This window comes from Gopherus flavomarginatus, chromosome 6, assembly GCF_025201925.1.
Source record: "Gopherus flavomarginatus isolate rGopFla2 chromosome 6, rGopFla2.mat.asm, whole genome shotgun sequence".
NCBI classification, from domain to species: Eukaryota; Metazoa; Chordata; order Testudines; family Testudinidae; genus Gopherus; species Gopherus flavomarginatus.
Genome location: NC_066622.1, coordinates 123,020,956 through 123,165,134, shown reverse-complemented (window position 1 = coordinate 123,165,134; position 144,179 = coordinate 123,020,956). Strand labels below are relative to the sequence as shown.

The window sequence follows — 144,179 nt, the reverse complement described above, 5'->3', positions numbered from 1 at the left end:
TCCACAGCCTACCATTGCTATGGAGGATTCTTTTGAAACAAGAAAAACCCATTTGTTTCTCCTACCTTATTCACATCCATTATAACTCTCAACAATATGGGATCTTACTCTTACCTGGCTGCCTGAAGATTTGAATCATCTCATCTTGAGACTCGTGAAAGCAGTTATGACACCAGATGCAACCACTGCCAGGGCAGAGCAAGTGATGTTTACACCCCTACCCGTAGTAGAATCCAAGCATCATTCTCAGCTCATTGCAGGTGAAATTCACCCTTGGGCAGAGGGTCAGCACCAGGCCTATGAACCCCATTAGCCCACAAAAATAAAACAAGGAGAACTTAACTAGTGCATAGGCCATGTTCTGGCACTCTGCACAGGGGTCAATTTTTCCCCTAATGAGCTGGAATGATTCTTGCATGCTGCAGAGGACCCATGGGAGCGTAGGATTCCAGCTTTCTTCACTCATGTTTCTATATTTTAATTTCCTGCAAGTACCCTCTTAAAATAGGCATGTGTAGTAGAGCACTGCCAAACATCACTCTTAATATGTAGGAGGAAGATGTGCACGGCAGCCGTATCGTCACACACAATGACAGCTGGGAGTATGACAGACTCCTCTGAAGCACGGCACTGAGCAGGACAACCTGTTTATTCCCCTGACACTATAAAAGCACAATCAATTATGTAGTTATCCCTTTAGAATTATAGTATTTTGTCACTATCATGATTTACCAAGTCCAGGTCATTGTCCACAATTGGCACATTATTCTTGGAGCCAAACCGTTTCCACGTCAGCTTCCAAGTCACCCTATTAACCTGAAATCTGAACAACATAACAGCACCTGAGCCTGATAAAAGGCCATCAGAGCTCAGATATCGGCAACTGATACCTGATGGCCTTTTCTCAGGCCCAGGTGCTTGTCTTCAATTAGCAGCCCAGTTAGGCTCCTTCTCTTAAATTAGCTTGTCATGGGTGGCCTGGGTCCAGATTCCCCTTGCAGGGCCAGTGAGCCCATGACACTGCTCCATTCTTTTTTGATTGAATAGCTGATGTGAACCTTCCGCAAAGGGATGGGGTTGTAAATAGAGGACAAGTTAATGTTAGACAAGGTCAAAGGAGTGAATCAATAGTCAAAGAGACTGGAAAATAGTACAACAATTACAAGGTCATATTTCCATCAGCCTAATGATCATTTTTGAAGCCATTCCACTCATCTTGTTTGTAGAAGTTTTAATTTTGACTTCACAGTTCAGATGAGACATAAAACTGAAGCCCTACACAGCTGATCCCATGGCATTTTGGTGTCCTATCACCATTCCAGTTGGGGGTAATTAAGCAATGTCCACCCAAAATTCCCATTCTCATCCCAATGAAATGAGTTATTCCTCAGCAGTTCTCCTGCTGTGCCATGTAATTGGCTGGCTGTACTTTGTACTTGCATAGCATTTTTGACTTTATGATTTCAAACCACTTTACAAACTTGAATGAACTAAGCCCCGAAACATCACGCAGGTACCAGGTGGGGGGACACATTATTCCAATTTTGCAGACGTGTAAAGGCAGAGCTTTTCAGTAACTCATTGGCAGAGTCAGGAACAGAACCCAGCAGAGCTGACTCCCAGCCCTATAAATCAACCACACTACAGTGACTGAAAATCATTGTCTTTTACTTTCCAAAGGCAGCAAATGCAGACTGAACAAAGCATATGGGGCTAACGGTGCTACACTGATTTACACCAAGTGAGGATCTAATCCATGACCTCTCCTGCTTTGATCAGAGTTAAAATGAACAAGCATGCAGATATTGTGCTTGAATTAATTTGTATAAACATAGGGTAGTGGTATCTGTTTATAATATTCTTAGCATATTTTCAATACTGAATCTGTATTTATCCTTTTAACTTTAATTAACACTGGAGGCCTGAGGCTGAGTTATTAGCTAAGCAGAAAATTTTAGTGGATAATACCCAAGCTGAAGAGATTCAGAAACCTCATTTTAGAATTTTTTATTTGCAGAGGAGAAATACTACTTGATGGCTTGTACATTTGTTTCCTTCTCTGACATCTTCATAGATAGCGCTTCTGATATGCTGTCGGGCTGGCTGCGTGGAGAAACAGGATGACAACTATTATTTTCTGTGTGGTTTGGATGTGAACATTTTTCTTTGCACTGCTTAATCATTGCTTTTTGGACAAAATAGTCTTGAAAAAAAAATCTGTTTAAAGTCAAGTGTCTGAAAAACAGATGTCCAAAAAGAAAGGGCCAGTGAACTGAGCTCAGCAATAAATATAACTTTCATGAAGGCTTGAAAGAGGTCAATAAATTAAGATAACATGGCCCAAATTTTAAAACTAGGTGCCTATGAATTAAATAGCTAAATCTATAGGTAAAGGCTTTAAGAACTTGTCTGATTTTCAGAAGTACTCAATAGTAGCAAATTTCAGTGATTTCAGCTCTTCTGAAAATCAGGCCACTGATTTGGCTGCCTACAGGCACACAACTTTGCATGTTTTGGTCTATAAATAGGTCATATGCTAGAAACACCTACCATGATTAAGTCAGCCTCAAAAGTCCTGGGCCTATGATGTTAGGAAGAGCATTTTAGAGTCAGTCAAGCAGACAAGCAAGTAGCAGAAACAAGAGTAATTAGGCTGCCTGCCTTCTAGGCAGAAGGACCTTGAGCATCTGGCTGGTTAGCAGGTATTTAGCCACTCTAAGTGCATTGGTCTGCCTAGGGGAGGAGCTGTTTCCATTTGCTGGCTATGCACAGTGAAGGAGAGAGGTGTGATCTGGTGGGAGGGGAACAAACAAGTAGATTGGGGAGAGGTGGATGCGGGAGGAGAAGCAGAGCTGGACTGGACAAAGAGAGAGCTCTGTCAGATGAGAAGGTTGGAGCATATTCAGAGAGAACATGTGGAAGGAAAAGCACACAAAATGTTGGAGTTATAGGAGCTCATTAGATTGATCCGGCCATTCTGCTTAAAGGAATCTAATAAATATACCTAATAAAATATGCTTGTTAGCCTGAGGAACAGGGAACTGTAAAGGAGGTTTTAAATTATATTTAATAAACTAGTTGGGCAAGTCATTTCCTATATGTAAAAGTTACCTTGTTTCTCTAGGCATTGATCCAAAGCCCCCTGAAGACAATGGAAAGTCCTATTGGTTTTGAGTGAGGACGCTAAAAAGGTTTGGTAGAGAGGGAGGGAGGGAGAATGTGGATTTTTCACCTTTATTTAATAATGTTTCTGATCCCTGACATTTCAAAACATTTAAATGGAAATAAGCAACAGAAAATCTTCAGAGCAAGAGTCTCACATCTAACATTTTTCTCCTTTTGTTGGGCAAGGTTTTGTGTTGTTGTCAAGTGCTGATGTTGCTAATAATGCTTTAGTATTATTCTGATATAAAACATTGAAATTCAACAGATATTATTCACAGCATTAAATATGTAAGATATTACAAATGCTTCAAAAGTATGTTTTATGGCTGTAACCTAAATACTTGCGTCTGACGAAGAGGGTGTTCACCTACGAAAGCTTATGCTCCAATACTTCTGTTAGTCTATAAGGTGCCACAAGATTCTTTGTTGCTAAATACTTTGTCTTGTTCTTTCTCAGGAAGAAAACGACAATTTATCAATAGTTTCTTGGACAGACACTAAATTTTGCTCAGGGATGTCTTTGACCTTGTCTCTAAAACATCCTCCATGGTAATGTTGACTCAGGCTGCTAAAAAGTACTACAAAGTACTCCCAGCTTTATCACACAGACTGTAGAGACAATCAGGTTTTATAATTACCTCTAGTTTCTGTGTGATGGATCTGGGAGGTATAGGTAATATAGATGGGTGGTATAGTGGCCTAATTGAAGTGACAGATGGAGGGAAAGATGCTAAGAAATAAGTGTGTTAATTTAGTTCAAAGGAAATGCAAATATATTGTCTCAACCTGTTGACTGCTATCCATTTACATTATGTATATCCCTGTACTTAATTAATCCCAGATCAAAAATGTGTGTTAGCATGAAGATGAAAATTTACTTGATGTGTGAACTTCATGAAAACTAATGAAGGATTGTTGTATGTGGATACATTACTGGGATAAAGAGACAAAGAGTCGTGTGGCACCTTATAGACTAACAGACGTATTGGAGCACACGCTTTCATGGGTGAATTACTGGGATATATGTTATTGGCAAATGTAATTACAATTTACATTTGCCCATCAAATGCAATTGAAGTCTTGGAAATGTAAATGAAGAAGGTTGCTAACTTCAAAACATAGGTCACTGTGTTCAACAATGGAATTTCACAAACTCAGTTTGCATTTAATCAAAAAGGAAGAGCCTATGCTGTAATGAAAACACTTGCCAGATTGCTTTCCATGGAAAGCAGCTATAAGAATGGATTCAGGGATCAATCCTGTATCTGTGAGTTGTTTGGACACTTTCAAGAAGCATTCCAGATGTAAGACAGAGATCCCAAAAGTTATTTTAGGTAATCCTGAGAGATTTATGGAAAACTAGCAGGTTATTGGTTTCAGAGTTGCAGCTGTGTTAGTCTGTATCCGCAAAAAGAACAGGAGTAGTTGTGGCACCTTAGAGACTAACACATTTATTTGAACATAAGCTTTCGTGGGCTAAAACCCACTTCATCCGATGCAGTGGAAAACACAGTAGGAAGATAGATAGATATACAAAGAGAACATGAAACAATGGGTGTTACTATACACACTCTAACAAGAGCGATCAGTTAAGGTGAGCTATTACTAGCAGGAAAGAAAGAAAACTTTTTGTAGTGGTAATCCTGCTGATAATAGCTCACCTTAACTGATCACTCTCATTAGTGTGTGTATGGTACCACATTGTTTCATGTTCTATGTGTGTGTGTGTGTATATATATCTTCCTACTGTATTTTCCACTGCATGCATCCAATGAAGTGGGTTTTAGCCCACGAAAGCTTATGATCAAATAAATTTGTTAGTCTCTAAGGTGCCACAAGTACTCCTGTTCTTTTAGCAGATTATTATATCTCTGCTACCACTTTGGATTTACAAACTTGGATTCATCTGTTGATATATTTTACCTGCTTTAACCTCTCTAACTCTCATTTCTTTTTCTTACTAATAAACCTTACCTCATTTCTTTGTCTTAGCTAATAAATCTAATTTACTAGAGAAAGTGGCTGCCAGTGTTGTTTTTGGTCTAAGATCAACAGTATCCATTGACTGGGGTAAGTGACTGATCCTTTGGGATTGACAGTAACCTAATGTGAAGTGATTTTGGTTTTAATAACCTCTCATCAAAGTCCAGTTTGTCTGGGCAGCAAGATGCACTGGAAAGTCTAAGTGGACTGTTTGTAGCTCCTGGAGACTATAGTAATCCAGGAGCACACATTTGTTACTGTCTTGGTAAAATTTAATTATAGAATATCTCCAGTTTAGGGTGTCTGCCCTGTTTTCTGACAGCCTGACCCGAGAATGGCATTCTCAGTTGTGAGCTACTCTAGACTGCCTGACAATAGGCATAAGGCAAGAGACTGTGATTTATATATTTAAACAGAAGTGTTATACAGGCCTTGATTCTTTAACTGGCTCACACAGCCAGGAATAGACTAAAATTTTTTGACCCTCAGCCCTCCATCTTAAACACAAGACCATTTTCTTTCCCTACATTGCATAATGACTTACATATAATAGCACAAGACACGCAGAGGCCAGCAACAAATAATGTTAGCCTTCATATAGCAATGATCCTCTATTCTAATTATGCAAGTATAAAACATTTCATCTCTGAGGAAAACACTGTTCTTTTAATCTTTTGGTTTAGTCCTTTGACTCAATTCTGTAGCAAGTTCCAACAGTGTTCCAACAGTCACAGCTCTCATAGGTGGCTTCTTATGCACTTTGGGGGAAAAAGCTGATGGAAAACAATTAATGTTAAACAGTACTTACAGCTGCAGAGATTCCACTTTTAGAGAGGAGGTCTAGTGTTCCTCTTGGAACTTTTATACAGTCTGTATTTGTCTTGCCAAATGTTGGTGTGTTTGTTTGCTAAATGAATGTAACGTAACTGTGACTTCTGCTAGAGGGCAGTGTGTGTGTGTCTGAGGCAGGCTCAGCAAAGCATGGACCTTGCCTGATAATCTTCTGAGCAGCTCCTCAGCCTGATTCTGTTGCCCTACACCTTGTGTAGTCACGCACGCACACCCATACCAAGTGAGTGCCAAATGCATGTAAAATATTACCAGATCAGAATGGTAGTGTTTTACACTCATTTTGCACTGATGTCGATGATTACACTAAATGCAGAACAACAGAAAACCAGGCCCCTTCTATACATTGAGGTCCAGATTCTGATACCATTACACATACAGTACCGAAGTCCCACTAACTTCAGTGGGGCCACTCACTGAGTAAAGTACTACTCAGTATAAGTAAGGGTATGAGATTCTGACCCTAAATTAACTCATGACACAGGTTACTGCTACCACTATCTACAGATGTTAAAACTTTTGACAACCCTGCTCAATATCAGAATATGAATAAGTGTTAGCTGGGGAAAAGGTATAAAGTATTCTATACACTAAGTATTTTCACAGAATACATGAGTACATTGATATATGTCAGCGAGACTGGAAAATGCTCATATCATAGGAAAGACTCAGTTAAGCGTGGCTTGAGAAGGGGAAACAGGAGAAAAGTGACAAGAAAGAAAGGAAGCAAGATTAGAATTTTTTGATGGTCGTTTACATCATGTTCCACCAGGGACATTTTGGCACTGGCTAAGCAGCCAACATAATTGTAAACAACCAATGAAGAGAGCTGTGACGTTGCTCCAGTTTTTGGCAACCCGTGCTGTTTTTTGTGAGGTATTTTATGCCAAGTCCCAACAGAACTCATGGCACTTAAAGACAAGAATTTTCTACCAAGAAAAGAAATACACACACAGTTTTATATTTATGGTGTCTTGTACTTCCCTGGAGCCCCTACACTGCTTGAAGCTATCAATTATTCTTGTTAATCAAACTAATAATAGATAAACAGAAGCTCTGAAGAACTTTAAAGTCCAAGGAAAACAACTAGCAACAGCGATGAAAAATATCTCGATACATATTGTTCAAGTTCAACAGGCTTTCACAGCCAGACCCAATCATCTAAAAAGCTTTGGAGCATTTTATTTACCAATAAAAGGACAAATTCTGACTGTAGCTATCTCAGTGTAACCCCACTAAAGAGAGACATAACTGTGGACACACCTTCTCTGCAGAAGGGCCTGCACCAGTTAAACTCAGGCTTTGTCTACACTACCAAGTTTTGTCGCCCAAAACTTCCTTTTTACTACAAAACAGCAAGCGCGTTCACTCTACAATGAGACTTTTGTCACGAAAAATGCCCAGTTTTGGCAACAAAAAACTTCCACTCCTATGAGAGACTTCTGTCTTTTCCCCTCCCTTTATTGTCCAAAAAGATCCTGTGCAGATACTGCTGATTTTTTTGTCCACAGAACTGGCTTCTGCCAGTATCCCACAATGCCTGCCCTGATTGCTCTGCTCAGTGTTCTGATCTCTGCTGCCCTGCAGCCATGCGCCCTTCCCCTTTCAAAGTTCTGGGAAGTATCTGTGGGCTGGTCCAGACTAGGGGAGGAAAATCGATCTTAGATACGCAACTTCAGCTACGTGAATAACGTAGCTGAAGTCGAATATCTAAGATCGAATTACTCACCCGTCCAGACGGCGCAGGATCGATGTCCGCGGCTCTCCGTGTCGATTCCGGAACTCCGTTGGGGTTGATGGAGTTCCGGAATCGATATAAGCGCGCTCGGGGATCGATATATCGCGTCTAGATTAGACGCGATATATCGATCCCCGAGCAATCGATTTTAACCCGCCGATACGGCGGGGTAGTCTGGATGTGGGCTGTGTGCGCTCCATTTGGAGAACAACAAAGAGCAACTCACTGGAATGCTCCTGTTCTGCCTGGCACTGGGAACACAGCAGCAGGCAGACTGCTGCTGCAGGGGGAGGGGGACAGACTGCTGTGCTGCTTTGCCATTCCTCAGCATGGAGAGTTCACTCAGCTACTCATAATGCTGCTCTCGGCAGCTGAAGGGGCTGTGGGAGAACTCGTGCAGCACTGCACTGTGGGATACATACCCACGGTGTATTGCTCATCCTGTCGATGATGGTGTCCCCAATGTGGACATGATCTGTCGACAGAGGGAGCAAGTGTGAACACCCTTTGGCGATTTTGGTTGTGTCGACTTTTAGGTGTTGACATAAGTTTTGTCAACAGAACTTGGTAGTGTAGACAAACCCTCAGGCCTTTAATGTAGAAGAGGTGATGTGTGTGAGGCTCTTGGTAGAAAGGTATGTTAATCAGGCAAGTGTGTAAGGGTATACATTCCAGCCACCACATGCCACACAGCAAAAACACTAATCCAGGAACCTATCCTTGCAACAAAGCCTGATGCCAACTCTGTCCACATATCTATTCAAGTGACACCATCATAGGACCGAATCACATCAACCATATCATCAGGGGCTCGTTCACCTGCACATCTACCAAAGTGATATATGCCATCATGTGCCAGCAATGTCCCTCTGCCATGTACATTGGCCAAACCAGACAGTCTCTATGCAAAAGAATAAATGGACACAAATCTGACATCGGGAATCATAACATTCAAAAACCAGTAGGAGAACACTTCAACCTCTCTAGTCACTCAGTGACAGACTTAAAGGTGGCAATTCTGCAACAGAAAAGCTTCAAAGACAGACTCCAATGAAAAACTGCTGATCTTGAATTAATATGCAAACTAGATACCATTAAATTAGGCTTGAATAGAGACTGGGAATGGATGAGTCATTAGACAGATTGAATCTATTTCCCGATGTTAAGTATCCTCACACCTCTTGTCAACTGTCTGAAATGGGCCATCTTGATTATCACTTACAAAAGGTTTTTTCTCCTGCTGATTATAGCTCAATTAAATAGCCTCTTAGAGTTGATATGGCTACTTCCACCTTCTCATGTTCTGTATGTATACATATCTCTTTACTATATGTTCTATTCTATGCATCTGAAGAAGTGGGCTGTAGCCCACGAAAGCTAATGCTCATATAAATGTGTTAGTCTCTAAGGTGCCACAAGGACTCCTGTTCTTTATAGCGTAGGGAGAAGTGGTTACAGAGCTACTATTAAACCCTGGATGTTTCTGTGAAAGGGTGCAGAGGCCCTACTTGATTTCCAGCAATAATCAAGGCATGAATGCCCTACTCAACCCTTAGGCAGGTGTTAAAGAAAGAATAATGAAGCAGGGCTATGGCTCAAACAATTAGTTCTCACTTCAGAAAGGACTTTGTGTTTGCTGCTAGACAAGATGAGCTACTCATCAGCTTATTGTTTTGTATTGAAGTATTTTGTATTCCCTGGGTAACCCATTTAGGAAAAACAGATGACTTTCTGGTGTAAATTCTCTGTGAACTTTATTGCAGTAAGACTGAAGAAAAACCCAGCCCTATGCAATCAATTAAAGTAGACATCAAGCTGCAAAAATGTCAGCTGCTCTGGCCTTACTGTACCATATGAAACTACATTGTTGAATCTTTTTTCGTGAGATAAGTTATTTGCATCTTTTCCTGCCCAGTAATACATTCCATCATCCAGATAAAGGACCAATCCTGAAACCCTTTCACATATGCGTAGTCCCTCAAGTATTGCTGGCAGTATCTTACTCCTGCCAGTGGTCCTTTGTGTGTGTGCCAAGGATGCCAAACTTAGGGCCAGCTCCAGGGGTTTTGCCGCCCCAAGCAGCCAAAAAACCACAACAAAATGCCGCGATCGCGATCTGTGGCAATTCAGCGGGAGGTCCTTTGCTCCGAGCGGGAGTGAGGGACCCTCCACCGAATTGCCGCCGAATACCTGAAAGTGCCGCCCCGCTCCGGAGTGGCCGCCCCAAGCACCTGCTTGATAAGCTGGTGCCTGGAGCCAGCTCTGGCCAAACTAAGACCAATATTCATCATTAAACCAAGTAATCATTATGCCTATGAATACACTGGATAGCAGAGTTTGCAAGTGTCTGGTAATTTTAGACTGTGGTAAGAGAGCATGAAGCAGATCATACAGGGCCAAATCCTTCTCACTTATTCGTGTAAACTGACACATTGACTTAAGCTTAATATTATATATTTTCCTTTGAAATAATATTTGAATAACTGAATGCAACACATGGAAACCAATCCACACAATACTCCACAAATGCATATTACTTTTAAGGAATAAAATAGTTGGGCAAGTCATTTCCTATATGTAAAAGTGACCGTGTTTTTCTAGGCATTGATCCAAAGCTCCCTGAAGACAATGGAAACTCCCATTGGCTTTGAGTGGAGACATGAAAAAAGTTTGGTAGAGAGGGAGGGAGGAAAGAAGGAAAAATGTGGATTTTTCACCTTTATTTAATAATGTTTCTGATCCCTGATATTTCAAAACATTTAAATGGAAATAAGGAACAGATAAACTTCAGAGCAAGTGTCTCACATCTAGCACTTGTCTCCATTTGTTGAGCAAGGTTTTGTGTTGTTGTCAAGTGCTGATGTTGTTACTAATGCTTTAGTATTATTCTGATATAAAACATTGAAATTCAACAGATATTATTCACAAATTAAATATTTAAGATATTACAAATGCTTCAAAAGTATGTTTTATGGCTGTAACCTAAATACTTTGAATAACTTTGACAAGCAAGCAGAGGAAATTTGTTAATCAGGACAGCCTACAGTGTTACTTTTCTTCACAGGAGGTTCTTGTTTAAAGACAGACTTTGCAGAATGTCTATTTAATGCATATGTGACAAAGGGGGAATTTTCTGCAATACTTGTACAAATCCATGCCTCAGTTTCTCTCTGAACGTGTCATTGCTAACCAGTGGGTGCAAATGAGTTAACACTACTCCTGGAACAGCAGAGGAAGCAGGAGGTGTGTGTGTGTGTGTGTGTGTGTGTGTGTGTGTGTGTGTAACCTTGCTGTGGGAGGTGGGGAAGGTATAGGATCATTAAAGAACAGACTGAAACTGGCCAAAGTCAACAGAGGGTCCTGCAAGACACAAGGAAACTCCGAAGACTGAACTATCAACAGCTAAGAGCAGGAAACCTCAGCAGGCAGGATTCATGAGCTGCTGCAAAGCAGAGTTATCAGACGTCTGGAAGAAGGGGACTGTCAGTGTTCCCTCCCCACTCTGAACTCTGGGGTACAGATGTGAGGACTCGCATGAAAGACTCCCTAAGCTTATTTCTACCATCTTAGGTTAAAACTTTCTCTAATTCACAAATCCTTTTCTTATCTTTGGATGGTATTGCCACCGCCACCAAGTGATTTAGACAAAAATACAGGAAAAAGGGCCACTTGGAGTCCCTGTTTCCCCCATATATTCCCCCAAGCCCCTTCACCCCCTTTCCTGGGGCGACTTGAGAATAATATACTAAACAATTGGTTACAATGTGAGCACAGACCAAAACCCTTGGTGTTTAGGGCACTGACAATCAGGTTCTTAAAAGAATAATTTTATTTTAAAAAAAAGTAAAAGAATCACATCTGCAAAATCAGAATGGAAGGTAACTTTACAGGGTAAATAAAAAGATTTAAAACACAGAGGATTCCTCTCAGACTCTGCTTTCCAGTTACAAAACAGGAATGAAATTACCTCTTAGCATAGGGAAAATTCACAAGCTAAAACAAAAGATAATCTAATGCATTTCCTTGCCTTATTTACAAGTTTTGTAATCTTAGATGCTCATTTCAGGTATGTTTTCAGGAGATGTTTTTCCTTCCTGGTCCCTCTCTCCGTCCAGAGAGGAAACAAACAGAGAGAGCATAATTAAAACCTCTCCTACACCACCTCCCAGATTTGAAAAAATCTTCTTTCCCCATTGGTCCTTCTGGTCAGGTGCCAACTAGGTTAATTGAACTGATTAACTCCTTACAGATAAGGCAATTCAGTACCGCTGCCCTGTGTATATTTATGACAGGGGCTTTTTGGAAGAACTGAGGAGCCAGGACTGGAGGTGCGGGAAGAGAGTGAGTGCCAGAGATGGAGTCGATTACAGTTAGCTGATCCATCAGGGCACTGGTTTGATCAAGATGGACCAAGAGGCTTAACTCCTGCTTCTCTGGGCTCACCTAAAGACTCTCAGAGTGTGTGTGCCAGGTGACTAATAAACGGTTACCTTGTTTTGAAGAGACAGCTTGTATTGCTGTAAATACCCACAGAACATCCTGCCTTGAAGGGGCACAGTACAAGCTTCCTGCAGGAGTTTGGATTGGCTGGATTCGCTGCAGGGAGCCATGGAGAAAGACAGGGAATGCTGGTGCCCAGGTCAATTTGCACCCTAGGTCTCAGACCAAAGACAATGTTTGTAGCCAATCCTATCTCTGGATTTATTAATTAAGAAAAGAAATGAGTGATTACTAGGTTAAAGCTGGCATACACACAAATGAGTTACAGTCTATGGTTTCAAAAGATAATGGAGTTGTCATAATCTGTTAGCTCTGAATGTCTCTTAAGGCTAACCCAGCTTGACTCTATTTCTGTTTCATAGCTCCAGCCCTGTGAGACTCCAGCAAAATAGATGAAAAAGTTTGTTGTCAGCTATTTTTATTTCCTTCTCTCAGAATTCAAGCTGATGGGAGGAGCACTTTGACATACAGCCTCTTCTTGGGACCAAGTGGGTAATTAACAAAGTCTTTGTATTGTGATGTCCCACAGTGGCCCATTTAGTTTAGACAGGCCTTCTTGATGAGCAGGACATGATCCCTCCTCCTAGATTCACAGTTTCAGAGCAAATATTTTTTAAAGATACAAAGCAAAAACTGAAATATAGCACGTGATAAAGGTATTATAAGTGAGATTAATGCATGCAGCATCTTACAAACATTTCATAAAATCAAAACACTAAACACATTGGTATAAGTTCAATACTCCTCTTAACCATACTAACACACAGGTGAAATAGACTGGTTTCCAGCAATGAATTTGTTCGTGCTCGGCTGAGGCCTAAAGCTTTGGCAAGAGGTGGCACCTGGTCTGCCAGTGTCACAGATGGGCAATGAGATATATGGCATTTTACCTCTACAGTACATTACCAATATAAGCGTACCCTAAGTCAGTAGTTTGGTGACCAAAAATTACTTCCACCTTATGGTTGTCTGGTGTCTATGAAAACCTAGCTTGCATTCTCAGTTCAGAGGAGGTAAACAAAACTGCCATCACGTTCAGCACTAATACCCATTCAGGAAAAGCGAGGAAACCTTACACCTGTAAAGGTGCTGCCTGGAAAGACGGTAGAGTTACATTGGCCAGACAGTGGTGTGAAGAAGTTTGCTCTGATCTTTCTGTGCTCTACTTGATCTGCAGACAGAGGACTTGTTTCCCTGGCTGTCAAGCCAGAACATTTCATGAGGAAATAATATTGTTTCTTAGTTATCAGAAAACACAAGTAAAGATGTTCCTATGGTTTTTACACTGTCAGCATTTTATTTTAATGACATTATTCACCTTAGCTAGAGCTACACATCTATCCAAAAGCTGCTGCTAAATCAGTTCGAACCACTTCACATTAGTCAAAATATGAATTGAAAAATCAAAAACAAAGCTATCAGGTTATATTTCGAAAGAACGAATAACTATACCACAGCAATATTTGCATATTATTAGCCCACACACTTCCTCTCCGCCAACCACTGTCAATGAAGTGCAAAAATGCCCCGTTTTTGTGCTAACTAGAGCTGACAGGACCATGAAAACCCTGCCAAACTGTGAATCCAAGGAGAGCACAGTGAAAGTCAATAGAGAAATACCCAAGGAGGTGGGGGAGCCCCTGAACACTACAGATCAAAACGAGTTCTGTCCTTGAATGCATGTGTGGAGCACTGAATTACTTCCATCGGAGAGCTACTTGTGCATATTGCAGTAAATCAGTGAATTGTTTGTAACATTCATAGACGAGAGAAGCCATACAACAAAGATGAAGCTATTGACACAGGTATGTAGCACCTCATAACATATGTGGCAGATCTTAGTGCAAGTGATGGAAAAACATAGAAGTGGGAAAATACACAAAATCCTAGCTGAGAAAATAGGAAGCAGGACATAAGACAGTTCTGAACATTGGCCCTAGCCCAGGAAAGCACTGAAACATGTACTTAACTTTAAACAGTTGAATAGCCCTCTGGATGTCAATGAGCTTGATTAAAGACCTAAAAGTCGCAATATTACAACAAAAAAACAGACTCCAACGAGAGACTGCTGAATTGGAATTAATTTGCAAATTGGACACCATCAAACTAGGCTTGAATAAAGACTGGGAGTGGATGGGCCATTACACAACGTAAAACTATTTCCCCATGCTTATTTCCCTGGTCTCCGCCCCCCTCCCCCCCATACAGTTCCTTACATCTCTTTGTCAATTGCTGGAAATAGGCCATTTTCATTATCACTACAAACAGTTCTTTTTCTCTCCAGCTGATAATAGCTCTCCTTAACTGATCACTCTTCTTATAGTGTGTATGGTAACACCCATTGTTTCGTGTTCTCTGTGTATATATGTATCTTCCTACTGTATTTTCCACTACATGCATCCAATGAAGTGGGCTGTGGCCCACAAAAGCTTATGCTCAAATACATTTGTTAGTCTCTAAAGTGCCACAAGTACTCCTGTTCTTTGTAATGAGCAAAAAGTTAAGCATGGGCTTAAGTGCTTTGCTGGGTACTCAGTACTTTTCAGGACCAGATCCTTAACCAGGTCGTGAATGGTAATATTTAACAAGGAGATTTCCTCCTCTGACTTCCCTATCACATGTACCATAGAACAAATACCAAATAGATGCATATAATGCATTAATGGAGAGATACTATATTTGAGCTAGTTCAGTCTCTTCAGAGAAAAGGTGAAAAAAAACCAAACACTGCAGGCTTCCCAACCAACTAAGATGGGCAAATGCTTACATTTATTTCAATGAGGCACAATTGGTATGTCTACCCAATCAGAGGTGTGAGTGCAGCTTGGGTAGGCATACTGCCTTCCTTCCTCCGCCTCCCAACTAGCTTTAATTTAGCTAGCATGGCTAAAAATAGCAGTGAAATTGGGGCAGCGCAGGTTCAATGTAGGCTGTACATACCCACCCAGCACACTGGATATGTATTGCTAGCCCATGCTGGGATCCATGCTGCTATTGCTAGCCATGCTAACTAGATTATGCCTACCTGAGCTGCAATCACACCTTTGACTGCAGTATAGACTACCCCAGTATTACAGTAGGATCAGGTGTTTACTTGCACTAATTGTCTGACAAACAGAGGTTCTTTAAGATGTAATCAGCAGAATGGAGAATGGTTTTTGTCTGAGCTACAAATAGTACCTTTTTGGGTAGTCAGGCTACCCCATGTAGTCTAGCAGCCAACAGATTGGGGGTGAAGGGATGTTGAATAACACCTGGTCAGATGATTGGGAGTGGTGGCTTTGAATGACAGCCCAGGCACTAGCTCTTAGAAATGGATTTAAAAATGCTTTCAGCTGAAGTTAGAACCCAATAAGTTTAATGCTTGTCTCACATCTGTTTTGGAGCAGCGTAGCTCCATTAATTTTGGTAGAGTTAATCCTGTTTTACATCACCAGTGAAAGTGAGATAAGAGTCAGGTCCAGAATCACACAGCAATTGGGATGTTTGTGAGCCTCATAGAATTTAATATAAATTAAGACAATAGGGCTCTAAAGAAAAATAAAAAGATTCCACGGAAGTTATTCTAAAACCATATAAAATGGTGTGACACTGCATGGAATCTGGGGGACACTTCAGGACATTATGAATACCAATATTGTAAAATTGCAATGAGTTATGCCAGATATGCCATGTAAGATATCTGAAAAAATGTTATAATTTGCCAGATATGATAATCTCATTTATATATTTGTATCACGTTTGTATTTTGGGTTATAGATATGTATGTATGTCTGTGTTACAAAATCTATGCTATGCTTCTGGGTGACACCCCCCAGACAGTTTGGCATCAGCACTGCCTAGCCTGCTTGATGGCCCAGTAAAGGACCATCAGTTATACAAGTGACCCACTGAGAGAAGGCAAGGGAAACATCTTATGACTCAGCAAGGCATGCAGGGGCATGCCTAAGGACAAAAAGGTTTTCAAGCTGGGCAGCTTGAGTTTGAAACAAACTTCCTCCAAGCCACATGGCAAAAGACTATAAGAGACAGCTGCATCTTCTCCATTTTGCCTTCAGTCCTGCTTCTTATCTCTGGAGGAACTTTGCTACAAACTGAAGTTATGAAAAAAAGGACTGAATGACCCATCCAAGCTGTGGATGTGTTCCAGAGGGACTTTCAAGCCAGTAAACTCACTAGTACTGCTAGGAACCTGACGGACTTTGAAGTCTTTGTATGTATGTGACTGTTTTACCATTTAAAAGGTTAAAGTGTTCTCCTACCTGTCTGGTCATTCAATGACAGACCTGCGGGTGGCAATTTTGCAACAGAAAAGCTTCAAAAACAGACTCCAAGGAGAAACCGCTAAGCTGGAATTGATATGCAAAGTAGATACAATCAACTTAGGCTTGAATAGGGACTGGGAATGGCTGAGCCATTACAAACATTGGATATATCTCCCCTTGTAAGTATTCTCACATTTCTTATCAAACTGTCTGTACTGGGCTATCTTCATTATCACTTCAAAAGTTTTTGTTCCTCTTACTTAATTGGCCTCTCAGATTTGGTAAGACAACTCCCACCTTTTCATGTTCTCTGTATATGTATATATATCTCCTCAATATATGTTCCATTCTATGCATCCGAAGAAGTGGGCTATAGCCCACTAAAGCTTATGCTCAAATAAATTTGTTAGTCTCTAAGGTGCCATAAGTACTCCTGTTCTTCAAGTGGTAATGAAGCCATTTAACAGGCATTTGCCAACCTCCAGGTATATGTCAGTTTCTGAATTTACTGACAAAAACAGTTGTGCATTACTGTAATATTTACTCAGAACATGTTAGTCTGCAGGACCTTAGTTTAAAATTTGCTTTAAAAATATTTCATTAGTGTGTTGCTGAAGATGATAAAATCACATCTCTAAAAAATCCTTGAAGAAAGCCCTTAAAGGGATAACACTCCTTTCCTGCCAGATAGCTGGACAAATGAGTTTCCCTTTCTTTACTTCTGACTATTTGATGAACTAGTTTTAAGAGAACCTCTGGCAAAATCAGTACCTTAGTAAGATATAAAATCCTTTGTTATGCCTAAAATGTTTGGAAATATAGTTTTTAAAGTTTTAAAGTTGGTGAAAATTCATAAACATGTCTATTGTTATGGAGATCACACAAAGTACACCTATACCCCGATATAATGCAACCGATATAACACGAATTCGGCTATAATGTGGTAAAGCAGCGTTCCGGGGGGGCAGGGCTGCACACTCCAGCAGATCAAAGCAAGTTTGATATAATGCAGTTTCACCTATGACGCAGTAAGATTTTTTGGCTCCTGAGGACAGCGTTATATCAAGGTAGAGATGTAAATAGTGTCCCCTTTTTCTAAAAGCAATGAACATTGTTATGAACACAGGAAACCTCTGTGACTGATTAAATTATGTCTTTGTTTCAATGAGTTAAATATGTAGTAATCTAGAATGATTACTTTATGAAGGCTTAAGAGTACATTTAAAATATAAAATCAGCTTAGAAATACTGATTAAGAAAATATAAAACAGAGAAGAGCTGCATTATGTATTCCATAATATTTAATGTTGCATTCAGTAGGACAGTTGACTTGCCCTTACTACAAAGTTTCTGCAAATAAATCTCTGACAAACTTCAGGGTATATCAATAAACCTGTGACTGACATTTTTTATTCCCAAGTTCAGTGCTTTTAATTAGGTACCTTCTGTATGTCCAGTCTTCACCTTCTAGCATGCAGTGGAAAACATGCTCCATTTTCTTGAGAAAGAAATTGCAGAAGAGTAGTTTTTTCAAATGTCATTTGCTTCATTTGGGTTCAGGGATCTGGCTGGAAGGAGGTGATCAGAGAGGAGGGAGACAGTGGGTAGAGGACGGGGCCTGGGCAGAGTGGGTGCAGGGCCTGGAGCAAAGCAGGGTGGAGTATGGGTGGGGCCACAGGTAAGCTGTGGAGCTAACCTCCTTAAGCGACTGCTTCACCCACCACCCATGACAGCAGGTAAGAGTAGGTCGGCTCCTGCACATTTAGCGCGCGCTGCAGTGTCCTTAGGCAAGGGCCATATTTACAGAGCTGAATGTGCCGGTGCCGCGCATTCTGCGTGAGGAAGAGAGTATGGGGCTCACTGCGGGGAACTGTGACTCTCTGCCATGAGGTGGGCTGGACGGCTTATTATCTTTTGCTGCCTCATCCCTCCCCGACCCCAGGCTGTGAGCCTAGGCTGCTGTTGGGCATAGAGACATCAGTTTAATAATACTGCATAGGGACCCATAAATTCTAAGGATGGCCCTGATTGTCCTGCACAACTTTCTGCTGGGAGGAAGGGAGATGTCTCTCCACTCCCTCTAATCATGGCTCCACTGTCTATTTTAAGTTTCACAGTTCATCTCTCTGCTATTGATTGAGTGAAACAAGTACAAGTGAGAATGTTGCTAGCAGTACCCTTGTTGTACTGCATTGAAGCTGTATGCATCTTTCAGTCTGTCTCTTTCCATCCCTCCCCCATCTCAGCTGACTGCATCTATTTATTTGCTTGCCTTCTGTATTTTATTTCAGATCATTGTGTATTAATGAAGCAAAAATACAAGTAATAGCTCATTCATGATTTTTATGATAGCTGATTCACTTACTTCCTTCGTTCTGATTGAATTCAGATTTTGCTGTACTTTACCAGAATCTCCTGTCCTGCCTTCTATTTTTATTTAATTTTATCCTCATTGTGACGGGTTCAGTCCCAGAGACCCCCTTAGGACAGTCACCTAATGTGCTGAATCTACCTCTGAGCCCATTTTCTTTGCCATCTTGGGACTCCAGAACCCTGTCTTGTTGAGCCAGACACACTAGCCTGCTGTAACATAGACCCAGGATCGAACCACATCCCCAAAGCTGCAGACTTAACTGAAAACAGCTCAGCAAGTACTCCTGTCTCCAGCACCAGACACCCAGTTCCCAATGGAATTCAAACCCCAAATAAATCCATTTTACTCTGTATAAAACTTATACAGGGTAAACTCATAAATTGTCTGCCCTTTATAGCACTGATAGAGAGATATGCACAGATGTTTGCTCCCCCAGATATTAATCACTTACTCTGAGTTTAATAATAAACAAAAGTGATTTTATTAAGAATAAAAAGTAGGATTTAAGTGGTTTCAAGAAATAACAGACAGAACAAAGTTAAGTTACCAAGCAAAATAAAGCAAAACCACACATGTTTAAGCCTAATAGATTAAAAAACTCAATACAGGTAAATCTCACCCTCAGAGATGTTCCAATAAGCTTCTTTCACAGACTAGATTCCTTCCTACTCTGGGCCCAATCCTTTCCCCTGGAACAGTTCTTGTTCATTCCAGCTCAGGTGGTAACTAGGGGATTTCTCATGACTGGCAGCCCCTTTGTTCTGTTCCACCCTGTTTTATAGTTTTGGCCCAAGGCAGGAATCTTTTGTTTCTCTGGGTCCCACCCCTCCTTCTAAATGGAAAAGCACCAGGTTTAAGATGGATTCCAGTATCATGTGACATGTTCTCATGTCCTGTGAGACTTCATTACCCACTGGCAGGCACACAGGTATACACAGGAAGGCTTACAAGTAAACAGAGCCATTTACAACCAATAGTCCTAGTTAATGGGAGCCATCAAGATTTCAAGCCACCATCAATGGCCCACACCTTGCATAGTCACAATAGGACGCAGAATAAAACTTCATATTTCTAGCTTTAGATACAAGAGTGATACATACATACATACAAATAGGATAAACACACTCAGTATATTATAAGCTTTGTAATGATACCTTACAAGAGACCTTTTGCATAAAGCATATTCCAGTTACATTATATTCACACTCGTAAGCATATTTCCATAAACATATGGAGTGCAATGTCACACTCTTAATGAAATTCACCTTTGCAAAGCCACATCATGTAGAGACATTTTTCTCATTTTAAATCACAACCTGTTCCTTTGCATCATTCAATCAGCAAAAAAGTGTCAGAATGATTCCAGCAGCCACTGACCAGGGGAGAATTGCGCAAGTGGCAGTGCTAGTGTAATGCCAGAGGAGCTAGCTCCTGCACCAGCCCAGTATAAGGGCCCTGTCAAAAGAGGGATGGAAAGAGGCAGTATTAGGAAGGGGTGTGGTGAAGTGCCATTCTGCTAATCTTCCACTGTCATGATATTCTTATAAGGACAATACACATGTGGCATAAACTAGAGCAGTCCCTCGCTAATGGTGCTCTAACTAATGTTGTTGAGGCCAAGGGTAGCATAATGGTCCATAGTTTCAGGCTGTAACTTACTCCTTGACACTCACCTCTTACAGAATCAGGAAGCTGTAGTCAGCTCTTTGAAACACACTCCCGCCCGCCCACCGCTCCAAATGGAGCTTGGATGTAGTGAAGTTCCATAAGCCCCCTGCATAAACACCACTATGTATAATATTCAGGCACCAGAAATAAAATGTTCACTCTTCCAAACATTTTTCCTTTTTCAGCTGCAGTAGCACCATGCCCTGAGTCTCTCCTTGCTCAGCAACAAAAGAAAGACATGACCAAAAATAGGCTGAGGAGATACTTCCTGAATCCAGATAAAACAGGCTAGAGAGAAGGGGAGGGGGGGAGGAAAAACAGAAAGAAGAGGAGAAAAGAGAGGAAGTACCTGGCAAAAGGGAGTCAAGAAAATGGGAAACTAAGAAGAATGATAAATAAAATAAATATATGCTTTAGCCCAACAGTGAGCAATTGCAGCTTAGCTTCTATATAATAAACTGAACATATGGAATGAAATGCAAACATTTCAGCCCAAGTATCATATTCCTGCATATTTTCTAATGAGATACATATGGAAGGGAAAGCAGGTAAATTAGGAAAAAAGAGAAAAATAAAGGAGAGACATTAAAGAGAGGAAGAAGAACACTTCCTTTGACTGACATCCTCTCTCTTGTGCTCAGGGAGAGTTCTGGGATGTTGGTTTCTTCCAGAAATGTACAGAGTGACATCTTCTAAGATCATTACATTTCTGTTTGCTGTGGTGCAGGTTATAATACACAGTAGCCTGAGGTTTGGAGTAATCCCTGCTTTACTGCGCAGAAAAAAGCACAAGACTGAATGAGTTGGCTGACACTAGCTAGTACAGCTGAACTTGTAGCCTGGTAAATTGTTACAGTTGCCCCCCAAATGTGTGAATCACTGCTGTAGGAGTTACAGTCTGAACAGTAGCAATGGACATGGGTCTCACTGACGGAATAAACAAGATAAACATTCTCTGCTGACCTCCTCCTCACACCCTTATGCTAAACCAGTAATATTTATCTGTGGCCAAATGTATCCAGTAATGTAACCGTTTACTTATCTTGGGAGTGTGTGTTATAACAAATGATGTACTGTGGATGCTGAAATCACTATCCAAATTAACAAAGTAACCGAACTTGTCAAAAGCAGCACTAAATTTGTCTGGAAAGACCACCAATTTCATAACAGAGTATGTTTAAATAAATATATTAAGCTGTTGTATAAACTGCCTTGCTTGTGTCAAAACAGAAGGATTGATGCCTTATATGTTGCTTTACAAAGATTCTCAGCACTAATTAGTTCGTCCTCTGAATGTCTCCAGTTTTAAGATTTGTAACCAAAGCTTCAAGGTGCTGCTATTCTTATGGATTTTCAGTTGAGCGAGGTACATTCTTCAAATGCCTGTGAATAGCAATACTTCTTCCATATTATTCTATGTATTCTATGCCTAGTTATGGAAGCCCAAAATCTCTATTCAAAAGATATCTTGGAGTGTTTGCTTAATGATGCTAATATTACAGCTGAGACTTGGGAGATCCTGAGAGCTCATCAAAGAAGAGGAAACTGCAATTGGGAAGGGACTGGTTATCTTTGAGGAAATCATACTTTAGCCTCTCACGTGGAGAAAGCTTAATTATAAAACCAGTCAATCAACCTTCTCCATCACCAAGACAGCGCTTTCCACATTAATGACAAGCATTGATAATGATCAGTTCAATGTCTTCCACAAATATGTTTGTCTTCATTTGTTACAGTTGATAAAGAGTGAATGTAAATTGAATATATGCCTCTAGCTTCCTGGTCTCTGGAAACTGTGAAGAAAATGCTAATTATGTTTGATAGTCAGATTACTTGCCACTCTCAAATGAGCCAGGACCTAAGACAGCTACTGCTCCAGTTGCTTTCTGAAGAACATGAACAACATACTGTAACTGTGCCTAACATTACTTTTGTTCATAAAAATAGGTTACATTTTTATAGATTTTTTATAATACTCGTTGTATCCAAGAAGGACCAGTTTGGCACCTCTTTCCAGTGGCCCCTCCATCACTGCAGTAGCCTGTCCTCTTGTACTTCACAGCACTCCCTCTTTATGACTCAGCCCGCCAGTTAACTCACTATATAGTCTTGCCCTTCCAGCGTATCAAAGGCTTTCCAAACCAATTGTCTATACACTGTCCCAGACAGTCCTCTGAGTGAATTCCCAGTCTGTGCCACTTTCCTACTGGCTGGAAGGGGAACTCAGGCCCTCCTACTGCTCCTGATTCCAGCCTAAGGTCTTAGCTACACTTGCGAGTTACAGCGCAATAAAGCTCACTCCCTGTCCACACTGGCAAGGCACGTAGAGTGCTCTGACTCCACAGATACAGCGCTGCTGGTACTCCACCTCGGCGAGTGGAATAACATTTGCTGCGCCCCTGCTGGAATGCCGAGGTGCCAGTGTGAACAAGGTGCTGCGTTACTGCGCTGTGATCAGCCTCCAGAAACATCCCATAATCCCTTAAGTCAAGTGGCCACTCTTTTCATTGTTGTGAAATCGGTTGCAGGAATGCGGAAATGCCCTTTCAAAGCTCCCTTTCAGAGAAGCCAGTTGCTTATCAGCTCGGAGAAAAAGCAAACATTTACTGTTTGCTTTGAGTAAGTGAGAGAGAGGTGGGGGGAGGGGGCTCTGAACTTACAAGACAGCATGCTGACACACTCTCAGCACTCCAAAAACCCACTCACTCTCCCCTCACATACACACAACACACCCTCTGTCACACTCCACCCCACTCCCCCATTTGAAAAGCACATTGCAGTCACTTGCATGCTGGGATAGCTGCCCATAATGCACCGCTCCCAATGCGGCTGCAAGTGCTTTAAATGTGGCCATGCCAGGTTGCTTGAAGCTGTCAGTGTGAACAGACTGCAGCACTTTCCCTACTGTGCTCTGTGAAGGCAGGTTTAATTCACAGCGCTCTACATCTGCAAGTGTAGCCATGCCATAAGAACCCTATAATCAGCAGCCAAGGTCTATACATTCTCAACCCTCACTGCATTTTCCCTGGGCTTCTTCCTGCTCTACCTTCCACATGCTTTCTTCCCTGCATCTCCTCTGAGTAAATCTCTTCCATCAGGGACAGGATCTCAGGATTTTTGCTACCACCCTGGGTTTCCTCCTATCCAGCTCTCTGGCACAGATAGCAAATGCAGACTCTCTCCCTATAGCCCTTTACTGCTTTCAATTGCCTGGCGTCAAACAAGCCCAGTCTGGCTTTATCTTCAATTAGTGAATCTCAATCAAGCCTGACTCTTCTCCAGCTGCAGCCTATAAGGTTAATTGGCTACTTCTGAGTCACCTTATCCCTGTCATTGGTCAAGAGAGAGGTTTGAGTCAAAGACAACATCCAGGTTACAGGAAAAGGGTGATTATGTCCCATGATTCATAAAGGGGTAGGTCTTGGAGAGAAAGATTAAGAGCTCAGTTTTGGCCATATTGAACATAAACTGGCTATCCATGTGTCAATGTCAGAGAGAGAGGCTGAGATTTTAGTCTGTCTGGGAGGAGATAGATCTGGAATGGAGCGAGAGATCTGCAAGTCAACAGCATGAAGATTCTAGTTAACACAATGTAAATGAGATCATCCAGAGACAGGGTACAGAGGAGCCAAGGACAGAGGATTCTTTGCAAGAATCTATGAATAGTATATAAATGCTGACCCTCTTGTTTGTCTGCCTCTCTTCCTTGCTGGAGTGGTGAAAGTATGCATGACTTTTCTTAGCAGACTATTTATAAGGTATATCAATTTTTGGATCTAAACAAGTTATTTGCTGCAGCCCGCCAAGCTCCCCGCCCCACCGGAGTTATTTCCTGTGGCTGCCAAGCTTCCCTCACCCACTGCCCTCCCCACAGTGTGCCGCGTCCCCGCTCCTCTGCCTACCTCCAGGCACTTCCAACACCAAACATCTGTTTGGCGGCGCTTAGTGCTTCCCAGGATGGATGGGGGGAGGAACAGGGAGCCACGTGCTCAGGGGAAGAGGTGGAGAAAAGGCAGGGCAGGGGTGAGGATTTGGGGAAGGGGTTGGAATAGAGGCGGGAAGAGGCAGGGCCTCATGGAAGAGGTGGAGTGAGGGCAGGGCCAGGGGCAGAGTGAGAGGCTTTTGTATCTTTATATAAAAGGTGTCAGTGGCGCAGCCCTCGGGCCAATGTACTAGTCCTTATGGTGATTTGAGTTTGAGATCCCTGGTCTATCTGCTAGTTCCTCATCCTGCATTCCATCAGACACGAAGTACTCACATTCACTTTCAAGGCTCTTTATCGTATGGGCCCACCCAACCTATCAATTCTTATATGTATTGTGAGACTCTGCAAGGCTAGAACCTGGGACCATGGGGGTTCTGGGCGACTGACACCTCCACATTGTTGCTGGAGGCCTAGGCTGGACTTCCACGGGAGGACCCGCCAAGGCTGCGCTTGGCAGGAAGTACTGCCCAGCAGGACCTGAGTGTCAGTCCCTCACAGCCCACTGATTGGCCAGTACTAGTACGAGTACTTAAACCAGGAAGAAGTGAAGGCAAGTTGTCTCAGCAACAACACAGACTGCCTGCCTATCTCTGCTCCAGACCCTGCTTGCCATAAGGCCATACAAACTGCCATACTGGGTCAGACCAATAGTCCATCTAGCCCAGTATCCTGTCTTCTGACATTGGCCAATACCAGGTGCTTCAGACGGAATGAACAGAACAGCTAATCATCAAATGATCCATCCCCTATCCATCCACTCCCAACTTCTGGCAAACAGAGGCTAGGGACACTCAGAGCATGATATTGCAGCCCTGCCCCTCCTGACTAATAGCCATTGGTGGACTTATCCTCCAGGAATTATACACTAGATTCTGGCTTCTGACCTTGGTTTGTCCTTGGTTTCACCATCCGATTGCTGTCTGTAACCTGGTACCCAACCCTGATCACCTAGTCACCTGACCATGCCTCCTGATGCTTGATTCTTGGTCTGCCCTCTCAGACTCTGACCTTTTGGTACCTGACTCCCAATTTCTGCAGTACTTAGCACAACCGGCCTCATCTCTGATGGGATCTGTTATGGTTCAGAGTAAGCTGTATTTTTGAACCCTCACTCAGTGTCTCCATGGGCTCACTTTCCAAGTGACAGGCCTGTGCCTGTATTTCTCTGAGTGGAATCCTAGGAGTCCCTCCACTTTTACACTGATCTGCAGGCTACAGTACCTCCATTTACCAGCTGTATGACCTGACCAGGTGCAAGTGGCTTTGAACCCTGCTACTGACTTCTCTCTGGGAATTGTGACCAGTTTGAAAATACACTGACAGAATGTTTTGTTCAAAACAACGTATTTATGTACCCATAAGAATATCACAAGCAGAGAGAAAAGGGATTAAAGTAACAAAAGCCTAAACGCATGTTGTCACATTTGCCTCCTGGAAGGAGGTAGGTCTAACTTAGCCCCCCATTCTCTTAGGAACCAAGTTGCAGCCTGCTTTTTTGCAGACTCTCTGCCTCCTGTCTCTGCAGAGACACAGCATTTTAACCACTTGAAAGTTCTTTATGAGGCCTCAGGGTTTCAAGCTGGAATCTTTGTCATCCTCCCTGACCTCATCGGACCAGCCAGAGCCTGATTCCACATTAGTGGATGTGGACCTCAAAGGAATTATCAGGAATTATATGAACCATCAATTTTAGAAGTATACCAGAGGTAGAGTTCAGATCAGAAGCCAAGCTTCAGCAAAGCCTGGACATGGGATTTCATTTAATTGGTATAGGAAGCAGTGGTTTCAGTTCAGGGATTTGGGGTTCCATGTAACCTTTTAAATAGAAAATGAAAACTTTCAAGCCTATGACAGTTAGAGGCAGTTAGAGAATGCTGGGGTGAGAAGGTTCTGACAGCTGGAGTTTGACAGTTCCATCTGACACTTCTGAGTTCTGGTCTACACTAAAAAGTTAGGTTGACACAGCTACGTCACACAAAGGTATGAAAAATCTCGTTAAGCCGACCTAACTCCTAGTGCAGACAGTGCTAGGTTGACAGAAGAATTCTTCCCTCAACCTAGCTAGTGCCTCTTACAGGCCACGTCCAGACTAGAGTATTAAAATCGATTTTAGATACGCATCTTCAGCTACGTGAATAACGTAGCTGAAGTCGAATTTCTAAAATCGAGGTACTCACCCGTCCAGACGGCGCGGCATCGATGTCCGCGCTCTCCGTGTCGATTCCGGAACTCTGTTCGGGTTGATGGAGTTCCGGAATTGATGTAAGTGCGCTCGGGGATCGATACATCGCGTCCAGACTAGACGCGATATATCGATCCCCGAGCAATCGAATTTAACCCGCCGATGCCGCGGGTTAGTCTGGATGTGGGCACAGAGGTGGATTAGTTACACTGCTAGGAGAACCCTCTCATTGGTGTAAGCAGCATTTACACTGCAGCTGTGCCGCTGTAGCATTTCAGTGTACACAAGCCCTTAGGATCACATCCAGTCTGGGGTAGACACAGACAGCACCCCAAACGCATCAACTCAGCAACTGCCAGCTCTGTCTAATGTAAAGTATAAATGAAAACTGAGTTATGGTATCAACTGAAATAAAAGTTTCTTTGAAAATTTCCCTTAAACCATCCCTTGATATAATATTCCAACTAATGCCTGATCCGTCAAACTTTTTCTTCACATACTTTTGAGGAGGAAGGAGCGTGGGGAATGGTAAGAACATAGAACATAAGAACGGCCATATTCTATCAGACCAAAGGTCCATCTAGCCCAGTATTCTGTCCTCTGACAGTGGTCAATGCCAGATGCTTCAGAGGGAATGAACAGAACAGGTAATCATCAAGTGATCCATCCTGTCACCCCAGTGTCTAGCAATTTAAATTATATATTTAAATATAGTTTTGTTCTGAATACAGTTCCCATTCATTTAATTAGTGGTGACTGAGAATAACCAGTTGCAACCTTGAGGCATATGCTGACACCCCTGTGGGGCCTAGGACAAATTGAAAAAAAGAGAGAAAAAAAAAAGTCTGATCCAGCCTTTCACGGGAGCAGGACTGGGTCTGATGTCTGGTAGTGTGTGTCAGTGACAGAGCACTCAGATTCAGAGTGTGTCAGCTGAAAAAGCATTCAGTTCAATAATATTGTTGCACCTTTTCAGAGCTCTGGGGATGTTTCATTTAGGAGCAGAAACTGATGATGGAATATGTTATTTTCTTTAATGTGTTTTTTATTTTAAACAAGGAACAAAGAATCCTGCTTCTCCAAATGCAGGAGGAACCAAAGGCAAAAGGGGTAGTCTCTTAGCTTACAGGCAATGGTGAGCTGGAGCCAGTTCGCACCGGTTCGCAAGAACTAGTTGCTAAATTTAAAAGCCGGTGTAGAACTGGTTCCTAAAGGGGTGGGCCGGTGGGCAAACTCCAGTCTGTGGGCCACATCCAGCCCATGGGACCATCCCGTCTGGTCCACCTGAGCTCCCAGTTGGGGACGCTGAGGTTCCCCTGGCCCCTCCCCCACTTCCCCCCCTCGCAGAGCCATTGGAGCCCTGGGGGAAGCAGCGGGGCTCCTGTGGCTAATTAAAGGACTGCAGTGGCAGAGGCAGCTGGAGCCCCAGCCCTTTAAATAGCCCCTGGAGCCCCTCGCTACCCCAGAGCTCCGGGGGCTATTTAAAGGGCACGGGGCTCCCTGGTTTCTACCATCCCGTCCTTTAAATAGCCGCCAGAGCCCTGGGGAAGCAGCAGGGCTCCAGTGGCTATTTAAAGAACCGGGGCAGCAGAGGCAGCTGGAGCCCCCCGCTACCCCAGGGCTCTGGAGGCTATTTAAAAGGCCCAGGGCTCCCCTGATTCTACTGCCATGGCCCTTTAAATAGCCGCCGGAGCCCTGGAGTAGTGGTGGCGGGGCTCCAGTGGCTATTTAAAGGGCCGGGGCAGTAGAAGCAGTGGGAGCCCTGGACTTTTTAAATAGCCCCTAGAGTCCTGCTGCCGCTACCCCAGGGCTCCAGCAGCAGGGCTCTGGTGGCAATTTAAAGGGCCTGGGGCTCCAGCCCCTGCTGGGAGCCCCAGGCTCTTTAAATTGCCCCCTGGGGAAGCTGGGCCATCCCAGTATGGCGCACCGGTGCTTGCCAGTACACCGTACGGGGGCGTACCGGTTTACTTTCACCTCGAGGTAAGGGGGTGGGGCTGCAAGCTCCAGTGGCTGTGCGGCATCCTTACACAGCAGTATGGTAAGGGGGCCTGGCAGGGCTGGGAGGAGGGATTGGATAAGGTGAGGTAGGGAGCAGTTGGAGGGGGCAGAGGTTATGGGAGGGTGGTCAGGGACGGGGAATGGGGGGGTTGAGTAGATGTGGGAGTCCCAGGTGTCTGTCGGGGTGGTCAAGGGACAGGGAGTGGGGAGAGTTGGGTAAGGGGTGAGGTCTTGGGGAGCAGTTAGGGTGAGGGGTCTTGGGACGGGGTGGTCAGGGGACAAGGGGGGGTTGATAGGTTGCACGTTCTGAGTGGGGCAGTCAGGGGCAGGACGTGGGTTGGGGTTGGATGGGTGGGTGGCGGGGGGGGCGGGGAGACAGGCACGTGGGGCTTGTACTCACCATGCAGTTCCCTACTGGGTCTTCGGCAGCACTTCGGTGGTGGATCCTTCACTTGCTCCAGGTGAAGGACCTGCTGCTGAAACCCCAGAGCGAGTGAAGGCCCCCCTACCGCTGAGGACCCAGTAGGGAACCGGTTCTTAGGATTTTGGGAGCTAATCACTGCTTACAGGCCAGCCTTCTTTTCAGTCAGCATCTCTGACCTCTCTGTAGGTTTCTCTCAGGGTCACACTGTGCTTACAGGATTCTGCTTGGATTTCCTCAGGCTGTCTGTCTATCTATCTGTTCTGCTCACGTCCACAACCCCACCCACAGCAAAAACCCCACTGCTCACATAGTCCTGGGCAGTTCGCATTACACATTTGTCATAGGTGGGGCACTGTGATGAATTTATCCTTACAATTATGTTAATTGAAGGGTGCATACATACCCTTAAATTCTCAATTAGATTTTAACCCAACGCATCATAAGGTTTCACCCAGAACATAACACTCACCCCCTAAACTCCGTTTCACCCTTCATCCCAAATGGGGCCTAAAAAATGGTGGCACCCAACACCCCGTTCCTCACAGAAAAGAAATAATTTGACAAATCAAACAAATTAAAATTATACATGGCTAACTAGTTACATATATGCAGTGTCTGTCAAGATGTTTTTGCATCACTATCCCAAATAGATTTTTATTCCCACCCAAACCTCTGTGGAAGTTTTGCTCCCTAATAGACTTTCTATCAGTCACCAAGGAGGGGTCCCTTTCAATCTGCCCCTGAGAAATGCCTATTGTTTCTGTAGAATTTGCTGGCTGAGGCAGACTTTGCCCATTTGGGGAATGGGGAATTCAGCTCTGCAACAACTTTTGCAACCTCATCTTATACAACTATGTTCTTAGATTTGGGGGGAAACCATGCTGAAATCCCGTACCCTGGATACCTCCTTAGGTTTGTGGAACCATATCAGATCACCTGTTTTAAGAGTGTCCCTATGTGACATTACATTATACAGCTTTTTTCAATAATTTCTCTCAAGACAACCTAAACTTCTGCAGTAATAAGCCACCAATATGTAAAGTCCTTTGCGTTCTTGTGTCAGTACTAACCCCCACTCCATAAGCACTAGCATCTGTGGCCAATATGAAAGGGGTTTTGAAACACACACAAATATAGGAAAAGTCAGAAGTGCCTTTTTCAGGTCTGAGAATATTATGTCATACTTTGTCTCACTGCTGAAATGGTTTCCCTTTCTCATCCAATCTATAGTGTTTTTTACAAATCCACAAATAAGTCTTCTATAATAGGAACACAGCTCCTCAGGGGATGTCTAGGTAGTTGACCTTTTCTGTATAGCCTCAAGTTTCTTTTTGTCAGTTTTCCTGTGTGCCAGCATATGCCAGATATACTGGTTCATATTTTGCAACTGTGGTTTCTTTTAAATATTTGCTACCTGTCAGAAACATTGAGCAAATGAACAGGTATCAGTTCTTGTTTCAGATCCACAAAAACTTTAGCAGATAAAATCCCCTCCCCGCCCCTGATCCTAGGTCTGAAAAGAGTTTTGAACCTCTCCCCACCTTTCCCTTCCATAGCATATAGTTGTTACAATGGTTTCTGCCCCTGAAGGCAGAACTCATTTACTGCAAACTAATTGTCTACAAACCATTTGTCTCATGCAGGTCATATTTTTAATGGGAATGTCCAGAGACTGAATTTGTAAGACACCTTTCCTGGCATTAACTACACAGTTATTAGCCATAAGAAAATCCAGACCAATTATCAGTTCATCTCCTCTTGCAGCCACCCAGACTTTTTATGCAAATTCCAGGAAGTGCAGCCTTTAAACCTAATTTTTGGACAGGTGCTCTTGCCCCAGTCATTGTCTCCACTTGAAATGAGATACAGTAGGTGGTTCATTAGGGAACTCTGATTTCCTAGTTTTTTTTAGCCTGTATAGTTTAATAACTGTTATGTTCAAGCTAGTGTTAGTCACTGCTGAGCATTTTACCAAATTCTATTACACACTCAATAGCCAAACACCCATTAATCTTACTTAATTACCCATATCTACACCAATACTGTGGAGCTGCTCCTTGTACCTCCACCAAACTTTGCCCCCTCAGCTTAGTGTTCCCCCATTTCCTAAACTGGGAGAGGGCCTTTCACCAGACACATGTGACCTGTTGTCTTGGCCTGCACTAAGTTTATAGCAATCCTTTTTGTGCCAATTTTGTCACAGTACCAGCATTTAACTAAACTGTTTCCTTTAATTTCTGCATTATAGTATACTACCAAATATCCAAATAGCATGGGGGGACATTGATTTTAGTTGGATAATCAGGAGTTTCAATAATCGAGAGGGTAGCAGCCATTCATCAATGAGGTAGCCTCCCCTACAGACAGGGCTCATCTTCCTCCCAGTCCTGGCCAGGGGTCTCTGCCCCACTCACTTACTCCCATGACAGTGGGGCTGCAGAAGGCTCCCTATGCTGTCACAGGGCTGATCACACCCACTCCCTAGAGGCACAGATGCTGGCTTGGCAGGGCAGAGCAGAGGCTTGACTGAGTGTCTCTGCTCTGCCCCATCAGGACTGCAGCCCTCACCAGCATCTTGCCCCTGAATGGACTGGATGCCCCAGCTCTGCTGTCATAGCCTCACTCCCAAGTCGGGGTGGGGTGCAGGGGGTGTGCCCTCCCCTAATGCCAGGGGCTCATACTCCTCTTTGTAGTCCTGCCCAGGCATTTCTTCTTTATTATCTGAACCTTCGTGTTATCCAGATTCCTTTCTGGTTCCCCAGCATGAGATACCTGAGGGACAGGACAGGGATGTGGCTAATGCAGAGGTTTGGATAACAGGGTTTTGGACAAATCTGAATATCCTGTATTGTCAGCTTCCCTTGTTTTACAAACTTATCAGTTTGTATCAGTTTGTCTAATTGTTCAATAAAGGTCATGAATCAGATTAGAATCCCTCTTTCTCTTGTATATATTAGATCCAGAGCTGTAGTTACAAAACCCCTAGTGATCAGGCTCCATCCTTCCTATTCTGGTACACTGCTGCAAGGAAAGATTCAAGTTCTGTGACAGAATGCACACCCTCTCTGCATGTATATGGTCTCCTTCCACTGATCTTGAGCTGCAAGTTCAAATCCTGCTGAGCATGTACAGATTGGTTCATTTCCAACTTATCCTGGAAGGCCAGAGTGAATACAAGAGAATGGCCATAGTGGGTCAGGCCAATTGTCCATCTCCCAATGATCCACCTAGCAGTCAGAGACTTACCATCTTGGCTAACAGCCATTGATAGACCTTATCCTCAGTGAACTTATTTCATTCTTTTTTGCTTTTGGCATTCAAAAAATCCCTAGGCAATGAGTTCCACAGATTGAGTTTGTGTTTTGTGAAGTACTGCCTTTTGTTGTTTTAACCCTGATGTCTATTAATTTCATCAGGTGACCACTGGTTCTTGTGCTATTTCCCCCTTCACATAACACTTCCTTATTCACTTTCTCCACACCATTCATGATTTTGTGGATCTCTACCATAGCCACCCTTCATTGTCTCTTTGCCAAGCTGAACAAGTTCCAACCTTTTTACTCTCCCCTTACATGGAAGCTGTTCCATTCACCTAATCATTTTTTGTTGACCTTCTATGTACCTTTTCCAATTCTCATGTACCTTTTTTGAGATGGGGGAAATCAGTATTCAAAGTGGTGGCATACCATGGATTTATATAGTGACATTACGATTTTTCTGTCTTATTATCTCTCTCTTTCCTAATGGTTCCGAACATCCTGTTAGCTCTTTTCACTGCCGCTGCACATTGAACAGATGTTTTCAGAGTACTATCTAGAATGACTTAAACTTCTCTTTCTGGAGTGGTAACAGCTAATTAAGACCTCATCATTTTGAATGTATAATTGAGATTATGTTTTCCAGGGTGCATTACTTTGCACTTATCAACACAATTTCATCTGCCATAGTATTGTCCAATCACCCATTTTAGTGAAATCCCTTTATAACTCTTCACAGACTGCTTTAGGCTTAACTATCTTGAATAATTTTGTATGGTCTGCAAACTTTGTCACCTCACTGTTCACCCCTTTTTCTAGATCATTTATGAAGGTTGAGCAGGACTTGGAGGACCCTGCTATCCACCTCTCACCACTGTGAAAACTGACCATTATTTCCTACCCTTTGTTTCCTGTCTCTTAACAGTTACTGATCCATGAGAGGACCTTCTCTTTTATTCCATAACTCCTTACTTTGCTTATGAGCCTTTGGGGTAGGACCTTTTCAACGGCTTTCTGAAAGTCTGTGTATGCTATATCAACTGAATTACCCTTCTACTCGTGTTTGGCCCTCCTCAAGGAATTCTAACAGATTCTAACGAAAGCCATGTTGATTCTTCCCCCAACAAATCATGTTCATCTATGTGTCTGATAATTCTGATAGAAACTATAATAAAGAACAATTTGCCTAGTACTGAAGTCAGGCTTACCGGCTTGGTAAGTGCCAGGATCACTTCTGGAGGCTTTAAAAAAAACAACCCCCAACAACAGCGTTATGTTAGCTATCCTCCAGTCATCTGGAACAGAGGCTGATTTAAAGTGATAGGTTACATACCACAGTTAGTTGTTCTGCAATTTCATATCTGAGTTATTTCAGAGCTTATTACTGTTTAGTTTATCAATTTGTTCCAAAACCTCCTCTATCTACACCTCAACCTCAGACAGTTCCTCATATGTCACCTAAAAAGAATGGCTCAGGTGTGGGACTCTCCCTCACATTGTCTACAGTGAAGACCGACACAAAGAGTTGATTTATCTTCTTGGCAATGGTCTTGTCTTTGTGGAGTGCTCCTTTATCACCTCGATCGTCCAGTGGCCCCCTCTGATTGTTTGGCAGGCTTCCTGCTTCTGATGTGCTTACATTTTTTTGCTGTTAATTTTTGTCTCCTTTGCTAGGTGCTCTTCACATTCCTTTTTGGCCTGCCTAATTATGCTCTTACACTTGATTTGCTAGAGTTTATGTTCCTTTCTATTTTCCTCAGTAGGATTTGACTTCCAATTTTTAAAGAATTCCTTTTTGCCTCTACCAACCTCTTTTACTCTCTTTTGTGATGATGACTCATTTTTGCCCCCTTAGTATTTTTTTCATTTGGGTTATACTTTCAATTTGAACCTCTATTACAGTGTTTTTAAAAAGTTTCCATGCAGCTTGAAGGCATTTCTCTCTTGTGACAGTTCCTTTTAATTTCTGTTCAACTAGCTTAAGATTCCTCATTTTTGTGTAGTTCTCCCTTTTGATGTTAAATGCTACTGTGGTGTGCTTCTTTGGTATCCTCCCTCCCTTAGGATAATAAATTTAATGACATTATGGGAGCTATTACCAAGTATATTCACCTCTTGGACCAAATCCTATGCACCACTTAGTACTAAATCAAAAATTGCCTCTCCCTTTGTGGGTTCCAGGACTAGATGCTCCAAGAAGCAGTCATTAATGATGTCTAGAAATTTTATCTCTGCATCCCTTCCTGAAGTGTTTTATACCCAGTCAATATGAGAATGGATTATTATTACATTTTCTGCTTTTGTAGCCTCTCTAATCTCCCTGAGCATTTCACAATCACCATCACCATCCTGGTCAAGTGATTGGTAGTATATTCCTACTCCTGTATTCTTATTGTTCAAGCACAGACTGTCTAGTCGTAGAGATTGTATAGTACAGTTTACTTCATTCAAGATTTGACTCTATGCTTTCTTTTACATATAGTGTCACTGCCCCACCAGCACAACCTACTCAGTCATTGGTATATATTTTGTACCCTGGCACTACCGTGTCCCATTGATTATCATTGTTCCAACAAGTTTCTATGATGCCTAGTATATCAACAGCCTCATTTAATGCCAGGCACTCAAGTTCACCCATCTTGTATACAAACACTTATAAAATTTGTCAATATTTAAATTGTCTGCCTTCATGTGATGTACCTGAATGGGACTCTCTTTCATTTGACTGTTTCTCTTCAGCTCCTACCTGTGCTTTTAACCTCTCCTAGGATACAGAGAATTGCCATTAATAGAGCCTCCCCTAAAGGATTTCTCTGTCCAAACCACCTGCTTCCCCACAGCTTTTCCCTGCTCTTAGTTTAAAAACTCCTCTGTGAGCTTTTTAATTGTACATGCCAGCAATTGAGTTCTGTATTGGTTTAAGTGGAGCCCATTCTTCCTGTATAGGCTTCTCCTTTCCCCAAAGGTTCCCCAGTTCCTAATAAACCTAAAACCCTCCTCCCTACATCACCGTGTCATCCACTTATTGGGACCCTGCAGTTCTGCCTAACTGGTCCTGTGGGTGGAAATAGAAGCATTTTGGTGAATGCTACCATGGAGGTCCTGGACTTTAATCTTACTTAGTAGTCTAAATTAGGCCTCCAGGGCCTCTCTCTTACCTTTCCCCATGTCACTGGTACCTATATGTACTATAACCACGAAGTCCTCCCCAGCACAGCAATAAGTCTGTCTAGATGTCTCAGGAGATCTGCAACCTTCTCCCTCCTCCCCGCCTCCGAATAGATAATTCACCATGCAGTTCTTCCTGTCATCACAAATCCAACTACCTATCTCTCTAATAATTATATCCCCCATGACTATTACTTGTCCCTTCCTAATAAGTGCGGACCCTTCCCCCAGAGAGGTATTCTCAGAGTGAGAAGATACCACAACATCTGGAAGCAGGGTCCCAACTATGGGATCATTTCCCGTAGCTTCACTTTTGTTCTCCTTAGTAACACAGAGGCCGTCAGAATCAGGGTGTTACCATTCTACTGTGCCTGGAAAGTCTCATCTATGTATCTTGGTTCCCCTTAGCTGCTCCAGTTCAGCCATGCTGATCCAACAGCCTGTAACTGGTCTCAGAGAGTCATGAGCTGATTGCACCGAATGCACATATTCACCACTGCTCACAAGGCAGTGGTATCTGGGTATTTCAGGAACACAAGTCTCTATAGGTCCACTGCCAGTTCAGGTGAGGTTTCTTCTTTCCCTCTGCTTCTAGCTCTTAGCTGTACCCTGTCCAGTTCAGATTGATGGCTAGCTCCAAACCACATGTCAAAGGCTTGTATCAGGTCTGGATAACTTCAGTCTCTTTTCAGTCAGTAAAATCTGCAATACAATCACAGCTGGGCCACGCACATTAGCTTCTTGTTAACAGCCCTTTCTGTTTTTCTTCCCAGGCATTCAGTTGAGCTATAATGTTAAATTGATCCAAATAAGCCTCACAGGGAGATAGTGGGCTTTTGTATTATTTGAGCTGGAACAACCCAACCTCTTCTCTCTGTGGGTTACAAACAGAGTAGAAAACTGTTGTTAAGTTCCCAGTCTTACCCAAAACTGGCTGGTTCAATTCCTTTCTTACTCTGGGTGGTTCAATTCCTCATCCAGGTAGATGCTTTCCCCTGTAGTCTGTGACCTTTCCTTCTGGAGCTAAATTTTCAGCAATTTAAGTCCTTGCTGCAGCTCATCTCTGTTGGCAAGCTCCAAGCTGACTAAAGCTTGCTTAGTCTCTAGTCTTTCATGGAGGAACTTCTAGTTTCCAGCAATCAGATTGATGGCCACCTCATCAATTCATTTGACCATTCTAGCCTGGGAGTTTTGCAGTTGAGTTTCCCCAAGCTATTCAGACACTTTGTAGTTGCTGCTCTAATAGAGATTTGACCTCTCCGTGCAAGTCAATCCTTAGCTCTTTCTGGGAAGCCTCTAGATACTGCTTTAGTTCCTTTTGGGACACCTTCAGCTCCTGTTTTAAGTCATGTTTTAATTCCATTTAGTTTTAACTGCTGGCTATTTTTGATTTCTGCAAGGACTTCCATTACTTGTTCCTAAAAGGTATATGCAGTCACCACATAGTCCTAGAGCCCTAGGGTGATACTACAGGTGTGTCCCCACCTTAATTTCTTCAAGTAGAATAGCAATAGCTTCACTTTGACCATCCAGACCACAGAGACACCAACATATGTTAATAAAATACCATAAATTCTTTTAAAATTACACTTCAAGACAGGAATCATTGTAACAAACAATTCATCAGGACTCTGGACCAGGCCTCCCAAACTTACAGTCCACACCCAAGTCTCTGACTCAGAAGGTTCATCTGTTATTTGACAGAACAACTAGTTTACCCCACTGCAATCTACCTGCCTTCTCTTCTCCACTCTAGTTCCTGTTCCTATTTACCTGGTTCACCTCCAGGGCGAGATCAAGTTCTCCTTGATTATACTAGTCTGCAGGCTGTAGGCACCAGCCTGACCCTTAAAGGAGCAGTACCTTTTTTTTTTACCCATTACATTCTTTCACAGTTCCATCTTGGTTCAACAGGAATACCAGCTTACAGTCTCTCTCCTTGGACACTAGAGCCTACTTTCACACTAGTGTTATCCATTTTTGACCTCAGCAGCTAGTCAAAATTCCTGGTCTGGAAATGTTCCAATTGGGAGCAGAAACTGACAAACTTTTTTCTTTGATTTATTTCCCCCCCCCTTTTTTTAAATAAGAAACGTACAGAGTCCTGTTTCTCCAAATGCAGGAGGAATCAAAGGCAGAAGAAGTAGTTTCTTGGTTACTAGGCCCAAGCTTAAGGGTATGGAGCCGCTTCTGTATGAGAAGAGATTAATAAGACCGGGACTTTTCAGCTTGGAAAAGAAACGACTAAGGAGGGAAATGATAAAGGTCTATGAAATCATGAGTGGTGTGGAGAAAGTACATAAGGAAGTGTTATTTACTCCTTCTCATAACTAGGGGGAATCACCAAATGAAATTAACAGCAGCAGGTTTAAAACAAACAAAAGGAACTATTGACGATAACAGGGTTCAAAAAAGAACTAGATAAGTTCATGGAGAATAGATCTATCAATGGCTACTAGCCAGGATGAGCAGGGATGGTGTCCCTAGTCTCTATTTGCCAGAAGCTGGGAATGGGGGACAGGGGATGGATCACTTGACGATAACCTGTTTGTTCATTCCCTCTGGGGCATTGGCCACTGGTGGAAGACAGGATATTGGGCTACATGGACCTTTGGTCTGACCCAGTATGGCTGTTCTTACGCTTCTTTTCAGCCAGCCCCAACCCAGAACCTTTCTCCAGGTTTTTCTCAGAGTCACACTTTGCTTACAGGCTTCTGCTTGGATTTTTTTTCAGGCTGTTTCTCTCTCTCTGTCTCTGGTTCTCTGTTCTGCCTTCCATGCACTCTTTTTCTTTCTCTTACCCAAAAAATTACAATACACAGAGGAAAAACTAACAAGCAGAAACCTTCCACCCACACAGCTCAAAACTCCTGGGCAGGTTTACATAACCCTTTTGTCTTATACGGGGGGTTGTGATGAATTTCTCCTTACGGTTACGTTTGGGCTGGCTTGTGTCTCCCTGTTTCCACCTCTAGCTTGAGGTCTCTGGTTCTGTGTTTGGTGAGCGGCTGCTGTCCAGATGCGCTTTTCATCGCGCTCCCATCATCCGCCGCCGCTGGGTGATGCTTCCGCGCGGGGATGTTTAGCAGCCTCGGTTGCAGCGAGCCCCGTTTCGTGCTTACAGTCGTGCTGCTGCAGGTGTCCCTCAGCACCCAGCCTAGCAGGGGCTCGGAGCTGCTGCCCGCTGAGCTGCGGGAGGGAGGGTCATACTATGCTGCAGGGAAGGGGCCGGTGGTGGCTGCTGTGGCTGAGGAGGTGGCCCCACCAGCAGCCGGGCTCTTTGCCCCCACAGTTGAGGGGGCGCGACCCGACCGTGGCTGGCGGAAGGGTGCTGGCCACCCGTACTTGAGCGGCGATACAGGACTACGGGGACTTCCCCCGGCACTGGGGGAGACCGCGCGGCCCCTTTAAGAGGCCGGTGAGCGGCTGACGGGTTGGATCACGTGGCCCGCGGCTGGAGCCGGAACCCGGCTGGGCTGGGAAGCGTCAGACAGCTGCGAGGCTGTGGAGCGCGGACCAGTGAGGCAGGGGTTGCGCGCGCGCGCTCTTCCTCCCTCCCGCGCGCCGCCGGGCTGTGGAGCCCCAGCCCGCGATCCCCTGCCCGGGGCCGCGTTCCGTGCTGCGCTCCCGCCGCCGGGCTCCGGAGGATGGAGCTGTTCCAAGCCAAGGATCACTACATCCTGCAGCGCGGGGAGCGGGCGCTCTGGTGCAGCCGGAGGGACGGTACCCTGCAGCTGCGACCCGGTGAGTCAGGCGCGGCGCTCGGCGGCTTGGAGGGGAGAGTCTCCCGCACGCGGGGGCAGGCGGGCTGGGCGGGGAACAGGTGGGGTGCGCTCAACCGCCGGAGACCGGCGGGGACCGGGCGGTGGGAGGACATGGCCGACAGACCCGCTCCGGCGAGGGCGCGGGCCGGGGTGGGCAGGGTGAGGAATGAGAAGGGGGATGGCGGATCCGCAGGGGAGGGGAGGAGAAGGCTGGGTGGGGTGGCAAGCGGCGGGGTGTGTGACGGGAGGGATGCCGGACCTCCTGGCGGCGAGACGAGCGCGGGTGGCGGACCCGCAGGGGGTGATGAGTAGGGGGGCGGACCTGCTGGGGGGGGCAGCGTGGTGAGTGGGGCTAGTGATGAGGATGGTGGATCGAGCTGCTGAGGGAGAAGGGTGGTGAGTGGGGGAGGGGGTGACCTGGTGGAGGATGGTGGACCCGCTGAGGGGCGGGGGTGGAGTGTGGACCCACTTGGGGGGGCAGGCTGGAGAATGGAGGGATGATGGAGAGCAGGGGGGATGGTGGACACACTGATGGGGGTGGTGGTGAGGGGATGGTGGACCCACTGGGGAGGCAGGTAGGGTTGGGGAGAGTGACAGGAGGAAAGGCAGCCCTGTGTGGGGGAGCAGGTTGATGAGTGGGGGATGATGAGGATGGGAGGGGTAGGGTAGCGAGTGGGCTGATGGGGAGGTTGGCAGATGTGCTGCAGGGGCAGACGGGATGATGAATGGGGGTTATGGGGAGCTGCTTGAGGATGGCAGATCCACTTGGGCACATGCAGGGTGGTGGTGATGAGTACAAAGCGGGTAGCTGACCCGCTGGGGTAGGCTGGTGAGTGTGGAGGTGATGAGGAGGATAACAGACCCACTAAGGGCAGATAGGTGGGCTGGAGTGGGTGGAGAGGTGACAGAGGATGGCAGGAGACCCATTCAGGTAGACTGCTGCTACCCATTCAGGTAGTATTTTTGAGTGCTGGAGGGCTTACAGGGTGGGGATGAGAATCTTGAAAGTCTCGAGGCACTAATAAACACAGAAGTGGTGCTAGTCCGTTGGGGGCCCTAAGCAGGAATATCCTTCCCCCCACCCCCCAAACACATGATGAAAAGTGAATAGGGGATCCCGTTGACCTGTTCGAGGCCCTAAGAAATTGATTAGTCTGTTTACGCTTAGTAATGAAACATGAGTTTTCATTCCTCTTTCCTCTGCAGCCTGAAGCAATGGGGTTGTGATGGTTTGCTACCTCTGCTTAGCAAAATATAACCCCATATTTACAGTCACCGTTCCTCATTATGCTGCTGCAGCCAGCAGTCTGAATCCAAACACCATGAGGGGAGCTGGATATACAGCCCTGTTCCTGGGGGTCTGGGATATGTGTGGTTGTGGGTACAGGGCATACAGTCCTCTGCTGATTACCCAGTGAAGTGGGGGCTTTGTCATCTGGTCATTAGAAGGTGGGACTTATGCTGAAATGTCTGTGTGGTCATTGACAGTCTCTACAACCTATTTTTTATTCTTGTACTGATGAAGGATTGTACATCAAGGATATATCTCATTCCAGTGGTGAATTTCTTAATTCTTCCTGCTGCTGACAGGAATTGGCTTCAGTCAGGTTTTGCTGTTGATAAATTATTAGAGTAGCAGCTTCAACAATGGTTTTAGAGAACTAGTCAGTCACAAAATATAGAACACGACAGAACACTTGTCCCATTGTCTATAATCTAGTATAGACAGGGTAAAACATCATGCATCAGTTCAGACATATGATGGTGTTGAGGTGTCACTAATAGTCTAAATCAGTTTAAAAGCTGTCTTTGTTTTCCTGTGAATTTTCCCCCTGTAAAAATAAACTGAAAGTGTGACTGCCTGCTGTTAATAGATTGTGTTCTCTCTTTAAATTGTATGTGTGCCATTGAAATAGATTGGTGTATGATTCCTGTCCCTCTTGGACCATCATGAAAATAAGGAAGGCCATCTTGTGTGACTGAAACAGTGTGCAAAATAAGCAGTTCTTTGCTATTGATCTTAATACGGGCTGGTTATCTGGCACATTATCTGTTACATAGGGCAAACAATTCCCTCTCCCTTCTCCTGATTTTCTTTTTATGAGCAATTAGGCAGGTTTGTATTTTTGTGCATGTTGTTCTCATCAGACTCACTTCTGTGATGACTGAGTCTATTCTGAAGCAAGTACCAACTTTTTTGTGTCACTTAATCATATTCAAAGATACAGTCCGAAAAAGTAAAGAGACATAGGGTTATAAACAAGGATTCAGACTCAGATAGTGAGAAAAGAAAAATTAAAAAAAAATGCAACACCCCTTTCCCCCAGCAATAGGGTAGTCATTTTGGATATTACTAAATACAGTACTATTCTAAGAAGTAACCTTCTACTCTTGAGTAATAGACATAGGCTTAAAATTAAGGAAATATTTGGCCCCTAACTAGTTTGTAGTATGGTATAAATACTTTTGGGTACTTCAAAATAGCTGGGATATTCCACTGAAGAGTCTGGCAGCTGCACATAGACTTTAGCTACTTCTCAGTCTTACTACCTATACCTATCTAAAATGTGAGTCCAAGGAAAACTCAGGAAAAATGTTATAAGCATGTGTATAATCAAATCTGTTACCATCTCTTGAGTACCCTAGTCTGTAAAGATGTAAAAATGTCTAGAGTATTTCTAGCAACAAAATACATAATCTTAAATACTGTCAATCTTTATGTATCAAAATAATTATTCTCTCATATTCTCATTTAAATAAAATCCACCCCAAACAACTTTAATATTTGGCCAGGCTTATGTGTGTATGCATTAAAGCAGGAGTCGGCAACCTTTCAGAAGTGGCGTGCCGTGTCTTCATTTATTCACTCTGATTTAAGCATTTGTGTACCAATAATACATTTTAGCGTTTTTAGAAGATCTTACTATAAGTCAATAATATATAACTAAACTATTGTTGTGTGTAAAATAAATAAGCTTTTTAAAATGTTTAAGAAGCTTCATTTAAAATTTAAATTAAAATGCAGAGCCCCCCGGACTGGTGGCCAGGACCCGGGCAGTGTGAGTGCCACTGAAAATCAGCTTGTATGCTGCCTTTGTTACGCGTGCAATAGGTTGCCTACCCCTTCATTAAAGGGTGTCCCTCTTGCAATTTTAATTTACATACTTCAGCTCACTTGAGATGGGTTCTAATATTGTTCTAGCATCATTTATTTATGACAGGAGCTTTATTTATAGTTTAGGGTCTGACCACTTTAATTTACAAACCACACTATAACTAGCTTATAACTACCACTTATAAAATGTCTGTTGACAAAAGCTGGTCTACAGGATAGTTTATTAATTGAATAAATGTTCATAAATCTAATTTTTAATTGATATAGTTATAATTTTCTACAGATGGGTAGAAAGCTATTACTCTGCACGTGAGTAGTAAAATAACAAACTTGCACACACTAGTCTTTGAGACTGACATTCTTGGGGCCTAAAGGCTTTTAATCATCTGTATGCTGTCCGTTGCAGGGATTATTGTGGTCTTGTGGAACCCATTTACTTCAGGGAGGCCTTGTGAGGGTGCAACAGTCTGTTTGCACGCCGACAGTTGCAGGATTGGATTCTTACTGACTGAACATTTAAAGGAATGCTGTAAATCTGAACTCTACTCAGTTTAAAATAATGAATAAGTGAAAAGTAATTTGATGCTACATCTGCCCCTTTGCCTTCTTGCCAGTTTTTGTTGTGGTTACAGCTGCATTCCTTATTTTTAAATGTTTTTTTCTTTCCTGTCTCTTGCTGTGTAAAAGACCTTTGCAAACAAGAGAAAATGATAGTAGTGGAACTGATCATACACACAGTAGTTTGAAATGTGTGAAGTAAATCTGAAAAAAAGAAGTGTATTTCTGTAACTAGCTATTTCTTTTAGTAATAATACTTTTAAAAAAAGTCAGACAAGTTCAGTGTTTTTTTAAAAAGTTGATAGTGTTCTTTGTTCCGTGGCCATTATAATGGTCTGTATTCCCCAGTGACGTGAATGATCAGATTATATGTCAGTGTTTTATCAGTTAGTAAACGGTAGATCTATAATCTATGTGCATTGAAATGTTTCATAATTGTATAAGTAGTCAAAATGTTACAGGTAGAATATGTACTGCTCCTATTTTTTTTTTTTTTTTAGAGGCTTCAGTTTCATTCTGTTTAAACAATACATGCGTATGGTTTGTACTGAATCTCAGGTGGATGGTAAGCCATGCAAAATATTAATGTGTATGTATCTGAGGCCTTCCACTTGAAGAGCTCAAATTAATTTGCCAACACTACTGAATGTAAGCCGCTTGACATCCCTAGAGATAGGTAAGTATTCTCTCCGTTTTATGGATGAGGGAAATTGAGACAGTATCTCAGGTCAAAATCACGTAAGTCCTGTGGGAGGGCGGGCTTTTAGTAGAATTCTGCTCTCCAATACCTAGTTCCTTTACAAGTAAACAATGATTTCTCTGTTTCATATATACCTCTACCTTGATATAACGCTGTCTTCGGGAGCCAAAAAATCTTACCGCGTATAGGTGAAACTGTGTTATATCGAACTTGCTTTGATTCACCAGAGTGCGCAGCCCTTCCTCCCCTGCAGCACTGCTTTACTGCTTTATATCCAAATTTGTGTTTATATTGGTCACGTTATATCGAGGTATTTAAAGGAACACAGCCATATGTTAGAAACTCTTTACCTACCATTGTTGAAAGTTATACTTGGGATTACTGTAAGTGAAAGACTGGGTCCCAGGCATGGCCAGCTATATGTCTCTTTTACTCTGTGCATTTGACAGCCCTCTTGAGTATGTTAATTTTTTTTTTAACTGCATTCAGTTTCTGTTGTGTGTATGTTTTTGCACACAGCAACAGGGAGAGAAACACGAAAGCCTCAAAGCAGCAGACACACTCAGGTCAAGTGTAGTACTTAATATCAAAATGAATTGATTTTAAACGGTGAAGTATGTAACTTGGTATGTAGACTTGGTAAAGGAAATCTATTACAATTTTAAAAATTAAAATTGGCTCCTTTAAATTTTTTTTTTAAGGATGTCTAAAAATATATATCCATTAGCAGGAAACAAAATTTGTTACTGGTCCTGGACCAGTATATTTGTGGAGATGAGAGATGAAGCTTCAAAACAGCTGTACTATGTGTGAAAGTGTTCCTAAAACTGTCAGGGCATGAGGTATTAAGAGTAAATGTCTTTTTGATATTTCTTCAGGATTGAATATATAGCAAGTTTTGGACCAATAGAACATTTAAATTCCTGACTAATCTCTTAGATGGTGAAGAAAACAACTTAGCAGTATCCCAGTTGTTTGACTTCACAAGAAGGCTGACATTATGCCCTAATTTGAGGGATATCTGCTTGTGTTTACACAGGCTTTCTCTAATCATAGCTGTTTCCTTGTTTGTGGACTTAAAGTGTTATTGAATCTGTATATAGAATCTTTAGATTACTCTGGCACTATATGCTAGATTCTTAAATGTCCATGGTATGTCTGCAGCATGAAAATCTGATTGAGTGATCAAAACATACTTTGTTTTAATATGTTGTAAATATGTTTTGATTTGTTCTAGAATAAATTGTTAGCAGTTCTTGTTTACATCTTACCTAGGATTTCCCGGCATGTATCACCATACAGATTACAAATATGAATTTATTGACTCTTACTACAATGATATATCTTAGTAGAAACTGAGGAACTCCTTGGTACTAACTGATCAGTTAAAAACGTGAGATGACAACAGAATCTTAACCAGGTGGTGGTCTTCAAGGGGGGGAGAGAAGGCAATAAAAAGCTCTTTCAGCTAAGAGGAATTGTGTGACCAAAAATTTTGAAGGGCAAAACACACACGCCACCTGGAATCATAATGTTTTGGACTATGATCTCTCAAACTGAACAAGATTGATTGTATTTACTTCTTGGATCAGACACTTGTAAGGGGAGAAATGGGTGTCCAAAAAGGATTTTCGCTTTAGATGATATTTTTCCTGCTGTTAGTACTGAGCCAGTATTTTCAGGATAAATATAAAATGTCTTACATTTCACTCAGAAAACATTCAGTCTAACACAGCTTCTAACTGGCATCACCAAAGACCCCATGCCTTTTTTCAAGAGCAGAGGTGTTTTTAGCACTATCCTGTAATTGAATCTATAGGAGCAAATGCGAATTAACAAAAAAGGGCACTTTCCTAGGAAACAAACTACCGTATATACTCATTCATAAGCCAGATTTTTTTAGTAAAAAAGGGAGGCACTGGAGACGGGGGTCGGCTTATGAATGGGTATAGAGAGGGAGAGGTGGGACATAGCCCCTCCCCCCAATAGAGGGAGCAAGGAGAGGCAGCAGAGACAGAAGGGAAGAGGTGGGGCCAGAGTCTCTCCACTTCTGGCCACGCTTTTCTCTCCCCAGCCTCCAAAGCAGCTGCAGCTCCAGGGCTGGCAGGCTGCAGCCCTGCCGCCCGGCCCCACCCCTTAGAGCAGGCTGTGGCCGCTCTGCCCAGCCCGCTGGAGCACGCTGCGGCTGCGCCGTCCGGTCTGGCCCACCGGAGCAGCTCCATCCAGGTCAGAGACATCCTCCCCTGGCCCTCCTCAGATAAGGTGGGAAGGGATGGGATGGGGAGAGTGTGGGGGTCCCGGGCTAGGGGTGAGGTCATGTGGAGGATGGTCACAGGGGTTACTTCCCTGACTCCCAGCTTCTCCCCCCCACCCCCCCAAAATTTCCCCACCAGTTGCTGTCCTGGCCCATCAGGGTAAGCAGCTGGCGCGCCGGGACAGTTTTTGTTTACTTAGGTTTACCGCTGTGCCTATGGACACTTGAGGGAAACAAACCCATCTCAGATCACCAGCGGCTTATCCTGATGGCCTGGGAACCAAAGTTTGCTGACTCCTGAATTATAGGGTCGGCTTATGAACATGATATAAAAAAATGTTCTTTTTTTACTAATCCATCGGGGGGGATCGGGGGTCGGCTTATAAACTAACCGGCTTACGATCGAGTATATATTATAGTACTCGTGCTGCAGAAATACTCCTGTTTCTGTTGAGGAGATGGATGCATATTAGCAGTTGAAGTAATTCCCTGCAATGGAATATACCTTTTTATAACTCACTTTGGATTCAAGTGTTTATTGAATATCTACATGGAGAAGAGATTTTTGATAATAGCTCTTTAATCAAGCAGAAAAAGGCATAGTCAGATCAGATTAAATAAGGCACATTTTAACAGTGAGGGTAATTTAACAATTGGATCGGCTTAACTAAGGAAGTGGTGGACTTTCAGTTTCTTTAAGTGTCTATCTTTCTATAACAGGGCTAGCAACCTATGGAACGCGTGCCGAAGGAGGCATGCGAGCTGATTTTCAATGGCACTCACATTGCCTGGGTCCTGGCCATGGGTCTGGGGGGATCTGCATTTTAATTTAATTTTAAATGAAGCTTCTTAAACATTTTAAAAACCTTATTTAGTTTACATACAACAATAGTTTAGTTATATATTATAGACTTATAGAGAGAGATCTTCTAAAAACATTAAAATATATTACCGGCACATGAAACCTTAAATTAGAGTGAATAAATGAAAACTCGACACACTACTTCTGAAAGGTTGCCGACCCCTGTTCTATAAGATAGGCATAGCTCGAAGAAGATACGGGCTTGATCAAAAAATTATTGGATGAGGTTTTTTGGCCTGTGTTGTGTAAGAGATCATTGTAACGGTCTCTTTTCACTTAAAAAAAACAACAAAACTCTAAGTGGTGTCCATGGTTCCTGCCAGTAAAGGCTCTGATTCTGCAAAGACTTAAACACATGGTTAACTTTAGACACTGAACAGTCCCATTGAAGCAACTAGAACTACTTGCAATGAATAAAGCTAAATACGTGCTTAAGCCTTTGCAGTACTAAGGCCCAACTTTGTTATCCATTGGCACTGAATCCCAAAACTTAAGCAATTTCAGATAAAACCTGATGAAATAGTTTTGTTTAGAAGTGGCCTAATACATAGAGGAACTTTTACTTTTTATGAACAGTTAGATTTAATTTGCCGACATTTTTTGTTTTCTAAAAGTAGATATTCAGATAAATAAAAGCCAAGCAAACTACTTAAACATGTAGTATACAAAGGTAATATATACTTATGAATATGTAAAGGCCTACATTTGGAATATCCAAATAGGAACTAGTTTAACTTTAGGGGTTAGTGGTCTAGATATCACAAACCCCTTCATAATAAGAGCCACTCGTAAGCTACATAATATGGTCCAGTGAAAGCACAGCACAGAATGAAGTTCTGATTGTCAGATTAATATCGCTGTACTTGAAAAATCAACATGCTAGCAATGAATATGGAATTTTTTTTTTTATTGAGAGTGGACGTTGAAGTAATCAATTCTTGTAATTACAGCATAATTCTTAAAAATATTTCTAGACCTCATGATTTCTGAAATAATTTTCAAAAAATAACCTTATCCAGTATTTTTTTTCTAGTCTAGAGGCATCTTGAGTAAACTATTTCTCTTAGTAACTGCCTAGCACCAAAGGCAGGTAGAAAAGATGAGGTACTAAAGCAGGATCAAGGAACAACATCCTGGAACAAATCTCAGTAGCTTGGTTTGATTGGAGGGGTTGGCCAACCTGGGCTTCTCTTTCATGTGTTGCTCCTTGTTTGCTGGTGTCAGGTAACTTTTTTGTCTTGTTATACAGGTCTGTCGCATCTTAGGTGGAGGTTCCATTCCGTAGTTATCGTGTAAAGCGAAAACCGTGTATAGTCAAAACCCCAAGCCCTTTAAATCCTGCCTGCAGCTCTGGTGGTGGGACTGCGGGGGGGAGGGGGATGGCATTTAAAGGGCCGGTGGAGCCCTTTAAATGCACCCCCTGGTCCCGCCGCTGGAGCTGCGGGTGGGATCTAAAGGGCTCCCCCCCGCCGCCGGAGCTGCGGGTGGGATGTAAAGGGCTCCGCCAGGCTTCCCACCGCGGTGGGGAGCCCAGTGGAGCCCTTTAAATGCCCCCTGGTCCTGCCGCTGGAGCTGTGGGCAGGATTTAAAGGGCTCTGCCAGGCTTCCCGTTGCGGCGAGGAGCCCAATGGAGCCCTTTAAATGCTGCCCCAGCCCGGCTGCCAAAGCTGCAGGCGGGATTTAAAGGGCTCCACCAGGCTTCCCGCCGTGGTGGGGAGCCCGGAAGAGCCCTTTAAATCCTGCCCACAGCTTTGGCAGCCGGTCTGGGGCTGGCATTTAAAGGGCCCAAGGCTCCATGGTGGCTGGAGCCTTGGGCCCTTTAGTTTGCCCCAGGGGCTACCAGCCACCTCTGCAGCTGGGAGCCTCGTGGGTGATTTAAAGGCTCTGGGACTCCCAGCCACAGCTGGTTCCCCAGGACCTTTAAATCTTGAGGCCAAGCCTCTTCTACTTGAGGCCATGCCCCCTCCCGGACTCCAGGCCTTTCAGCATAAAGCTGAAATCGTGCATGTTAAATGTGCGTAAGTTAGGAGAGACCTGTAATTCTTCTGTACCCCCACCCCCTTTTGAGTGGCAAAGTGGGAATGGTATGACTATGTTGAATAGAGTAGAGAAAGTATGATGTTTTGATACTGAGTTTCAGAGTGGTAGCTGTGTTAGTCTTTATCAGCAAAAACAACCAGGAGTCCTTGTGGCACCTTAGAGACTAACAAATTTATTTGGGCATAAGCTTTTGTTGGCTAGAACCCACTTCATCAGGTGCATGGAGTGGAACATACATTAGCAGGTATAAATACACAGAACATGAGAAGATGGGAGTTGCCATATCAAGTGGGAGGTCAGTCTAATTCAATTACCAGTAGGATACCAAGTGAGGAAAAATCACTTTTGTAGTGGTAATGAGAGTGGCCCATTTCAAACAGTTGACAAGAAAGTGTGAGTAACAGTAGGGGGAAATTAGGTTTTGTAGTGACCCAACTACTCCCAGTCTTTATTCAGGCCTCATTTGATGGTGTCCAGTTTGCAAATTAATTCCAGTTCTGCAGTTTCATGTTAGAGTCTGTTTTTGAAGTGTTTTTTTTTTTTTTTTGGTTGAAGAATTGCGACTTTTAGGTCTGTTGTTGAGTGACCAGGGAGATTGAAGTGTTCTGCCACTGGTTTTTGAGTGTTATAATTCCTGATGTCAGATTTGTGTCCATTTATTCTTTTGCGTAGAGACTGTTCGGTTTGGCCAATGTACATGGCAGAGGGGCATTGCTGGTACATTATGGCATATATCACATTCGACCTAGCTACTTCCTCTCAGGGAGGTGGATTACCTATGTCAATGGGAGAACTCCCGTTGCTGTAGGGAGCGTTTACACTGAAGCACTACAGTATTTCAAATATAGACAAGCCCTGTAAATGGGGACCTACGTTCTAGGTTGTGAACATTTTCCCTCTTCAAGTGGATGAGGGGGAAACTGCATCTGTACCTCAGGAAATAAGCCTTAAGAGAAAATGAACACTAGCATTTCTGAGATTGATCTCATGCAGTCAGTTGTTACTATACAGGGATCTGAAAATATGGGTGGTATTGCTATAGGATTTTTTTCTCTTCCTTCCCTCTCCCCTCCCCCCACCCCCCTCAACATTGGGGTACAAAAGTGTGCTCACTTCCAGAGACCAGAGGTCCAGAACAAAGCATATGATGACATAAAATGGCACTAGGAAACCTAAGCTGGCTGGCTGGCTGGCTATCTATCTCTTTTGGGATTTGATTGAAAGAGAGCAAGTAATGCTGACTGCATTCATGTGGCTGATATAATTGAAGATTTGAAACAGTTGTCGAGCTCCACTGAAATTTTAACTGTGACTTGCTACTTCAGCTTATTAGAAACTAATGATGGATTTCTCCATTTGTCAGCATAAACATTTCACAACCGTGTATAGTACCTTTTTGCCTAAATTTGTATGGAAACTAAATAAACAATCTTTAGAAAAAGAGATGGAGTGAGAAACTTCAAAGTATGTGTCATAAACAGATAGTTAAGGGTTAATGTCTCTTTCACCTGTAAAGCGTTAACAAGCTCAGTGACCCTGGCTGACACCTGACCAGAGAACCAATCAGGAGACAAGATACTTTCAGATCTTGGTGGAGGGAAGCCTTTGTTTGTGTTTTTTGTTTGTGCTTTGTTTCTCTTGGGGCTAAGAGAGGCCAGACATGCATCCAGGTTCCTCCAATCTTTCTGAAACAGTCTTCCATGTTCAAAATAGTAAGTATTAGCTAGAGAAGGCGGATTAGGCATTTGTTTTTCTTTATTGCAAATGTGTATTTTGCTGGAAGGATTTTAACTCTGTTTGCTGTAACTTGTATGCTTAGGCTGGGAGGGGAAATCCCTCTGGTCTAGGTGAAGCTGAAAGACCCTGTAACGTTTTTCCATCTTGAGTTTACAGAGATAAGTTTTTTACTTTTTTTCTTTCTTTCTTAAAAAGAAAACTTTTAATTAACCTGATTGATTTTTTTTTTATTTTTGTGTAAGACCAGGGATTGGTGGGAGAGAGAAAGGAGGGGAAGGTTAATTTCTCTCTGTGTTAGGATCAGTGTCTGTCTCTCAGGGAGAGTCTGGGAGAGGGAGAGAAGGGGAGGGAAGGTGAATTTCCTCTCTGTTTTAAGATTCAAGGAGTTTGAATCACAGTGATCTCCCAGTGGAACCCAGGGAGGGGAGAATCTGGGAGGAAGAAAGGAGAGGGGAATGGTTTATTTCCCTTTGTTTTAAGACCCAGGGAGTTTGGGTCTTGAGTTCCCCAGGGAAGGTTTTGGGGGACAAGGAGTGTACCCAAACACTGTATTTTGGGTTGGTGGCAGCGTGGTAAGATCTAAGCTAGGAATTAAGCTTAGAAGGGAACAAGCAGGTCCGTACTTCTGGACGCTAAAGTTCAAAGTGGGAAAGGAGACCCTGACAGTATGAAACAAATTATTTCCTTGCTAATGATTAAGGAATGCTGCTTGTCTTAAATGAACTTTTAGGATAGCTTTATGAGCAAGGAATAATTCAGTAGGCCTTGGCAGATAGAAATGGGTCTAGTACATCAAAAGCTCTGAATCTTGTAATTTTAGACTCACGTCCTCATCCCTGTCATTCTGACTCACTTGCTGGTTACTGAGAGACTCTGGATGGAGCTACAGTCTTTCATTCATAAGAAGATATATGAATTTATTTATGCGTATATAAGTTCTCTTCCATTGACAAAAACACTCTAAAAAACAGGCTGCTTTCAGTCTTCGGAGACTATTTAGTTTTTTACTCTGCATTTTAAATCACTGTTTTTCTATACAAATGTCTTTCTTTGTCTCGGAAGCTTTTGTGCTGAGCAACTATTTCCACAAATCCTACTGACTGTTCATCCCTTCTTTCTCCTTTTCCCACCCTCCCCTATTCATCAGTCCTTCGTAACCTCCAGTCGTTTTCCTTTCTCATCCTATGCAATGAGGAGAAGACTGGAAGAGAAAAGTATTTCTGAAAACTTTCCAGACTCCCTGTTCACATCACCACCTGCAAGAATTTTTTGGGAAGTGCTGTATCTGTTGCATGTTGGAATAGATAGATGGTGAGACTTATGTTTGGATATTGTGCCAATATATACATTTTTTTTAAAAGTGACTTATTATCAAGATTCATTAGCATAGTTAGGATTACACTTGAAATTTGCAAGTGAATGGTTTCTTTGTCTTGCTAAAGAAATGGGGGCCATTTATGTACTTATGAGTGCATCAATTTTTAATGTATTTATAATGCTGTGAGATGGGGAAGTACTGTTACCCCTGTTTTACAGATGGGAACTGAGGCACAGAGAGACTGAGACTTACCCAAGATTACAACTAGAGGGTACAAAGAATGAAGAGATTCCCATTGGAATTGCTGGATTTGTTCCTGATTGGACAGTGCTAGACTAGAGAAGAGGTGCCCAAAGGTTGTGTCTTCATGTGTGTCATCTTTTAGGGAGCCCCTGTTTCTAGGGTTGCTAGTTCTTCAGGACAGTCCTGAAGTCTCCAAGAATTAAAGATTGTCATTTAGTGAAACCTCGAGAAATACATCCAACCAAAATTGGCAACCCTACCTGTTCTGCAGATGTTGGGAGGTATGTGTGAGACTCTGTTTAACCTCAAGTGTTTTGTATTATGCACACACACCCTCCTTTCTTGATCACTGTGGGTAACACCTATCATCTGTAGTTTGGGAGTCCTTTTCAATTCAGCCCTTTCTGTAGCCTCACATCCAGGCTGTATCTAGATCTTGCTGATTCTTTGAGCAGAACTGTCACACTTCAGGGCAATTGCACCTGCATTTCCCCTCTATGGACCAACAAAGGCACCCTGCTCCAGGCTCCTCAGCCATCACCTCTCTTGAGTGGAGAGCCTCGTTTCTCTCCCTCCTGATCAGGGTATTTCCAGACTGCACAATCCCTGACTATGCTGTGGTAGCCACAACAGAAGACAAACTGCCTAAGCAGGCCTGCTTTGCTTCTCTCTGCAGACAGTACACAGTGTAATGCCACAGTTAAGTTACCACACAGCTCTTTCTAACCAAGAACATTTATTCTTAAAGTACAAGCATTACAGAGAGAACACATTAAAAACCAAACCAAACTGAACATAGATGTGTGCTGTTAAGCTTACCAGAGGTCACCCCCTCATTCCAACAAGAGTTCTATTTGGAGATACTTCAAACCCCATTCAGGGTTTGTTTTTTTTCTGTGATCACAAGTTCATCACCTCTTCAGCTCAGAACAAGCACCCAAATCTTATGGGTCTTCAGTAGGTCAAAGACCTTCCAACCCCTCTTGGATCAGAGGTCCTCTCCAGTTGCTATATTGGTGATCATTTGGTCAGTTTAAACTCAGGCTATTTAGCCAAAAATCCTTTGTTTGTTTGTTGATCCCTGGAGAATCCAGTTTGAACCAGCATATTTGAATCTCTCTCTGTGTTGTGATAACTCTCTGGAGGTATTAAAGCATGAATTAGTTTGCCGAAACCCCTCCCCCTACTGTTCTTATTTCCTTCCAGGCTTTGTTCCCCCTCCTCCATGAAAACACATACTGTCCCTTAGTAGTACAATGAACTCCTGGAATACTTAAACTTAATTTAATATGATTTAACTTTAATTTAGTACAGTTGTCCAGGATATATGTGTCATAACTTCTTTAAGGTATGGCCTTTCCTATCATGCACACAGCTAAAACTTTTGTTGAGGATTTCCTCATCGTGTCTTGATTACCGCAACTCTTCTTCTTTGTCTTGACAAATACAGTCTTGCCCAACTAATATAATTCAAAATACTGCTGCAGGGATTGTTTTCCTAGCTCATTGCTTTGACCATGTCACTCATTTGCATTCCTCCACTGGATCCCCTTTCTCTGTCACATCAAATATAAGGTACTTGTCTTCACTTTCAAGGCCCTTCATGGCCTACTCCCACCCTACCTATCATCTCTTGTTGAAATCTTGATCGTAAATTTCCATCTCTTTCATTGACCCCTTGTGCCTCTTTCCAGCTTTCATTGGCCTCTTGTGAAATTTTCACAGGCACCTTCATGGTTTCTTCCATGCTGCCCTTCAGCCTGAGGAGGAGCTTAGGTGTTTAGTCCCAGGTGACAGGACTACCTGACCTACATCCCAGAACACCTCTCAGGAAGAAGAGAAATTAGTATCTTCCAAGTCTTAGGCCTGGTCTACACTACGCGTTTAAACTGATTTTAGCAGCGTTAAACCGATTTAACGCTGTACCCGTCCACACTACGAGGCCCTTTATATCGATATAAAGGGCTCTTTAAATCGGTTTCTGTACTCCTCCCTGACGAGAGGAGTAGCACTAAAATCGGTATTACCATATCGGATTAGGGTTAGTGTGGCCGCAAATCGACGGTATTGGCCTTCGGGCAGTATCCCAGAGTGCACCACTGTGACTGCTCTGGACAGCAATCTGAACTCGGATGCAAGTGGCCAGGTAAACAGGAAAAGCCCCACAAAATTTTGATTTTCATTTCCTGTTTGCCCAGCGTGGAGCTCTGATCAGCACGGGTGGCAATGCAGTCCCAAATCCAAAAAGAGCTCCAGCATGGACCATACAGGAGATACTGGATCTGATCGCTGTATGGGGAAACAAATCTGTTCTATCAGAGCTCCGTTACAGAAGACGAAATGCCAAAGCGTTTGAAAAAAAAATCTCCAGGCTACACAGTGCTGCGTGACAAGCATAACGGGAAGCCAGAGACTCAAATGGACGCTCGTGGAGGGAGGGAGGGGGTACTGAGGACTCCAGCTATCCCACAGTCCCCAGCAGTCTCCGAAAAGTATTTGCATTCTTGGCTGAGCTCCCAATGCCTGTAGGTTCAAACACATTGTCCGGTGTGGTTCAGGGAATAGCTCGTCAATTTACTCCTCTCCCCTCCATGTGAAAGAAAAGGGAAAGAAATCGTTTTTTGACTTTTTTTAATGTCACCCTATGTGTACTGAATGCTGCTGGTAGATGCGATGCTGCAGCAGTGAAGAGCAGTATCCGCTCCTCTCCCCTCCCTGGTGGCGGACAGTACAATATGTCTGATATCCGTCGTCACCATCAGCCCATGAGTGCTCCTGGCTTGCCTCAGGTGAGGTTGGCCAGGGGCGCCTGGGTAAAAATAAGAATGATTCCTGGTCATTCCCAGTAGATGGGACAGAACAGCTGGTAACCGTCCTCATCATAGCAACTGGGGGCTGAGCTTCAATCAGCCCCCTCCCTTTCTTGTGTAAAGAAAAGATTCTGTACTGCCTGGACTATCATAGCAACTGGAGGCTGCCTCCCCCTCATTTTATCTCACTAACAAGTCACTGTTTCTTATTCCTGCATTCTTTATAACTTCATGACACAAATGTGGGGGGGGGAGACACTGCCACGGTAGCCCAGGAAGGTTGGGAAGGAGGGAAGCAATGGATGGGGTTGTTGCAGGAGCAACCCCTGTGAATGGCATGTAGCTCATCATTTCTGCGGGATCTGACACGGAGCAGCTGGGCTCTCTGATACACCTGTTCTCTAGTACACTTGCCTCATATTCTAGGCAGGACTGACTCTATCATGACTCCCCGAGTCATTCCCATTTTTGTCTTTGCGCCCCCGGCCTATCTCAGGCAGGGGCACCCATGATAGCAGCAGACAGTACAGAAGGACACATAACCGTCATCTCATTGCCAATTTACAATGGCAGCAGATGGTACAGAACGACTGGTAACCGTCTCTGCTATCATGCAAAAGCAAATGAATGCTGCTGTGTAGCACTGGAGTATCGCCTTTGTCTGCGGCATCCAGTACACATACGGTGACTGTTTTTAAAAAAAAAAAAAAAAAAAAAAAAAAAAAAAAAGCTGAATGGGCTCCATGATTGCCATGCTATGGCGTTTGCCAGGACAATCCAGGGAAAAAGGACTCGAAATGATTATCTGTCGTTGCTTTCCCGGAGGAAGGAATAACTGACGACATTTACCCAGAACCACCCGCGACAATGATTTTTGCCCCATCAGCCACTGGGCCCTCAACCCAGAATTCTAAGGGGCGGGGGAGACTGCAGGAACTATGGGATAGCTATGGAATAGCTACCCACAGTGCAATGCTCCGGAAATCGACGCTAGCCTTGGACCATGGACGCACACCGCCGAATTAATGTGCTTAGTGTGGCCACGTGCACTCGACTTTATACAATCTGTTTTATAAAACCGGTTTATGTAAAATTGGAATAATCCTGTAGTGTAGACGTACCCTTATTGTTTCTTCCTAATGGCCCATCAAAGCTGGTAGCCTGTTGTCTAGTGGATGTCTCCCAAATACACACAGTTGTTGTTGTCATATAGTCAGTATTCCTAACTTTAGATACAAAAATGATACATGCATACAAATTGGATAATCACATTCAGTAAATTATAACTTTTCTAATGATACCTTACAAGACCCATCTTGCATAAAATATATCTTAGTTAGGCCATATTCGTTTCATGGAAGTGAAGTCTTGTAACCTTTCATCCTGAAAGGTGAAAGTTAGAAGTCTGAAAATAGAGGTTGGTAACAGACAGTTATGCAGACTTACCTTGTTGGCAGCAATGAATATCAGCAAAACCCCAGAGGATTCAGTTGTTAATACAGTGCCCCCCTTCACTCCTTCCTCCAGCTGAATCCTCTGTCCACTGCCGCATTACATCGGTACAACTGCATTGTGTCTGGTGAAGACACACTGTGCCAATGGGAGAGCACTTTATTGTTGGCATAAAATTGCTTACTTTCTCATTTTGTCTGTATGAAATTTTAGTTTGCACTAACTTTGTTAGTGCTTTTTATGTAGCCTATTGTAAAACTAGGCAAATATCTAGATGAGTTGCTATACCTCCTGGAAGACCTCGGAGTACCCCCAGGGGTACATGAACCCCTGGTTGAGAACCACTGGTGTAGACAAGCCTGCCAGCTTGTGAAGAGATGGAACATAATGTGGGATACTGAGTCAGTGGCATAATCCTACACTTTGGAATTGACTCTGACAATGGGAATCTTGGTACGTTTGAATGTGAAAATTAATATTCTACTAGCACTGCCTCTGTTAGAAAGTCTTGAAGCATGTCTCCCAGGAGCATAAAAATGCTAGTGCCAAATGGATTAAAACTGCATTAAAATTGTAGAGCTAATGATGTATGCCAAACTTCACTGCTATCACTTAGTATCTCATACCCTCTTCATCTCTGGGGTGAAAATATAATAGTCTCACTGTCTTTATAGTTCCTAGCGTACTTCTGATGCTATGTTTAGTGTTTTAATTCTTGCAGCATTGGACTTCTCTGCATTCACAGTATACTCTTCTAGAGTTTGACTTGGATATACAAAAAAGAATTTCCCAAATATGATGAAATTATTTCCTCAGAGCTAAGGAATAATATGCTGTACATGCTTGGTTCAAGGTGTGACGCTTACATGTTAATCATGAACTTGAGATGAATGACTCATGCTTTATGCAAGTTTAAAGGAGAAGCTGTCTTGCCACTGCATAGCAGGACAGTAGGGGAATTTTTAAACCAAGTTCACTTACTATACGTTTAAAGGCTATACTTGGTGACCAAGTTCCATGCACACTTTTGGTTCTGTTTAAAAAAAAAAAAAAAAAAGTCTGTGAATTACATCTCATATCAACTTTTTGAAAGGCAAAATATTTCTAGCTTTTTAACAACTTGTTTTTGATGCATTACAAAGATGCTGTTATGTATAAAACCTACATCTTCGCATGCAGAGTGCAACTTTCAAACTTGTGCTCAAAATATTTGAAATGTATTCTTCAAGAATTCTTTTACAGTGACACATTAGTTCTGTCTTCCCATCGTTTCCTTTTTTTTACTTCCCTTTCCTCAAAGGGACCATACCTATGTCTGAACTGCACTTTAGCTAGACCAGCTGGATAAGTTCTTCTTTTCCTGTATACATTTTCATCACTTTCCTCTTCCCCAGGAACACAGCACGTGCCAGACAGTGCTACCAGGAAATGTAAAAGGCTGAAAATGATAAAGATTTAATCATCTTCACCTTGCTGCTCCTATTATGTTACTGTGCAGACAGTATGCACAAGAACAGTGCTATAGATAGGATTATCCCTAGATAATTCCGACATATAGAGGGAGCTGGAAAATGCAGGATACTCAGGACTTTCTGCCAAATTCAGGCACCCAGACTGAAAAATAAAAATAAATGTACTTGAAACAAAAATTTGTTCATTGTTTAAAAAACTGCTCATTATCAGTGTGCAATCTGACATCTAATACAAATTAACGTGTATCAAGTACAGGAATGATTTTTGAATATTCATTTTTCACAAGCCTAGATTAATGAAAATAGCATACTGTATTAGTATATTTTGGCTATTGATTCCTGTAGTACCTGCTGTAATTAACGATTAAATTAAAAACTGGATGTGCTTCTGCTGGGTGGGTGAATGGGTGGGGGAGGGAACAAAATGAAAAGTCAGAGCTCTGTTAATTTGGAAGTTCACTACTGTCTAGGTTGTCTGGACTGCTGTTGTGGCGAGTGGGGAGAAACAAAAATTGGTTCCTTTTGAGAGATCCCCGAAGTCAGTGATCAGACGAAGAACTGACTACAGGTCTGTCTCATCTTACGCTGGGGTTACGTTCCACAGTCAGCATGTAAAGCGAAAATCATGTATCGTCAAAATTACATTGAGTGTAATGGCGGGCGGAATCGCCCACACTACAGAAACAGTATTTAAATTGTTATTTTTCTGTTTTTTTTTCTTGTTTTTGCTGACTGCGTAAAGCTGAAATCGCCCATGTTAAATGCGCCTAAGATGCGACAGACCTGTATAGTGGTCTCCTAACTGATCTTAACTGCTACTACAGAGGTCAGATAACTGTGTCTCCCAGGTCATCCAGGGCTGCTGAATGTGCAGTTGTGCTTAAAAGAGCAAATACGATGTTAGGATATAGAAGTAAAGGGATAGAGAATAATAATAAAGGTATAATGCTTGTTTAGACTTGGCAAGCCAATCAATTGACTGCCTATTTGACCTTGGTCAGATATTTTCAGATACTGCAGCAAGAGTGTCTGGTGCCTGATTTAGGCCACAGCCTACCTTTTTGGTTGCATCATGGTGTCATCTGTTAGCACTCCTACTTAAATGTTTTGATCACCCTCTTTTTACTATATGATATTGCCACCTATTGGGACAAAGGTGAACTAATTGAAAGTTGAGCATCTTGATTGGCTAGAATCTTCTGGAACAAACATTGTATGTATATCTTTATTTGTGTACCGGGCCATCAATGTATGTGACAGTTTACAAAGCATATTGATCAAGTTAAAAGACCTGATCTGTGCCCCAAAGAGTTTACAATCTAAACTGACTAGACAAACATACAGAAAGTAACTCAGGGAGTAGGGGTGGGGTAGGAAGGTTCAATCATTCTCCTTCATCAACACAAAGGGAAAAGATTCAAAGCCAATAAGCTGCTTCCAGAATTGGTCAGATGCTTACTTAGCATAAGTGGTATTATAAAAAATATTTTTTCTTATATAGTTGCTGTTTATTTTATGTTTAATTTCATTTGTATTTTGTAACAGTTCAGTCTTGAATAACATTCTCACTTTAATGCTAACCAAACAGTGCACAAAAAAAAGTTGGTAGCAATAATTTTTATTTTTAGATCTTTATTTCACTGTTTCACATTTTTCAGAGGGTATGGCTACACTTGAAACTTCAAAGCGCTGCCACGGCAGCGCTTTGAAGTGCGAGTGTGGTCGCAGAGCCAGCGCTGGGAGAGAGCTCTCCCAGTGCTGCACGTACTCCACATCCTCTACAGGTGTAGCTTGCAGCGCTGGGAGCCACGCTCCCAGCACTGCGGCACTGTTTACACTGAGGCTTTACAGCGCTGTATCTTGCAGCCCTCAGGGGGTGTTTATTTCACATTCCTGAGCGCGAAAGTTGCCTGAGTTAAAATAACTCAGTTAAGTAACTTTGTTTTTTGTAATCAGGTATAAGTGTCTATGTAAGGATAAGTTTGTGGGAGGCCATAAAGTCTTGCTATATTTTGCTACTGTTGTAATAAATTAATATTTTAAAATATTTCATAATATGACAGGTCAGTTGAACAATTATTTTTGGTCTGGTCAAATGCCAAACCCTATGTTTTCTTATATAATCACTTGCATCACATTGAAGCAATAAAGAAGCCACTACAGAGACTGAAATATCTGTTCCATGGGCTAGGTGAGGCCTGCAGTGGTCTGGAAGTGAACAGCTTTCTGCACCAAGCCTATATCTTCAGCTTCCTTCATTGTGGACTCAAACATCTAGTGTCCTAGATTGCGTATGGAAAATGCTGCTCTTAACTTTAAGAAAGATAACTATTACTTTATCCTGGGGGTCGGCAACCTCTGGTACACGGCTCGCCAGGGTAAGCACCCTGGCGTGCTGGGCCAGTTTGTTTATCTGCTGCGTCGGCAGGTTCGGCTGACCGTGGCTCCCACTGGCCACGGTTTGCCGTCCCAGGTCAGTGGGGGTGGCGGGAAGCCGCGGCCAGCGTCTCCCTCGCCTGCGCCGCTTCCTGCCATGTGCCAGAGGTTGCCGACCCCTGCTCTATCCTAAGGCTACTCTGGCTGCCCACTTTCATAGGATTTGGTTCAAAATGGTGTGTGAACTACCTCACACACACTGTTTTTCTGTAATTGCCTCTCTCTTCTTTCAAGGAGTGCATCCTTGAAATGAAGCCATTGGTATGTATCTGCACCTTTGGAAGCTTGTAACATTTAAAGGGGGCTGGCATACTTTCGTAAGATGAAGATAGGGAACTGTACAGACCTAAGGGTTATCTTTTGTGTTGGGATGGCTTGGTAAGATGTATGTATGAAGGGAGTGTGGCCAGATACTTCTCTGGCAGTGGTGTGTGCTCAGTAAGAGCTCTGGAAATTAAACTGGCATCATTAAAGAATTGTTGCTTAACTGGGCCTCCTGTGAATTTTCTACTGCTCAGACCTAGGACCTGCCACAAATGGTAATTATGATATACTCTCTGTAAGCTCAGTTTGAGTTGTGTTGTACCTTGCCAACTTGGAGGGAACCTTTATTGCCACAATAGATTGCATTCCTTTGTTTCACTGCAAGCTGCAAAGCTTCATTTCGTTACTGTGTACAAAGGATATAAGACTCCTGTAAGAAACTGTAACTGGTGTGGAAAAATGAACAGTGATGCATGATCAGGAAAAGGTTCATAATTGTTTCTGGAAAATTAGTTGTTTTGAGATTTGAATACGGGTTATAGTAACAAGGAAACTTAAAATCTTATTGATGGATTTAATATGTTCCTGCTGCTGCAAATTAAAGAAATTCCTTTTCACTCTCACCCATTATGAGTTTGTATGTAATAAGATTATCTTAAATATATGCTTTTCATCCAAAGGCTTCACATCTCAAATACTGAAGGAAAATTCCACAAGTAACCATCCTAGTTGGGTTATAAAAGACTTGCACTTCGTTAGTACTGTCACTTGCCTAAATACGGACTGTGAGGACGTGTACCTGCTTGTGTTCTGTGCTTCTATAGAGAGCTTGCTCAGTCACACCCAAGAAAATGGAAATGATTGTATTTCTATTTTACCATGTTAGTTGGCTTGTTTCTCTTCTCTCCCTGCTTACCTCGAAATTAAAACGGGCTGTAGTTAGCAATGAAATAAGCAGAAGTCAGTGTTCCTTCTCTAGGGGCTCTTGTCTGCGCTCCTTAGTCCAGAGAAACTTCCACTGACTTACCTGCTTTTGGAAATAGCTTTTTCTTAATCTGAACTATTTGCATTGTGTTAATAGTTTGCTAGGTACATTATAGAATGAAGAAAGGGCCCCACTGGAAATAGTTTTAGTCTAAATAGTGTACAGATGAGGGAAGATTGGAGGCAACAAAGAAGCGAACAAATAGTGGGGTTAAATATGCATATTACTTTCACAACTTCTTTTTTACACTAGTAGAGTTTCTGCAGTTGTGGCTTTCATTAGCTAACCCACCTCACTCAGGATGAGGAGGGGCAGCTAGGTTTGTAGTCTTTGGAGGAAATGCCTTTTTCAATAAAAAGTCAAGAAGGAGAAGGAAAAAGTGTAGCTAACCAGGTCAAGGATACTTTTAAAAATATCTCTAGGACATAAGAACACTTGGGTGATAACAGGCCCGTTTTAAGCTCAATGAAAAGTAATTTTTTTTAAACAAAATCTAGGACTAAAAATATTTGTCCCTTTAAAAATAATAATAATAATAATAAAAAAAACACATGATGGAAAGCTTTTAAAGCCAGTGTTTTGTCGGTAGTACCTGGAACCCAAGCATTGAATTATTGAATGACTACTGCAAAGTCAAATGAACTAGAGACAAGTGACTGTGGCTGACTGACCTACTTTTGTTACCAAGCTAAGAAATGCAAAACTAAATAGTATAAAGAATGGAAAGTGAAGTAAAAATAACTGGAAGGAATCCTAGTCTCTGCACTTATTATCACAACTTGAACATTTTTTATTTTAAACGTAAGCAATTTTTCTGTTGTAGTTTGATGCAAGTGACTGAAAAATACTACTCCTGCATGATGGGAATTTCAGGTATTCCTGTATTATTGTGGATACTTTAAAAAAAAATAAAAATAAAATGTCAGTTGTGCTTGTGAAGCATTCTCATTGTACATCTGCTTTAAAGTGGTCTTTAATTACATGATCACGTACTGTTTTTTTCTGGAACCCTAGTTTTGGGTTGGTGTATGTATTACTTTTCAAAGCTCTGATACTTTTGAGCTTGCCCTTTTAAAAAGTGATTCCTATTCTTATTACAGTACCCTCAAAATGTTTTCAACATTGGCACAATTTGAATTTGTATATACTCCATTTCCATCTTTTAAAAAAACCAAACTCTACTTTGGGCAGAGAGAGAGAGAGAGCTTGCAAATGAATCTTGTAGAAAGTAAAGAGCCCATGGAAGAGGTTAGTAGTTCACAACCTCAGTTGTATCTATTGCTGCTGATGATAAGTAAAGTGTTAGATTAGGTTTATAGCTAAAACAACTTTTAATGGTGTCCAGACTGAAGCAAGCAGGGGCAAAAGAGCAACATGTATATAGGTTACAAAACCTGCACTTAAGATCCAGTTTAAAAATGGCATATTACATTTGCTGCAGGCATTCATTTTATCCTTTCATAGGAAATAAAAAGGGCAATACGTCTAATTCATCCTGGTTCAGCTGTAGTTCTCAGTCATGCATAACATCTTTAAAGAAGGAGCTGAAATGGACTGAAACTGTGGGTTTTCAAGGGAAATAGCAGGTTCAAATGACCTTAATAGTGAATTAGATCTTGTTGTTTTATCTAAGCAAACTAACTTTTTGTGAAACAGCTTATTGATGAAATTTTTGGAAAAAAATTATCTACAGTAATTGCCATTTCTTTAATAACTGGAATGTTAATAGTAAATATGACATCAGCTGAGTTAAATTCTATTTCTCATTAGTATTTTCTATAAGTTATTGGTAATTTCTTCTTTACAGAGTTGTATTTTTATTATAGACTCCATAGAAATGTAGGACTGGCTTCAAGAAGTCCTAGTCCAGCCCAGTGTATTGTGGCAGGATTAAGTAAACTTGGACATATACCTATCAGAGATGGTCTAATCTGGCTTCAAAAATCTCCAGTGATGGGGATTTCAGTCTTCCTTGGAAGCCTTTTCAGAGCTTAACTATCCTAGTAGTTAAATCTTTTTCCCTTAATATCTAACCTAAATCTTCTTTGCTGCAGATTGAGTTTTTCTTCTTGTCTTATCTTCAGTGGACATGGAGAGCAATAGATCACAATCCTCTTTTATAACAGTCCTTAACATCTTTGAATACTCTTTTCTTGTCTCCCCCCTCCCCCTCAGGCATTTTCTCTGAAGACTAAATATGCCTAGTTTTTTAACTTTTCCTCATAGGTCAGGTTTCCTGAACCTTTTATCATTTTTTTTGTTCTCCTCTGGACTTTCTCCAGTTTATCCCCATGTTTCCTAAAGTTTGGACCCAGAACTGGACACAATACTCGAGCTCAGGCTTCGCCAGCACTAAATCGAGTGGGACAGTTACCTCCTGTGTCTGTCTTCGAGCAATCCTTTTAAAACACCCCAGAATTTTAACCTTTTTAGCTGCTGCATCAATTGATTCAATTTGTGACCCACTATAAACCTCCCTCCCCGATCCTTTTCAGTAGCACTACTGCCTAGCCAGTTATTGCTCAGTTTGTAGTTGTGAATTTGATTTTTTTTCCTTTCTAAGTGAAGTACTTTGCACTTGTCTTTATTGAATTTCATCTTGTTAAATTCTGACCATTTCTCCCATTTGTAAAGGGCATTTTGAATTCTGATCCTGTCCACCAAATGCTTGCAATCCCTCCCAACTTGCTGTTATCTGTAGATTTTATAAGCATACTCTCCTCTGTTATTCAAGTCATCAATGAAAATATTGAATAATACTGGACCCAGGACTGACCCCTGCAGATAACTCCTCTCAGTTTGACAGCAAACCATTGAAAACTACTCTTTGAGTATGATCCTTCAATCAGTTATAGTAATTTCATCTAGACCTCATTTTCCTAGTTTGCATATGAGACTGTCAAGTGGGACTGTGTCAAAAGCCTTATTCAAATAAGATATGTCACATCTACTGCTTTTCCCCCCATCCAGTAGGCCAGTGACTTAGTCAAAGACAGAAATTAGGTTGTTTTGGCATGATCTGTTCTTGACAAATCCATGGTGACTATTCCTTATGACCCTATTATCCTCTAGGTACTTAGAAATTCATTATTTAATAATGTGTTTCAGTATCTTTCCAGGTATTGAAGTTAGGTTGACTGGTCTACAATTCCCAGGTCCTTTTTGTTCACCTCTTTAAAGAGAAGTACTATGTTTGCCCTTTTCCAATCTTCTGGAACCTCACCAGTCCCTCACGAATTCTCAAAATTACTAAGAGTTTCGAGATGGCTTCAGCTAGTTCTTCTTTGAGTGATGGTCCCTGTTGCATTCCACTAAGGCTTATGCACCCCATGCGCCTGGAACGTTTCAAAGTAGTAATGTCCGTCAGTCTGCTCATGCACCCTTTCTCTGCCTCAGCGTTTCGCCCAAGGTGATAGAGTGGGGCAGACCAACCATATCTTCGGTTCCTTCTCACTGATGCATAGTCCAAGTCAGGGCTTTTGCTATCCTTTTGTCCTTGGTGACGCATTTTCTAAACTTTTCAGAAAAACTGTTTATTTTTGTGTATAGTCAGGATTCTTGCTGTTTTTGTAGTAGTTTTCTTGTTTTTAGAAGTTTTGCAGGTTTAAAGGCTGGGGACTCAGCTTCAGCAGTTTCCTGCCAGACAATCCGCAACCTTCTCTCCAGTACCCAAGTCTGGGTGCTTGATTATGTTGAAGAGGCCAGGATTCAAAGTCTGCGCTTCCTGCCATTGCTTGTTTTCCCTCAATGATGAGCAACAATGCTATCTGCACTCTTTTTGGGGGAAACCCACACAATGTCCAGATGAAGTATCTGCGTCACCTTCCCTGCTTGTAGACGGGAAGGAAGAGTCTTCCATCTTAAGAAGCACCTCACTGAGGTTGCCGTGGGGCCACAGTCGAATCCTGGCCAGGGAACTCTTTTTTCCCCCTCTTTCCTCTCCCCTCAACCGTCCAAGAATGTGCCTCCTACTGCAGAGCCTCAGTCCAGCTCCGCTATTACCAGTGCTATGGACCCTGCGCTGGGGCCTAGCCATGAGTCATGAAGCATGCACATAAGAATGGCAGTAAGTCGTCTTCCAGGTCCAAGAAAGACACTGAGTCATTCACGAGTTCCAGCCATGGAGCAATGCCATGTTCCAAGGTCCCTCCTGTATTGACTCTGCTGGCATTCTTTGAATTATCCAGCGAGACAGATTGCCTTACCAGCCCTTGGCTATACCATTGAGTTTTTGGAGCTACCTCCTGCATTGTATATTTTCTATGCTTGCTTGCTCTCACGCGCACACACACACACACACACACTCCGATATAGGCTGGCTTAATATCAAATGCAGTTTACCTATTTTACTTGGTTACCTAATATAATGGGAATAGCTAAAGCCAGGTTGGACCTGATTTTGAATTGTGGAATATTGCCTTGCTTAGCCTAGCCTGTCAGACTTTCAAATTCCTTGTGCAAATTATTACTTCACAACTACCTGATGAGTTTGGTTCACTGTTTGCAGTACAGTATACAGTTTGTTAAATTTATGGTATTGGAAAACAAAATCCGTTTGGCATTTTCAATGATAATTTAAAATTGAGGAAAACTGAGTGGGAAAAGAATTTAAGTATCAGTTTGACATTAAGTTGTCAGCTGCAAACGCCAAACTTAATGATTTGTAAACACTGTTTATTTTCTATTAAACTTTTTTTGCATCAGGATTTATTTTGTATCACTATTATAGTATGTTCTTTTAGTTTTTAAAGTATATTCTTCTATTTTGGGAGAAATCCACTCCTAGAGAGGAGGTTATTTAAAAGATATGGTAGAACTGATTGACATGTCTTTGTGGTTGCTGCTAAGGAAAGTATATGAGAATCTCTCAGTGAACCTACAAAAAGAACAGGGGTCCTTGTGGCATCTTAGAGGCTAACAAATTTATTTGAGCATAAGCTTTTGTGGGCTACAGCCCACTTCATCAGATGCATAGAATGGAACATATAGTAAGAATATATATACACATACAGAGAACATGAAAAGGTGGAAGTTACAATACCAACTCGAAGAGGCTAATTAATTAAGATGAGCTATTATCAGCAGGAGAAAAAAACTTCTGTAGTGATAATCAGAACGGCCCATTTCAGGCAGTTGACGAGAAGGTGTGAGGATACTTAACATGGGGAAATAGATTCAATTTATGTAATGACCCAGCCACTCCTAGTCTCTATTCAAGCCCAAGTTAATGGTATCTATTTTGCAAATTAATTCCAGTTCAGCAGTTTCTCATTGGAGTCTGTTTTTGAAGCTTTTCTGTTGCAAAATTGCCACCTTTAAGTCTGTTACTGAGTGACCAGAGAGGTTGAAGTGTTCTCCTTTTAGTTTTTGAATGTTATGATTCCTGACGTCAGATATGTGTCCACGCAAAAGAATAAATGGACACACATCTGACTGTTTTAACTGGGAACACAAAAGACCGGGTCGTCTTGATGATTAAACTATAGACCTCTGAAGTGAGGAGGAAACAATATTGGAATAAAAAACTTACTATAGAAAACAGAAATGCCAAACTTTATTTCCCCCAAGTGTTCTGGATGAATGATTCTCTTTTCAGTGTGTCATGTTCCTTGGATGATTTAGTACATATAGTATTGTTGTGATCTGTTGTTATTATCAGATACAGTTTGAAGCTGTAAGTGGAGACTTGAATAAAACATCTAACACACATTGCTTTGTTCTACCATAATGAGGATTTGTGGAGTTTTTCCTTATCTATAAAACCCTGGCAATAATTTCACTTCTATGAGGTAGAAATGGTTTGAAAGGATGTTTTCTAAACTTGAAGAAAGTGTTAGTAAGCATGCGTCTTGAGCATCTCACTCGAGGTACAAACTAACCTTCATACTTATTACTTTACTGTGCTGGCTTGTGACAATGACACCTTTTGGAAGGAGCTGGCTCTGCATCATTCTAGCGCTGATCATACAATTCAGAGTGATATGCCTACCCCCAAATGGTAATCTCATTATATTCTTTATGCACCATGTCCCTATTGGATGAATAGGATTTTATTTCATAGTCTGTATCAAAGCATAGCTTGGATGTGTGTTCCAAGGGAGAGTGATAATTTTTGCTATTACATGATTGAGACTAAAGAGCACCAGTAACTGCCATGGCATTCCCCTCTCTTGGACACTTGGATGAGGCTTGTTTCAAATGATAAATATGCTATAGTGAACAGACTAGTTTTTACACTAAGCTTGTCTCATTAACTTGAGATTTACTGGGAATCCATGAGCCTTGGATAGAAGTCACAAAACTGAGTTTCACTCAGAACAGTAATTACTAGTGCTGATTAAACTGTCAAGGGTTAGTAACTTATGTCTTATATGACAGGTTTCAAAGTAGCAGCCGTGTTAGTCTGTATCCGCAAAAAGAGCAAGAGTACTTGTGGCACCTTAGAGACTAACAAATTTATTTCAGCATGAGCTTTCGTGAGCTACAGCTCACTTCTTCAGATGCACCTAAGCTCATGCTGAAATAAATTTGTTAGTCTCTAAGGTGTCACAAGTACTCTTGTTCTTTTTGCGGATACAGACTAACACGGCAGCTACTCTGAAACCTGTCATTATGCAAGGCACTGCATTTAGCCGTTTGGAGTGGGTGCATCTGAAGAAGTGAGCTGTAGCTCACGAAAGCTCATGCTGAAATAAATTTGTTAGTCTTTAAGGTGCCACAAGTACTCTTGTTCTTTTTACGTCTTATAGAATACTTTCAAATTATGATGATGAAAATAACTCTTTACGCAGTGCATCAGAAATTCCTGAAAAGTAAAGTGTTTTGTTTTTAATGTCAGTGTCTATTGTTAACATTTCAGATTTTCTTATAAGCCTCAATTTTTCTTGCAGCCACCGATCTTCTTCTGGCCTGGAATCCTGTCTGTCTGGGTTTGGTGGAGGGAGTGATTGGGAAAGTTCAGCTTCATACAGGTATGATTTGTTTAAACATGTTTTATATTGTAATGTGATTGCATATTAAAGAAGCTTTGTGTAGTGTTCTGTGCACCAATCTGAAATGATCGATCCTCCGTATCACTGGTGGGTAGAAAAGAGGATCTGGACTATGCTGCTTTGTCCTCTGTTTCTGGTCTAGTTTCTCTCTGGGTGGGAAGAATAGTCCTGGTAGAGTTTTCTGTAAATTGTGTTGAAGGTGGCAAATTATAGTCCAAGAATTGGGGCTGTATGGAAACAGATTCTTGTCTAGGTTTCTAAGCTCACTGGCTGTTCTGTTGTCTGGCTTGCCATATTCAGAATATGTCAACTAGAGTTGCCATCAGAAAGCTAAAAATGGCTTTCAGACCTAGGTTTTTGGTGTAGCTGAGTTGACCTTGGCTACAATGTTTTCTTTTTTTTTTTTGTGGGACGGGAGTGGAGGGGGGAAGCATCGGATTGTAGTACCTCATCTGCAATCAGTTGGAGAAGTGCTTCTCCTAGAATGATTAATGTAATCACTTTATTCTGTCAAAAATGTGTGTAAGAGTTTGATCATAAAAATACACTGGTCCACTGGCACCTATGGTACTCTAGGCATATCTGATAAATGCTGTTCTACTGTGAGTGAAATGAATAGCATCAGAAAACTTTACGTAACAATTAGGAAATATATTAGATGAGGAAGCCGTTCAGATATCTTAAAATCTAAGCCATATGGAAGGTTTGTGTACACAAGCCCTGAGAAAGTTGTGGTAGTTAAGGCGTTACTGTTGGCTCACGAACGAGGCTGATGGAATGAAAATTAGGTGGGGGGAATGGGGAGGAATTCCCTTTTTCAGTATATTTTTTCCAAGTGAATTCCAAAACTCCTTTCTTCTCATGTTCCCCCTTCAAATGCTTGCTTTTGCAAGCCAATATGGGAGAATTTAGGCAAGCTGGCTCCCTCAGTGGAATGTCTCCCATGGACACAGACTGCCAGCTGTGTGGTATAGTAATACAAAATTCAGATCAGCATTAATTAGGTTCCCGATAATTTCTTTTTTCCTGCTAGCTTTGTAGTAGTAATCCTTGTCATCTAGTTGTCCATCAAAACTTTTTTCCAGTGAAGCAGTGTGTCATACCCCCTTGAAATATTATGAAATAGTAAAGTGGCTATGAATTATTTTAATTTATCTCCACTGATGACCAGTTGACACAAGACTTGCAAATTCCTTTCACAGTAGGATAGTTCTCATAACTGTTTTTTCTTAGCAAAGCAGCAAATAATGGATAATTGCAACTTCTGGTTAAAGTTCCTTATGTCATTTCCTCCTTTTGGTGGAAACACAGAACATGACTTTCTTACAAATACCTGAACCATGAATGGAAACTAGTACCTCACCAACTCCATGGTACTGTTTTACAGCTACAACTTGCAAATTCTTAACAGTCTGGACAATGTAATGCAGATTGTAAACTTAAAATGCAAAAACATCACAAGTGTGTGTTCTGACTGCACTCTATTCTCTGTTTAGGAGAGTCTCTGTGCTGATAGAGGCCTGGATAAAAGTGCATTGTTAAAACTAGGAAAGCTTGCATAACCTGTTTACATTATTTCCTGTTCTCAGTGCTATTTTTAAATTTTCATGAGTGCTTAACACAGCATTTAAAAGAGTGATTTTTTAGTAACATAGTCTATGTAGGTAAAGTTTTAAATAAGTTACAAGACACTAGGATAGATTAAATAGTAAAATGGATCAGACTCTTTCTGCCTGTCAAAATAAGAAATGGATACGCTGCAATATTAGAGATGCTGAAATAGAGCACTGCCAGTGCTGTTATAGGGCAAGAGCACAGGAAATGCTGTTACCTGCATTGTGATAATGGATGCACAGCTATGGAGAGTGGGTAAAGAAATCTCTAATGCCTACTTCAGATAAATATTCTTGACTTCTATTTTCCTTAAAAATTAACTAAATCAATTTTCCTTTAAACTCGGAAAAACATTTGAGGTAGAGATCAAAATAGTTATTGCCTATTTGTTTGAATTATTTTGGATTGATGTTTGGTCTATTAAGGCACAAAATGCCATCTTCATGCTATCATTTCAGGCTGGCTTATTTTTATTTGTGCTTAATGTTTGCATTTGTATGTATCCAAGGAAGTTAGATATATTATAAAATATTAGCTGACAATATGAGAGGGGGATGCCTTTGACAGTTTGAACCTTTTATACAACTCAAAGATCTTTGTCATGGAGTTTCTGGCCTCCCTTAAGGATCTTGCATTGTTGCTAAGCCTTAGCAAATGGTGCTCTCTCTGGAACAAGTAAACAGAGGCCAGAGAGGGGTTGAGTGTGCTGCCTCTGCTTCAAACGTATGTCCAAGGGTGGATTCTGAACAGCCCAGAATGGTGTAACAGCATGTTGCATTGTTGCTGGACAGCTGAAATCCTACTTTTAATTCCTTATTTATACAAAAAGGAAATGAGTTTGCGAGGTTCACCAATCATATGTATAAATTTTGAGGTGAGAATACACTTATCCCAAAGCACAATATTTGTGTTACGCTTTCTCCATCAAGAAGAACATATTTCTCGACAAAAAGAGCAATACGGATAACCAGATTTGGTATGTGACTAATAAACAAAGTTAGAAAAAGCACCAATCACTTCAAAAGAAAAATTTGGAAGTAGAATGGCAATAAGTGTAAGAGCTTTAATTTCCAACCTCTCCAAAAGTGACACAGAATATGGAGATGGAAGTTGTAACTAGCCTCTGACAAAGAAAGTGAAGGTAACGTTAAACAACATTGCTAAAAATGGGTTGAGAAGTTAGTGAGCCATGTTAAGAGGATTAGCCATTGCTTGAGAATTACTGCAATGATCAGTTCAAAGAATTCCTTAGCATGTTGTTAACACCGATGGTGGGTTTTAAATAAAACATTGCTTTTATTGTAAATTTGAAACAAAAGATTTGACTTGTACAAGCTTGTCTCTATCTTATACTAACTAACCTGTGGAATTCTATTCTTAGGCTCATGGATAATTAGCTTATGGCTTGATACCCATGTGTGGCTGAAATTTAAGTGTTACTTGCCATATAAGAGTTGAGTAGTGCTTTATAAAGGATTCAAAATGCCATAATTTTGATTGCAGTTTGGTAATTGTGCTGTTGGTGCTAGTGTGGGTATGCAAGTCAGTAACTGTAAATTTCTAGCCCCCATCACAAGTCAAAGCTGTAAATGATGGAACTGTGACAGAGATGCCTTCTTCTTTTGTTTTTTCAGTTGAGATGCTTCCAGTAAATTCTTTTATGATGAGAATAAATGTCCTTCTCAAAATCTGTCCTTTAGTACTTGCTGTAACTAATAGATATTTCAAACTCTATTTCATTATCTTTGGTTTAATATTTAACTAATTAGCAATGTTGTACATGTACTGTATATGATTATAAAAAGAGTTAGGAGAACTTCAATGTGACACCCAGCCTTCATTTCTAGGATTTGACATGCATTTAAAATAGCAGCATACACTTGTTTATTGTATTTAATAGTAACATCACTAATAGCTTAAACATCCCTAAGTAGTAGTAATTTTCCAGAAGGGATCCCTTTTAGTTTTGCAACCTTTTCATAGGCTGATTCTTATGCAGATTGAGCTAGTTGTGACCTTCTGGTGTTTGCTGTCTGTATAGACCAGCATAGAAACTATCAAGCCTTTCATTATACAAACATTTTGAAGCTGCAGGCCATTAAATGTGCCATAAACTCATTTTTGCTGCTACTTAAGGGGTTTTTGGTGAAATTGGTGAGGGGCAACATGTCATCAGAGTTCTCTCTCTAAACAAGCAGAATGGTGCTCTCACTCTCAGTTGCTCTGTTGAAGTGAGATCCCTGTAGGACTGATGTCTGGCTTTGTTGGATGCAATCTGTGTCCCCTAACCTTGTCAAACAAAGTGCTTTCTTTGCTGGTAACTTAAGTCAGAAGCCACAGAACCAGCATGAGAAATTTCTGAAGCAGTCTGTGATGGACCTTCCGTTCACAACATTCTTTTCTTTGTGCTCTGCCACAAACTACGAATAGGTATGAACAGTCTCCATCAGATATGCTCCTATTGGACTGGAGCAGAGATCTAGTATAAGATTTTCAATCAGTCATCTTCTGCTGGTGATCATTAAGCGAAGACTGTCTAAATCCAGAGTAATTTTGCCTCCTTATTTTGATTATAGGACATAACTACTTCTGACTTGACATGTTCTGCAAGAGTGCAGAGCATCTTGCTGCAGTCCAGGAAATGACAATAAAATAACGCTTCTAGAGCTGAAGATGCCTTTTCCCTATGGGCAGAAGATAACTATATGTCTGTGCACTCTGTCCTTTCATCCATTATGGGCTATTTATGATACATGAAGACGCTCACCCTTTCCATATTACTATGAAAGTATACCTTTCTGCAATCTCATTCCACCTTCCGGTTGACGACTGTAAAATCTGCAGCAATTTCACTATCGTGAGAGTCCTTAAAAGACAGAATAATCTGTCTCTAGTCAAAGAACCTGTTCCAGTGTAATGTTTTAACCTAGTGCTGAAAAGGTTAATGGATACTGTCATATCAGTACTGTCAGATAGTTAAGGGTTAATGTCTCTTTTTTACCTGTAAAGGGTAAACACCTGACCAGAGGACCAATAGAGGGACAAGATAGTTTCAAATCTTGGTGGAGGGAAGTCTTTTGTTTGTGCTCTTTGTGTTCGTTGACCAGATGTCCATCCAGGCTCTCCACATCTTTCTGAATCAGTCTCTCATGTTTCAAACTTGTAAGTAATTAGCCAGGCAAGGCATGTTAGTCTTATGTTTGTTTTCTCAACTTGTAAATGTTCCTTTTTGCTGGAAGGATTTTAACCTCTGTTTGCTGTAACTTTGAATCTAAGGCTGGAGGGGCCCCTCTGGTCTATAGGAATCTGATTACCCTGTAAAGCATTTTCCATCCTGATTTTACAGAGATAATTTTTACCTTTTTCTTTCTTTAATTAAAAGCTTTCTTTTTAAGAACCTGATTGATTTTTCCTTGTTTTAAGATCCAAGGGGATTGGATCTGGTCTCACCAGGGATTGGTGGGGGAAAGGAGGGGGGATGGTTAAATTCTCCTTGTTTTAAGATCCAAGGGGTTTGGATCTGTGTTCACCAGGGAATTGGTGAAGTCCCTCAAGGCAACCCAGGGAGGGGACGAAGTTTTGGGGGAACAGAGAGTGCCCCAGACACTGGAATTCTGGGTGGTGGCAGCATACCAGAGCTAAGCTAGTAATTAAAGTTAGAAGTGTCTATGCAGGTCCCCACATCTGTACCGTAAAGTTCAGAGTGGGGAAAGAAACCTTGACAGATACACCTTTTAATCCTTTGGAAGAGTGCTTTTTATTTCCTCAGGAACAAAGTTGTTATGTATCCTCCTCCAATTTTTTTCCCCTTTGAATGTCTGATTTCTACTCAAAGTAGGCTATTAATTTTTTGTCTTCTTTCCAAAACCTCATTCTTGTGATGGGGAAAGGAAGCTTCATACCCTGGACCTTGGGCTTTGAGCATGTGTTTGAGTAGAACTAAGGCATTTATAAACTAACCTAAGCTTTTTGTAAGTTTTGGCAATCAGTGTAAGCAAATTGGTCCTTCCATTGGAAGCCTGTCAGAATGGATTAGGGTAAACTACAGCTAGGATAATCTGGAAGTTTTCAGATGAAGACTGCATTGATGACCTGATATGTAAAATTTCCATCAGAGAAACCTGAGGGCTGCTACTTTTTCATGCCTTTTATGCAGCCCTACTCTGCGTATGGCATCTAAATCTGTTGTTGGGTTTGGGAGGGCAGTTCTGTAATCCTTGTTTAATTGGGACTGCTCAGTCCACTTCCCTGGAAGTTGTTGTACTAGCCAGAATCCACAAGTAGGAACATGCGGAATCCACTTCTGAGAGATTACTTATTAGTAAATGCTGTTGCTCAGCATGTTCACCTGCCTACCGTCTCCTCTTCCTAAGTGTTCTGATCTCTTAAAGGTGCTGGGGTTTAGTGGAAGGAACTAAGGCAGTTGGGAGGACATCGTGGCCTCTTATAACCTGTGCTCCAAAAGTGATGTGCTGTGTGGAGACATTTGTGCAGTCCCAATGGGGCTTGGTTTTCTAAACTGTTCCTGAAGATCAGTGGCATTGAGGAAGTGCACCTTGTAAGTGAATATGAAAATGTAATATTTCTGTGCTTTTATTGGTAAGTAACCTCTTCACACCTGAAGCAACCTGCCAGTAGAAGGTCGTCTTAAGAATGCTGCCATGGGGCATGCTCCATGTGCATGTGTCTAGGCTGGCAAAAGAGAAAAGTGATATGTTTACTTGACTTTTCCTTGTCCCATCAAATCCCCTCCCCACATTTCAGAGCAAATTAAAAAAAATGATTATAGGTGTGATATCATAGAAAAGGGATTCTGAATGTACATTTCAAAGTATAAATTTGAACCAATAGTGTCCCTTTGCTTCTTTTGTCCTTTTCTTTTCTTTATGCTTTACTTCTCTCTTGTGTAGATCTGTTTTCAGAAGGCTTCTATTTTAGTCTACAGTTCAGTATTTTAAAATGTTAAATGTGGAAAATGTTAACACTGTGTTCTAGTGGTTATAATATTCCAGCAATTCTTATCAGAATATCAGCACTTACAGTTTACCATGTTCATAAGTATTTTGTCCTTTCTTCTGCAACTGAAAAGCGGTATTTCCCAGTATCAGCAAAATTCTTCTGTGCTCTATTTCGCAAATATGCTAAAGAATCATTGGTCTGCTAAGATTTAGCTAGTCCCATGACAGGCTATTCGTGTGGCTTTTTCTTTCTGGTTTCCAAGTGAAGGGCAATTCCAATTTCTAATAAATATGTACAGCTATATCACCTAGTGGCACTAGCTCCATTGTATTAGGCCAGCGGTTCTCAACCTATTTAACATTACAATACTACCTGTATGGCCCTGAGAATGTCACATTGGCCAAAGCTCCGTGCTGATTGGGCTGCAAGTGGCCTGTGGATTGAGAACTACTGTATTATGCACCATACAAACAAGTATTGTGGATGCAGTCCTTTTCCCTTCTCTCAGCTGTAAAATAGTAAATTTTCAAAGTTAAGTTGCAGTTGACTGCAGGATAGATAGGTTAATGTGAAAATACGGGCATGGCTACACTTACAGATGTGCAGCGCTGGGAGTTACAGCTGTGGTCGTACAGCTGTGTAGGGCCAGCACTGCAGTGTGGCCACACTAACAGCTACCAGCGCTGCAGTGTGGCCACATTTGCAGCAGTTGCAGCGCTGTTGGGAGTGGTGCATTGTGGGCAGCTATCCCACAGAGCACCTCGTCCCATTTTGGTGCTGTGGGTTGTGGGAAGGGGACGGAAGGGTGCGGGTCTTTCCGCTTCCTGTTCCAACGCCCCGTGGTGCTTTGCTACACATTCCAAGCAATTTGGCGCCATTGTGAGTCTGCAGTGCGATTTCTGCTACAAATGGAGCCCAAGCTGCTGAGGACCTTGCTGATGAATGTTTCCAGCACATCACGTTTGGCAGTGGAGCTATTCCTTCTGCTCCAAAGTGACAGTGAGGAGTCAGACGATGATGATATTGATTCGCCTGACGCGCGAGACACTAAATTGCTTGTGTCAGTAGCGGACGTGCTCAGCACCGTGGAACGCCGCCTTTGGGCTCGGGAAACGAGCACTGAGTGGTGGGATCACATTGTCATGGAAGTCTGGGATGACGAGCAGTGGCTGCAGAACTTTCGGATGAGAAAAGCCACTTTCATGGGACTGTGTGCTGAGTTCGCCCCTACCCTGCGGCGCAGGGACACAAGATTGAGAGCTGCCTTGCCAGTGGAGAAGTGGGTGGCTATTGCAGTCTGGAAGCTGGCAACTCCAGACAGCTACCGATCGGTGGCGAACCAGTTGGGAGTGGGAAAGTCGACCGTTGGAATAGTGTTGATGCAAGTTTGCACGGCCATTAATCCCACGCTGCTAAGAAGAACCGTAACTCTGGGGAACGCGCAGGACATTGTGAATGGCTTTGCACAAATGGGTTTCCCTAACTGTGGAGGGGCAATAGATGGGACGCACATTCCTATTCTGGCACCACCCCACCTGGCATCCGAGTACATTAACCGCAAGGGGTATTTCTCTGTGGTTCTCCAAGCGCTTGTGGATCACCGTGGGCATTTCACCAACATTTACTCAGGATGGCCTGGAAAGGTGCATGATGCACGCATCTTTCGGAACAGTGCCCTGTTCAGGAAGCTGCTGGCTGGGACTTTTTTCCCAGACTGCAAGATCACTGTAGGGGACGTCGAAATGCCCATTGTGATCCTCGGAGACCCCGCTTACCCCTTAATGCCATGGCTCATGAAACCGTATACAGGGAAGCTTGACAGGAGCAAGGACCGGTTCAACTACAGGCTGAGCCGGTGCAGAATGACTGTGGAGTGTGCTTTTGGCCGTTTAAAAGGATGCTGGAGGTGTCTTTATGGGAAGCTAGATTTGGGGGAAAGCAGCATCTCCGCTGTTATATCCGCGTGCTGTACCCTCCATAATATTTGTGAAGGGAAGAGTGAAACATTCAGTGAGGAATGGACCTCCGAGGTTCGACGCCTGAAGGCTGAATTTGCACAGCCAGAGAGCAGGGCTACTAGAGAGGCCCAGCAAAGGGCTTCAAGGATTAGGGATGCCTTAAGGGAGCAATTTGAGGCTGAAAGCCAACAGTAATGTTTGGTGCCTTTGCAGTGCCAGTTTTCCCCTTGGAGTACTGTATTTCATTTATTTCATTTATTCCAAATACAGTACATAAAAGGTCAGGGGGGTAGGGTGGTGGACTGTACATTCAGAGGTTTGAATATGTCCTGCTTGGATTGCTGTTCAATGCCTGCTGCACTTCAGGATTAATAGGCTGCATCGTGATGGGGGTTGAGTGCATAGGGTAAGGGTTGTAGTTCTCGGGGGTGGTTGTGGTACAGTATTTCTGCAATAATAACTGTTTTAAAAGCCAAGAAATCATTTATTCAAAATACAGTATATAAAAGGGCAGGGGGGTAGGGTGCTGAACTGTACAGTCAGAGGTTTGAATATGTCCTGCCTAGAGTGCTGTGCAATGCCTGCTGCACTTCAGGATTAATATGCTGCATGGTGATGGGGGTTGAGTGCATAGGGTAAGGGTTGTAGTTCTCAGGGCTGGTAGGTGAACATACAGGTGTTCGGGGGCAGCTGGTGGTGGTAAGAACCAGGATGCTGGAAAAGGGGGTTTTGAGCAAACACTGGGGCATAAGGGAGAGAGCTTTGGGATGGCGGGGGTTAGCACGGTAGTGATCTGCCTGCATGGCTACGAGTGACTGCATACAGTCTGTTTGGTGTGCCAGGAGGCTTATCAGCTGCTTTGTGCTTTTCTTGATAGCCAGTTCCTTTCTCCTGCTTTGTGTTTCCCTCCACTGATGCATTTTCTCTCTCCAGTCCTGCAGCCTCTTATTCTCGCTGGCATACTGATTCATAACTGCTTTCACCAAATCTTCTTTGCTTTTCCTTGGTTTCCTCCTCAAGTGCTGTAGTCTTTCAGCAGGCTGTGATAAGGGCGGAGGATTCAAGGGCACTTAAAAAAAAACAGAAATAGAAACATTTATTACAGAGGCTGCATTGTTTATAATCACAGTGAAGGAGTTTGTAGACTATTTGTAGTATCATTTACACATAGCAAACATAGCACAGAGAGGCCACAGCATCGAAGACATGGTGAGTAATGGAGAATGAGTGATTAATGAATCCAAGTTTCTGCGGTGACTCACCTGGGAAGGGGAACTGCTCGAGACAGGGCTCACTGGGGTTTCTGTGCATTGGGGAAAGCAGAGAGCAGCTAGGGGGAAAGTGCACTGAACACTACCCCCACAATTGCCATAGCAGTTAGTCCTGGAATCAGTGTTTCTGCCGCGACTCACCTGGGAAGGGGCACTGCTTGAGTCAGGGCTCACTGGGGTTTCTGTGCATTGGGGAAAGCAGAGAGCAGCTGGGGCAGACCTGCACTGAACACTATCCCTACATTTTCCACAGGATTTTATCCTGCCAGATATATCGCTGCTGCGGGTTACCTGGGAAGAGTGGGAGGGTCTTCTACAGCAATGTGGATTCCGCCCTGGTCCCTATGCAGCTTGCCTGTGTGCAGCAATGGTCCCCCCACCCCTCACGGCACAGTGGCGCAGACGCGTTAGCCTGACTGGGACAAGGACCACGGTGGCTCTCCCTATAAACTTGCACAAGCGCATTGCCCACGCTCTGGCTGAAACTTTTGAAGAGATTACAGAGGCCGATTACCGTGACGTGATAGACCACATCAATGGGCTATTCCACATCTAGGCATGCATGTATGCAGCCATAACCCCCCCTCATCTCCCGAAACATTTCCATCCTTAAAATAAAAGCAGCTTACCGGGAACCCGCTCCTCTGCTTCTTCTTCACCAACAAGTTCCAGCTGCTGCGACTGGCTAGCTTCCTCCTGGCTTGAGAAGAGCTCCTGGCTGCATGCCTCCTGGGACTCCGGGGTGTCTCCCACCACCTCAGTAGCCTCACTCTCGGTTTCCTCTACACCCTCCCCCTCCTCTCCCTGCTCTGAACTGTCCATTGTGGTCCTCAGATTGGCAGTGGGGTCACACCCAAGTATCACATCCAGGTCGTGGGGGCAGCACCTGAGCGGCGGTTTCCCTCATGGGCTTTGCAATAGGCACTCCGCAGCTCCTTTACTTTAACCCTGCACTGCAACGCATCCAATTCATGGCCCCTTTGCAGCATGGACTTTTGATATCTGGCCATAGGTATCATCATTTCTACGGCTGGAGCGCAGCTGTGACTGCACAGCTTCCTCACCCCAAACACTGATGAGGTCCTGCAGCTCGGAAGTGTTCCATGCTGGGGCTCGTTTGGGGCTTGGAGGCATGGTCAGTGATTGATTGATTGCACTCCACACCTGGCTGAGCGAACAGGAAGGGGATTTTTAAAATTCACAGGGCATTTAAAGGGCGGGTCACCTGAGCCCAGGGCAGTGGAGTGTGAAACGATAAGCAGAGTGGCTGAAAAGGTATGCTGGGATACCTCCTAATACGCTGGAGGCCAATAACAGCACTTTTGGTGGCCACACTTGATGAGCAGCGCCGCATCACCAGCGCTGGAATCGCTACATCCTAAGCAGACCAGGTGTACAGCCAGCACTGCAGCCAGGGAGTTGCAGTGCTGGCCGTGCTTTGCAAGTGTGGACACAGAGTGAGTTTCAGCGCTGTAACCCCATCACCAGCGCTGCAACTCTCCAGTGTTCCCAAGCCCTGAGTATTAGGTGTGTGCTTTCATAAACATGAAGAAATAAATAAGAGCACTTGTCAGCTGTCATCAAAGATCTAAATGTTCATTGTAGTATAAATTACACTAATTTTAGTGAAAATGTGATACAGTGAGAATTGAGAGGAAAAAGGCTCTCTTACCTTTAACTTCAGAGACTGACTTTCACACATTACATTCTGTTTTGGCAAACAATTATCCTGTTATAGCTTCCTTTTTTACGGTAGACCTATGACTAGTTAAATATTTTGTGCCAAATAAAAAAGCATCATAAAAAGTTTGTTTCTATATCAGAATTACTTCAATGGATTAGTATTTGCATAGGCATACAAGGGTCCAACTGTGGTGTTTTGTACATGGCTGCCCTGTCTACTGGGAGCTAGACTGACAACTAGTAAGCTTCACAATCAGCAAACAATCAGATGGGTATTGCCACAGTTCAGGGCAACTGCACCTGTATAGGAGTTGAGGTTAGGAGGGAAGAGAAATAGTCATAAGTTCCAGGACTGTAAATGCATATTACTTTAAAAAAACCCTCTTAGCTGCTTTCAGAGATATCTCTAGAGGAATATAATACGGTAACTTCTCACTTAGTTGTCACCGTTATCGTTGTTTTGTTGTTATGTTGCTGATCATTTAGAGAACATGCTCATTTAAAGTTGTGCAATGCTCCCTTATAATGTTGTTTGGCAGCCACCTGCTTTGTCCACTGCTTGCAGGAAGAGCAGCCTGTTGGAGCTAGCTAGTGGGGACTTGGAACCAGGGTGGACTGGCAGCCACCCACCCCCCCATCAGCTCCCCGGCTCCCCTAAGCTCCCTGTGGGGCAGCTGCCAAGCAGGCTATCCATTGCCGGGCAGCTCAGCTGTCCCTCCCCCCACTAACATGTGCTGCTCCTACCCTTTGCCTTGGAGCTGCTCGGGGGAGCCTCCTGCTTGCTGTGCAAGGGGGAGCAGAGAGGGGTGCTAATGTCAGGGTGTTCTTCCCCCCCCCCCCCGCTCCTTTACCCTATCTCCCCAGGGGCAGGGCTCAGGATGGAGAGAGCTTGCTGGCAGCAGCTGCTGTCTCAACGTGCTGATCTACTTACAGAGGCAGTGTACTTAGTGGGGTCAGCGTACTTAAAGCGGAAATGCACATCTCTCTCTCTCTCTCTCTCTTGCGCGTGCACACACACGGTGTGTCTGTCTATCTGTGTCTGTTTGTCTGTCTGTCTCTCTCTCTCTCTCTCTCTCTCTGCCATGTTGTCTCCCCTCCCTCCGTTCATGCTGCCTTGTAGAGTGTGAGGCGACATTAACAACAATGTGTTAACCCTTGAGAACTCAGCAGAGTGCTAGTTCATCATTTAGCAGTCAGGCATTCCCTGGGAAATATCCCTGCCTCTTCCACCCTCTGACTCCACCACCCCAACCTAGCTTCACAGTCATCATTGTTGTATACAGTATTAAATTGTTTGTTTAAAACTTATACTCTATGTGTATGTGCGTGTATACATATAAAATATGTGTGTGTACACACGTGCACGAGTGCACACTCACTATATATATGTGTGTGTATGTATGTGTATATATGTATGTGTGTATATATGTGTGTGTATGTATGTATGTCTTTTGTCTGGCGAAAAAAATTTCCCTGGAACCTAGCCCCCCCCATTTACATTAGTTCTTATGGGGAAATTGGATTCGCTTAACATCATCTCGCTTAAAGTAGATTTTTTCAGGAACATAACTACATTAAATTAATTTTCAGAGGTGTTGAGCACCTGCAGTTTCTTTTGGAAGGATTGGGTGCTCAGAGAGGAGTGAAGGGAATTAACTTTTGGCATACACTGAGAAGGAATGAAATGACTTCATCAGGAAATGAGTCATATAACCAGTCTCAGCATTGTCCATATTGATTTGATTCAGATACAGACTACACTGTTATGATCACCACTTTTACAAGACTATGATAAATTTTGTACAAAGTACACATCGTGAGGTATCATTTGAAAAGTTATAATCTGCTGAATATAATTATCCTGTTAAAATATGTGTAGTGACACTTCGTGCAAAATTATAAGCTTCTACTGCATGATTGTTACTGAACTGTGTTGTAATTCTGGGTAACATCCACAAAAGCAGTTTTTTTCAGAGAGAAAGGCACACTTGCATCCCAGACAGGTGTTAAAGGGCCATCACCTACTTAAGTGGACATCCCCCAGCAAAGGGGAGATGTAAACAAGAAATTTTACATTACATCCCAGGAATGTTGCAAATCTTACATCCACAAGAGACAGCTTGTTGCCTACATCCCAGCAGGGGGTAATCCTTGAAGGGAGAAGGATATAAATATGAGAGACAGTGACCTCCTACTCACCTCTCATCGTTCCATGTCTCTGCTCGTGACATCAACTACTCTCAAAGAACTACTAAAGGGGGAGTGGTCCAAGGCTGGAAGGAGACCCGGCCTGTGAAATTTCCAACGATGTATGCAAAAAGAACAGGAGTACTTGTGGCACCTTAGAGACTAACAAATTTGTTTCAGCATAAGCTTTCGTGGGCTACAGCTCACTTCTTCGGATCCATAGAATGGAACACACTGCAGAGTGCTAGTTCATCATTGAGCAGTAAGGCATTCCCTGGGAAAAAGCTTATGCTGAAATAAATTTGTTAGTCTCTAAGGTGCCACAAGTACTCCTGTTCTTTTTGTGGAGACAGACTAACGCGACTGCTACTCTGCAACAATGTATGGTAAGACAATGTATGGTGTGTTCACTTAGCTTGTTAAGTAGGTATTAGCTTGCGTATCACTCATTTTCTTTTGTAACCAATTCTGATTATTATGGATCATCATTTATAATCACTTAAGTGATTATAAAATCTATATTTCTGTAGTTAATTATCTTATAGTTTTATCGTAACCTCTCTGTTGGATTAAAGTGTGTTGGAAACTCCATTTAGGATAACAAGGCTGGTGCATATATTATTTCCTTTAATTAAATGCTAGAATTTCTATGAGCTTGCATTGTTCAGTAGTGTGCTGGTCAGTACAAGATGCACATTTCTGGGGGAACAAGGCTGAGGCTAAGAATTTGTGGGTGTTGTCCTGTATGTAATTATTAATGAGTGACTGGTCAGAGTGCTTATGTATTTAGCTGGGAGTGAATTTGCATGCTGAAGGCTGTGTGAGCTGGCCAGGTGTGGCTGTTCTGACAGCAAAGCAGTGTAAAAGGCATCCTAGGCCCTAGGGTGCCATCGAGTTAAAGGGACACTGCTGTTCAACAGTCCGGATTGTAGCCTGGGGAATGTCTGTCTCGCTATTTGTTCGAGAGGTTTATGTTTTCCTGTTTTGCTGAAATCGTTTCACGCTTTGAAACTCTTGGTAACATAGTCTTTGTCTCTGCGGTTTTGGGCTCTATTTCTGTTATGTTTCTTGGTAGTCTATTTCTTTTGTCATTTTAGTAAAAGAGAAACTAAAACATTGAGTGTCACTGAGCAGGTAGTGGGGAGAAGAAGTTGTAGAAAGTCTCATTAAAACCAAGGGAGAGTTTGTGACAGGTAATCTCATATGCATATTCAAGGATATGAAAACAAATTCTGATAACCTTGAAAATGTTGGCAGATAACCATTTCCCATTATATGTATGTTTTGTGATCTTACATGTGTTGGTGCTTCATCCTTTCATGATACAAAATTTCCTTTGCACTGGAAGCTTCAGTGAGCATCCCCTGCTTTGCATTTTACTCCTGGATGAATTCTGCACCAGAAAATTAAAAATTATGTGAAGAATATTTTAAAATTCTGCACATTTTCTTTGTCAAAATCTCACTATATAATCATGCCAGTTTCAATTATTTTGGTAATTTATTTCAAAATACCTGTCAGCAAGTATGTCTAACAATAGAGACACATACAAAAATTCCCCCAGGAGTAGAGAGTTAACAACCCAGTTCCTGTTTCTCTGCTCCTCTCCCCCACAAAACCCAGCCAGGTGGCCAGACACTCTCACCCCTCATCCCCCCTTCCCCCAGAGCCCAGCCACTCACACCCATTATCCCTCAAAAGCCAGTTGCAGGTCCAGTCCCCCTCACAACTCAGACACTCTCACCCGCTACCGTCCCAGAGGGTTTACCTTTTAGAGATTCTTTAACCAGGTCTCCATTACACTTTTCTGTGCAATCCTTAATCACCTGTGTTTTCAGAAATAGCTTCTGTAGTATAGAATATGTATGAATTGCTGTAGAGAAAACCAGTGGAATGAAGAAAAAAAAGTAAATGGCTAGAGGGAGCTGAAATGTGGATAAAAGATGATGCTTTTATCAGATGCTTTTTCTGATACAGCAGGGTATTTTGCTTTGAATATTCTATTGTGTGCAGCTGGCCATTTCAACATAAGAGCTGAGCCCGTCTTTCAGTACAATCATGTGGGGTTGGAGGAGCTGTTTAAATCCATTTCTCCTGTTGGACAGCGATCTCTCTGGTTTGATTAAAGGGTTTTGTCATAAACAGATAGCTAAGGGTTAATATCTCTTTCACCTGTAAAAGGGTTAACAAACAGTGACCTGAAACACCTGACCAGAGGACCAGTCAGGAAACAAGACTTTTTCAAATCTGGGGGGAGGGAAGTTTTGGGTGTGAGTTCTTTGTTCTTGGTCTGTTCTCTTTCTCGGCTCTGAGAGTGATCTCTCTATCTCCAGGCTTTCTAATCTTCTGTTTCCAAGTTGTAAGTACAAGGATAGTAAGACAATAGGTTTATATTGTTTTTTTGTATTTACATGTGTGTAGTTGCTGGAATGTGTTAAATTGTATTCTTTTTAGATAAGGCTGTTTATTCATTTTTTCTTTTAAGCAATTGACCCTATATATTGTCACCTTGATACAGAGACCATTTTATGTCTTTTTCTTTCTTTTTATATCAAGCTTTCTTTTTAAGACCTGTTTGAGTTTTTCACTGGTTAAGGCTAAGAAACGAAGGGAGGGGGAAAATCTCTTTGTGTTAGATTTACTAAGCCTGACTTTGCATACCCTCTGGGTGAGGGGGAAGAGAGATTAGATCTCTCGGTACTTGTGTTTCAAGGACTTGAAGCAGGGAGTATCCTAGGGTCCCCAGGGCGGGGAAATCTGGGAGGAGGTAAAGAGGGGGAAGGGAAGTGGGTTATTTCCCTTTGTGGTGAGAGTCAGGGCATCTGAGTCTTGGGGTTCCCCAGGGAAGGTTTTGGGGAGACCAGAGTGAGCCAGACACTGGAATTCTCTGGCTGGTGGCAGCGATATCAGATCCAAGCTGGTAATTAAGTTTGGAGGTTTCATGCTAGCTTCTCATGTTCTGAACTGTAAGGTTCAGATCTGAGTAGGAGAGTTATGACAGGTTTCTATCTGTATTTCTGGGGAGAAAGGTGGGGAAGATATAGGGAGACTCTTTTGATTTATGGTGGGGATTGGGGTAATAGGGCTTGTATTGACTTATCCTAGACTTGTAGAGGATTTTTGTCTGTGACCTTAATTACCTTGTGGGTTGGCCCTGTTGGGAGGAGAGTAACGTTTGCAGTTTCTGAAGCCCAGTACCTACCTGCCCCTCCCAAGCTATTTCTGGAATACCAGATGGTTTTGGTGGATAGAAGCATCATTTAATTCTTCTGACTACTTCTCTGATGTGAGCTTTGCTATGCTTATCCATGTGTTCTGATTGCCAGAGTGGATTATTTTAATACACTTTTTTACTTGAGGCTTCCCTTGAAGACCACTTGGAAACTGTAGTTAGAAGATGGTATAGTGGCCTGCTTAGGTAGGAAGGCTGATCTTAGGCAGCACGCTACACCAGTGCTGTGCAGATTTCACTAATGTTGAACATACCCTGACTTGCATCTGAAGGAAGTCTACAGTCAATGAAAAGATGTATCAAATATCCCTGTGCTACCAGTCAAGATAAAATTGTAATAAGCCATGGCATAATCTTTATTGTATATAAATAGCTAACCAGCTGAGTGCAGCAGAATAATTATCCCATTATATGTGAAGGTTCATGTTGCTTGCTTTCACTGAAGGTTAATAGGTGAACCTAATGACGTTTCTGGTATTCATGTTAGAAGATGAGAATATATAAAAGTAGGCATGGCTTGGGAAGGGTGCCCCGTAAGATAAGATGAAGTGCCAGAAAGCATTTTGAGTTAATGTTGTACATCTCATTAGCAGAGTGGGTTGAGAAAATTTTTTGAAGGAATGCTTTTTGTTGTGTTGTTTTGTTTGTTTGGAAAATGTTGATTTGTTGAAACCAAAAAACTTGAAAGCAATAGGACATGACTATCTAAAGATATGAGCTATCTGCCTCTACCGCCACCCAATCAAAAGCATAGGTAGAAATTTGCAAGAAATAAAATATGCATCATTTTGGCACTTAACAAGGAATTTGCTATTTAGCTCAGACAACAATCCCAGTGTGACAAATATAAGGAAGTGGCAATGTTCTCTGGTCTATTTCTGAGCAAACTCAAGCAGCAGTGTTTATAGAGGTAGGCCATGTGATTGCAGGTTTAGAACTTGTAATACTATAGCAATGTCACCTTGTCAAGGGGAGAAGAGTGTGACTCGACAGTATGCATAATGTGTTACTTGAGATGTTGCTGTAGCCTGAGTGTTTTAAGAAGTGTTAGAAAAACACTTAAGTGGTACTGGGTGGTAGTTGGAGCAAAAATCTGAACTAAATTCCTGTTATAGTGAAGAATTTGAAGTGGTAGGTTATTTTAACAGATACAGTGCTTTAAATTAGCTGTTGCCATCTGTTCTTCCCTGGCTTCTAATGCAGAAAAAACACAATAATTAAATCAGTGAAAAATGAGGCAGACGACTAAAATGTACGCTTCTAAAATAAGAAGAAGCTGTGATTTCCCTGAAGGCGGAAGTTAGCGTGCGTACATGAGTAGGAAAAAATTGCAATCGAATGTGTTGTCCAAAAGCTGTTTTAGGAAACTGTTCTTGTCTTATCCATAAGAGCACACATCCAATTTAGGTATTCCTTATTACAGTTGCAAGCAATATCTGAATAATTGAGAGCCTTTCCTGGCCATTGTTCTAGTTTTTCCTCCAGGTCATACTTTATCTGCATAATCACTTCCTGATCTGCATTCTCGTCCTGCCCTGAGATTTAAGCTTCATTTCTATTGTTTTGGCTCAGGGATCAGATTTACAGTACAAGCATTTTTTTTTTAATGCACTCAACCATGTTTTCTGTACACATTTTGCAACCTTGCATTTAATAATAAGTAAATGAATCTTTTTAGTTCTTGTTCAGCATTATAGGAGGCTTTATACTCCATTGTGGGGTAAATGGAATGGGGAATGGCCAAAAATATCACTCTTGACTTCATTAAACTTGCTGCTTCTTTGAGTGCTTGTTCATGTCAATTCCAGTTAGTGGTGTGCGTGCTACTTACACGACAGCCAGAAGATATTTTTCCCCTAGCAGCATCCATAAGGTCATCCTGGGTACCCCGTGGAGTCGTGCCTTTATGGTGCCCAGTGTAGAGCCCTGCTGACCTGCCACCCCCTTCGTTCCTTCTTACCGCCAGTGATGCCTAGCCGGAACTTCACGCGCTCTTGCTTTTGCAAATGCCTTTAGCAGTGTCCTGTCTGTAATTTTGTATATAGTTAGTAGTTTTTGTCTGAAAACTTAGCTTACTACTACTATTTAATTGTGGGGTTCCTCCCCCCTTTTCTCCCTGGCCTCAGGGGCATGCCTTGATTGCTGCGGTTCAATCCATGTGAAGGCTGCGGAAAGTTGATGCCAAAAAGTGACCCGCACACTTCTTGTTTGAAGTGCCTTGGTGAGAGTCACCAAAAGGACAAGTGCCGCATTTGTAAAGAGTTTTGGCCGAAGAGCCTTAAGGATCGTGAGCAGAGACTCAAGCCTATCCTCATGGTGGCATCCCTCTGCTCATAATCTGACCCCGGTCAGTGGAGCCCATGCTGATCGCCGCCTCCTCCATGTGCAGCGCACCGGTGCTGATGGCGTGGGACTTGGCTCTTAGAAAGACTAAAGACTCCTAGCACTGACACGGCGCCAAACATAAGACTTCTGGTAGGCACCGATCTGTATCTCCAGTGCCCCAGAAGAAAAAGAGGCAGGAGAGAGGGTGCTCCCCTCGCCCCCTCCAAGTCTAAGGAGACAGCAGCAGGGAGACCTCAACCCACTCAGCCTACTTCCAGCCTGGCAGCTCCAAGGGGCTCATTGACTCCTGCCCCACAAGGGGTCCAGTCAAGTCTGGCCCACTACAGCTCTCTGGACCGTTATGGCCAGGACTTTCAACTCCTCTCCTCTCCAGAGACTTCTGAGGCAGCGCAGGTCCTCATCCGCTTAACGGCTCTGCCTTCCTCAAGGAGGGAAGAGGCACCGGTGTTAGCCATGCCACCTATTCCATCTAGGGGCAGGCCGGCGATGATGTCGTGCTGCTCCCATCTCTGGCACGCCACTACCCAGTGCAAACCATCCAAGGGGGGAAAAACCACATCAGTTTCCAGAGGCTCGGCACCACCACTCCTCTGTGGTCTTCTTTTTCAGAGACCTCGGAGTCTGAAGCAGAGTGCTATTGTTTGGATAGGTCCAGCAGCAGGAGGTCTAGATCTAGGAAACACCTCCAGCCTTCTCCAGTGCCGTGGCCACCTCAATGGCAGCCACTGACTCAGTGGCCCTTTTGGACTCCTTGGGCTTACCATCAGGCCCAGGGTCAGAGCCAGGCATTGAGATCTAGATCAGCGTCGATCGCGTCAGTATCCGTTGCCCATGTGCAGCTACTGGCACTGGATCCATCTCCGACGACGACTCCTGCGGCCCTGTCTCCTGCTTTGGGTTCTGCGCTGACAATCTCAGCACCAGCAGCCTCCACACCATCGGCATGCCAGCCCCATGAGCAACGCTCACCCTAACCCTTGGGCGCCAAGTGCAGTAACCAGGGTCATGGACCCGTGTTTTCGTCTTTGTCCTCTCCAGATGAGGCTGTTGTGGGCACGTCAATGGCCCTGGCCTTGGAGGACAGCAGGGTCCTGCAACAGTTGTTGCTTAGGGTGGCCCAGAACCTGGGGATCCAGGCAGAGGAGTGGTAGAGGATGCGGATCCCATGATGGACATCCTTGCCCCTTCTGGGCCCTCGCATATTGTGCTGCCACTTATTAAAAATATAAGTGAAACCACAAAAACTTTGTGGGAGACTCCAGCCTCCTCCCCCCAAATGAAAGATGCTATTTTGTCCCCTTTGAGTCCGAGCACTTGTACACTCATCCTCCATCCGACTCCCTGGTGGTGGATGCTGCGAACCACAGGGAGTGCCAGGAGTTCTAGGGATCCTCCCCTAAAAACTGGAAGGCCAAAAAGCTTGACTTATTCAGGAGGAAAGTCTACTCCACCAGTGATTTGCAGCTACGAATTGCAAGCCAACAGGCCATCATTAGTGGATACTTCTTCAACACCTGCGGAGCGATGGCCAAGTTTTCCGAGCTGCTACCATCAGGGACTCCCATTCTGAATTTAAGGCCTTGGTGGAGGAAGGCAAACTCATTTCTAGGGCCTCCTTGCAGGTGGCTCTTGATGGCGCAGATGCGGCCCCCCGTACAATGGCTATGGGGGTGGCCATAAGGAGGTCCTCTTGGCTCCAGGTCTCTGGACTAACTCGTGAAGTCCAGCAGACCATCCAAGACCTGCCCTTTGAAGTTCAGGTATTATTTTCCGAAAAGACGGTACTGGACTTAACACAGGCCAGGACGTTTCTTCCCGAAGCATGATTTCAGGCCCTCGGTGACATCATTCAAGGTCTCAGGCAGTTTTCCACCACTGCAGCATGGAACTGCCTGTAACTTCTAGGACACATAGCTACTTGTACTTATGTAATACAGCGTTCCAGACTCAGACCTTGACCACTTCAGTCACGGCTAGCGTCAGTGTATTGGCCAGCCTGGGACAGTTTGGCCTTGCCCGCTACTCAACTCCCTCCTGTGGTGGCTCAACCTGCAGGTAGTATGTGCAGGGATCCCCTTCACCAGCTCTCAGCCATCCCTCTTGCTAGTGACAGACACTTCAGACTTGGGCTAGGGTGCACATTTGGGAGACCTCAGATGCAAGGCCTCTGGTCTCAGGCGGATCTTGCTCTGGACATCAGTGTCAGAGAGCTGAGAGCAGTATGCCTGGCATGCCAGACTTTCCAAGCCCACCTAGCAGGGAAGTATGTATCCGTCATGACAGACAACTATGTTCTATATCAACAAACAGGGGGGATGCAAGCTCCTCTCCCCTGTGCCAGGAAGCCCTCATGCTGTGGGACTTCTGTGTAGAGCACTCGATACACCTGCAAGCCTCATACCTCCCCGGAGTATAGAATGAGTTGATGGACCATCTCAGCAGTTTGTTCCATGACTGGTTCCTTCACCCAGACATAGTGAACACAATCTTTCATCAGTGGGGCTTTCCCCAGATAGACCTATTTGCCACGCGATGCAACAGGAAGTGTCAGTTGTTCTGCTCCTTCCTGAATCACAGCCTGGGATCCATCACTGGTGCATTCCTTGTTCCCTGGGGAGGCTGTATCCTATACACGTTCCTGCCTGTTCCTCTCATTCACAAGATGCTCCTCAAGATTCGGAGGGAATGACCTTTGGTGATAGGATATTGATAACTCCAGCCTGGCCTCGCCCGCACTGGTACACATCACACCTGGAAATGTCCGTGGAAGTTCCAGTCACCTGCCGCTCTTCCTGGACTGAATAACTCAGGAACACGGTCATCTCCAACATTCCAACCTCGAGTCGCTCCACCCCACGCCATGTTAACACCGTGGCTCAACCCATGGCATTTTCTTGCTCTGATCAAGTCAGAAAAGTTCTCCTGGGCAGCAGGAAACCCTCCACAAGAGCTCTCTACTTGGCCAAGTGGAAGAGATTTTCAGTCTGATCGGCTTAGCGCCAGTGCTCATCTCAGTCCAGTATTAGTGGCACTATTTTCTCCACCTCAAGCAGAAGGGACTGTCTGTGTCATCAGTAAGAGTTCACTGGACTGCCATCTCTGCCTTCCATCCAGGAGCAGAGGGGTGATGTGCTCCCTGCTCTCTCTCTCATACAAGATGGCTTTTCTGTAATGATAACCTCAGCTGGAGGTTTTCTGAGCTCAGGGCCCTAACATCAGAGCCTTCTTTCACTGTATTCCATAAGGACGAGGTTCAGCTTTGGCCTCATCTGGCTTTTCTCCTGAAGGTTGTCTCCCAGTTCCACATCAACCAGGACATCTTCCTCCCTGTATTCTACCCTAAGCTGCACTTGAGTGACAGGGAGCAAAGGCTTCACTCACTGGATGTCCGCAGAGTGCTAGACTTCTACATCGAGAGAATGAAACTGTTCCGAAAGTCCGTTCAAGTGTTCATGGCAGTGGTGGACAGAAAGATCTTCCTGTCTCCTCTCAACATATTTCGTCATGGACCACATCCTACATTTGTGAGTGCTACAACTTGGCAAGGGTGCCTGCTCCTTTGAACACTGCACACGTCACCAGGGCTCAGGCCTTTTCAGTGGCATTCCTGGCACAGGTTCCCTCCCAGGAAATCTGCAGAGCAGCAACATGGTCCTCCATGCACATTTTCACCACACAGTATGAAGGCCAGAGATGATGCAGCCTTTGGAAGAGCGGTGCTCCAATCAGTGGAGGACTCCGACCCCACCTCCTGAACTTGGGCTTGTGAGTCACCTGATTGGAATTGAGATGAACAAGCACTCGAAGAAGAAAAAATGATTACTCACCTTCTCGTAACTATTGTTCTTCGAGATGTATTGTTCATGTCCATTCCAATACCTACCCTCCCACCCCTCTGTCGGAGTAGCCAGCAAGAAGGAACTGAGGAGGTGGTGGGTTGACAGGGCCCTGTATTGGGTGCCATGAAGGTGCGACTCCAGAGGGTGCTCAGGCGTATGTGTGTGTGGGAGCTACGCGTGCGACGCACTGCGTGCTACGCACTGTGTGCATGGGTGGAGGAGCGCTGCTCCGGGCATGGCTGCATGTACAGCTGACAAAATACTAAGGTGGTGCAGGGCTATCAATTACAATTCAGATCTGTTTCTAAGATCTGGCCTGGCTTTGTCAGTCTAGTAAAAAAGCTGTATATTGGAGACACGAGCTTCCATTTTAAGTGGACATTCTATCAGAACAATTTCTGCTTTGTCTGCTGTGGTCTGTCATTAAATAATCTGTTCCTGCTGTTTTGTTAGTCAGTGTGTTTACTTAGGAGATGCTGTACACAGCCTCTAGTTTTATAACCTTCAAAGTGAGGTGCATATCATTGTGATCAGGATATAATTTTAAATTCAGCAGTATATCTTGTTCTCTTGGGTATTACATAGGATTTATTAATGTTGTCTTAAGCAAGCTCAACTTCTGTTATTCTGTTTTTAACCACTCAATCCCTCTTTTAAAACACTGAGCTGACCAAGCCAAATTTTTAAAAACAGAAAAATCCTCTACCATCTTTTTGGTAATGGGCACATTCATTAAATGCAATACCTTAATTGTTCTATGTTTTTATGTATATGGGGGGAGAGGGTTACTACATGGTCTTTTAAAAGGAAAACTTCACTTCCTTACAGAAGAAACAAAAAAACCCCAGTTGGATTATCCCTTCCCAGAAAGTTTTTACTACAGAACATTCCCAAGTGCTTTGTCTATTAAACACTACTATGGCACAGGAGATAATGCAGTAGTAGGAGAAGGAACCTAGACACTTTATTCCCGTTTAAGGATAACTTTAATAAACTTCAGGGGATTTAACTTAAGTTCTTCCCCTACCATTCAGATGTAGGAGTTAGATATATCATCCGGTTTTGGGATGTGGTAGGGTTTTTTTAATGGCAGCTACTGGAAAACTGCACACAGCTCTGGAATAAATCCTGAATTCTGCATTGAAAACATGCTATAGAAACCAGAAAAAAATTACTGTTGATAATCTTCTTGTTTAATTTTGATGTATCCTTTTTGTTCCATAGTGCTTTTAAAAAAGAAGAAGAAAAGAAAAAGAAAAAGTAGCTGTTTAGCTAAGGAGAAAACATGGGAGATTACAAATATATCTGAGAAAGGAAAGAAATGCAATAGCAATAAAGTTGCTAAACAGGTTGCCAACATTCAGGGTTATGTTTTCCAAATGTGGAACTGTCCATTTACAATAATGGGTCTTTAACGTTTCTATGTTGTTGTGTATGATACTTTGCCTTTTCTGGTCTTGATTATATTTGTAATCTCCCACGTTTTCTCCTTAGCTAAAAAGACTGCTGCGTTTTCTCCATGCATAAAAAGACTGCTGTGTTTAAGAACTAGAATTGCTGAGTCCAACAAATAGCGAGGGTGTGTGATTTAAAAAAAAAACAAACAGCAGAACCCAGCATATTGGACAAGAGAATGGAATTAGTCTGATATTTTTGGCTTGTTGTTAAAACAGTGACAATATAGTTTTATGGATTAACCATGGACAGGAATTTAGGAGGCCTGGGTATGCCACTTAACTTCTGTCTAGTTCCCGATCTCTCTTTGAATTGTTGAGGGTATGATAAACCTGTCTGCTTCACATAGGTGTCGGGTATTACACAGTTCCTTGTTACAAAGATTATTTAGGTGCCAGTATAACTGTCGAGTCCCTCATTACAAAACTAAGCTTTCGTCCCTTAATCCTCGTGGTTAACATGCTCATTAAAAATACAGGCTCTGTAATTTGATTAAACCTGATTTTAGGACATAGTGTTCATGTCTGTGTACTGAAATGATCTGTTCACATTATGGCCATTTAAAATGGACACAGCAGCTGTGTTTAAATTGCATTTTTGTGTGATACAGCCTCGTGGGAGAGTTTTTCCCTGCTGGCTGACTTTTCCATGTGGTGAACTCTAATTTTCTTCCTTTTCTGTTTCTAGTGATACAGAAATCAAATTGGCTGACCTTGTTTTGAATGTGCGCTAACGCTATTGATGTTGGCAGGAATGTGCATAACTCTGGGATCATTTTATTGCAGTTGGTGAAGCAGTGGTGGCCTCTCTCTTAATAGCTTATCCCACAACATGGTGACTTTCCTTAATATTTCAGTGATAGAGTAGCAGAGTTTTTTTCTTCCCACAAAGATCAGGATAATCTGGAGGGAATTGGCCTATGAGATTATAACATTTTTATGGTAGGAGTAAGGTTTTGGGTTTAATATGATTAAGTGTCCTCTCAGTGAATATGATTTAATTATTTTCTCTTGTGACGCTAACAGATTTTGCTGATGTTTTCCAGATCTACCATGGTGGCTACTTCTCATTCGCCAGAAAGCGTTGATTGGAAAGCTTCCAGAAGGCCATGAAGTATGCAAAATAACCAAAATTGCAGTGATTCCACTCTCTGAAACGGACCCTCAGGATCTGGAATTGGAGGTATGATTTTAAAATCTTGAAAACTTCTAATTTGAAAGTCTTAGAGAGACAAGGTATGTGAGATACTATCTTTTATTGGATTAACATATCCCCTGGGATGCATAGAAGGTGACAGATGTTGGCGTAGATGCCCATTGCCTCCACTCTGACATGCAGTCCTACTTGCTTTTGTAATCATGACTCCTGTAGAAGTCCTTCATACACAAACTTCTCTTGTTATGTCTGCCCCAGGACTTTTCTAAAGGGGACTTCACAGAAATGAGGGAAAACTGTACAAATTAAATACACCCTCAGACTGTATTAACTTTCACTGTAGGTTGGGAGGAAAATAATACTGAGTAATCTGATCAGATTGTCAGTCTCTTCAAATTCTGCAGAGGCTGAAGCTATTGTGGGGGCTTTTGTGTAAGCCAGAGAGGGGAAATTCACACCACCTTTAGGCTCAGGCTACCCTCACTGCAGAGATACAGAGGGGAGGGTAGTGCCTATAAAGGTAAGACCATCAGGAGCTTCAGTGGGAAATGACTGACCCCCATTTTTATTTAGTATGTATGTTCATGCTTTATTTTGTAGTTTTCAACAGCATATTTTTAGGACTATAGAGCTAATCTTGTTAGTAAGAAATGCTCCAGTCTAACAAATCCAGAATGTATTCTTTAAATGTCAATACAATTAAGGTGTGACCCTAGGTTTATAACTAACTAGGAGATGAAATCTTTTAAAGAATTATTCATTCAACAATTATGGGAAGTTGCTGTTGTGTGGCAGTACTTTCTGTCAGACCCTCTTTTGGGGTCTGAGTATGCTACTTCTACAACATTATTAGCTCCTTCCTGCCATGGTCTTATAGCAAGTTGTGCAAGAATAGGAGTAGAACTGCATGAATATCTGTGTCCAGCGTTGTTGACAAACCTCCCAGTAGGATAGTATCTGGTAACTGTACTATTAATAATCAGACATCAAAAATCAAATGTTCACTCTTCTTTCACAAAAATATGTGGAAGAAAACACCCAGATAATTGTCAAGGAATCTATATAGCTCATTCAGTTTCTTGGTAATCTGTAGTGGAGACTTGAAGATTAATAATAAAACTCTATAGTCTTTTTTCTCCTTGATGAACTTGCATTAGAAACAAGATGATCATGTTATTTACCTCCATTCTAAACAAGAGATTATGGAAATAACTAATTGCTAACTAGCAGAAAATCCCTGAAAAGACACAGATTTACTGAATTTTACAAGACCTAGTCTACATAAACAGGACCAGGATGTTTGTTTTAAAAAAAAAAGAAAAAGGTGGATGGACTGTATGGCTCATTGAAATATATTGAGTCTTTCATATTTAGGACAGGGTTTTAATCTGGCAGAGGTCACTAATCACTGAACAGCAAAATGGCTAGAAGTTAAACTATGGTTTTTATGTTCCTACTTGAATAAGTGATATTGCTCTCACATCTAGTTATGAAACCTTTTTTTTTTTTTTGGCCTTCCTGATGCTTAAATTAGGATGTCTACAGAAAAGTTCAGTACAATAACAATTCTCTGAAATAATCTGAGGTTTACTGATTTCATTCTGACTTGTAGCATGAATAATTAGTGCACGGATGACAGTTAACAGATGGTAATTTTATGCTCTGCAGAATAAAGGACTGAGTTTGTAAGCCTTTGATTCAGTCGTAGCTACCTCTGTCAGACATAAATGTATAAACTGTTTAATTTCAGTTTGGATGTTGATCCTTCAAATGCTTAGAAAATGGTGACTTTGAAATGTAATTCTGCAACATGGTACCTAAAGCAATAGTCCACTAGCTTTCATGAGGTACTGTAGATATCTTCTTTGCCTTATCATGATGTAGAGATACAAGTGTAAGCTGTGATGAGAGAAAATTTGTTTGAAAACCCTATACAAAATATCTCTGTCCCAGTGAAACGGCTCACCAGTCATCTAACGGGGAAACAACTTTGTGATGAACTTGGGGGGACAGCTGTATTTTTTTTATTATGATGTGTAGCTCTATTAAATTACTATCATATTGTCTGCTACACGGATGCCAAGAGTTAACGTAGTCCTGGAGCTTTTTGCACACATGCAGGAAGGCAGGCAAAAGTTCTAGATAGACTAATCACTGATGCTTAAACAATATGAGTGTCAAGACACCAGGTTTTTGTTCCTGTCCAAGGGGGGGACAGAGGAGACTATTAGCTAAAGACTGTGGGCTTGCTAATGATTCTTAACTGCTGTAATGAATGCAGAGGAGTAGAGAATGGAAAAAATTCTGGGGAAGGACAGGAATAGACAAGGTGTTTAGAATCTGCTGTTAAAAGAGACTTGTATGTACAGAGGGAGAGTAGTGGTAGGGATTGTGACTTCTTGTAACTTTCCACTAAAAGGAAGGGAGGGTGTCAGGTTTGGGAAACAAAGGATCTCCGCCTTATGTAAATCTTATTTAAGGGTGGGGAGGAAGGCAAAGGGGACTCTACTCCATGGCCTGGCTGCCCCGGGAAGAAAGACTGCTAAAGACACCTGAAAGGGCAGGCAAGCGGGGAGTCCAGACTGAGATGGGGGTTCAGTCTGAAAAGAAATAAGAACTCTAAGTTACAGAAACTTCGCAACCTGCCTAAAATAACATTTAGGGTAAGAAATTACATTTTGTAACCTGTTTCTTAAGTATATTGAGCTTTGCTTCCATATTTTGTTTTATTTGCTCAAAACTCGGCTTTATTCTGTCTGTTATCTCTTATATTCATTTATAATTCACCTTTTGTAGTTAATAAACTTATTTCTTGTTTATAATATAACCCAGTTTGTGCAATTTATAATTTGGGGCGCGGGGTAAAGAGGCTGTGCATACCTTCCGCCACATTGAGGGAGGCGCCGGATTTCATAATGTACCTTTAGGTGGGCACTCTAAGGGAGGTGGACACCTGAGTGCTGGGGCAGATCACTTAAGCTGAGTCTCCTCAGGCCTGGTCTACACTGGGGGAGGGGGATGGATCTAAATTATGAAACTTCAGCTGTCTCAGTGTTATCTCAGCACATCAGGTGGCATCTTAAAGGCGGGGGACATCCTGTCACAGGGGTGAAGAACTAGACATCCTGGAAGGATGCTAAGACCCAAAGGGCTCCCAGGAGGGCTGAGGAAACCAAGAGAGTGTCTTACATGCAAGTATTATTTGTCCATAGATCTGTATATTGCTTATGTTTTGTCAGAGTAAAGTATTTGTAGTTCACAAGTGCCTTCACAAAATCTGTTAATGTGTTTTGTTACAATGTTCCCAAAGGGTTCAGCTGTGAACCTTAGCGCACACAAGAGTAGAGCTCTAGGGGGGGTGTGCTTAAGCAACTGGGGAGAGTTGTGGAAAAAGTCTAATAAATAATCTCTTACTGATTTGCCCAGTGATTGAGAGAAGTATTTATAGATTCCAAATTTTTATGGAGCATTCTTGAACTTTAGTTCAACGGTAAACCTTTTGTAAAGATAGTAAGACTCGGCATATTGCTGTTGCTTTTATCTCTCTACCTCAAACACACACATTGTTTGTGTATGTGTAAGAGTGAATGTCATTAACATGTCTCTTCTAAGGGTACGTCTATGCTACCCACCGGATCAGTGGGTAGTGATCGATGCCTGATTGCTCTGCCGTTGACTCCTGTACTCCACCGTGGTGAGAGGTGGAAGCGGAGTCGATGGGAGAGCGGCAGAAGTCAACCCCACGCCTTGAGGATGTGATGTAAGTCAACCTAAGATATGTCGACTTCAGCTACGCTATTCTTGTAGCTGAAGTTGCGAGTCTTTGGTCGATTCCCCCTCCTAGGGTAGACCAGGGCTAAGTATAAAATCCTTTACTTCTTTCCTTCCCATATAATGCTCTCTTATACTAGAGAGGATATGAGATGACAATGAAATTGTGATTAACTCTGAAGTTTCAGAATACTAAATTTGCAGAACTACTTCAGAATGTATTAGAAGAGATCATCTGTGTAACTCATGATGTTTCATTTGATATAAAAGTATTATGAACAAAATACAAAGCTGCTAGAAAGGTTTCCCAAATATGTAGGATTTTTGCAGATTTGAATGTCAGTTTTATTTGGCCCTAGTATATTTTACTATCGGCTATCACTAAGACCCAAGAGGAGAGTATTTTAGCTCATTAAACTAAGTTGCTTTAGTTCTTGGTGGACCTGGATTTTAGCTTATCTATTGAAACTTCATAACCTACTCCTCAGGAGTCTGAAACTTTGCAGATAACAAAGCTGAGAACACCACTTTCACCCTGTTTTAAGGAAAGTGGCCCTTAAAAAAATTTTACACCGTCTCTATTCAAGTAATCTAATGAAAGAAAAGCATTCATCCTGGAGAGGTGATGACCTCTCAGAGTCAGGGCTGAGGCATATCAGTTGGAGCCGTAAGGCAGCATGTAATGCCAGTGCGTGATCTGGGGCTAGAGGATCTAACAGGGAGACGTGATGATCGGTGAATTAAGTTAATTTAAAACTTTAAAAAAAAACTACCCCAAAATAACAAAAAGGAAAAAAACACCCTGCCAAGGCACGCTGCTCTGGAAGGGTAAACTAGGTATACAGAGATCATAGTGAGAAAACAAATTACAGCATGTGAAATAGTATAATTATTATAGCCCCAGTAATTGAAATGACTTCAGTGAAATGTGTATTGCTTGATTACTTTGCATTGGTATTCTATCCTCACAATGAGATTTAACAGATGCTATAGTTTGTCATTGGTGCGTGATTCCAAAGTTACTTGCTAAAAGAGAATGATGCGGGAAACCAGAGCAACATGTGTTTATGGGCTATGAATTTAGTGGTGTTGTGTAATAATGGTCAAACATGCTCATTTAGCATCTTCTTCCAATCTTTAGTGTGACTAACTTGAAATGGGGAGGCAGACTTGAATTATTTCTGAAAAGATAGACGAATATACCCTATATTAACACATGGAAGGAAGGGGAATTACATATTGTGGCATATTTGGAATAAATTCTAGACAACGTCACTTGATCACAAGGAAGATATAAGTGTACTTTGCCCAAAGGGTAAACAATGCTAATGTGTACCTTATCACTAACTTGGAGGGCTCATGTGGCACTACCTTAGTCTGCCTTTGCAGTTTTTTCCAATAGTTAGTGCCTCAATATTGCCAAACCTAACTCTTCAGTAAACACGAATCAGGCCTCCAGAATCATTGTTTGGTTTAAAAATCACAAGATTTTTGAAGTTGTATTTTTATTTGTCTTCTATATTTTTGTGCCTTTAAGGTTCATGTTCTCAGTCTCTCTTCACATTCATAGAGGTGTAAAACTTTTTTACAAATGAAAGCTGAGATTCTCACATAATCACCTGACTCTAAATAGGGAACTGGGGCTTCAGAAAAAATATCAAATATCATAACTTTTGATGAAATAGCAAGATTTGACTACATTGCAACACATGATAAAAATGTAATACTGTATATACCTATGTACAGGCAGGGCCGGCTCCAGGGGTTTTGCCACCCAAGCAGCACCCTCCCCCCGGCAAAAAAAAAGCCGCGATCGCGATCTGCGGCAATTCAGCGGGAGGTCCTTTTCTCCAAGCGGGAGTGAGGGACCCTCCGCCAAATTGCCGCCGAATAGCTGAAAGTGCCACCCCGCTCCGAGTTGCTGCCCCAAGCACTTGCTTGATAAGCTGGTGCCTGGAGCCGGCCCTGTGTACAGCTAAAAACCCCATCATTTAGCCGTAAGGGAGCTTCTCTAGCACACAACCGATCAGTACTGTCACACTGTTGTTACCTGTAGGAGGTTGGGAAAAAGCCAACTAATTATAATAATGCTGTAAATCTAGATAATCTTGGAATTTTATAACTTTAAATTTATTGCCAATTAATACAATTAAACCGATATGCTAGAAGGTGTATGAACTTACCATCCTTTTACTTCCTGCTTTTTCTCTTTCTGTAACATGGTGGTTAGTACCTTTTGGTTTGTTCAAGGTAAATAGAATTGAAGATCTGAACTAACGAATCTTTGGTAATTACTTACTGATGCCTATGGACAGATTTACATTCTGCCATTTGGGGAGGTAGAGAGAAGTAAAAGTAATTGCTGGTGTGCTATGTGAAAGGCAAAGATGAGGGCAGAGGGGTGAGAGTGTTTCAGAATGATTCAGTGATGGGTGAAGGAACCAAGGTGTACAAGGCACCATAAGTGTAATTCCTTTCCTTATTGATATACACTGGTATTTTAGGATTGAAAATATTTGTGTATAAATAGAAAATGAAACACTCATGTATTGTATTCACAATTCTTTAACTGTGTCATTTTTAAAATAAGACAATATCTGCCGTCTCTTCTGAAGACACAATCTGAAAAGGTGAGTGCACTTAACAGGAAAAAAAAGTGACTTTGGTTTTATTTACCAAACACAAGAGAAATTAGGACAGAAGTGTAGAATTGTGCACTAGTATGGTCATAAGTAAGTAAGATTGAGCTTTGGCATGAATGATTTGAATCTTGCAAAATTATCTATGGAAGCACTGCTATTAACCAGTAATTCCCTCTTTAAAACAAGAATTTATTCAGCAATTTAAAATATCAATGTGACTTCCAAAGACTAGCATAACAATTAACAGAGCTTTTCATAATCCACATTTGTATTGTTTAGTGGCAGTTCAGTATTGACAAGCATTCTTTGGCGGAGCATGCTTGTACTGTACATGTCAAAATACTTTGATTTTTGTCAACTTTTTTTATTATGTAAAAGTAGTTACTGCAGTGAATAAAGAACACATTATAAAGCATGCAGTTAACACAGCAAGAAGTAGATGGAAAGATGTAAATACTTTTTATTAAACTCTGAAGCTATTAGCATTATTTTTAATCTTACTGAGAGTTTAAGTACGTTAATGAAATCTAATCTTTATTTAAAAGGTAGTAAATAAAAATTGCTGTTGGGATAAATGTTAAGTATCAACTTTAACTGACACAGTATTTTTTATTATTTAGCTCTGTAAAAAGCATCACTTTGGGATAAATAAGCCAGAGAAGATTACACAGTCTCCAGACGACTCTAAATTTCTACTCAAGACCTTTACTCAAATTAAATCAAATGTGTCTGCATCAAATAAAAAGAAGGTGAGGATTTACTATTTAATTTGTGTGGTTTTTCAAAGCATTTTTGTTTTAGTGATTTGAAGGCTGTGGTGAATAACCACAGTAACATAATATGCCCTGTAAACAAAACCAGTAAAAGACCAAGAATTATGTATTATGTAACACCCAGGAAACAAGCTGACTTCAATCCTGAGTATTTCATTTTAGTCCTCAGCTCGTTCATTTGATAGCATGTAATACAGATTTGCAGAAGGTGGGCCTATAGCATTAAATGTTCAACTGTTACAGAATTATATTCACTTGGAATGCAAAGTACATTTGAAGAGTTCTCCTGGTGAAGTGGAGTTAATAGAGATGTTTTTCATCTTTGTAAAACAATACTAGTTGCTAACTCTGTAATAAGGGGAAACATTGTGCATACAAAACATTCTTCTTTCTTGTATCCCTAATCATAAAGTCAACATCTTGAAACAAAATCCACAAGGCTGGAACAGAGCAGAGATCTGTAGATATTGCCTAATTAATTTCAGGACTAATTTCAGTTTCCAGCACAGTAGAAAAACAGTTCAACTTTTCACCTGGAAAGTAGCCTGAAAAAGATACAAACTCTTCAAATTATTTTTGGATTTGTGTACCTAGTGGATGAGAGATGAAGGTTTCTCCAAACTCTGTAGAAAGAAATCTGAAGTGACACTGAGGAGCTAAATCTAACAAACAGTAGCACACGTGTACATACTGTATGCTATACAAACAAGCTAGTTGCAATAATTTCAGCACTTCAGAACCCTTCTCTAGATGATCCCCATGATCTACTAAAATTGTAATTTCTACATCCACTGTTGTATCTGGTGCTTTTTCGTTTTTGTTTTTAAATCCTCAATGGAGTAGAATAAACCAATGCTGAATTAGTTTGAGACTCTTTAAAAAGTAGACTTACATCACACAAAGTAAAATACCTTGTTTATGCTTTTAAATAACTTGTACAGTCTAAAGGGATAGTGTGGTTATTAATGCATTTAATTTTGTGACCTCTTGTTATTTATTGCAAGGTCTCTGCAGTCTGACCTGTTATGTGGTTTCTGCCAATAATTCTTCCTAAATGTTGGGGTTCTTCCACAGAACCCAGATGATAGGATTGACTTAAAGGGAGGTTCCGCTATGTATTTGTGGTAGGTGTGCCCAAGTCCTCACATTTTACTGATAAATTTTGATAACTCGAAAACTTTTCATTTAAAAACAAGTGCTTCCATTTTTAAAAATATTTTGAGGAGATTGCAGAACAATGTTTTGTGATAGTTGGAGGTATGCTTTTAGGCTGATGCTGATGTTAAACTCTCAGAGAGAGTGCTACAAAGAATGTTTGGTTGAAATCTGTCCTGTAATGAAGTGTACATACACATCCAACATTTTTTAGGGAAACTAGATGGAGGCTTAATCTTGAATCAATATTTAATTTTTTTTTTTAAACTTACTGTTTGTGTTCACTTTTTCGTACCTCTAAGCCACTTTATTTCTCTTAAAGATTTTGGTGTGGCACTTGAATCTATGGGGTTGGTATTTTTTATCACTTTTATTGAACAAGGTGTTAGCACTTTCAAGCTTGATAATATAATCAGCCAGTTATTAATAGTAACAATACGTAAAGTGAAAATAAAAGAAGAAACTTTTCATAAAAGACGATGTTTTGAGTGTGATCTCTAGGAAGATTTTCCTTGTGGCAAATTGTGCTTTTGAAAGTACTCTACTTGATATTGTTTTGGGAGTAGCATTTTTGAGGCATCAATGGAGAACTGGTTGATTCATGGATGATGTTATTTAAGTTAAACAGTTGTCACATGTAAAATAGAGAAATGTTTTCTAAGAACAAATGAGTTGACAGTGTTTGATTTTTATAAAAGTTTTTTTCTGAAGATGTTTGATATACAATCATAGTTTTATACTATGGCATTGTATCTATAATGTCCTCTACCTTTTCCTCCCTTGTGCATTTTTTCCAGTAAAGTTAAATACCTCTTTTTAATACTTTTCATTCTTGATACTGATTGGGATATACTTTAAATATTATTAGTTTTGTATTGCTGTAGTATCTGGTAGCCCCAACAGTTTGCACCCTGTTGCCCCAAATAGTTAACAATAAGAACATAGGACTGGAAGGGACCTCCTGGATTATTAAATTTAGTCCCCTGCTATTGCAGGCAACCGTGTTGTATAAGCCTTTTCTTAAACATATTAAGCTCCATCTTAAAACAGGTTAGATTTTGGGCCCTCACGTCTCCTATTGGAAGGCTGTTCCAGAACCTCACTCTGTTGATGGTTAGAAACTGTCTTCTAATTTCCAGCCTAAATTTACTCATGGCCAATCTAAATAGACAAGAAAAGTAAAGAGGATGGGGAGGAGGGGAAGGTTTATAACATACAAAATAATGGCTTACAAGCCTCGAGTTAGTTCCATAATGGAAAAAAAAAATGTTGGAGGTAGAGTTGGGCAGGGGATGGTAGTAGGAGTGGAATACCTAAACAGAAAGGCAAAGGAAGGGGGAGCAAGGAGAAGAGGAGTGGGAAATTCCATGAAATCTGCAAGAGTTTTTGCTGCTGTTTGGTTTTATACGGAAGATGCTTGGATACTGTGGTGATGTGTGGCAATATAAAACCCACATATAGAGGGAGGGAAGGACTGAGAGTGTCATGGAGGGATGTGGGGGTAAGAGACTGTGTGTGTGTGTGTGTGTGTGTGTGTGGCGCGGGGGGGACGAGAGGGAAGCTGTAGCAAGCAGCCAATCAGTAGCATTTCTAAATAAGTCTTTCAGGCGTTGCATTTAATTTACCTCTGTGGTCACATGCATTAGGGCCCAAGACTTCAGTGTCACCATTATAGGTAGGCTTGGAAGGATTAGATTTTTTTTATTAGTAATGTCGATTTCACTATATGCACAAACAAAAATATTCCCCTGGATGATGCGGCCTGAGAACTTGCTAGAGTTTGATGTAAGGCTATTTCCTTTGACATTTGATGTTGACAGTTTGTCTCTTAACAATTATGAAGCTTTAACTTCTTAAGTCTACTATGATTAAATAATTGTCTGACCCTGATAATTTCCAGCAACTGTGAAAACTTAAATTGATAAATGTTTATTTTTAAGCTTTTTTATTTGTTCGCCTCAAAAGTATAATAAAATGAAAATCAAATTCTGCCAAGCCTAATTACAGGTTAAGAAGTTTCTTCAGTCATTTTCTTGACTTTCTTTTCCTGGGTATACTACCTGTTAAGGTGACAAGTGAGTCTTCTCTCCTGAAACAATATCAGAGCTGCACCTCTCCTGGAGCTTCCATAGTCTGGCAAGAAGCTTTACGTGCATACATTTCTTGAGAATGGGAGGCAGCAAGAGGGACTTCGCTGGCAATTCAACTTAGCAAAAATGAGTGACCTGCTCAGCTGGTCCTCAGAAGTGTGGGCAGAAGAGGCTAAAGTGGAGATGGTTGCCATCTACTACTTCTGGCTTAGGGAACTCTGCAGTAAGAGTGAAATATGGTTGCCATGTGTGGCCCTAAACTCATCTGTTTCTTCATGATTTAAAGACCTCAGCTGAAAACTGCTTCCTCGTGTTCTCAAGAAAGATCTTTTAGCACAATTTGTTCCCCCCATGTGGCCACACAGCCCAAAAAGGCACCCAGATTGCAGTAGCATTCCTCTCTTACAAAGACAATAATAGACATTGTTAAGAATTGTTAAAATTGTTAAGAATTTACATTTCAGCTGAAATATCTTGGAATGATTCCCACTTTGGCTCAGAATCCGGTTTAGCTCTGCTGAATAAATCCAAGGGGCACATGGCATTTTCATTTACTATAGTCACTTCTAACTTGCTGGTTTTATTACAGACAACAATGTAATATTACCTAAACATCTGCAGCATTTTGCTGTAGCAAGAAGGCCTTTCTAAGTGCAAGAGATGCTTTATTTTTGTTCTGTTCATGATCATGAGAGGAAGAATCTTTCACATGCATCTCTCTCTCTGTCAGTTTTGTCTTTGAACACCGTTCTGAAGAATCACTAATAAAATAGCATAAATCACCAAAATTATTCCAGGTGAGATCCCCAACTTCTATACATGTGACTGCTTGCTTGATAAGTGGCTGTGGCTGTGTCTTCATAGTGTTGAAGTTAAAAAGAAGACTTGGCAAGTCTTCTCAGAGAAAGACTCTACCAAAATTCTTCTATTAGTCTTCAATTCTAGATAGAAAGCTCTATGGTAGTATTCAGTCGGTTGAAATCTTGAATGAAGTTAAATTGAATAAACCTGAGTAATTTAGCAAAACGTTTTGTTAGGCCAATAGTTTTCATAAAATTCCCCAAATGGCCTATAAAATATGTTCATGTCCAGCTTGCTTGCACCACCTTCTGGATACTGTTCTTGGGGGAAAAAAATGCTGTGCGATACATGAGATGCACAAGGAAAGTTTCATTTGTGCCCAGCACCTCTAAGAATCTACTACTACTACTACTTTGTTTTATATTAAATTTGATCTTGCCTACATCTACATGGACCTCTTCATCAGGGAAATTTGTTTTTCTTAAAAAGAACAGGAGTACTTGTGGCACCTTAGAGGTTAGTCTCTAAAGGTGCCACAAGTACTCCTGTTCTTTTTCCTGATACAAACTAACACGGCTGCTACTCTGAAACTTGTTTTCCTTAGTGTGTGCATGCTGGTCTGCAAGTGTCCTTACCTGATTTTTATTTAGCTCCCCTGAAAAGGTGGTAATAATCTTCTGTCTTGCAGATAAAAGAAAGTAAGGAGAAGGAGAAACTGGAGAGGAGATTATTAGAAGAACTCTTCAAAATGTTCATGGATTCAGACTCCTTTTACTACAGTCTGACTTATGACCTAACAAACTCTGTCCAGAAGCAAAGCTCATGTGAGAAGACTAACTTGCCGCTGTGGAGGAAAGTAAGTATTTATATGTCAGCAGATGACTGCCCAGCCTGTGTTTTCAACATTCTGTATTTGTTCTGAGTCCTAGTGGTATTGATTTTTGAAACTTTTAAAGGCCAGATCATCAGCTGGTGTAATACATCAACTGGCCCTACATTAGGTTTCTACATAATGGAAACAAAATTAAAAACTGCCAGAAACATGTCTTGGTCTGAGATCTGTTGAAAATGTTTTGGATTTTTAAAAAAAAAAGAGAAAGCGAGCAGCGAAGGGTTGGATAACCAGCTGGAGTTACTGGGTAGTTAGTTTATGTTTGGGATCACATCTGTGTCTTTACTGAGAGGCTCTGAAAAACCTTGTTTAAAATACTGCCATTTTTATTCTCCTATAGGTTGATGACAGATTCTTTTGGAACAAACACATGATTCAAGATCTCATCAATACTGATGTGAGTAATTGTTTTCTAAAAAGAGTATCTTAAATTTGTTAAAGCTGAGCACAATTCATAGAGGTGGTCAGAAATTTTCTAACAAAGTTGTCCAAAGGCAAATGCAGGTTTGTTGCAATGGAAATATTCTGTGGGATTATGTTGACTTTAACTAAACTTTCCACAGAAACCTGCCTGTTTTCCTGGTAGCTCATATGCTAGGCTCCCCAGCACCTTGACCACCTGCCTGGTAGGGGACTTCTAGGCATCTTGGCAGGAAAGGGGTGCCTCTTTCCCTGGTTGGCTGGCTGCCCAGGTTGCCTATGTCTGTGCAATACTTAGCACAGTGGCATCCTGGCCCTTAATGATGGCTCCTTTGTGCAATAGTAATACAACTAAGTAATAGTAATACTATTCAGTGTACAAAGTGGTACTGTGCATCAAAGTATCCTGAGCTTTTGTTAGTATAGTATGTATGGCTGTATGTAAGTGATAAAGCAGCAAACAACCCACTTTAACTTTTCTTTAAATATAAATATGAATTAGAAATGCTTCATTAAGACTGTTGTCTAAATTTTCAAACTCATAGATGAACGTAATGTAATATATCACAGTGATTTAAAGGTTAAAACTAAACAGCTGGGCTCACTAGAAACTTCAAAACAAAGTTTAACACTTGCCTTCTGTCATCTGTGGTTTTAAAAAATAAAACTTGTCCATTAAATGTACCATCTTTCTGTGGGAGTCTTCTCATTTATTGAGAATTGCAAGACCAGGGACTTCTACCTCGATATAACACTGTCCTTGGGAGCCAAAAAAATCTTACAGCATTATATCGAACTTGCTTTGATCCATCGGAGAGCACTGCTTTACCGCGTTATATCCAAATTCATGTTATATCGGGTGGTGTTATATCGAGGTAGCGGTGTATATAAAGGTTTTGTCCACAAGGTGAAAAATTTAGAAAATTAGTTTTTACAAGTAATGGAAATATGACAAATATGACAACTTCTGTTTTTGAGCCAAAAAGAGGATAGTTTGGGGCAAATTCACATGACAATTTGTAGGAGTATAAGAAACTTGATGACTTATGACACAACTCACAGCTTATTTCAGTAGAGGCTTCCTTTTAGAGCTGTGATGCCCAAACTTTTCCTGTCACCTCACCCTTTTACCAGTAATGGAATCTGTCCACGCCCCCCCCTCCATTACTGCACAATTGACTCAGCAGAGCAGTTTGGGCTGAAGGCAGGGCTTGGGGCAGAACTGGGGATGAGAAAGGGGCTTGAGGTGGCCCTGGCCTGGGAGTGGAGAGGGAATGAGGACAGAGCTGGGCTGAGGGTGAAGCTGGGGACAGAGTGAAGCTGCGGGTGTGGGCTGAGCAGGGCGCAGAGTTGCGGCTGGGGCTAGGATGGGGTGGGGGCAAAGCAGGACTGGTGGCGCTTTGTCTCTTTCCCCTCACCCCCATGGGGGCTGGCCCGGATCCTGCTGTGCCCCTCCTCTCCCCGCCACATTCCTCCATGCCCTCCTAGGGGGTACTAACCACAGTTTAGGGACAACTGTTTTAGAGAATATAACTAATTTCAAGCATAGTATAGTCTCTTATCTTTATTACATTTTCTTGTTTTATGTGTACATTTAGAATATAAGAAGTTTATTTCTGTTTAACATTTATATTTAAGGGGAAACTAATCTTAAACCATATATGCATCATTTAAGATTTGACCATTTTGGTTATTTTTATACTGTGTGGTTAATTGCTGCATGTGTGAGGCCTGTCTTTCCATGAATATGTGAGGCTCTTTAAAGTAGAAGTAGCATTTATCTCTAACATTAATTTTGATCTCTGTGCATTTGATCTGATGAACTTCTTCCATTTATGGCAACTAGTTTAAAAAGATAATGGAATGTGTAATTCTTGTGGCATGATAGTGCACCTGATCCCGGCAACATTCTTTACTTGCACTATTTTGAAAGTGACTTGAACAGAGATTCTGTTGAGCCAGACAAAAAGCAGTGTAACATAAAATGCAGCTAGAGGAGAATTCCACAAAGAAGGAAAGAACTGCTTTTTCCCTCCTGAAAAGACCGATAAATGAGAGAGTTCTTTTCTGAAAGCCTTCTGGAAATTCTTAAGTGAGTAGACTTCAGTGCTGATCTGACATTTTAGCAAGGATGATTTAATCTTTCAGCATTACAACAGGGATACTTATTGTGGATTTAAAAAAAAAAATCCAGTTTGAATATTCTAAAGTTCTTTGCTTCTTGTCTGGAAGGATATTATTTACCCAACAGATCTCTTCCATTTATTTCGATGCTGTCTGTGAAACACAAATGAAATCCTTAAAGAATGTAACTTTTTTTAATTAATAAAGTGAGCAATATGATGAAACTTTTAGGTTACATTGTAATGCACCAGGGGAGCTCCTTTGGTTTTATTTTTCACCAGTCCCCACCCCTCCCAAAAAAACCCCTCTGACTCCACTGATTAAAATAAAAGCACCATCACTATCAGAAGAGAAGGCAAAAAAGGTGTTCATACAAAGCATTCTGGGAATTTTTGTGGGATTGGACCTGAGTTTTGAGAAGACTTCTCTAAAAGCCAGAGTAACACCAAGCACCCCTGCAGAAATAGCAATAATATCAGAAACCTCTGTAGATAGTTTGAAGTAACTGTTAAAACTGATATAGATGTAAATGTGTTTTGTAATTTACAGAACGCGGAAGTGGACTCTTGGATTATACCCATCATCCAGGGGTTTGTACAGATTGAAGAACTTGTAGTTAATTACAATGATGCATCTGATGATGAGAAAAGCAGTCCCGAGACTCCTCTTCAGGAGCCAATTTGTGTAGACGATATTCACCCGCGATTTCTAGTAGCACTTATCTCACGCCGAAGTCGGCACAGAGCTGGTAAGCAGAGTGTCCAAGATATTAACCATGTTAAAAGGGATGTGAAGGATAAAACTTCAAAACTAATAGTGCTCCATCGCACAGTCCAGAACCACACTCCAAAATTCACTGATAAGTGAGAAACAACTGAAGCACTAACCTCAAATGTTTTGTAAAATTAGTTCCTCCAAATCTGTACATAAAAATAAACTTAAGCTTTGTTTTTAGACCTTGCCATCCTCTAAGTGCCTTAGAAATTTTGAGGAAAAAGTGGTGGTTTAAAGTTTAGATACTGTTAGTTACATAACGTCCTTCTGACACCCCCACGCACCCACCACGCAGTATTGTTTAGCTAATGCTCTGTAGTTCAGAAGTTTGGTGCTGCTTCAGGGATTAATTCTTATTCTAATATTGTGGAATTACATTTCCATGTTTTATATACATTTAGTTTCCTACTTAATATGAGTGTAATTACTCAAACTTACTAACTTTCTTGCCTTTGGAATACTGATGTAAACCATTATAAACTTTTTCAAGCTACTGTACTTGGTAATCAGGCCAGAGGACCCTGGATGGAAAAACAAAGTACAATAGCCACAGCAGCAAGGAATATTTAAAATGCACAGAACTAGGTATATAGATGGAAATTTAATGGCTTTCATTTTTTAATGAACCTTTGTGCCCATATTCCAAATCTTGAAGCTGCTCATGGAGCATTCTTCATTACTGTTCTGTAAACTGGAACATCGATCAGTCAAAGATGATCTGTAGTTTGACTTGCAATTTAGTATTTTGGTTTTTAGTGTTCAGGTTGTGCTTGTACATGTTCATTTGGTAGAAATCTTCTCTATCAATGCTAGATGCCTTTCGGAACGGATTAATTACTTTTTAGATTTGTGATAACTAACCGATGTGATTTGGATTACTGTCAGACCCCTCTGCCCCTCTCACCTTCACTTTTTTATTTTTATTTTTTTCATATAGTTAACTCCTGCTATGGGGCTGCTCCAGTAGTAGCACATAACACTCACAAATCAGAACTTGACTCTTAATCTTGTTCCTGTGCTAATATGAAGGTAACACTCACTGCAGCAGTGTTTAGGAATAGAAGGGGAAGGGAAGAATGAAAGTAATGTTATTGAAGTGATATTACCACTGTGGTTTGTCCAGGAAGTACTGTCCTAATGGTAGTACTGTTCTTACAACTAAGATCCTGCTTCAGTACAGTTGTATAGGCTGTATAGACAAAAGTAATCCTTGGGAATAGTTGCAGGGGAGGATAAGGACTAAAACCAAAGCCCTGTTCCATCTCTGCCAAATTAAAATAAAATGGGAGATGGGAGCCAGAAAAGGAACCAGACATCAGTGTTGTCAGTTGGGATAGCCTGGCTGATTTGTCTTGTATTTCACATAATCTGCTTCCTTACCACCAAAAACACTTTCCAGAAGTGTATACAATATCCATATTTAGGATTAATTTTTAAAAAATTACACAACTTGCTTGAAGAAACTGATCAATATCTTTCTCTTTGTCTTCTAGGGATGCGGTATAAGCGAAGAGGTGTTGATAAAAATGGGAACGTGGCAAATTACGTGGAGACAGAGCAATTGATTCATGTCCATAATCATACTCTCTCATTTATTCAAACACGAGGCTCTGTGCCAGTGTTCTGGAGTCAGGTTGGATATAGGTACAACCCACGACCACGACTGGACAAGAGTATGTATTGGTAATCTGTGGAGTTTGTAAAATGTATCCAGATCACTTAAAAATAATTGACTTTGAACATTTAGTTATTCTATTAACCTCTGATCAACACTTTTTTTTTTTTTTAACTTAAAGTAGTGATGGTGAGTTGATCCAATTTTAAAATAACTTGTCTGTCCTTGAGTTGAACTCAATACTTAAGGAGTCCCCATATCTCCCAGATACAGGAGGATAATTGAGTTCCCAACATATTTCTGATAATACAGACTATTTTGAAGAATCTGCACTTAAAGTTAGTTGCTGATTTAGGGCTAAAAGTTAATGTCAGACTGTAAACTCTTCAGGAGAGGGACTTTCTTCTTTTGTTTTAGGTGTTTTCTCTTATAGAAAAAGACAACCTTCCCTTTATGTTTGCACAGCATCTAGCTCAGGATGGCAGCCTTTCAGAAGTGGTGTGCCAAGTCTTTATTTATTCGCGGTAATTTAAGGTTTCACATGCCAGTAATACATTTTACATTTACAGGATCCGGTGGATGGAACCCCAGACTGGCAGTGGGCTGAGCGAACCGGCGGCTGGGACCCCAGGCTGGCAGCAGATTGAGCTGCTCAGCCTGCTGCCGGTCTGGGGTTCCATTTGCCGGTCCCTGCTAGCTGGGGTCCTGGCCGCTGGCCCAGCTCAGCCCGCTGCCGGTCTGGGGTTTTGTATGCCAGCCCCTGCCAGGCAGGGTTCCAGCCTCTGGCCCCACTCAGTCCATTGCCAGCCTGTCCATCCAGGCCGATGGCTGGGACCCCCTGCCGGCAGCAGTATACCACAGTAAATCAGCTTGTATGCTGCCTTTGGCACACGTGCCATAGGTTCCCAACCCCTTATCTAGCTAAGTGGGGACCTTGATCCTAATTGGGTCTCTAGGGACATGTCTGCACTGTCCTGCACTTTGGACTGGAGGGGCATGAATATCAGTGCACACCAAAGTGTTGCACTGTAACTCCTCCATGTGAATGCTGTGGATGCAAACAAAATTTCCTACTTCATATTAACATAGTTCTCTTCCGACAAGACTCCATTTATTTGAAGTAGGAACTTTTTAGTTTGTGGCTGCAGCATCCACACAGGGGAGTTACTGCATAGCATTTTGATGCACAGTGCTGTTCACACTTCCAGAGTCTAAACTACCTTTTAATTTTTGTTTTATGGTAGCATTAAGGACATGTCTAGACTTGTCCTTAATGCTACCATAAAACAAAAATTAAAGGTATATCTTTATGGTAATGCTTAGCTTTTGGCTGTGTTAGCAGAGTGGTGAAGGTTAGTTTTTTTTGCCAGCATAATCTTGTCAGGTTCAAGTTCTTGTAAAGCACTAACAGATTCTGATGTCTTGTGAAGAGTTTGCTGACACCCTTGAAATAGCTGAAAATGGATCTCTTGCCAGATCCTAGAAGAGTAAAGTGTAAATGAATTTGCACTAAAGATGAGAAAAAACAGTGAGCAATAAAAACATAGGAAAATCTCCCTCCCCCCAAATCATATCACAACAGTTTGAAATGCTAAAGACACTCTGTGTGTGGCATTGGTTCATGGGGCAGTGCAGTTCAATACTGTGGTGATCGGAGCATCTGAATTCCTAGTAAAATTGGTGGGAAATTTGAAGAGGATTTCAATTAATTTGGAAGATTTATAGATAGGTTATAGCATCTGTCGGGATCAGTTTTAATGTCAGAGATATAAAATCCTACCTCATTAGTTAAATGTATTCCAGATAGTTTCTCCTAGTGTATGCCATTACATCCTTAAGAATATAGTTTACTTTCAGCCTTGGACACTTGGTGAACTTTTTTATTCTTTAGCAGGCTCTGTGCTATCCTGTTCTAATGTTTACATTTAAACCAGCTCTACATACTTTTACAAGATTATTTAAACGTTTAAGATACTTCTGAGGTGAAGGAGGTTCATATGAAGTATGGAGCTGGCATAGAAAGGTTGAAGAGATTTGTAAATAAGAAAAGGAAAGAGTAGATTGGCTTGCATCCAAAGAATAAAAGAGAATGTTTTCGTTTTAAGATACTCACCTCTGCACTCTGATGGTAAGTAAGTAGCAGAGTAGTAATGTGGAATATCAATTAATTGGATCTCCACCATGTCAATGTTTACCTCAGAAGGTATAATGCATTATTAGGATCCTGTATAATGTATCATGCTACCTGCATGCACATGCAGGTTTTTCTTAACCCCAGGTACCTAATAATGTGAACTTGAATATGAGTTAATACCTTAAATATGAATCAAGTGAAAGGAAATGATTAGTTTTTCACAGTGTCCTTCTGCGTTGTAGGTGAAAAGGAAACTATACCCTATTTCTGTGCACATTTTGAAGAACAACTGAAAATTTACAAGAAACAGGTGTGTTTTAGGCTTGCACTTCTCTTATGAGTGTATTTATTACTAAAACTTAACAACTAGTGTGAATAGTTCAAAAATACTTTATAAACCATCTGAGTACTTTAAAAGGACAATCAAAAAATTAGAACTTTAGATATAGCACTTGATTTTCCTGAATTATACAGCAGTTTCCAGAAATAGGAATTAAACCCACTTTTTTGGTAATTTTTTAATTGGGCTTGTCAAATCAGCATTTGTTTTTTTATTGGAGATGAGATTAACTATAGCAGTTAACCTGATCACTTGGGTTCTAAAACAAAAATGGTGAAAAATGGTGTCTGAAGAGAACCTTGTGTTGGATAAGCTAAACACAATTACTTTTTTTTTTTTTTTTTTTTTTTTTTTTTTACTGTTTCATGTTTTTGTAATTTGTTTTATACATTGCCTTCTAGAGAGAGTGTAATTCTGCAAGTATCTTCACTAAGATTACCAAACTGTTAAATCCATTTAATTTTTGAACAGGTTATTATTAATTTGGTGGATCAGACTGGACGAGAGAAGATTATTGGAGATGCTTACCTTAAACAAGTGCTACTATACAACAATTCAAACCTTACTTATGTTTCCTTTGACTTCCATGAGCACTGGTAAGAAGAACCTTCTAAAATGTCATCTTGTAGTATTTGCAAAAATGAGAGAAATGTTGTTGAGGGGAGGGGAAACTATTCTCTAATAGAGTGTGAAATGCATTGACTTTCACAGAGAGAGAGAAATATTGCTTTTTGTAAACAAAGGTAGTATAACTTGGGTTTTTCATAGCGTAGCTTGCCATTGTGTTCTACTGGACAGTTTTGGTGTTTCAAAAAGCATCATTAGTGTTTTGGTTGTTTGCTCCAATTCTCCCTTTGTTCTTTTCTCACAGTTTCTTCAACTAAACTTCATGCCACACCTGCCTCTTGTAATCTATCCTTCCCTGCTCTGTTCCCCTAACCCTGTTCCTTTCAGCGCCCCCTTACCCTTCCCTTTTCTTTCCATTTAGCTCATTCCCTCTGAACTAATCCACCCCACCCCCCAAAATCATGGAAATAACAGGGCTGTTTTTTGCCATCACATTGTTGACTCTGCCTTTGTGTTATAGAGTTCCCCACACCCCTTGTCTGTACTGTCCATTTAAATTGTAAGTTCTTCAGTGCAGGAACTGTCTACGGTGTTGTACAGTGCCTAGCACAATGTGATCCTGTTCTTGGTTGGCCCTTAAGCCCCTTCATAATAAATATGATTAATAATAACTCCTCTGGTCCCCTTTTCTGGATCACACGGCTGGGGAAGGGCAGAGGACGCACAGGAGGATGTTAGATCCTATTATGATGTTGCTGGAGCAGATTGCCTACTGCATTTCAGTACTGAGGTGGCTGCATTCTGGTGATGGGTAATATGATCTCTACATATATTGTCTGTCAGGCTTGTTGAGCACCCTCAGGATGAAAAGGACACAAATGTAAAGATTTTATCATTTGTCACTTTTTTGTTTTACTTTTGGTTCATGCTTTAGCCCCCCAAATCCCTTCTCATTTATTGGTGAACGCATTGAAAGAGAATTCTTGAGATGCTGGAGGGAAGATAGGCATGGCTACAATGTAGCTGTTTGAGTATATTTTACATAGTTTAATTTGCAACTGACATTTGAAAAGATTTTCCTAAACTTTGTACATTGCCCGAGAACTGCTGTGAATAAATTCTGCTTCAAATTTAGCTAGATATCAGTTTATATTTGTCTGTACTTGACTTTTGTGTGGTGTTGCATCATTTTTCTGGTTGAAACTTAATTTACTTTTGTGAGCTCTCTCTTTTATTTTAGCAGAGGAATGAAGTTTGAAAATGTTCAAACATTAACTGATGCGATTCATGATATCATCCTTGATATGAAGTGGTGTTGGTAGGTACTAGTATGCTCAGGGTGGTATGCAATTGTTTATAGAAACATTTGAATGAAAGAGTAGGGGAAAAGCAGTTTAAACAATCTTTGTTTAGATGGATTTTTATGGCCTTAAGTTTCTCCACTGATTATCTTTTCCCTGCAGTCTTTTCCTGTCTTGAATATTTGCAAATCAACGTCTTGAAGTAAATATTGTGACGTATTCTACTTATGGTTCTATTCTTTTAACAACAAAAGAATTCCCAATAACATTGTCCCTTCACTGAGGTTCACTATTGTTAATTTGAGGGGGAAAAAAAAAACAACAACCCTAAAGAAATTATGTATGAAATATCATGCATTTCCCCCACCCATAGAGCTCCAACCTTACCCTGAACAGCCAATGAAAACCCTTGACCTTCAGCCAGGTATATTGGTTATATGTTTATGCATTTTGATATATGGTTGATGTGGCTTTCGTGAATTACATTGCATATGGTTCAGTACATTGTTTCATATTGGTGTGTGTAGATAAAATGAAGTGTGCTATCAGATTGTCACTGGTGTCTGGGAGATGTTTTTCTGCAACACTTAGGAAATTTTGTGAATTACTGCTCTATATGTTAGTGATTGTTCTAAAGCTAGCATTGTTTTTATATTGAAATTAAAGAATTAAATTTGTATGCATGTACTAGAATATTGAATTTTTAGTATGAATGAGCTGCCTTTCATGTTCAGGATAATGGGGGAGAAATGTGGGTGAAGGGGAATGGAGTGGGAGGTAGCTATTCTGAAAAGGGGGCTCATGTCAGCTGGTCTGATTTGGGTTGCTGGTAGTTCTGAAAAATTGAAAGAAAAAAATTGGTTTGTCTCAAACAGAATCTGAAAATTCCAAAAAGTTTTGATGAATCAAAAAAATGGATGAATTACATTTTGGGTTGAATGAAACTTGCGCTCTTTCACATTAAAAGAAGTAAAGGTCTAGAATGGGTGGAGGTGATAATGATGGTGCCGGTGCTCGCCTTCTAACTGTTAGCCTAAATAGTTAGGGCATTCATCTGGCTTATGGGAGACGGGTTCTGTTCATCCTCTCTGTCTGATGTGGAGCAGGAATTTGAACATGGGTCTCCCCTGCTGCAAGAGAGTGCCTTAGCCAGTAGACTGGGTTATTCTGGGGTGAATCTCTTGCTCTCACCTACGTATAAAATACTTGAATAATCCATTGGACTAGAGAGAAAAGTGAGTGACTATAGCCTGGTGGTTAGGGCACACTCCTGTAATGTGAGAGACCTAACCAAGTTCAGGTTTCTACTTCCACATCAAGCAAAAGGGAGAATTGAGTCTGGGTCTCCCACATCCCAGGCAAGTGCCCTAACTACTGGGCTAAAAGTTAAGGTGCACATTACCTCTACCACCTCCTCTGACTGTTTTGTTTTATGAATGGTTCATATGTTCCTCCCCCGACCCAAACTTTTTGACAACTTTGTAGGAAGCTTCAGGTAGACAGAAACTGCATTTTTCAGCAAATAAACTATTCATCTGAAAAACTTCACGCAGTTCTAATGGAGTGTAGCTGGGAGGCTGAATGAAACTGACATGAATATTCCATGGTTTAGTCTAGTAGAAATATGTTTTCTAACTTAAATTTTCTAGTTTATTTGCATGGACTGATAGTTATTTTAAGATCTCTCAATAAGCATTTTACCTCTTCTGTTCTTTTACCACCTTTGAAAGGGTTGATCAAGCTGGTGTGATTTGTAAACAAGAAGGAATTTTTCGTGTTAACTGTATGGACTGTCTGGATCGGACCAATGTAGTCCAGGCTGCTATTGCAAGAGTGGTCATGGAACAGCAGGCATGTATGACTTGTAAATTTTAAAGTGATAAATATCTTAGATTTTTTTTAATTTATGGAAAGATAATCAGCATTGTTGTGAGTGAAAATAACCTAGAACTTGTTAAGTTATGAATGTAATGGGATCTTCTTGAGACTTGGGGGCATATTCACATTTCCAATGTTTAAACTTCTGAATAGTTCTTGGATTGGGAGGCATGTCCTTAACATTTTCGGGAGAAGAGACTGGTGTTAGGGTCACCAGAACTATTATCTCAGTTTTATTATGTAGATTTGTAGTTGTTCATTAATTCATAGGCAGTGATTATCGCTGGTGTATACTTTTTTTCTTTTACAAAATTAGGTATAGGTAGAAAAATGAGTGGGTCCAGAGATGCACTTTAGTTTCAGGCACCTGAGAATAAAATATCACATATGGTTGCAGCATATTAAGTGCTTGCTATGCCTGAGAGATCTTTCCCCTTGACCATAGAGAGACAATCATTCTCCATCTTTCCAGGTATCCTAAACAGATAGTTGACAGATCATTCTCTTCTGGAATGAATCTGTCCCTTGCAGAGATGGCATTTCCAAATAGAAGGAGGAGTAGATGATTAAGGAGCTTTCTTATAGTTCAACAATCATCTGCTTCCTCCTTTGGAACCTCAGCCTTGGTTACATCTTCTGCCTGAAGAGGATATTAAGTAGATGATGGTGCATGTAGCCTTGAAAATTCAACATGCAGTGCAGGAAGAGGTGAAAAAGCTCTGTGATGTGCTTGAGATAAAGGCAAGCTGGCCCTTCGTATAAATAATGAATTGATCTGACTATGAAAACAGGTGCTGCCAAGTGCCAATGTCATCTGCAGCAAGGAATCCTGACCATATGATTCTGGTTGTACAACAGGGATTGATTTGATTTTTCCTTCTAGCATCTTGCCTTTGATTCTTGGACTCTTCTGCCTCCGAATAATCAAAGCAAGATAATCTTTCATGAAACCTTAGGTTAGAATCCTGGGATATGTCTGTGCTGCAATTAAAAATCTGTAGCTGATCCATGCCAGTTAACTTTGGCTTGTGGAGCTTGGGCTAAGGGCTGTTTAATTGTGATGTAGGCATTCTGGCTTGGGCTGGAGCGTGGGCTCTAGGACCCTGCGAGGTGGGATGGTCCCGGGGTCAGGCTGGAGCCCTAGCTCTAACGTGTATACTGCAACTAAACAGTCCCTTAGTCCGAGCCTCATGAGCCCGAGTCAGCTGGCATGAGCCAGCTGCAGGTGTCTAATTGCAGTGTAGACGTACTGCTTGAGATTGAGTTATGGAGTGGGGCATTCTGCAATAACATTGGAACAGTAGATCTGTGAGATTGTCCCCCCATCCCACCCCACGGTTAATATACTTTAGAATTGTTCTACGGTTGTTAGGCATGGTATGACTCCTACAATACAGACCCGCAGAAGCATAGTATTCAGAGAACTCCAGTTGCCTGTAAAATTGTCACACTTCCCAGGAGCAAATGACTCATTCTCTTTATGCTGGAAATTTGATAGCACTTCTCAAATCAATAATGAGTTTTTAATACAAATTCTGTTCTTGTCCACAAATGACGTTTTAGCATTTAGACTGTAAGAAAATAGTCTAAAGGAAAAAGTCACGCTTGTGATTTAACCCAGTGAAACTCATTGGAAAATACCTTCATAACTTAAGAAGTTCTAGGTTAACAGAATCTTCTGGAGCCTGGGAATGTGCATATGCCCCTAAATGTTTAAACTTCTGAATAGTTCTTGGATTGGGAGGCATGCCCTTAACATTTCTGGGAGAAGAGACTGACATCTCAGTTGCTCTTTGAGGTGTGTTGCATATGTCCATTACATGACTCACCCTCCTTCCCCAACATGGGGTCTGGTGTGAAGGAACTGAAGGAAGGGCAGGGCAGTTCCACATTTTATACTTTCCTATTCGAGCATGAGGAGCTTAAGGCTCAGGCATCAGTGCCCTGTAGGTATCACTAGGGAAAACTGACACTAGCGCACAAGACACATGTGCACACATAGTGTAATGGACATATGCATGCATCTCAAAGAACAAGTTACGAGTGAGTAACTATTCTTTTCTTCAAAATGTCAGAAAATGGCCTAAAACAAAATCCTCACCAGTACCAGAGCTATCTTAATGGGTACTGGGCTGAAAAACAGCTCCTCTCTGAGACCATCTTTAGCCAACTAGCTTGAAATCTTAATGCTTGCTTCTTTGTTTTTCTTGCTTTACAAGTTCCTTACTTTCTCATTAATGCTAGGTCAGTAGCTTCCACCTGGCTCAACAAATGCATTTCTTTTCCATGTGGCACCTGCTTATTACATTGGATTAGCAGTATTCCAGTCAGCTGTTCCTTTGGTTCTGTGTAAGACCTCTGTATAGAAGCAGTCTTTCTCCTTTTGCCTTTTGGCTTTCCTCATGGCATGCTCAGAGGAGGAAAAGCAAAAACATGACCTATGATTGGCTGCCTGCGGTAAAAATTAGGCTTTTTCTCTGCTTAGATAACTAAAAAATAAACCTGGTAGTTTTTTGTGCTCAAAAAAACATCATCTTTGAAGACAAACTAAATAGAATGAATATTTGATATCTGCAGATATTTAAGGATACAGCCTAAAAATTAAGGATGTTTGTTTTTACAGTATAACCTTTGGTTCTGATTGTAAAATAAAATAACTAAGAAAATTTAGTAAATAGTGTTATTACTAAAATGATGTGTGTCATGTTACTTTTTCCTTCCTTGAATTCATATAGTTTGAGAATGAATGTCACTTTGACCTTATCCACTAATAAATGTATCAAATTCCAGCTGAAAAAGTTGGGTGTGATGCCACCAGAACAGCCTTTGCCAATGAAATGCAACAGAATCTACCAGATAATGTGGGCAAACAATGGAGATTCCATAAGCAGACAGTATGCTGGAACAGCAGCTTTAAAGGTAAAAACAAACAAAAAAGAGAAACAAAACCCAAAAAATAACCCCTCCCCAAACCAGCCAAACAAAAACGTAGTGTAATGCGCACCTTTTTAAGATTCATGATCTGAATTGTTATGCAATGTGCAGTAGGAGTCATTTAGTTGATTGGTTTTAAAAGATGCACATAAAAATGACTCTAAAATCAGCTGAAGTTTGATTCCTTCTATACAATTCTTAGAGACCTGTGGACTCTTGGGGGATTTCTACAGAATGACATTAGACAATTGGATAAACACTTTTTGGACCCATGGAGTGAATGTCTAGTTTTGCCCAAGTTGCCAGCATTCTTCAGCTCATGACACCGCTATTGTTAAATAGCTCGACTCTGTTTTAAAGAGAAGAGAAGTGTAAGAATTGAATTAATATTGAAACTGAAGATCTCTTTTAACAACCTTTTGAGATACATTTCAGCAGAATACATTCATAGTATTTCTAAACATGTGCTGAAGAACTTGATAGATAGCAGATGATAATCTGCCTTTCTAGCTACCGTGAGAAGAATCAACCAGCTATCATTAAATAATGGAAAAATAATCCATAAAATATTTGTTTTTTAATGTTGTAGGTGAACTTTAAATGCTATTTACCTGCCAAGACTTGAATTGAGGGTTCTATACTTCTCCCAGTTGTGATCCTTTCCTCTGGTAGAGACTGCTCCATTTATTTTTACAAGGGATCATTAAAGAGTTAAACAAATTGCTCTTAACATGCTGCCTGGCTAGAGCCTTCATTGAATAAACTATTGATTTTGTTTTTTCCCTCCATCATATCTTTAATTTGTGCCTGTCAAGCAAATAGATTAAAGTACAAAGATTGGTTTGTTTTCAGTTTGTTTACAAAAAGATGCTTGTATTTTGACAGTCCAAGTTATTCACCTGGAAACCAATTTAAGCAATCTTCCAGTGGATACATTTCTTAAAATTAAATACTCTTGAAACATATTTTTCTTTAACGATAACTGACCTGATTTTCAGAGGTGCAGCACACCGGTAGTTCCTGTTGGCTTTGTGGGAGCATAGCAGCTCTGAAAATCAGGGCAGTTTTCTGCTAGGATCCTCTCATGAAGTAAGATCTAGGAATGACACTGGCAAAACCCTTTGCTCTAAAGAATTTTGACTCCTGATGCTGCAGGCCCTAGACAAGTCGATTTACTTACTGAGGATCATGGTTATGAGGGCTGCTATTTGAAGATAGATGACTGACTGAAAGGGCGCTTATTGTCCCTCTGTGCATGGTGCTTGGCTTATATTAACAATAAAGCCAAAAGATTCTAAGCCTCTTTTTTGAGCAATGCCCAAAAAAAGAATCCTAGAATCATAGGACTGGAAGGTACAGGGGTGGCTCTGTGTATTTTGCCACACCAAGCACAGCAGTCAGGCGGCTTTCGGCAGCATGCCTGCAGGAGGTCCACTGTTAATGCGGATTCAGCAGCATGCCTGCGGGAGGTTCGCCGGTCCTGCGCCTTCGGTGTACCTGCCGCCGAAGCCGTGGGACTGGTGGACCTCCCACAGGCATGCTGCCGAAAGCTGCCTGATTGCTGCCCTCATGGCGACCGGCAGGCCGCCACCCGTGGCTTGCCACCCTAGGCACGTGCTTGGCATGCTGGTGCCTGGAGCTGCCCCTGGGAAGGTACTTCAAGGGTTCATCTAGTTCAGTCCCCTTAACTCATGGCAGGACTAAGTATTATCTAGACTATCCCTGACCGGTGTTTGTCTAACCTGTTCTTAAAAATCTCCAGTGATGGAGAATGGTGCATGTCAAACAAGCCTGAAGAATAGTGATGTCTTTATTGATTTTAATTAAAAAAAAATCCTATGTGACCTATCCTAATATTAACAGATAGGATAAATATTCAGGCTATTGATTTCTTTCTTTAGTCTCTCTTAAGACTTGAAACTTATTGTTGTGCATGTACAATCCATGCAATCTAAGTGCGACCTTGATTCATATTACTTTGAACTTGTGTTTGAGACATTTATTCTATGAATTGATAGAAATGATTTTGTGGTAGGTGTAATTTATGTTAAAATGCTATGGACCTGGTTGTCAACAGCATTTTTTAAGATTCTCCAGATTCAAACGTTTCTTGAACTATATTTGTAAATCTATTTTTATGTTTTGCAGGTAAAGGAAATACTGTATTATTCTTAATATATCTTTATTTTGTATATACAGAATAGCAGCTTAAATTTAATTTCCTGAAATTTCACTCATTCAGTTATGCAGTATGTACACTAACCTCCAAAACAGGCTTTTGAGAACTGAGAGGGTTGTTATTTAAATGCCACACACTTGGCTAATTAAATGTTCAAAGGAGTGTTTCTGTGTAACAGGGTGACTTCACAAGAACTGGCGAAAGGAAACTGGCAGGAGTAATGAAAGATGGAGTCAATTCTGCAAATAGATACTACTTGAATCGCTTCAGGGATGCTTACAGGCAAGCAGTCATAGGTAAGGGAAAAGTATCAATCTATTTTCAGCTGAATCATTTCACATTTGTCTGCTTTTGTGAATGTTTGTGAAAATATCTTGTCTTCCTGTGACTTGTGCTTTCAAAAGGGTAAACAAATATATGTTATCACAGTCTGTGTGTAACTTATACTTTATGCAACGTGGCTTAAGTGCATTGTAGTAGATGCCAGTTCACTCAGTAGGATTATATAGCCATAACCTCATTTTGTCTAGGTAACTTAAGATGTACCAACAGTTTGAATTTATCCATTTATCCTATTCGTACAATATAATTAGAATAAACTTTCTTCTTGGAAACCGTTTCTAGTAATTTTTGTTTTTTAAGAAATGGCTATAGCTAAACTTTTCTGAGCAGAATAATCTTGTTGATACTTCATTGTATGATACTAAGACAAGCTTATAATTAGGAGATGTTGAGTGACCGTACAGTCCTTCAGATCCACCATACAGTATAACCTCTATTTATACATACCAACCCTTCGAACAACCAGTTATACAAACTAGTTTTTTCAATGGGGTTAAAAATCACATAATTTAAGCAGGGGCGGCTCTGTTTTTTGCTGCCCCAAGCACAGCAGTCAGGCAGCCTTCAGCAGCATGGCTGCAGGCAGTCCACTGGTCACGCGGATTTGGCGGCGTATCTCATAGACTCATAGGTCAGAAGGGACCAATATGATCATCTAGTCTGCTGATGATCTGTCGGTCCCACACCTTCGGCGTAACCGCCGGCGAATTGCTACCAAAGCTGCGGGACTGCGCTGTCGAAGGCAGCCTGATTGCCGCCCTCACGGCAATCAGCAGGCTTCCCCCCATGGCTTGCCGCCCCAGGCATGCGCTTGCCGCGGTGGTGCCTGGAGCCGCCCCTGAACTTAAGTGATGTCTGTAAAGAACAAGTCAATATCCTTTCACATTCTGATACCTTCACTACGCTGGAAATCACTTTGCAATGGTTTGAAGGACAAGAAGAAAGAGTCGAGTCATACACCCTGCCTCCTGTCATTTTGAGATGTTCAACTTTGTGAACTTCTTAAATTTATGAACTCCTCAGTCCCCAATTAGCATGTAAAATAAGGGTTCTACTCTATTGTAAACCGCCACGTTTTGGAGCATAAAGCTTATTCAAAGCCATATGCTAAGGTGTTGAGAGACTGCTTCTGTATGTATTTCTCGAGTTATTTATCTCATTTATATTTGTCTGTTCCTCATATTTATCTTCTATTTGCTGTCTAGATTTGATGCAAGGTATCCCTGTGACTGAGGATCTTTATTCCATATTTACAAAAGAGAAAGAACATGAAGCACTGCACAAGGAGACAGTGAGAAGCCATCAGGAACTGATCAGCCAGCTATTGCAAAGTTACATGAAACTACTCTTACCAGATGATGAAAAATTCCATGGTGGATGGGCACTTATTGATTGTGACCCAAGGTGTGCAGAACAAGATTACAATTTATTGATTTTCTGTTGGTCATCTGCCAGCATGGAGTCTTCCACAATTATTAAATTATACAATTATTAAATAATCTGTTAAATTACTTAAATTTATTTTGTAGCTTTGATAGTTGATACATCCGTAATCTAAGCATGTTGCAAATGAAGACTTTTTTAAAGAAAGTGACTATGTCCTCAGATAATGTGTGTATCCTACAAATCACTTTAAAATGTGATTTGTACTGAATGCAGGAGGGGATTAATGTGGTGATGATTTCTTAAACATATTCTCTTAAGTACCCTAAAAATGGGTCCGTAATATAACTAGTTCTAGGAAACATCACCTGGCCATACAGCCATTCTGGGCCTGGTCTACACTGGAGCGGGATTGATCTAAGTTACGCAACTTCAGCTACGTGAAGTTGATTTACTTAGATCTATTTACTGTGGTATCTTCACTGCGGTTAGTCGATGGCTGACGCTGTCCCATGGACTCCGCCTGCACCTCTCGCCCTGGTAGAGTACCGGAGTCGACGGGAGAGTGCTCAGTGGTCGATTTATTGCGTCTAGAGTAGACGCGATAAATTGACCCCCGCTGGCTCGATCGCTGCTTGTCAGTCCAGTGGGTAATGTAGACAAGCCCTAAGTTTCTTTGATTTTTAGGTGTGGCAGGCACCATACAGAGAATTCTCAGCCATTTGTGGACATTGAGAGTAGGTATGTTATCCTTACTGCTTTCAAGCTGAGGTATGCTGCATACCTATAACTTGTAGTGTAATGGAGCTATATCTGATTAAGTGAATTTAAGATTTGTGAAAGCCTGGTGTCCTGTTAACCACAGAGCAGGCACACAAGGACAGTAGGAATGCAGACTTCCATTGTGCCAGTTTGCCTCAAACTTATTCAGGTGAGGTGACCTATACATATATAAGGATGGTTCTGTCTCCTACTAAGTTAACTTTTAGCCTCTGAGACTGTCAGGAAAAAGTCAATTCAATTATGATACTTTTTTTTTTTGCTGTGAATGACTATCCCCTAGGAACTAAGCTGAGTCTACAAAAGAAATTAACTTTGGACTGTCATAGCTTTGTTAAAAAAGCCATGAAACGGCAGTCTAATGTTTATAAATATGTAGACATGATTTACTGCTGACCTCAAGGAGAAAGCTTCCAATCCTTAGAAATGTACAACACCTTCACGTGGGAATGAACATTGCCTCTTCCACAATCCCAGTTGCATGAGCCTACCCAACCCAACCAATTTGTAGCTTCAACCAGGCAAATTTGTCTGGTGTTATTGATGCACTTTATTTATATACCTCGCAGAATATTTTGCTCTTCAAAATTATATTTGCATTGTGCTGGTGTATTTTTATTGAAAACTGTAACATGGACAGATATAAACACACAGCATTATGCAGCAATTAAATCTATCCCATTCACAGTTATAATTACTTGAATTCCTTTTTTATTTTGGTATTGTGTTTGTCTTTTTGTGTCTAAAACATAATGTCTGCAAAATGCCTATCAGTTGCAGCTGTATCACTAAACAATTGTGTATATTTGACTACTTGTTTTGTAGCCTCACTGATGCTACTCACAAAGATGTGGATGTTCTATTGCTGCTTTCGAACTCTTCCTACTATGTGGCATAGTAAGTCACTGTTTTTTTTCTTCATGTGCTGTATTCTGTTAATAAACATACCCTATTTATATGTAGAATCACTTTACTTTTAACAGCTTTGTGCTACACAATAATTGTTTTTTAGCTGTGAGTAAATAGATATCTAACTTTGGACATGGACTGTTTTCTCTGTCTAGTTATGATGATGAAGTTGACAAAGTAAATCAGTATCAAAGACTAAGCCTCGAAGCCTTGGAGAAAATAGAAATAGGTAAGAATTGAAAGACACTACACTTCTTTACATACTATCTCTGTTTCTTGAAGGTACTCTCTCTTAAGTAGTGTTCCACACTTGTTGCCGAACGATGCTATGAGTACCAAGGCTATTTCCTCACTGTACAGTAGGTATCTCTAGATGGGGTCACAGTTTCAAGGTAATTGCATCTACATATTCCCCCCCCATCGCCCCCCACCCCTTCCTGTGGTCCTCTGCAGAATTGTCAAGTCAGGTCTCCAGTCATCAACTGTCTCTGGGTAGAGGCGCTTGTCTTGCCCCCTTTTGATCGAGGAAGTTTTAAGGTTGCACAATTCCCTGTCTTCACTGTGATGTCCCTAACAAGCCAGTTTCATATTAATGTCTTGGATAATGGAGTGGAGAGTATGCTTATAAAATTTGTGGATAACACCAAGCTAGGTGGGGTTGCAAGCACTTTAGAGGAGAGGATTAGAATTCAAAACGATCTGGACAAATTTGGAGAATTGATCTGAAATTAACTAGATGAAATTCAGTAATGGCAAGTGCAAAGTACTTCACTTAGGAAGGAAAAATCAAATGCACAGCTACAAATAGGAATAACTAGCTAGGTGGTAATATTGATTAAATGGATCTGGGGATCCAGCAGTGTGAATGAGTTAGCAGTGTGATGCAGTTGTGAAATACATTCTGGAGATTATTGACAGGAATGTTGTATGTTGGACACAGGAGGTAACTGTCCTGCTCTACTTAGCACTGGTGAGGCCTCTTCTGGAGTACTGTGTCCTGCTCTGGGCACCACACTTTAGGAAAGGTGTGGACAAGTTCAAAAGAAAGTCCAGAGGAGGACAACAAAAATGATAAGAGGTTTAGAAAACCAGACTTATGAGGAAAAGTTAAAAACACTGGACATGTTTTGTCTTTAGAAAAGAAGTCTGAGAGGGAACTTAATAACGGTCTTCAGATATGTTAAGGGCTGTTATAAAGAAGACTATGATTAATTGTTCTCCATGTCCATTGAAGATAGAACAAGAAGTAATGGGCTTAATCTGCAGCATGGGTATTGTCACCATACTTGCTGAGGTCTTTTTATATTGTTGTTTCCCTGGAGAGAATGGAATCAGGAGGCATCATCTAGTAGGATTGATTCAGTCACCTTGACTTTAAGTTCTGTATTTGTGCTCTTTTGCTTATTGTCATTTCATCGCTTCATCTTCAGTGTGGAGGCAGATATACGATGTGAAGGAGATATATGAATGTTCTTTTGCACCAGTGACCTGACCAGCAATCTCATTCTTCATGAGGATGCTAGTTTCTGTTTATTGTGATTCTGAGTTTCCATTCTTTATATGAGCATATACTGTAATTTTTGTGAACTTTCATAGGCTCTCATAATATGCACATCTTGGGAGGAACTTTTTCCAGAGCCTATTTTATTATATAAAATGTGGATCTGAAAGTGAGGTGGTTTGGATTGAGACTCAATATTTGCAAGGCTTAATTAGAACTCTGGATGAAATGGCTTTGTTTTAGCCACATCTTTGGAAAGGCAGGGTTTAGTGTTGATGAACCACAGTGCAATACATTAAAATTTCTTGCATTCTTACTGGAACCAGAGACTTGTATTCTTAAAGTGCTTGTTTTTGCTGAGTGACTTGGGATAGGGTTAAGTTTTTCTCTTCCCTTTCATACTCGCTCGTATTCGTCCTAGAGGTAGAGTAGCTAATGGATATTAAGAGGAGAATTTGGTTCTAGGTGAAGATACTACACCTCTACCCCGATATAACACTGTCCTCAGGAACCAAAAAAATCTTACTGCGTTATAGGAGAAACCACGTTATATCAAACTTGCTTTGATCCACCGGAGTGTGGAGGCCCCCCCCCCCCCCCTGCTCCCCCTGGAGTGCTGCTTTACCACAGTTATATCCGAATTCGTGTTATATTGGGTTGCATTATATCAGGGTAGAGGTGTATCTGGAATAATTTTTCTGGTAGAATGATGGAAAAGCAGCAAGATATCTCTCTCTGTAGAAAACCTGCTGCTTTTCCATCATTCTACCAGAAAACTTATTCCAGATAGTATCTTCACCTAGAACCAAATTCTCTTCTTTATATCCCAGAGATAGAGTAGCTAATGGATATTTATATGTATATTGGCTGACAATTTTGCAATATTTGTTCCACTAATCCATGAAAGAACACTCCTCGCCCTCCCCAAAATGTGGATGTCTGGCTTATTTCTCAGGTCCTGAACCCACCCTTTTTGGAAAGCCCAAGTTCTCTTGCATGAGGTTGCATTATAAATACAATGAAACAAGTGGATATTTTCATACTCTCAGAGCTGTGATGCGCAACCCTGAAGAAGATGGAAAAGGTAACAAATATACATTTTCCATAACACACGATCATGTTCAATATACTGAAGCTTATCTTTGATATAACCCTTTTAATCTATCAATCTCAGACCACTTTCCAAAGCAGGGTAAGTTTAATTATATTCCCATTTTTCAGGTGAAAAGAGAGAATGTGTCTTACAGTGGCTCACTGTGTGGATATTAAATTGTGACGGCACCTCACTTACTAAAAAATGGCAGGGTAAATTCAGATTTGATGAGCTTAAAACAGCAATTTTCCTTCTAGGGTCTGGACAATAGCTGTCTGAATTTGTTCTGCTATTCACGTTTAGGGTGGGATGAATATTAAACAAGGTCACTGATGCTGATAAGTATGACTTAAGTCAGTGTAATCCATGACTAAAGTCCCTGATATTTAGTTTTACTTGGTTAACAGAACACGTATCAGCCAAAAATCTTACTTCCTACCTGTAATTCCAAATTTGATGTCAATGAGAATTAAAATAAACATCCTCGTCTGTCAATATAATCCATATACTTTCTCTCCTTCCTTCCCTCTCCCTAAATTGAGTAGTTACAGTAAAGATTTCTTTCTGAATGCTTTTCTAACCTATCAGTACCAGGACATGGGAAGGGAAGAGGATCGTCTACTCCCACTTTGAATTTTGCATCAGGAAATCGAAACTTTTAAAAAAAATTGAGAGATTTAACACATTTAATTAATTGACAAACTGCCTCTAAAATTAGATTTGGTAAAATGTGGGATTTTAAAAAGTTTATATCTGGGAGAATCTGACAGTCTGCTAACTGGATTTCAGACACCCTTCAGTGTATTGCAGAGATGCTGCGAATCACGAAGCAAGCTATGGGATTAGATGTGCCCATTATTGAGAAAAAGCTGGAGAGGTGAGTGATGTTTTTTTTGTTTGAATCCTCAAAGCCACAATTTAAATAACTCTTTTTAAAGACACCAAGTTATTTCTGCATGGGATTCTCACAGCAACTGTGTCCCCATTTTAGCTACTATGCTAAGAATGACCTGATTTCTATACTGCTCTCTACACTCTGTAAACATTTATCTAAGGATAGAATTTAAAATCGTTTCTCCCTGTCTGTGTTAGTGTATGGGACTGAACAAAGCCCATGAAAGTCAATGGAAAGATTTCCAGTGATTCCAGTGGAGCTGGGGTCTGGCCTTGTTTGTACACATGCATATAGCACTATCACTTTAAAAGTGAGACCGTCTTAGGAGCCATGAATCCTTGCTACACAAGGTCTTCCAAGATGGCAACTGCTTTTCTTTTAAGGACACTAGTTGAATATAAGACTGTGTTCATCTCTGATATACCTTTTCAGGTGTCCTTTGTTATCTTATGTTTGAACACACGCGTGTACTGTGTTCATATAGGCTGTCTTTAAAATGAAAGCCCCTCTTGAAGCTGGTGCCATGCTGTTTGTTCCTTTAACAACTAAAAATAAGTAGTATTTTGCAACGTGTATTAAAACATCATTTGACCTTTCCCTTATTTTAATGCCCACTTTTCGGTACTAGAGTAGGAAAACTGCGTAGAGTAATGCAAGCATGGTTCTGTTCCCTCTCCCAGTATTCAGTGGTTCTGAAATGTGTTCAGTATTTTATATGCTATAAAACACAAGATAATATAAAAGGTAACCTTTATGGAACCACTCAGTATGGGTTGGGGAAGAGTCCTACTTCATCTCAGCAGACTGATGGGACATCTCTCATTGATGGCAAGGGACTAGACTTCACAAACTACGAAAGCTTGAAGGTACCTTAAAGTGACATGCTGAAATACTCTAAGGCATGTGAGGGGCATTGAATGCTATATTCCCCTCTATTTTTAAAAAAATGTGGCACATGACCATTAGACACAATGTTTGTATCTGACAATTTAAGTTGAAATCTTGAAGAACAATATCCTGGGAAGAAAACATTGCCACACTGTGTTCTGCATGAAATTCCTGAGAGAGAGCTATAATCTGTTGAAACCTTCTAGAAGCTACTCTGCAGGAATGAGGAGAAAGGTGTTTGTGTGAAGCTAGACCGTCAACATATGTATGCTGCTATATTGATTGAAAAACTGCTTCTAAATTCATCTCAATTTTACAGAAATTTTAATCTGATAAACAAGAAACAGTTTGTGCTTACTCAGATAGACTTCATTAAAAATGCTATTGGGAGAGAGGGAATGGACTCTAAAATCAACTTTAGTATTTCTTCAAGGTGAATGATTTTTGTGTATGTGCTATTGGACCCTAAACTATTACTTAAGTGCTCTGTCAGTTTGATTTTTTTTCCCCCTGGTGTCTGACATGTCTGGAAGATTAATGCATCCAGTCTTAACTGCCCCAAGACATGTTAAGGGCAAGAAGTTATACAGAAGTTATAATTCATGTCTCCTATCTATGAAAGAACTGTCAAAAATCATTAAATGATAGGACTCTAGTTTCATCATGCAAAAAAGGTCTTACATAAATTGACTCTATATTGACATAATACTCAAGAACAGATATGCATATTGTATTAAAATAGCCAAGCTAAACAAGATAAACAGCTTTATTTTATAATAGATTGATGGATAGGATGAATTTAAATTTATTTCTAAGAAAGTCCATGCCTCTGAAGGCCTAGCAAAATAAACGTAAAACATAATTCACTAGAGAAGCAACATACTGTGTACCCCATAAACAATGGGAAAGTGGTTCTAAATTATCTCTGAAATATGACTAATTGCTCCAGGCTGTTGATTCTGCATTGTTTGCTACACACAACAAACATAGTTGTGGTAAATTAGAAGAAAGGGCAGATGCATAATGAAGCCAGTATACACTCAAGCTTAGTGAAGGTGGTGTAGTTAAATCAGTGATTTTTTTTTTTATTTGGAAAAAGTTGATTTTACAGAACATTAAGAAGTTAAATGCAAGTGATTAACTTTGGGGTAACTTGATGGAAGATATTTTAAAAGCACAAATCAGAAAATTCAAGACTATTTTCACAGCAAGCATAACTGTTTCTCTTGTGCCTATGTAAAACTTTCATTACATAACCTTGTCTTTATCTCTCTTACAACATTTGCTAGAATTTCACTTGCTATGGAACCCATAAGTGTTGAATGTCCTGTGCGTGTGTTTAAAGTTTTAGCTGTATTGAAACAAACAGTCCTTGTAAATCATAGTTATTATAAAAAGACGAGGGAAAAGACAAAGGATCATCTGAAATATTAAAGGCAAACAACAATTGAAATTGGGTGGGGCACAAAAGCCCATAGATTATTGAGGTTCCCTTGGATCAACAAAAATAGATGACTAGAAGATAGAGATTTTGCAAGGGAACAATATCTTGCCTATGGGAGAAAATGTATAGAGCCCTCAGGAAGTGCCTGTGTGGTGTGTATTTCAGAGCAATTGATAATTGGTAGAATAATTTAGTATCCATATTTGATATTTTTGTTAAGTTTTCTTGATTACTTTTAGGATTTTTAATACAGATCTGTCCTGCCCCCCTGCCTCTGTGGCCCTAGTGCCAGGGAGCCTGCTGCAGCCGGTGTCACTGGACCCACGATCCTGCAGGGTGAGGGAGCACTGAGCACCCTAGTCTTCTGCTGATGCTGCAGGGCCCAATCCTGCTGGGGGGAGGGGGATGATGTCACTGGGCCCAATCCTGCACCACACCATTTTTGCACAAACACACCCTCCGCTGAGTCTGTGCCCAGCACAGGTACCCCTCCCGCCTTGCCCTAGTTACAACGCTAAGGATGTCAGAGGTCTGTGCCGATTGGTCCGCAAGTGGCCCCGGGCTGAGAACCATTACTTTAGAGAATGACTGACGTTTTTCTTCTCTGATTTATTCTTGTTCATTAAAAAGTTATCTACATTTTCAAAAACCGCTAGTGATCTTTCATTGCCCAATTTAAGATGCCTTAAAAGAACTTGAACACCAACCCTCTGAAAGTCAGACCCCTGTAAGGTATATCCAGTTGAACACCCAAAATCATAAGTCACCCTGGAAAATGTGGACCTATATGCACACACCTGAGAGAAAAAACAGTTTGCGTGTAGCTGTCAGGTATGTTGCACTGAACAGCCCACAGTGTTGCGGGTGTGATACCTGCCCAATGACCTGACCAATTTTCAGATAGCTTATTTGAAGATCAGGAATTTCACCCTAGTACCCAGCATATGGAAAACCTGAATATATGATAGGCCTAGTAAACTTCATAATGGCACAATGAATGCTTGTGTAAATAGGACATTTTATGGTCTAAGTGGAAATCTGTTTTCATTGTCATTCTAGTGAATCTTTACCATTCATAGAATATCAGGGTTGGAAGAGACCTCAGGAAGTCATCTTGTCCAACCCCCTACTCAAAGCAGGCCCAATCCCCAACTAAATCATCCCAGCCAGGGCTTTGTCAAGTCTGACCTTAAAAACCTCTAAGGAAGGAGATTCCACCACCTCCCTAGGTAACTCATTCCAGTGCTTCACCACTCTCCTAGTGAAAAAGTTTTTCCTAATATCCAACCTAAACCTCCCCCACTGCAACTTGAGACCCTTACTCCTTGTTCTGTCATCTGCTACCACTGGGAACAGTCTAGATCCATCCTCTTTGGAACCCCCTTTCAGGCAGTTGAAAGCAGCTATCAAATCTCTCCTCATTCTTCTCTTCTGCAGACCAAACAATCCCAGTTCCCTCAGCCTCTCCTCATATGTCATGTGTTCCAGCCCTATAATCATTTTTGTTGCCCTCCGCTAGACTCTCTCCAATTTTTCCACATCCTTCTTGTAGTGTGGGGCCCAAAACTGGACACAGTACTCCAGATGAGGCCTCACCAATGCCGATGAATAACAGTAGAGAAGGTAGAGAAGATGACACGGGGAGAAACTGATTGGATTTGGATCAATAACAGAAGCTCTGAACAAGTGACTACAGGCTACTTCCCACTCAGGCAGGAATGGGTACCCAGAACACAGGAATGTATGCATATTGTATTTCATGAAAGTAGATCACAGCGATTTTTAGAGTCCCCATATCCATAAGAATACAAGAAGGTGAAGAATTCTAAAGGATCTGCAAATTAAGGCACAGCAGATAATAGTACTTCTGAAACAGAAGAATGAAAGAAAAAGCTAAAATGGTCCTAAGTAAAAGATGATGGTGGATGGTAACATATTGAGCAAGGGAGGGAGCATGTCTGCTGGGGTACCACAGATCAGTAGTAAGACTGGTTGTATTTAACATTTTGCTTAAAATCTAGAAGAATAGTAACCAGTCTGTAATGAACCTTGCTGATGAGAATAAATTGGAGGGAAGTGCAAGTACTAATGAGGACGGAGAAATAAGAAAAGGACCTAGAAAATATGAAATGGACAGAAAATAAGATTTTCCTGGAAAAAATGCAAGCTAAGTCATTTGGGTGGTTGGAAGGATTGAAACCATCTGTAACATGTTCAATAAAAAAGAAAATCAGAAAACAGTAATGCTGAAGGAGAACAAGGAGTGATGATGGACAGCTAATTATATTGGAGTTTTTAATGTGAAATTGGCTCAAAAAAGAGGCCCCCCTTTTTCAGGAAAGTAATAATGCCATTCTGTAGCATTGGTTAAGCTGCACGTGGAATGTTTCATTCAGTTCCAGGAATCATATTACCATAAAGATATTGGCACATCATACTGAAAGTTCAGAAAGGAAAAAATAATCAAGGACAGAAGGGATTAATATAATACTCAAATAAATATGAATAGTTTGGCTAAGCAAGGGCAAACTGCAAATATTTGAAAGGTGTTAACACTAAGGAGGTAAATTATTTAGTGACAAATATAGTTGTAAGGAGGATAGAGTAAAACTAAGAAAAAAAATTTAGGCTAGATTCAGGAAAAAACCTGACAGTTGAAGAATCTAGGGTCTCCCATCAAGCAGGACTGTTCCGTATATCCTATAGAACAATCCTACTTTGCCAGGGAGAGAGATCACCCAGTTCACCTGTTATTACTATCCGTTGTTTTCTCCTGTACTTCCTCTCCTGGTAATATTGTTATTTATGTGTACTGTTTGCTAAAGCAGCAAACTTTATGAATATTGTTCTGTTACTTACATTTAGAGTGTCAGATGTGATGTCATTCCATCATGAACAGAAGTCTAGGTACTGATTTCAATCTGTGGTCATAAACTTGCCAGTAATAGCTGTATTATTGAAATAGTCTTGGGTAAATTTAGTCTCTTCAGTTAATGTTTCCCTTTTTCCCTTGATTAATCCCAGTTATTTAAAGATCAGCAGAAAAACAATGACTTTCAAATCTTAAGGTTTTTTGGTTTGGTCAGGTTATACTAAGTGAACAGTTGGTCATAATATCTCACTGTCATTCTTTTGGAATGGTTCTAAAAATACATTTCATTTGCTTGTATCTGCATCTGTTCAAATATTAAAACAATATTAACTGAGATATTGTGAAACTTGTGATTTAGAAGTATAACTACTTGATTAACTGTACAAGAAAAGACATTATTTTCTCTTTAATTTTTCAGGAAGAGCAGTAAACCTCATGAGGACATCATTGGCATTAGATCCCAGAATCGAGGATCCCTGGCCCAAGGCAAGAATTTCTTAATGAGCAAGTTTTCATCTCTTAATCAGAAAGTCAAACAAACCAAATCCAATGTTAACATTGGCAGTCTTCGCAAGTTAGGGAATTTTACCAAGCCTGAAATGAAAGTCAATTTTTTAAAACCCAACTTGAAAGTTAATCTTTGGAAATCAGACAGTAGCCTTGAAACTTTGGAAAATCCACTGGCAGATACTAAAATTCATGCTGAATCAGATATTGAAATATCAGATGATGACTCTTTTCATTCCGATGACTTCCTGACAAATTCTAAATCTGATGAGGACCATCAGTTAACTGGCTCTTTAGAGAATGTGGGACAGATAGACTATGTTTTGCCCAGCTGTGGTATCATTGCATCAGCTCCTCGACTGGGTAGCCGGTCCCAGTCTATAAATAGCACTGACATCAACATTAGCATTCACATTCCTTCAGAGATCCATGTTACCCAGGCTAGCAGGCCTGAGTGTGAAGACAGACCTATGCAGGGAAATCCTTTTGCTGACAATGTGGCGATGGAGTTCATTAAACCCATCGATGCATACTGCCACAGATTTGTACAAGATGCTCAAAACAAGATGACAGAAGCTTCAGTGGCAGAGACTGCTCCTCAAAAACCCTGCCAAGGAGTAGATCAAACCAGCAATAATGCTTTTCAGAAAACAGAAACCTGGTCTGAAACAAACAGAGACATCCCTTCAAGGCCATCTAAATTGGATGTACCATTTTCTGAGTCAGGTTCTCAGTTCTTAGCTGTTGAGGAAGTTTACGCCAATAGATCTCATAAGAGCCCAGGATCTGCATCCAGTATTCTTGAAGTTGAGACAGGACTTCATATGACTCCCTCTCCAGCAGATAGTAATGGCAGCAGAGCAGTCTCCCCCTTTGCTAAGATCCGCAGTTCTATGGTCCAAGTTGCTAATATTACACAAGCTGGATTGACCCAAGGGATAAACTTTGCAGTGGCAAAGGTGCAGAAGAGCCCAGCAGAACCAGAGGCTGTAAATGAAGTCCAACAAAATGAACTGATAGAAATGTTTACACAGTGCCAGACCCGAATTATTCAGATTTAGTTGCTAACTTAGAAAATACTCTTGTTGTGGCTTGTCCATATTCTTAAATTCATACTGGAAGACCCATGTAACGTGAATTGCCACTGAACACTGGGATAAAATACCAATAATTATGTTTACAGAAAGTGTTTTTGATGCAAGTTGATTTTGGTTCTGAATAGGTTTCAGAATTCCCTCAAGCAGCCGAGATGATAGAAGGACATACCATACTGAACAGGTAGCCTATACACTGGTATTTAGTAAGCACGCTGTTCATTTTAAATAGATTGCACAGTTATCTTTCTGAGACAAATTTTGTAGGTCTTCTGATTTGTGTAGAATATTTGTAGTAAAAGGAGCTGGTACTGCACTTCTTTCGTTACCTTGCTAATCTTGCACTGCACCAGCAACATATTTTACTGACAAATAACATTTATTCTATTTATTTTTGAACTAGTTTTTTTTACTTAATTTTTTGTGTGTGGTTTCCATTGAATTCTTGACACATTCCTCAAGAAATGGTGTCTTTGCAATGGAAATTGGTAAATTTTGCTATACATATAGCTACATTAACTAGAAGTTGAGACTCTTCCCTACCACCACTCTTGTCTGTCCTACCTCAATTAAAGGATAAGACAGGCTGCAACAATCTGTAATATCTAATTGCTTGAAGTGCAACTTCTTAAAGTTTGTGTGGGGGTTTTGTGTAAAACCAATGGGAACTAATGTTCTTTTAATTATCTTGCTGGTGTCAAAGTTATCCTTTTCCCCATTCTGTTCTACTAAACACACTGCTCTATAATTTCTTTGTCCCCTGAATAAGGTAAAACAAACAGGGTACTCTACATCCAGAACTAAGTGCTTAGTGTATCAGGGTACATCCTGATGTTCTGTTCCTTTGATTAGAAAATTTAACTGTCCTTTAGCCAAAAGCAGCAAGTGATTAAACTAGCAAACCATAGAAGGAAAGTGTACGCATTCATGAGGTTAGTCTGGTGATTTTTGAAATCAGATTATAGTAACACGTATCAAAACAGTTAATTTAGTTTTAAACCAACTCAACCTTGATATTCGCATGGATGAGGCTGAACTTATACTTGTGCAGGGAACTGGGTACCAATCAATGTATGTGTAAGGAATTAAATCTTTAGATTCTTGATTTTTCCCAGAATTGGCCTTCCAACACTGTTCTGTTGTAGGATGTCATCTATAGAAACAATAGCATAAAGCAGGATCTTGCGATACAGTGGTTCATAACTATAACCACCACTATTGTAGAGCCAGTGCCTCTGTGTTTTAGTACATCTACTGTAGATAGATCACACGTGGTGTTCTAAGCAATTAACAAGTGTCATGATGGTAGCAAGGTATCTTAGAACCTCTCTAGTGTAACCGAAGTAATTATCATCTGGACTTTGATAAATAATTTCAACTTTGTTATTTATTTGTTTTATTACAGTGATGTGGTTTGTTTTGTGGAGTGTGTCTATATACATTTGTGACTATATTTAAAAATAAAATACATTGTATTTCAAGGTGAGGGATGAACATGAGAAATATTTTAATTAAAAAAAAATTAAAGAACCCAAAGAGGCTTTCTGGTTCTTCATATTTGAAAGGATATTGGACTTCAGTTAAAGTTTCAAACCAAAGGAGCCATCTTACCAATTTGGCCCAGGATCAGGGAAGGCAGTGTTTTATGCCTCCTTTTCATCTCCTTTTCCTGAACTGTACTGTCTACTCCTTGGCTTCCAGGTTTTAGTCCTGTAAGTGCTTTCAGTAAGTTGTCTTAAAAACCCTAATTCTTTCACCAAGGGGAGTGGTGGATTCTCCATCTCCTTGAAAATATGCTTGAGCCAAACAAGTTACTAGGCTCAACACAGGAGTAACTGGATGCTGTTCTGTAGCCCAGTGGTCCCCAACCTTTTTCGTCTGGCGGGTGCGAGATGATGAGCCACGGGGGACCGTGGCAGAGGACAAGCATCTGCCGAAATGCCACTGAAAAGCGGCAACGTCAATAGGCGTCGCTGCCGAAATACCGCCGACAAGCAGCGTCATCCAGAGGTGTTGCCGCTGAAATGCCGCTGAAAATGGTGGGATTTCAGCAGCGATGCCACTGGATGACGCTGCTTATCAGCAGCATTTTGGCAGATGCTCGTCTGCCGGCCAGTACGCAGGCACACTGAGACGCCCCGGCGGGCGCCATGATGCTTGCAGGCACCGCGTTGGGGACCCCTGTTCTAGCCTATATTATAGAGGTCAGATCATGAATCATCAGTTATTCTGCCTGTCAAGGTTCTAAATTTTCCTGCAACATTTGAAAAAATCAGTAACAATGCAAGGAGTGCAGGATGCCTTCAGGATGCTATGCTATGGCCTTGGTACAAAGCGAAGGAGGAACTAATTTACAAATAGTGACACACCCAATAACAACTAAGTGTGTTTAATGTGTGTGGTAAGAGACAAAGCATTGCCACCCATGTTAGACAGAATGAGCTTGTGAAATTTGGAGGGATCAATAAGCTTCTGATGCTTATATGTATAAAGAGCAGATGCATATTTAGAGTTTGGAAGGGCCGGGGAAGGAGTGAAACACTGAAGATCTGTTGTTCATCAGGGTTTTCCCCTTTTAGACTTGTATATTACTCATGACTTAACTTTTCAAAGTGCTTTGTGCAAACAGTAATAAATGCTTACATCATGCAACTTGAAGAATGTTACTGTCAGCTACATGGCAGGAATCCTCTAGTGACCCTGGCAAGCCACTTTAAAGCTTAGGGATTTCAGATGAAGAGCTCTGAATGAACAGCATTACTTGGTAGGTACAGTCGAGGTCAGTGGTACCCAACCTTTTTCGTCTGGCGGCTGCCAGACGAGCCACGGAGGACCATGATGGCAGACCAGCATCCGCTGAAATTCCGCCGACAAGCAGCAATGTCAATAGGCATCGCTGCCGACAAGCATCATCATCTAGAGGCTTTGCCGCCGAAATACCACCGAAAATAGGTGGCATTTCAGTGGTGACGCCTCTGGATGATGCAGCTTGTCAGCGGAATTTCGGCGCATGCTCGTCCGCTGGCCAGTACGCGGGCGCACTTAGGTACCCTGGTGCTTGTGGGCACTGCCTTGGGGACCCCTGGTCTAGGTGTTGTACAAATTTTCTTCCAAGCACTGCCAGCTGCACTTCATTCAGACTTACTGCATCTTCAGTGGTCTAAAGCTGGGTCATCTCTGAACAGAGAATTCAAGAAGAGTCTGTTTGATTACATGGTACGTATATATTATGAAATGCTTGAGCTGCTCATAATCGAACTGATTGTATTAAGCCTTTTTGTGAAGACTTGAGTATATATTAGCCCAATGGAATAAGAATGACCTCATTGTGCTGTCAGGAAAACAGCTGAAGGCTCCCTGTCTAGCTAGTCCCTGCCCGCCCCCCCCGCCTCAACAAAGTTTGTTCAGAAATTTTGCCATCTAAAATGTCTTTAGTTAGATGAGCAAAAGCATCATCAGAACAACTTATTTCTCAGCTAGCTTAGCAGGAATGTTTTTCTCTCAGAAGTAGAACATTCGGGTTAATGTTGTTGTTAAACAGGGCTAGAACATAAAAAGGGGAAGTGCAGCTGCAGAACAATGTGTCCAGAATAATTGAGAATAGTATTTTTTACAATAGCAAATTTCTTAGAAATAATAGCTAAATTGAAACTGAAAATACAGCCATCAAAGATTGTGACATAGCACTCGTAAAGAAACTGTTGGGGAGAGGTATCGTTTCCCTTAAGAGGAAAAAGGACCTTTTGTTAAACTTGCTGCACGAGATATACATGGTTTTAGAAACATGGAGAGTAAATGTGCTAAGTAGCATTTCTTCTCAAGAGGTGGCTTGAGTAAATTCTGCATTGTTACAGTTGCTTCTCCTGAAAAGCTCTTGCTTACTGAGGGCGTATTGCTACATATCTCTGTTGATACACAGTAAGAGAGCTTAGCCTCTGTCTTATACTTACTGCATATCAGAGCTATGTAAATTGTCATTCTTGAATAGCTGCATGCTGTCAACCTGTCTGTTCAGTACTTACCTTTACTGCACAACTCGAACTTCAATAGGTGGTAGGTTACACCATTGCTGTGCAAGCTCCATGGATTAGCTTGAATTAAAAGGGCTGTAATTGAAACTCGTTTGTCCTAAGGATAACCAGCTCTGCTTAGATTGGATGTGCTTTGATCGCATGCCTTCAGCAACTGAACCACAGCATAATCCTTTGTAAGGAAAGATGTCTGTCACTAAAGTTTCAATTTAAATTAGATCAACAAAAGTAATGGGGATGAGGAGGCTGGAGTCAAACTACCTAGAAAACATGAAGTTAGTGAAAGTTTGTGTTTAGAGTAATGCAGATAGAATGGGCAGTATTTACCCCTTTATGGGAGGTTGCAATGAAGTCAGGTAGTCTCTTTCATGAGAAGTGTAGTTCTTCGAGTGCTTGTTCACATAGATTCCAATCAGGTGTGCGCACGCTGCATGCACAGTCGTTGGAAACTTCTCCCTTAGCAGCTCCTGTTGGGTTGGCTAGGGAGCCCCTGGGAGTGGTGCCTTCATGGCATTCAATATGATCCTGTGGACCTGACCCCCCCTTCAGTTCTTTCTTACCATCCGTGGCAGCATTAGAACTGCATTCACTTGCTTGCAAGTGCTCCCTTAGCCTAGAGTCTAGTTCTTCGTAGTTTTAGTTTGTTGTTAGTAATAGTCATTGGGAACCGGGATCGATTGTATCCAGTCACCCACCTTGGGCTGCAGGGCATGCTGCAAGTCCAGGGTTTTAGTGTTGTGGTGTTTGCTGGAAGCCTATACCCAATAGTGACCTCCACGACTCCTGTCTTAGGTGCTTAGGTGAGGTGTATCAATCGAAGCATTGTAAAATTTGCAAGGCTTTCAGGCCTAGAACCAAGGAGGAGCGGGACTTCATTTAAAACAACTATTGATGGAAGTCTCACTCCATCCTGCAGCACTGGACTGCCCGGCCCTGGGCCTGAGTTCGTGATGCGGAGTACCCCAGCCTTGGTCCATGACTCTATGCTGAGGAAGGACTCTGGCAGGAGAGACCCAAAGCACCGGAAATCCCCAGCAGCCATTCCCTGGCCCTATTATGTGCAGTACTGGTCTCGATTAAGGGACAGCCACTACTGATCCTCGACTTTGGTTGTGACACCGATCCCCAACCTCTTCTTCACAGCACCGACCTCCAGCACTGCCTTGGGTGTTGCCCTCGGACTCTGAGGCCAAATCGTTTTATTCAAGGTGCAGTAGGTATAGGTCTGGGAAGTGCCAGAGACACATCCAAACGGCCTGACAAAAGCAATGGCCATCCCCCCCACACACACATACAATGGCCCTTCTGGACCCCCTGGGTTTACCACCAAGCCTGGTGTACCCTGTTGAGGGCTTCCAGGTCGGTGGCTTCGGGACGTCACCCCTGCCCCTCCAGTGATGGAAGTGACTCTTGGCAGGCTGCCCCCTCAAACTGCAGAGCAATCAGGGATGTGGCTCCATTGCCACCTGTAGCCCAGGACATTCCTGACCGGGCTGGAAGACTAGCACAGTCCAGGAACAACCGGGGCAGCTTGAGGGACATGAGGACCCTGTACCCCTGATTGCCTCATCATCCTCCTCACCTGATGAAGCAGTGGCAGGAGCGTCAGCCTCAGGTCCTCTGCCCATTGACCACAGGGCTCACCAGGACCTATTCCAACGCATTGCCCGTAATATGGGTCTACAGATGGAGGAGGTAACTGAATTGAAAGAACCAATGGTGGACGACCTCGCTCTGGAGGGTCCTTCCAAACTGGCACTGCCAATAATTAAAATGATCCAGAATAACAAGACGACCCAATGGCCGACTCCAGACTCCATTCTGCCCACCACCAGGGGCATGGAAGAAAGTACTTTATCCCCTCAAGGACAACACTGAAGTGTCTGGATGTATATGCCTGCTACCCAGAGAAAACCTTTCAAGTCTCAACCCCAGCAGCAGCCCAGGCAATATCAACCCCGCCCAAGGCAGGAACAATAGGCGTAGGCCAGGGATCGGCAACCTTTGGTACATGGCCTGTCAGGGTAAGCACCAGGGCGGGCCAGGCCGGTTTGTTTATTTGCTGCATCCGCAGGTTTGGCCAATGAGGGCGGCGGGAAGCGGCAGCCAGCACATCCTGAAGCCCCCACTGGCCTGGAGTGGCGAACAGCAGCCAGTGGGAGCCACAATCAGCTGAACATGGGGATGCGGCAGGTAAACAAACTGGCCCAGCCCACCAGGTTGCTTACCCTGGTGAGCTGCATGCCAAAGGTTGCTGATCTCTGGCATAGGCTATCTAACCAATCATCAAGCCAGGGCCTGACTAAGCCACAGTCAGGATCCAAACAAGGGTTTTGAGGGGATGCCCGAGGACTGCATGCCACACTCCACACCAGAGCCTTCCCCATTTTCTGAACTGTCTTATCCCACTTGTACTGTGCATGGTTGTTTATAACATTGGACCATTGAGTCCTTTGCAGGGTAGAAGTGGGAAATTCTTTCAAATCGTCTCCCTCCTCGTCCAGGGAACCTTCTAACGAGCAACTCCCTTGTACAGGAGGTGCTATTGCTCCTCACCTTAGGGGCAGTGGAGGTTGTTCCTCAGGAGCTAAGGGATAAGGGGTTCTACTCCCCATTACTTCCTAATCCCTACAGCAAAAGGAGGTCTCAGACCTGCGAAGACTCAACCAGTTTATGGTAAAGTTGAAGTTCCCCATGGTCTCTGAGTTTGATCATTCCTTCCCTGCATCTGGGGAACTGGTACGCCACTCTCAACATGAAAGATGTGTACTTTCACATAGCCATTTGTCCAGCCCATAGACGTTCCCTGAGGTTTGTGGTGAATCACAAGCGCTACCAGTTCATGGTGCTCCTATTTGGTTTCTTGACAGCACCCTGAATGTTGACCAAGTGCATGTCAGTGGTCGTGGCCTCTCTCTGCAAAAGGCAGGTACAGGTGTATTCCTACCTCGCTGATTGGCTGTTACAGGGGCATTCCAGGGAGCAGGTGGAGTCCCAAGTCCAGTTAGTCACAAATACCTTCTCCTGCTCAACGTGGACAAGGTGATGCTGTCACCGACCAAAAGAACAGCATTTAATGGGGGCAGCGCTAGACTCTTTAGGTGAGAGTCATACTACCAGGGTCCAGATTCCAAGCACTAAACAGGACTCAGACTCTCAAGTGATACCCATGGAGTTGTGGGTTATGCCTGAGTCTCCTTGGACACATGGCAGCATGCAGCTAGGTGGTCAGACATGCCAGAGTGAGAGTCAGGCCACTCCAGGCTTGGCTCACCTTAGTTTATCACCCAGGCGGACACTGTTTGGACTTGGTAGTAATAGTGCTGGGATGAGTCTAGACACTCTACACTGCTGGCTGGACTAGAAGGGAGTCCTATTCAGTGCTCCTCAGCTGTCTGTGACCTTGGTAATGGATGCATCAGACCTGGGTTGGGGGGTCCACCTAGGAGATCTACAGATGCAGGGCAGGTGGTTGTAGTCAGAGATCCTGCTCCACAGCAATATAAAGGTGCTCAGAGCAGTGAGACTAGTCTGCCAGACCTTCAAGGACAGACTTCAAGGTCACTGTATGGTGGTGTTGCCCAACAATACCACTGCCATGTTTCACATAAACAAGGTTTAGCCTGCTCCTCCACTCTCTCTTAGGAAGCTCTCCAGGTTTGGGATCTCTATATAACCCACTCTATTCACCTGGAGGCATCCTATCTCCCAGGCCTACAGAACAAGATTGCAGACTGTCTCAGCAGGTTGTTCCTCAACCATGAGTGGTCAGTCTGTCTGGATATCTTACATT

General features: G+C 41.7%; 1 protein-coding gene across 2 annotated transcripts; it reads left to right on the top strand.

Annotated features, from left to right (window-relative positions):
- The first annotated feature begins 39,126 nt into the window (after positions 1–39,126).
- INPP5F (inositol polyphosphate-5-phosphatase F) lies at positions 39,127–137,891 on the top strand. Of its 2 annotated transcripts, XM_050958936.1 has the most exons (20): positions 39,127–39,300; positions 68,457–68,537; positions 94,148–94,284; positions 101,291–101,419; positions 106,178–106,345; positions 106,722–106,778; positions 109,475–109,673; positions 111,193–111,372; positions 113,691–113,758; positions 114,260–114,384; positions 115,596–115,673; positions 117,387–117,507; positions 120,325–120,453; positions 122,826–122,943; positions 124,195–124,393; positions 125,978–126,049; positions 126,217–126,290; positions 128,518–128,646; positions 129,445–129,532; positions 135,173–137,891. In XM_050958936.1, exons 1-20 carry the CDS (start codon positions 39,204–39,206, stop codon positions 136,320–136,322), a joined length of 3,399 nt encoding a protein of 1,132 aa, XP_050814893.1. In that variant the 5' UTR covers positions 39,127–39,203; the 3' UTR covers positions 136,323–137,891. The 2 variants fall into 2 exon arrangements, with proteins under 2 accessions (XP_050814893.1, XP_050814894.1); XM_050958937.1 differs by lacking the exon at positions 125,978–126,049.
- The last annotated feature ends 6,288 nt before the right edge of the window (positions 137,892–144,179 follow it).

What these genes read in the sequence shown, in the direction of transcription:
- INPP5F (XM_050958936.1), top strand. Translation starts at nt 39,204, where the DNA reads ATGGAGCTGTTCCAAGCCAAGGATCACTACATCCTGCAGCGCGGGGAG. An exon ending in ACGACCACGACTGGACAAGA is followed by an intron (nt 111,373 to 113,690) that starts GTATGTATTGGT and finishes TCTGCGTTGTAG; the next exon opens with GTGAAAAGGAAACTATACCC. An exon ending in TTTGACTTCCATGAGCACTG is followed by an intron (nt 114,385 to 115,595) that starts GTAAGAAGAACC and finishes CTTTTATTTTAG; the next exon opens with CAGAGGAATGAAGTTTGAAA.